The sequence below is a fragment of the Rhinolophus sinicus genome, linkage group LG05 (genome assembly GCF_036562045.2).
Source record: "Rhinolophus sinicus isolate RSC01 linkage group LG05, ASM3656204v1, whole genome shotgun sequence".
Lineage (NCBI taxonomy): Eukaryota > Metazoa > Chordata > Mammalia > Chiroptera > Rhinolophidae > Rhinolophus > Rhinolophus sinicus.
The window spans coordinates 34010362-34154540 of record NC_133755.1 but is presented as its reverse complement, the minus strand read 5'-3'; the positions used below and the strand labels follow the sequence as shown (position 1 = coordinate 34154540).

At 37.2% G+C, this 144179-nt stretch overlaps 1 long non-coding RNA gene and 1 pseudogene across 1 annotated transcript; both read right to left on the bottom strand.

The window, feature by feature from the left end:
- Positions 1-38332: 38332 nt before the first annotated feature.
- Positions 38333-100363, bottom strand: LOC141571826 (uncharacterized). The gene is made up of 3 exons (XR_012496883.1): positions 100258-100363; positions 57294-57395; positions 38333-38377 (listed from the first exon to the last, which is right to left on the bottom strand). It is a non-coding gene; the product is annotated as an uncharacterized LOC141571826 (long non-coding RNA).
- Positions 52441-53518, bottom strand: LOC109438882 (HAUS augmin-like complex subunit 4; annotated as a pseudogene).
- Positions 100364-144179: the final 43816 nt, after the last annotated feature.

Sequence of the window (144179 nt, the reverse complement as noted above, 5' to 3'; positions counted from 1 at the left end):
TTTTAGTGTTATGACAACTTTTCTTTTATGTCTTAAACATGTTATGTGAATAAAAAACGTATAATCTTGTCCTGAGCTGCTCATGGTTGCAAAATTGGGAAAATACCAAATTAATTATTAGTGGATATGGGATCCATTTAAGAAAACGTATTATATGCAAAGATAAACTTACCTAAAATGTGTGAGAAAGATTAGGCACTTATAGTATGATAGGACTTTTAACATAAGTATAAATAAAAGAATTAAAAACATTTATATAGATATGGAATTAGTACTACCCACGTATAATGTGCATCCTTATTTTTCCCTCACAAATTTGGGCAAAAAGGTGCACATTGTACATGGCAAAATATAGTAAATCCATTCCTACATGGTCATTTAATCTACGACAAAGGAAGCAACAATTTACATTGGGGTAAAGACAGTCTATTTAATAAATGATGTTGGGAAAACTAGTCAGATACATGCAAAAAAAATAAATAAAACTGGACCACTTTCTTGGGCCATATAAAGAGTAAACTCAAAATGGATTAAAGACTTAAATTTAAGACCTGAAATCATAAAACTCGTAAAAGAAAATATAGGTAGTGAACTCTCAGACATCATTCTTAGTTATATTATTCCTGATATATCTCCTTGGGCAAGGGAAACAAAATAAAAAAAAAATAAACAAATGGGATTACATCAAGCTAAAAAGTATGTTTCACAGCAGAAAAAAACCCAACAAAAAAACCAAAAAGACCTCCGATATTTGCACATGATACATCTGATAAGGGGTTAATATTTCAAAATTAGAAAAAAATAAACCTCATATAACTTAACACCAAAACACCAAATAATTCAATTAAAAAGTGGGCAGAGGTCCTGAGTAGTCATTTCCCCAAAGAGAACAAATAGATGGCCAATAGATACATGAAAAAATATTCAACATCTTTAATCATCTGAGAAACGCAAATAAAAATCACACTGAGATATTACCTCACTCCTGTCAGAATGACTATTATCAATAAATCAACAAACAAGTGTTGGTGAGGATGTGGAAAAAAGGAAACCCTCGTACGATGTTGGTGAGATTGCAAACTGGTGCAGCCACTATGGAAAAATATAGAATATTTCCACTAAGTCTATACAGTCAAAATAATGTATTCTAAAGTTGCTTAAAAGAATTCTTATCTGTGTGATTAATTACAAATAATTTCTTTTTTAGTTTGTTTTTATTTTTTAGATACTGTTTCCTATTTTTCATTAGATTTTATTGTAAATGTTTTAAAACACTTATAAATGCAAAACTATATTAACAAGCTTTGTTTCTAAAAATCTTGCTTCTTTTCTTGTCCCATCTACCCTGTTTCTTCCTACTCTCTATAGGTAACCATTTTTTTTTAATTTTTGGTTCATACTTTCACTACTTCTCTTTGTAAAACTAAGCACATATTTATTTATACATAACTTCTTTCATTCACCAAAGGAAGACTATTTCATTTACTTTTCTATTAGACTACATAATGGAGATCACTCCATATCTGTGCATAGAGCTCTTCATTCCTATGTACTGTTGCATAGTGTTTCAATGGGTTGATGTACAATAATTTGTGCAGTATGTCTCTTGCACATTTGGGTTGTTTCCAATCTTCCATTATGATAAATAATGCCAGAATAAAACATGAGTCTTTTCATATATTTCCAAGTGCACCTTGCTATAGATACTTAGACATGAGATTGTTAGGTTAAAAGATAAAGGCATAAATTATTCTAAATATTGCCAAAACTCCCTCAATAGAGTTGAGGTTTTGTACTGGTGTTTTGTATTCCCAAGAATAATGTTTTGACAGCAAAATGCACACTGCATGATAAACAATGAATTGAATGCCATGAAAGGACTTACTCAAGCTTATTTTTGTGGAATTTTTATTACTTTCGTGGTAGTAATATCAAAATTATACTATTTTCACGTTCTAGGTTTTCTGGTGACTGGTTTGCTGTTTGGTTAAATAGGCAGATTTTAATTCTGAAGCAATTTTCCAGGGACTTAGTTTGAATGGCATTTGGTTGTTTAAAAAGTTGATGTCAAAAGTTAGTCTTATTTATTTAGCAGTCAATTCAACTCTTTTTTATTTTCCAGCTTCCATTCAGGCTGAGCAAAAGCTCTTCCTATTACATCAAAAGGTTTTATTATGGGTTGTATGTGATGAATGGTTTTGCCCTCCCTGTGTTTCTAAGGCATTAAACAAAGGTTGATATTGAATTCCTATTCCTCGAAATAAAACTCTATTTATTTTTTCATCACTCTGTTAAGAAGCAACGATTTTATGAATAACCCTAAAGGGAAAAATATTAATTTCCCTCCTAGCTTCCTTTAAATTCTAACTTCCAATTTCCTCATCATCTCTCACTGCAAATATATATATATATATATATATATATATATATATATATATATATATATATATATATACATATACATATACATATACATATACATACAGACAGATATATATATATATATATTCTAAGCCTAAGTAGGATATAGATCATTTTGGGGATCATTTCTTGATAAGCTTTCAAAAAGGAAAATACTTTTATTGAAAACAAGAGGAAGACACCCTTGTCGATTGATCCTGATCTCATTCTGCATCAGAGAGCTTTGTTTTTTGTTTTGTTTTTTTTAATGTCTCTTTCTGCTTTACCTGTTAGAAAGAAGGCATGTGGGAAGCAATTAATGATTTTCCTTTTCTCTCTATAAAGCCCTTATCTTGCGGCAAGCATGTTTCTTGAGGAGAAAGAAGAAAATCACCATTTATTTTCAGAGATAACAAAACAAAAGCCTTAAATCTGTTTTATTCTCACAGCTTCATTAGTGACAGGCAGTAAACCTGAACAGAGAGAAATACACAGGAAGATGCTGATAAACAAAATTGCTCCAAGTACAGGATGACTTGTGACCGCATCTCTAGTCAAAGACAAAATAAACGACTTTACCGTGTTTCAAAGTTCACTTTGTCATAAATTTGATATTAAGGATTAATCCTAGGAAGAAGAAACTGATAAAGTATGAATAATAATAATACATGTATATATCTTTCTTCACTAATTAATTAAACATGGTATTTGAGAAGACTAAAGCTCATTTATTACTTATCCACATGTGGTTTTGTTTCGTACAATATTTCTTTAAAACAAATTGGCCATGTGCCCTTTTGAAGAACAAGTGAAAGGCTCATTGATGCATGCCTCTGTTACGCAACAGGGCAGAGTATGTGTTCCATTAATTGAAGTATAAATATTGAGAATATCTATCAAAGGAAAGAGCTAACCATCAATGATTAGTATTAGACAGAAAATTATTTAACAACACACAGTATTATGCATGAAAAGGCAATCTTATAGCATGAAAACTACTTAAATATTAGGAAGGAGCTACCCTTTAAAAAGATTTAATTGTAATTTATAGAAATGTACCTTTTTTGAGCCTTGTTTAATTATTTTATATTTTGCATATAAAACCATTATGTATTAATTGTACTATTAATTGTAAAACCTTTATGTATTAATTGTACATATTAATGTTTTGTAATTTTTATTAATAATGAATGTATTTGATTTCACTACTTAAATTGATGAAACTATTAAATATAGCTTATTAAGTAAACACGAAAAGCTACAAGCAGTTATGCAATATCTGCCATTTTTCTTTTTGATCATTGAATTATTGCACATGTATCAAAACTGACTTCCCCAAGAGCAACTTTCTAAGGCTTTGGATGTTCCCTGCTCCCTTTCCCCCAACTATATTTCAGCTGACCTTGGCACTAGTACAGTTGACAGACAAGAAAGCTATCAGTTATTAGTCTGTCAGGTCAAAGCCTCTTGCAGCACAAAATAACCTAACACAGAACTAAACGACCTGATAATTTTTACTACTTTCTTGAAAACTTAGTATTCCTATTGGTGAAAACTTGATCTTTTGGGATGAGGTGTGGGACATACCTCAGTCACAAATGTATACCGTGCTTTATTCAATCACAAAAGAAAGTCCTTCTCAAACTCGGTTTCTGTAATATTTGTCAATGTATCTCCAAGACAGCCATCTCTAAACAAGTTTTACAAACAATACCAAGGTTTGTCTCCAATATGTGAGGATTATCAGACACCTGAATCACCTTGATCCTATTTAATTCATACATTTGAATTTGTAATACAAGAAAGCCACATCTAAGGTAAGATATTTATAAGAATCATTTTGTGAACTGGAAATCAGTATATAGAAATCAGTTTATATACAACTAAGAGTATTTTGTATTATTATTATTATTATTTTAAATCTTAACTTGTAAACATTTTGTTCTGGTACACAGTTATTTGGGAAAGTTTGATCCTTTTTAATTTGTTTCTAATGTCTGATCAGTGGAACCAGAGAAGCCTTTAGTCTATGGCTAATTTGTCCTCAATACTGAATACTCTGATGCCCTGAATTTGTAGTTTTTTTTCACCCTGGTTGTGAATAAGAACTATTCCCAGCTCAGTGAAAACTTTAGGAATTGTTCTACCACTTCTTTACAATACAGTTTTCTCTTCAGCGTTGGATAAACTCTTCACACGCATGCTCTGATCAGCATGTTGCTGCACACACAAGGAAAATCCTGTGCATATCTCCAGAGCTCCTTCGCTTCTTTGCTATGCAGCTCTCTCTTCTCCAGTCTCCTGCCCTGTGAATTCTAGCTGCTTTGTCCTCCCTGAATACTCAATTGGTTTTCTCAACCCAGGGAGTCCACCAACCTCTGTTAGGTTTTCCCCTTCGTGCTCTGCAGCCTGGAAACTCTCTGCAGGCAATAGAAACTGAAGGATTGTAAGGATCACCTCAATTCTTTTTTTCCTTTCAAGGATCACTATCTTATGCAGCCTGTTGTCCACTGTCTGAAAAGTATTGTTTTATATACGTTGTCTGTTTTTAAAAATGTGTTTAAGATGGTAGGATAATTCCAGTCCCTGTTACTCTATTATGACCAAAAGCAAAAGTTGCTAGTTTCCTATTGATGTTGTATTATATCTATGAATATTCTCCTAGATAGTCCAATTTACCAGTGCTTATTTTGTGATGTTTGCCTTTGATGTCATAGATAGAAATCTTCCCTCTCTGTAAAGTTACATAAATATTCTCCATTTCTCCTAGGGCTTCCATAATTCCATTTTTTAATATAGTCTTTAAACTACTAGGAAGTTTGTCGTAAAATATGAGATGGAATAAGATTTTTATATATATTTTTTGTGGTTACCTAGTTATTCTCAAATCTTTTTCGAATAATTCATTATTTTCTAACTGTTAAAAAAGTCATTTTATTCATTTATTTGCTACAGTAAGATTTAGGTCTCTTTCAAGATCCACAATTTTGATTTATTAATGAGTTTATGTATTCTGATATCATTTATATGCAGTATTTACTATTATAGAATTATAATATACTTTAATCTAAGAGTTTTAGTCTGTATCCTGTTAAATTTTTTTTGAGGGGGGTAAAATTTCTCAAGTAACTTACATTTATTCTATTTCATGAATTTTAGGTAGCTTAGCTATTTTCCTTTATTGATCAACCATTATTAGATATTTGGCATCTGACAGAAACTAGCTTTGCAAAAATAAGTTCTGGAGTTTTCATTGTTTCCCTATTTGCTTTAACTATTAAACTGACTAAAATTTGGAGTCCTTTTGTAGGTTTAAATAAACTTGTCTGCAAAATTACCTGAGACCATAATGTTAAGGAAGTGGAAAGGAGAAAAACACAGGCTTTTCTGTTTGCTTGTTTGTTTTTTTAATGTTTGCAATATCTTCCAAAGTTATTGTTGTTTTTGTCTTTTTACCCCTTCTTGAGTTAATTTTGGCAATTTGTACTTTTGTAGAAATTAATTTTATCCACAATTTAAATGTATAATTATAAAATTGTAAACATTTTCTCACATAATTAAAAGATTTTTCATACGTAGGTTGTAATATCCCCTCTCCCTAATTTGAAAATTTTTCTTTTCTGTTTCTTCATGAGAGTAGGTAGTATCTATTTTTATTAATTTTTGCAATCCATTTTGAGTTGAAGTTTTAAATCAAACCTATTCTTTTTTCTGTGTTTGAGGGCATTTATTACTCCATTACTTTCATTGTAATATGAGATTTTTATCCTTTTAGTATTACTGCATTTGAGGGTTTTTTCTTCTATTTTACTCCTCTTTTTTGCAAACTATCTTTTTATTCTGCACCCTTCTTCTCTTTCTTTACATTTTTCTAGCTTTTTAATATACTCTCATATGCCATGAGTAAGCAAATGGTATCAGACCTGTCCTCCCATCATAAACAACTATAAAACTGGACAAAGTCAATGAAATACTGGTTTTCAGACATTGGACAGGAGGACTAAATGCTAGGAGAAAAAGAAAGCAAATGAGGCTAGACCTGTGATTGCCCCAGCTTGGGAGAACCCAAGCAGATAGTGACAGATTAGCAGAGTTGAGGAGAGAGATCAAAGCTTGGGCAAACTGAGGCAGCAGAAATCTGAGGGAACTAAAGAAAAAAAGAGCTCCACAGTCATCCCCTCAAGTTCATTCATTAATTTGATTATTCTCCTCGGAGACTAGCTCTTTCATTTATCAATGCTACTGATTTCTGTTTTCTTACTATTTTTTTATTACATCTGCGTCACTTTCCGTACTTTCCTTAAATTTATTATATTGCTCTATTTCTAATACATTGGAGACAATATTAGTTTCATTTATTTCCCATTTCTTTTCTGAGCTAATACATATAATTGAACTGTCAAATCAGACACCCACAGATCAAACTTCTTGTGCAGGATCAAGCTTTACAAATAATTTCAAGGCTATAAGGACTGCAAAGGACTCAGACAAAGTAGGTAAAGGTCTGGGACATTAAGGATCATTTCTCAGACACTTTCTTCTCACACCTAACATGCACTTTCTCGTCCAGAATAATAGATGAGGTCCCTAAAAGGAACTTCACAAGTTATTTCATACAGCAGGAAGAGCATTTAAATTGAGTAAAATCTCTAGTTTTTAACCTAGATAGTTGTGTAGCTTATATATAATTTTCCAGCCAACCATGCCTCATGTTTCCATAGATTTTGTCTTTATTTACTCTAAGCAATCCTTTAGCTAGTGATATTCTCCAAAGGGAATTCTGTAGGTAAGATTCTTGCTCCTTGCAAATATTATTAGTCTGTTTACCTAGAGTTCTAGTTGACAAGAAGGTTAACCATCTGCCTTTTTCACCTCCTTGAGTTTGTCCCTCCACTAAAGGGAGTATATGAATCACAAGCCAGCTGCTTTAAGTTTTTCCTCTCCACTCTCTATCTCATTTAATAATGAAATATTCAGCAGTATTACTTTTTCTCTGAGGAAAATGTTAGCCATGTATTTTATATATGCTCACAATTAATCATTAAAATTACATTAATATAACTAATCATTATAATTTATCACTTCTATTTTTAAAATATTATGTTAAATAATAGTTTGGAGTGTTGCTTTGAGTCAAGAGTTGTTAACGTTTATTTTAAATTTTATTTCGAATACCATTCTTTCATATTGTTATTAGAGAGTATAGACTATAACATTTTACATTATGGATTTCGCTGATGATTCTTTGTGACTTTGAACAAGCTATTTTTATAAATAATTTGTGGGTATTCTTTTAAAGAGGTATTCTCTGTAGGATACAGAATTTAATATATAGTTGCGTTATTAACTTCATTAAAATAACATTCAGAGTCTCCACATTTGCATTAATGGTTCTTGACTCCGGCAGCACACTGCAATCTTCTGGGAGATTTTTATAAACCAACAATGTCTGGGACCCAACCCAAACCAGTTGGGAACAAGTGAGTTGGGGGACATAACCTGCACACTTAGAGCTTCTCAAGTGATGCATATATACTCTGACGTTTTACAAACACATTTTATTTGCTAAAAACATATAAGGGAAAAGCAAATCAAAATTCCCCATTAATTTTATGTTAGAGCCCATTTTGTCTTCTCACTCATATATTATTCTCCTTACGTATGTCAGCACACTTAAGTGATTCAACAGTTTTATCTTCACGGTGAGAAACCATTCATGCAGATTTTTAATTGCCTTAATATTTTACTTTTAATCATATATTTCACTAAAAAATATATTTCCAATCCTCCTGTCTTTTAATTGCATGTGTATGCTTATGCTTTATATTTCTTTCTTTTTCTCTTAAGCTTTCTGAATTATGCTTCTTTATGCAATAAATAACATTTAAATGGATTAATTTTTAAATCCTGTCTGCTCATCTTTTTTCTTGCTATAACTGAGTTTTTCAATTTATAGTGATAATTCTATCAGATGTGTTTTTTTTAACTAACTCAACTAATTTGCTTTATGTTTTATTCTTATGAATAAAATGTATGTCTTGTTGTTTCATTAGTTTTTTTTATTTCTTGATGTTTGTATTCTATATTTATTTCTTTCACAATCCACTGATTTGGAAAAGAGAAATTTGAACAATAATTATTAAATTTTAAAATGTGCATCCATTTCTGGTAATGGCAGACTATGAAATTTAGACCAAACTGTCTATAGAAAACACCTCGAAACACTGGACCAAATTTTAAAAAATAAAATGAGGAATTGGGAAATGATCAAGGCAGTGAAAATTTGCAGTATTTGAGACCACTTTTCCTCTTGGGGCACAAACTGATCTTAGAAGATGTGTTTGAGAGGCTGAGAAAAAGAGAGTTTGAACATAACTGAGACTCCAGGGGGGCAAAAATTACAGCACCCTTTTCACAAGAGAGGTTGGTGCTGACTGGCTTCACATCAGGCATAAATGTAAAAACAAACAAACAAACAAACAACAACAAAAAAAAACAGTCTGGTTTTCTCAGGAACTAAGGACCAGCTTTATTTCAATAATAATAATGGCTTGTGGAATTCTCTCTACATTTTAAATTCTATGAAATACACTAATTATTGTTCTATGTATTTAGTGTTCTTTTAGAATTATTCAAACTTAGCCTTATTGTTTGCATTCATTCTGGCAGCTCCAAGTTTCCATCAGGGATCATTCTTCTTTTGCCTGAAGTATATTTTGCTTATTACAGATTTTCTGGTGCTTAATTCTCAAAATTTTAGAGTGTCTGAAGATATGCTTTGCACCATCATTTTTATAAGGTATATTTGCTGGGCATGGATTTCTAGATTGGCAGCTATTTTCTAGCAGCTTCTTGGAAGATACGATCTTATCATCTGCCTTCCACTGTTTCTTTTGAGACATCAGCTAATGGGCTACTTATTTCTTCTTTTACACATAGTATGTCTTTTTTTTCCTTCTTAAATTTTTCCTTGTACTTTGGCTTTTGTCAGTTTTACTATGCTCAGCCTAAGTGTTCTTCCATTGTATTTATCTTGCTTGTGGTTTCTAATATTTCTTGACTCCATGATTTAAATGTGTCTGGGTGTGCATGTATGTGTGTGTTTTCATGCTTCATTATGGCTATTTCTAATCAAGTGTTTAATATTTCACATGAAAGTTTTAGAGATAAGTTGTAGCTTAGTATAATGCTATTGCTTTGCAGAGAGAATTTCTATTTGCTTCTGGTAAACAGCTAGTCGTTCTAAAAATGCAAGATTAGCCTCATGCAACCAGGAACTGAAATGAATCTACATTGGGATGAGGAGATATGGTTTCATCCCCTTGCTTTTCATATCAACACAGTACTAATCTTCCCTTTAAGAGTTTGTTTCAGAATGTGGTTTTCACTGGTAGGATACTTTCTGAATCCTTCACTATCTGAGAGTTTCTTTTTGCTCTCTTCATTGAGAATAACAGCTTGTTTCCATCTCATATTCTTGAATCACTACTTTTGTTTATTCAGCCTTATATAGATGCTAATACATTAATCAAATGGTCCAAAGGGGAAGTCCTAGGACAGCCTGAAGTCTCGTCTCTGTAACTCAACTTAAAAAGGAATCCTAACAGGATGTTTGTTGTAATCTCTCCCTCTTTTTTTTTTAATTTCATAAATTTGTTCTGATCTGTAGCTATGACTAAGTATAGCTTTGGATAAAATTTGTTTCATATAAAAAGTAAGCCATTTCTGTCTTTTGACTCAGCATTCTATCAGGTATAGACATTTTTCTACTTTCTTTGAATATAGCTCCTATTTCATTTATATCATCTCTTTTTATTCATTTAGGCACACCAGTTACTCACAGATGGTATCTATATTTTCTGGACTCCACATTAACTATCATTCTTTCATTGCTTTCAATAATTTAAGCTTTAATTGGTATCCTGGGAGGTTAACTCCCGCTTCATATTGTGAGATACATTTCTTGAAGTGGTAATTCTGCCATCTAATACTACTATTGTAAATATTAATATTATACAGTTTGATTAATTACACCATCATATTACTTAATAAATCTATTACACTACAGAATGATTTACAAAAAATGTCAATTACCTGCCCAAGTCCTATATTTCTCAGTCTTAATCCTGCTTCCCCACAGAGCAAACATTTTAATAGTTCCTGCCTCTGATAAGTTCCCTTTGTGTATTTAAACAATACACTAAAACTTTATGTCATAGGTAGTATCTCTTGACTTCATTCTTTGCAGAAGGAACATGTTAATGTACCCGCTTTCCTTTTGCCAATCTCCCCTCACCATCACCTTTTAAATTCTATCTGTATTTTATATAGTCAATGCTGATAATATTTATTTTCTTCTCTATAACCATAATTAAACTTCTGTGCTTTATCTATATATTGATGTTAAAAATTAAAAATCATTAAGCAATGTAAAATCTGTTTGGGAGGTTCACTGCAGAAACAATGAAAGTTCTGTAATCACATTTCCTTTCTCATAGAGCTTGTAGTTTTTTAAGTGCCCTTCTCAATCTCTTCTATGTAATGCCTTTCCTATATCTTTATATTATTCAAGTATCTCAAGGACTCTATGGAAACTGTCCATGGAACACACATTTTTGTTTTTGCTATCTCCCTAAGATCTTTGTGATCCTTTTCCAGTTTTTATCAGTTGCTCTTTGGGACCCCAGCTGTCTGCCATTTTGGGAAATCTCTACTTTGTGTTCTTAAAGTTGATGCTCTACTTCCTGATTCCTAACTCTTTCTTGGTTTGGTTTATTTTGTTTTATTTTATTTTATTTTATTTTATATTTTTACTGGGGCAAATCTTCAAGAAATTCTCTAATATGGAAAGTACGGAAGGTAAATTTCCTGAGTCACTTTATGTCAAAAATGTCTTAATTCTTCCTTTATACTTGATTGAGAATTTGATTGTATATCAAGTTGCAATATAAACACACAGAGGTAAGGATTCTTTCAAGTGACTTTAGAACACAGTATTTTTACTATATATTCTTATGGGATAAATTCTATTCTGTATTTATGTATTATTAGTATTTGCATACTAAATTTCATTATGCAATCCGATTGTTAGTATTTATATTATAATTTTAAAATCTATTTTACGTAGAGTATAGAAAGATACAAGTTGCAAGTCATATTACTGATTTTAGGAACTAAAAGTTTTAGTATAAAAAATTAATATAAGAATAAAATTAAAAATTAGTAAAAATACTGTAATTTTACATGTGAATGGGAATATCAATTTGCACCCTTGGTTACTTTGTCTTGTTTTTAAGCCTATTTAATTTCTAGCTTCATGCACTGAAAAATTCTAGAATCAGTGACAACCCATTAGCAGTGAGTAACCTGGCACTAAGAGCTCTTTGGAGGATACCTGATTCCAGGTCTAAAGCTGGAAATATACAGGATCAGGCTAAAATATCTTGTACCAGAAAACAAGGACGTTTTCAAGAATCATAGACTAATGCAAACAAACAAATAAACAAACAATAACATCACCGACAAAAAACAGAATACAATCTCAAATGCCTCCTTTGGTCAAAGGAAGAGCAACCAATAATATGATGAATACAACTGATTAAAACACATTGACTATATAAAAATCTGTGAGTTCAAAATGATACTTTAAAAAGAGAAAGGGGAAAATGCTTTACTGGACATCACTAGAACTAAAGCAACAACCTCGGAAAACTGGTCATTAAAAAGAAAAACATTATCCTGCCTTTCCTGTGTCAGTAGATTTCATGATAACCAAATATCTCTAGTTGATAAGGATAAGTTCTCCTTTGCTGAAGAATTCCAGCTGAAAATGTGAAAGAAATAACAGAAGAGGAAATCTTTGTTTTGCAATTCCTACTGAAATAAATAATTGGATTCAGGCAATGATCATAAATTAATGAAAACAGTAGATGAAAGATCATGAGATATTTCATAATAACAAGATTATATTTTCAGGTCCTGTATCCACTAACTAGTCTTAACATCACTAAACATAGAACAAGAAGTCACTGTGGTCCTAAAATATGATGCAACATGACACACTGCATTGCATATAAAGTGCTTTTGCAAAACAAAAGAACAAAAAAATCTAATCAAGAGTTACAACTAATTATCAAAACATCAACAAATAACATGTACTGGCGAGGATGTGGAGAAAAGGGAAGACTTGCACACTGTTGGTGGGACTGCAAACTGGTGCAGGCACTAGGGAAAATACTAGTATCGAGAATCCTTAAAAAACTGAAAAATAGATATACCATATGACCCAGCTATTCTACTTCTAAGTATTTATCCAAAGAAAACAAAACACAAATTTGAAAAGATATATGAAGCCCTATGTTTACTGTAGCATTATTTACCATAGCCAAGATATGGAAGCAACCTAGGTGTCCATTGATAGATGACTGGATAAAGAAGATGTGATATATATATCACATTTGTGGCAACATGAATGGATCTAGAAGGTATTATGCTAACTGAAGTAAGTCAGGCAGAGAGAGACAAATAATGCATGGTTTCACTTATATGGGGAATCTGAAAAAAAAAAAAAAAAAAGAAATGAACAAACAAAACAAAGTGAAAACAGACTCAGAAACAGAAACCAAACGGATGTACCAGAAGGGAGGGGGTGAAGAAATGGGTAAAAAAGGTGAAGGGAAATATAATTAATAATTTTGTGATGAGTTTGCGTGGTGACAAATAATTACTAGAATTAGTGGAATGATCACACTGTAAGGCATAAAAATGTCGAATCACTATATTGTACACCTGACTCTAATATAACATAATATTGTATACCAATTATACTTAAATAAAAAATTTTAAGAAGAGTCACAACTAACTTCATTTATAGGAGATATATACAGGTTAGTTAAATAACACCGAAAAAAACAAATACACAAGTCTAGAATTTGGAATATTTCTTAGAATCATTGATTCCGTTTTTATAAAAATTCAATAGCATAAGGGAAAAAAGGGAGAAGTAGGTGGGCTACGGAAAGAATAAAAGAGACTCTAAGGACCTAAAGAACAAGTACAATTAGTGGAACTTGTCTGAATCTTGATTAAAACAAACCAAGTATAATAAGGTATTTTTTGAGATAATCATGGAAATTTGATTACAGACAATATTGTACACTAAAAAAGAATTGTTTATTTTTTCAGGTATTACAATGACAGTATAGTTTTGTAAGACAGTGTCTATATTTTTAAAAATACATACTGATATATGTAAAAGTGAAACAACCTGTCTTCATTGATTTGTTTTAAGATTATTTAGTAAAGGGACAAAAATCTAAAAAAGAGATAGAAGAAGCAAATATCGCAAGATCTTGACAATTGTATCTGGGTGATAGGTATATGAAGGTACACTGTGATCCCTTTAAAAGATTTACTAAATAAATTTTATAATAAATATTTTTAAAATAGGCATCATTTCCTCATGATTTCTTTTGTGCTTTCTAAATATTGAAATTTAATATTCAATTTTATCTTGTATTATATCTAAGCTTTAATGCTTAACATTTAACTCCAATCTGTGTGTGTGTGTGTGTGCATGTGTTTGTGTGTGGGCGTAATGAATAGTGTTAGGGGAAGATCGAAATTCATCAAGTTGATTCAGTTCAACCAGTATTTATGAAGCACCTAATCTTTGCAAGGTATTTAGGAAATGAAGATGAATATGATACAGTAGAAATAATATCAGTTTGTACCAGTAAATAGAAGTAAATGATTAACTTCTGGCAGAAAGGAATGAGAAATAGCTTCATATAGAATTTATAATTTGAGCTGGGGATTTTAAGAATGAATAAGAACTTGTTAGGAGGTGAGTGGAAAATTCCTCAGAGGAAACACAGAGGGGAAGACACAGATTTGTGGAGCTAAACCATAAGGTTTGGACAACTTCTATTAACTCTGCTGGAAGATAAATGCAAGAGGAAAAGAGGTAAAATAAAGTAGTGTTGCAGGCAATAGCCCTGCTTTTCATATTCTGAAGACAGGACACACTTTGTAAAAAGGAAGTAACTGGAAGGACTGAAAGAAAGAAATGATTATTCCGTTAACAGTGAGGAAGGCCAGGGAAAAAAGTGCTAGGTGATTGAAAAAACATAGGCAAGAACTAACCTGGGCCTGAACTGCTAGTGGCAATGATAATAAGGAAAACACTAGTAATTTAAGAGATATTTAACAATTGATCAGAGGAGGAAGGTGACAGAATGATTTAATAACCACACCTTTGGTGTTATCTTTAGACCATATTCCCTGGAAAGCGACCTGGATTTGCTCTTTGCCTTCCAGTTGATTCTTTGTATCATTTGCCATCTAAAGAAGCTAGTAGTTTTCTATGCCAGCAAGCATATACAAACTGATGACCAAAACCAAATAGAGAGACTAAAAAGAGACCCACAAAAACTCAGTCACTTGGTTTGTGAAAAAATTCCACTCTGGTACATTAGCGAAATTATGGTTTTATCAATAATTGATGCTTGGACAATTAGATATCAATATGCTTTAAGCAGGACACACACACACATACATACACACACACACACACATGCAAACTAGCATACAGACATAAGCACTAACCATAAAGGAAAAGATTAATAAACTGAATGTCAATAAAATTGAAAACCTTTGTTATCAAAAAACACGAGAGTAAAAAGTGAAAATATTTCCAATACAAATAAAAGAAAAAATGACTCATTAAGAATATAGAAAGAACTATAAAGCAATAATAGACAACCAAATAATAAAATGACCAAAAGACTTGAACACCCAATATCATAAAAAAGTAAAGAATGTGCAAGTATCCAATAAACAAATGGAAAGGAGCTTTAATTCATTAGTCATTTTAGTAATCCCAGTTAATACAACATGAGAAATTACTACACAAGTAATAGGATGGCAAATATGAAAACAAATAGATACAAAAACAAATAACTGCTAATACCAAGTATTGGCAAGGATTTGGCTATCCTCACACACAGTTGGGGGAAGTATAAATATGAGCAACCATTTTTGAAAAGCATTTGTTAATATTTACTGAAACTTAAAACATGCATACCTCATGACTTAGAAATTTCAATCCTAAATGTTTACATAAAAGATAAGCATGTATATATTCATAGAGAAAGAATGCTCACAACAGCAATATTGATAAAGCCAAAATTTCAAAACAGTGAAAATGAGCTGGATAGAATGAAAAAGTAAATTGTGATGTATTCATACAATGGAATCATACATATTAATGAGGAAAAATAAACACTGTTTCATATAGCATGGATGAATTTCATAATTCTGAGTGAAAGAAGCTAGCACAAAAGAACATATTCTGAATGATTCTATTTATATAAGTTTCAAAAACAAAAAACTCTATGGTGAAAAATGTCAAGATACTGGTTACCTTTGTGAAGGCAGTAATTAGAACAGACGCAGTTGAAATTTCAAAGATGCTGGAAATGCTATATTTTTTAATCTGTGTGCTGATTATATGGTTTATTTACTTGGTGAAAATTTATCAAGATGTATATACGTATAATTTGCATACCATTTTAATGTACATATACTTCATTTAAAAGTTCATTTATAAGATAATTGGAGTTAATTTAGCTTGGGAACTTATCACAAAAATCAATGGATTATTTGAGAAAAATTGAATCAACCCATGAAATGAGCTACATACAGCTTACTAACCAACTTACTCCCTAACCAAGTGCATCCTATCTTGAAGATATATTCATAATTACTAATGTAAATACACTTGTCTTATAGGCGTACACTGACTTACTGGCACCATGTAATAAATATTACCCATCTTTTAAGTTCATTTCAAGTCAGTACTTTCTCTATGAAGCCTTCCCAGTTGTTTCACTCACTTAAATCTTTCTTTCCCCAGGATCTCCAGCATTGATCAATTATATCAATAATTGCAAAGCGATATATGCTGTCTTAAGTATTCCTTAGATATTTCATATAGGCTTCTCTTATCTCTCAGACTACGCATTCCTGAATAGGGAAAAATATTTTGCATGCAATGTGACTTTGTATTTGATGCATACCCTAAAATACCAAATCAATGTGTAAAATATTTTAGACATGTCATTGACGATACGATTTACACATAACACAACAGTATCAAGTGCTGTCTAAGCACACAGACACACACATTCACAGGACACTCACATGCAAATCTGAAAATACACAGTGCTTCCTGTGTCTGAGGGATAAGTCATCATGAGAGTTGTGGCTGCCTCCCACTACAGAAGTCACAAAGAGCTGCTTCACTTAGTCTTCTGGTAGCCAGGGCAAGGGCCCGAAATAAAGGTGTGGCCAAACAGATGTGATACTAAGAAGCAGGGACAGAAATTCCTTTCCAGCACTGGCAGCGAGAGCATTTCTACAGGCAGGGTGGCAATGAAGAAGGCTCCTGAGGGATGATTTTGGCTATGGTTTGTACTGCCTAGTGGTTGATTCCTGACCTTTTATCACTCAGGCTTCCTGGGAAATCTGTGATCCATCTAGTATTTTCAAACGTCCCTCTTCTGTTTTTATTAGAATCATTTTCTTTTGGTTGTAAATGAAAACTCTTAGAGATATATTTGCATGTGTGTGTACACGTATATGTGTGGACACACTTGTATCCGTACACTTGTATCTATACACATATACACCCACACATCCAAGAACACATTTCCAAAAACAAGTGTGTGCACATGTGCATGTGTGTGTTTATTCCATGTCAATGCCACACAGTTTAGATTTTTAGTAACTAAAACGTGGAGGCTATAACTGATTTTTACTTCCTCAACCATCTATACAAAGCAGTTCTTATTCTGTTGTTTACTAAACAGACTACATTGCTTTTTGCTTGTTTATTTGTTTTAATAAAATTACTAGCTCATTGTAGAAATTGAGTCATTCTCAATTTCCATATCAAGAATGTATAAATATTTATCCATAACTTCCATATCAAGAATGTATAAATATTTATCCATAACTTCTTAACAATTTCAAGTTGTTATTTTTTAAAATTTTACTAATTTTCTCACAAGGTGTATGGTGTGAGGAAAAACATCGGACTGTATATTTTTCTAACTGATCAGTCAGTTGCTTGACACTAGTTATTCATTTTTCTATTTCTAATTGAATTGCCATCTTTGTAAAGTATATTAAACTTATATGGGTATCTAGACTTCCTTATGGTTGTTTTTCCCGATTTCAATAGTCTATAAGTTTATTCCTGTAATAATTTATCCCAGTTTAATCGACTTCATAATTTGTTTTCTGGTTGAGCAGATAGTATTGTATTTTCATTGACATAAGTTATTTTGTATCTGTGATTTGTTTCTGCTTCCTCATTCTAGTATTGCTTTTTAAAAATTTATCTATTTTTTCAATTATATTTGTAAGAGGTTTATCTACAGTATTGTTCTCCTTAAATAACCAGTTATTGAGTTTATTCATCAGTTTTATAGTTTCCTTAACTACTAATTCATGGTTTGCTTGAATATATTTTTATTTAAAAAACTAATATCTATTTCAACCAATCCTATTTATTCTCAGCTCCTTGGGTATGGTTCTAACTTGTTGAAACTCAAATATGTTCTTTAATTTATGCTAATTTCATCTCAATGTGGGGCACTTCATGATGCTGCATTCACTGAGAAATTCCCAGTTCAGCTGAAAGACAGGACTGAAGCATTCCTAAATATCAAGAGAACCCTTCCAGAGGCTGCTTAGCACTGACTGAGAAATAGATGTAAAACTCTTAATTTTTTGTGATTCTGCTTTACGTCAACTTCATAATCAGTACAACATCTAACTTTAAATTCCTTGATGTTTTCTAATGAGAAACAAAAGTATTGGGCAGATCCAAACAGTTAAGTCACCACTACATGCAAGAATAGTTTATTCTCAAAACGTGTGTAACTTATTTGTATTCAACAAAACAGCATAAACCATTAAAAGAAATAATCTAGTATACAAAGATTTCTGTTACCTATAATGCCATGAAGGCAAACAGACTTGGAGGTGTTTAAAACCCAGAAGTAAAATGGTTGGTATGGACACGCTTTGAGAATAGTCAAAGAAGGCCCTTCAGGAACACAAACCAAACATAGATAACAAGGTGCTAAATCTGAATTACACAGCTCCTGCATGAGTATACTGGTTTTGCATTCTTGAATGAAGTATTTTCATTGTTTGCTTCTTCTACATGGGATGTTAAACATTCAGAACAATTTATAAAGCCATAAACTTGCAGGATTTCTTTTCCAGCTTAAGCTAAGTCCAGGCAATCTTTATTTTATTTGCCTAGTCCACACTACTAAAACAAGTTTATCATTGACTGAAGTGACCATAGTTATTCCCTGGGGTACTATTGTAATGATCCTTTTTTATTTTTATTTCCTCCTTTACTGTTTTGCTAAATCAATATTTGAGGCTTCATTAAATTGACAACTGAATCTAAAATGTGTTTGCTATAGTTCAAAATGCAAATGGCTATTTGGTACTCTTAAATCTAAGAAAAAAAAGTAAACATGTCAAGGGTATTATGAATGTATATATTTATTTTCAAATTTTTACTCAGCAGGTTTCTATGTACTTCTGTAGATAAGTCTTTTATATGAACATAAATTAGAAAATGAATTCCTTGATTTAGCTTGCTATCATTTTTGCAAAAAAAAACTAAATTAGAAAATAGTATTGATGATATATGAATTATGATTTTTACAGAGTCATGTACATCTACTGAATTTGTTCTCAGTTTCCCTGCCATCCGTGTGAAATTGAACAAGGAATCTTAAGACTACAAGGTGAAAATTTGCCTTATTTGTCACCACACAGCTTGGTTCTGTCATTTTCTACATTAATAGGATTTTGTGACTGAGCGACCTTGTTAATACAGCAATATGTTTTCTGCCATATCATCAATAACAATCTTCTAAATAGGTAAAACTAGTATTAAAAAAAAGTCACGCTTGATTTCACTCCATTTTTTTCTTACTTTAGCAAAAGCATACAAGTTCCATTATATCTTAATACAACTACCACCATTAAAAACAAAAGAAAAGAAAGAAAAGTCACTGAGTGTTGAAAATGCAACATGTTGAAATAAAGAGTTGAAAACCTCCTGCCTGACAGCATAATCAGATGCAGACATCTGGATCTTTGGCAAAATGTTAGTTTTAAAAAATGTGGTGATGGTGGGGTCGATATTTTCTACCAGACATAGAAAAATGGAATTAGGAGACCTCTAAAAGACCTCTAAAGATTACTGCAAAAAATGAGTTGTATTAAGATGGTTAAAAGTGATTTTATTTCTTCTTCAGATCTTTGAACCCATGTCATGTTATGTTGGTTTCTGTTAATCACATCAGTCAATTCTGACTTCATAATTTAGTATTAGAGATGTTGTCTCTTAACCAAAAAGTGTGCTAAAAGCAGAAAAGAACACATTTTGCTAAAGGGACACCAGTAATTTGCCTCATTGACTGCTAGGAGCTCTTGCTCTTCAGGGTTAAATAATCTTTATTGGAAATATTTAACATGTTTCCCTTGTTTGATCTCTCATTTCCCCATTCCTCACTAGTCCTCATCATTAAATCTCTGGAAACTTTCCCCAGATATATTTTCCTCTCACTACTACTCCTTTAGGTAATTCATTACTTTCCAGGACCCTTATTCATGTCTCTATTCCAAAGGTTATCTTCACTAGGATCCTTATTCCAACCTTGTCTCCAATTGCCACTCCTTTCACACACTCATCCTTCGTGCCATCCTTTCTTCTCCACCATATGTTGACCATCATCTGGCTTTTCCGTTTAAGCTTCCACAGTTTCTTACTGTCCTCATCACAATTGTTCCAAAATTCCAGAAGGATGGATAGCAACTCACAGGAAAAGCAAAGCCTAAATGTAATTTTGCTTAAAGCAGAAGGATGGACCAGATGTCATTGTGATAAAAGCTTTCAAAATTTGTCTCAGAAGACTTAAGCTCAAATTATGTTGTTTTTTTCTCCTTTGTGTCTGTGTAATGACCATGAACCTAACAGATCACTTGTACTTCATGAGACTAGGAGAATCAGGCTGTATTAGTCTGTTAGGGTTGCCATAAGCAAGTGTCACAGACTGGATGGTAAACAACAGAAATGTATTGCCTCACAGTCTGGAGGCTGGAAGACTGAATTTGAGGTGTCAGGAAGGTTGGTCCTTCTGAGGGCTGTGAGGGAAGGACATGTTCCAGGCCTTTCCCCTTGGCTGGTAGATGGCTATGTTCTGTCTGTTTCTTCACATCGTCTTATTTCTATGTGTGTCTGTCATGGACTGAATTGGGAGCCTCCAAAATTCATTTGTTGAAGCTCTAACCCACAATACCACTGTATTTGGGGATAAGTTCTATAATGAGGTTATTAAGGTTAAATGATGTCATAATCTGATAGGACTTGTGTCTTTATAACAAGAAAAAGACACTGTGTCTTTCTCTGTATGTGCATAAGAAGAAAAGCCATGTGAAAACACAATGAGAAGATGGTTATCTACAAGCCGTAAGAGAGGTCTCACCAGACACCAACCCTGACAAAACCTTTGTAGGGAGCGGGCTGTAAGCTGGCAAGGGCTTTGCAGGCTGCAAGGTCATTCCCATGGGAAGCCTCGCCTCAGAAATATTCCCAGGAAGAACAAGATAACACTAATGCAGCCACAGATATATAAACTCGCCAATACACAAAACAAAATGTTCCAATAATACCTGCTTGTTCTGCTAATACTTGTTTGTATAGATAACTATTCTAAGACTGTATAAAAACTGTGTGTGAAATAAAGACTGTGCCACTACTCCGTCATCCATGGACGATGGACCTCCTGATCCCAGCTTTCCTGTCTCTGAGTCTTTTCTCAATCTCCTCGCCCTTCCCCCTCAGGCTGAGCCCTCCTGGCCTCACGGGCCTTGGCAAACCTCAATCTTGGACTTCTAGCCACTCAGTCAGGTATTTTATTATGACACTCAGTCAGGTATTTTATTAAGACAGCCCAAGCAGACTAATACAATGTCCAAATTTCTCCTTTTTATAAGGAATCCAGTCATACTAGATTAGAGCCTACCCTAGTGACCTTGTTTTAACTGTAAAGATCCTATTACCAAATTATGTCACTTTCTGGGGGTTAGGATCCCAACATATCTTTTTTTGGGGGGACACAATTCAACGTATAGCACAAGCCAAAACTGAAGCATGCCTCTCACTGTTTAAGAAACCGTCTATTTGAGAAAAGTCTAACTTGTTAAGTTGATGTATAGGACTACTATAAAGATCCCTGAAATAATTGACCTGGATCATCTGAAAAGACATCAGCAAAAGCCTAATGAGTAGGAATATCTGAAAAACTGCATTAGCAATACTAGTACATGACATAATTCTTCTGCTTTTACAGAAAATGTCAACACTCTACAGCTACATGATAAATACCACCTCTACTTCACACATAGAGCTGATGACTACTAAAGATCGGATGAGTGAATCTCATGGGTAATGAGAAAGTCCCTTCTCTGTGGACAGGAGATAAACTCAAACCCGACCTCACACTGCCAGTATAGCACCAGGTAGTTCCTGCTGAAAGAACTCTGGGAGTTTCCTCCTCCACATAACCCAAAACAAAAGACTTCAGCTCTGATGTTTCCCATTAGAATATTGCATCAGTTCTGATTCCTGCCAATTCTTTATTACACACACACTTCCTCTTATGCCACAGTATTTGGACAGTTTATCTATTAAGCACAGGAAGCTCACATAGGACATGAATTCTCAGTGGAAGCACTATCATCCCCAAAGGAGTAAACATGGAGGGAGGTAAAAAAAAAAAAAAAATCTTACTCTTTTCATGTATAAAGCACAGATGTACATATGATACAAAAACAGATACATTATATACATGGTATTAAAATTTCATGGGGAAGGAGACAGTAATTAGAAAAAAAATGCCTACAAAGATAAAAAATTGCTTCAGGATGTGATAACGAAGAAAAAAAAGGTTGAAAAATACTGCCATATGGTATTGACATATCCTCTAGCCATGGCTCCTTTTAAAACATCAAACATCAAATTCCAACCCAAAACACCTGCCCCCTCTCTCACCTTCTTTCACAGCCTGTGCCCTGTTCTGGTCCCTTTTCCCTCACTTCTTTTACTTTATTAAAGGTGTATATTATAAAGGAATTCTACATTGAATGCTTTTAAATAGAAGTCCCCTTGGTGCATGTGAGTGTTTATTTACAAATAATGAATGATAGATGGCAGAATAAACTAGAGGACAAGAAATAAAAGGCATCTCAAGTTTTAGGACATACATTTAGTGGAACATGAGTTTAAGAAGAAAATGATGTAGTTCCATTTCAATATTAGGAAAATGAAAAAAAAAGGATTTGGTTTTTTTAAAGATATTTTACATGATTTCTATACGTTAATTTTCTTAGCTCATATTGTTTTAACATGCTTAATATGTATTTTGTACATATTAAAACAATGTACAGTTGTGATATATCCATGAAAAAGCAAACTGATGTAGAGAGGGTAAGGCCTTTCCAAGCCTTCATTTAAAATGTTATGAAAACCCACAAACAAGCAAATACTCTTCACAACTACCTTCCATTCCTAGGAAGGAAAAAATATATATCCAATTCCAAGCAAGTAATAATAATGTTAACAGATTACAGGAAAAGTGCCAAAATTTGAATAAAGTCAACTGTTTGTGTGTTTTGTTCTGTTTTTCTGAAAAGAAAGAAAGAAAACACACAGTGGCCTTTTAAATTTTTTGCATGCTTAAGTTTTTTGCTTTTTATTTTTCCATAGAGAAAACAAGTTTCTAACTTGTTATAAAGAAAATTTAAGAATCAACCCATTTAGTCTCAACCTTAATGAAGCCTAAAGAGTGGGAACGGTAGCTTTTTAAAAATTGAAAAGGGCTCATCCTGAGCCACTCTGTTTGTCAGCTGTCACTTGGTCCAGGAATGAACAGCCAGTGAGGTCATTTAAAGCTCAGATGCTGTGGCAAAGGCATCTGTCTTCCTACGAAGCTCAAATCCTGCCCGGTCCACTAGCTCTACCCTTATAAGTTCTTTTGATTGGTAATTGAGAGAATAAATCTTTGAAGGACTTATATGAATGCAAATATATATATATTTCAGGAATAAAATACCTACCACAGTATTTTATGCTGTCTCCTTTCAGGACTTGGGCATTTAATTCATTTTGAGAAACAAAGATTTGGAATTGGGATTCAATTACAGAGTTTCTGTTCTTGTTCTTTTATTTCTGATGTGTGGTTAGGCAATTTCAAATTTTTATTTTCTGTCCCGGATTACGAGTTACATAATTTTGGGTAGGGATGGGGGGACAAGGGGTCATATCACAGACTTAAATAGAAGTTACATCTACTTAAGTGGGAAAGCTACAGAGAGAATTCAAAGGATTAGTCTGGAAAGCATTAGGTTGGATAGGGAAAGGTTAATAATACTGGGGTTGTTTAAGAAAAAATAAGACAAAAAAATAAGACTAATTATTGGTTGCCTTAAAATATTGTTTTCCTTAAAACACTCTCTTGGTCTAGAATCATAAAACACTCCTGGAAAAGGATCTAAGAGGAGCTCCCAGAGGCTAAGGAGCAGGATGTGAGCAGACACTCAAATCCTACTAAATCAGGTTACAAACTTCTCTTTTAATTTATTTCTCATGTTTTCCTTATAGGATCCCCCCACTTTCCGAGGGATGGTTTTACTCAATATTCTCCATTATCCCCATGTAGAGTCATATAATATCAAGCTTAATACTAAGAACAATATTGACACAATAACCATTATTTTTTGAGCACCCACTATGTGCCAGTCACTTTTCTAGGCACTTCACAATTATTAATTCTTATTCTCAAAAGAGCACTCCAAAGTAACCATAGTGATGCTCATTTTATACTTTAGAAACCAAGGCTCAAGAGAGGTTAGACATATTGATTGTCTAAGACCACAAGCTATTAGTGAAAGAACTGAAAAATAAAAATCAGTTCTATCTAACTCTAAAGTCTATGTTTTGTCCACTTCTCCAGGAGCCCCCTCTAACTGAACATGATGGAAAAAGTGTTCTGTACAAAGATGTTAGTAGCAAAATGATTTATAATAATAATGAATGTGACTTTGAATAATTATTCATTATTCAAAGGTAATAGTATATATGAATTATTAAATAAAATTATGGCAGATGTACTTGATGGAATAAAATCAATGCATAATTAATGTGGAAAGTGCTTATTATAGCAATGTTTAGTTGAAAAATCCACCTGATATATACTTGATTGAAGCCCTGCTTTAAAAATGTCCAGAATAAGTCTGGAATCAACTGTACTAAAACATCAATAGCAACTGGGAGGGGACGTGTGATTCCAGGTAATTTCTGGTGTTTGTTCTCTCTCAAATGTATTCCTATTTTCCTTAATAAGAATGTATTACTATCATAATTATATAATTAAATATCTTTAGGTAGCATATGATCTCTGATGTTAGGAATAAATACAGTAAAATCCTGCCCTAAAAAAAAATCATACTGTTATGCAACTCTGTCATGCTGCTTTCTTCCCCTCTATGGCCTCTCCTCTCTGCCCAGCTTTCTGCTCTGCATCAGTGACCGCCACTGGTCTCCATCTCCCCATGACCCTTGTCCTGGCTTCCTCCTCCCATTATGCTTTTTTGCCTTGACCATCCCTTTGGCCTTTAAACAGCCGGGAATACTTACTTCTCTATTTATTGCAAGCATGTCTTATATCCTAAGGTATAATTCAGGGTCTTATGAACCTCAACAACTATGCCAATGGTTTCATTAATGGGAGCTTTAATATGTTTCTTCCTCGGCGAGCAGCCAGATTGTCTCCATCTCCATTGAGTCAAGAGCAAGAGAATTAGGCTTAGCGTTCACCTGAGGAAGGAAATGTAACATTTCTCCCTCAGAAATATTTACTGCCATTAAAAGTTCTTATACACTGTAATAGCTGACCAAGTAGCATTTTGGATTTACTACACGGGAGAGTGTAACTCACAATTTGGCTTGATGGATATACGCGTGATCTTCGGTAAAGACCCTCCTTACGTCAAAATGATATCTGAAGAGTCATTTTTCATTTCAAGAATTACGTGATGTTCACCTCCTTTACACAAACAAAAAAGTTCTTTTTTCCCTCTGCAAAAATATGCAATTGATCATAATTTCTAAGCCACAATATTTTCCGAAATTAATATGAGTATATATGAAGGAAGAGAATCCTTCCAGAAAAATTTTGCCTTTTGTAGGTACCTTTGACGGTCAGCAGGAGATTATCTGAAAATTTATGAACATGAGCCCTTTTAAAATTGTATAACTCTAAAATGTTTTTTCCTTTCATTTGCTTCTCTCTGAGAAAATAAAACCTTAGCTTTTTGGCCACCTACATATATCAAAAGATGCTTGACAACTGTTTTATCCATCTTAGTGTCAGCTATACTAGAATGGTGCCTCCTACACAGCAAATATTAAATAAATACTCACTGAATATATGAATGAATAAATGTTTGTCTTCTATTGCCCCATGCAGGCAAATCTTGAGCCTCAGCATAAACTACAAATGCAAAAGAAGCCTTTCCTCTAGGAACGGAAAATGTTGACAAATTCACACTGTTTCTTGCAAGATCTATCAGGAAATGTCATGTTCCTTCTATGTGACACCCCACAGAAACTAAGACACACAAGTTCACATACTGATCAGCCAACTTCATAAATTGACAATCTCACTGACCTCTACAATTCTTATGAATTAGGGCCAGTTGAATTACCTTAGTCTTATACAGAATAAGAGAAGATTGCTTATTTTAAAATCTGCAGAGAAGATTGGCAAGAATACAAAAAATTGTTCTTTTTTATTTCAAATTATTTAGTTTAAATGTGTTAGTAGTTCATGTGTATGAAATACTCAGACTCTCTAAATTGGGGAGGTGGGCAAAGTACCCGGTAGATTAGGTTGAGAAAACTTCTCACAATGCAAGTTAGCTTTCTAATATTTTGTCATGTCCAGAGAAACGAATCAGCCTGAAAATGGCTTTTATAAACTCCAGGAAAAATACTTTTCAAATAAAAATAAAAACAACCAAATAATTAGATTCAAATTCAGAGAGAGAGAAGATTGGGGTGAGACTGAGGGTGCTCTTATAATTTATCATCTAAATTTGGATACTTTTGTTCTGGAAAAATTCTAAGTAGGATTGAATGCTGGGGAAACAGGCATAACCAGGGACATTCCTGGGAAAACCCACGTCATCACATCAGACGCCACTAATGACTCCTGTATGACCTGAGGCAAATTATTGTCATCTTCTATATTTCACTTCACCAAGGGCCATTCATTTGTGTCTTCAGTAAATACTTGAATTGCCAAAGTGAAAAAAAAAAAAAAATTAAGTTCAGGATTCTAATTGCAGGAAGATGGCCATCAAGTAATTGATTACAAAAAAGCATTTTTTTATACAGTAGAACCTTGTCATTCCTAGATATAGTATTCATGCTTCAACAGTTACTGTATGTTCAAAGTTTACAACATAGAATAATTTGTAACTTTGTAGAGCTATGGACTCAATTATGATACATAAAGTTTTGGGATCTGTATGGACAGTGGTGTTGGAAGGAGAATATTTAGCTGGTAAGTTAGCAAGCAAACTGCTCATTAACTCAGCATATGGAATTTAGTGGGGAATCGCTTTGTCCACTATTTCTTACCTTGTAAACAACAAGGGGAAATAACAAGGCCTGTATCTGTGACTACAGAGATTTAGGGTCCCATGAGAATTCCTTTCAGAATATCAAGGATCAGCCACATATAATGTATCCCCCTCTCTACCTCAAAACTCTGTAAGGCTCATTGTTGGTTCATTCAATAAAGCTTATTGATTGATTCATTTATTCCAAACATAAAAGTGTTTTCTTGTTCAAATATTTCCTATTAAAGGGAATACCTTGGTGCAGATTAGTTTATCAGAATAATTTCTAACCCCAACTGTGGGTTAGGAGGTTAGATTCTTAGAAACAGAGGTATTAGGAGGAGTCAGATGAACAAAGCAGAAAATGAGTTAAAACAACAAGGACATATCTTGCTCCTCACAGTCTGGCCGAGGGTAAAGTGAAAATAGGGAATACTGAGCATTCATGTCTAGGATCATTTCTGATGGAGCAACAGAAAATGTCATATATGTTCTGCACCTTGGTTTATTATTGCTAATATGAGATCATCATTTCCTTCATACATGAGAACTATGAAATATATCTGCCAGGTCTTGCAAGATCCCTTCAGTACAGGTAAGCATACGCATATATCTTCCCATCCCATTTCGCTTAAATAACACTACTACACCCCACCCACATTTCTGCCTAGTTACTTAACTTAAACAAACAAACAAACAAAAAACTTTGTTGAGTTTCTGTAATATGTCAGGGACTGTGTTTGGGCCAGTTGATTGTTGACTACTTTATAATATCCACCAGAGATACCCATTGGTCAGGCAAAGCTGAATTTATTAGATGTACTGCAGCAAAGGAGGAAACTACATTGATAGTCATATTAATGTCTCAAAGCAAAAATTAGGTAAGGATATTTATAGGGTTTTGGGCATTGGCCTCAAATGATTTAAGATGAGTGCTTCAAGGTGGGAGGTCATTGGAACTGGGCAAAATTCATAACACAATGGTTTAAGATTGGGGGACGTATACATTTAAGACTCTTGATGAGAAAATAATAGCCTGATAAGGGAGCAGTTTGCTGAGTAGGAAGAATATTGTACAATAAGAGGACTATTTGCCTATAAGAACACATCAATTTCCAGGATAAACTGGTTGTCAGAATGGACTGAAACAAACCACATTTTTTTTAATTGGTTTATAGCTTTATCTTTACATTTAAGTCATATTGACAGGTGGTCTCACTTCTTAGTTCGGTGGATATGAAGTTAAATAAGACATACTCCTGATCTCAAGGAACTTACTGTCTAATGTGGATGACAAGACATGCAAACAAATAATTTTGGTTGGAGAGGAAGGGACAGATATAACATATTACAGAGACAGGATCAAAAGGACTTAAGTGTTGATTGGATATAAGCAGTAAGGAAGAAGGAGGAATCCAGAATATTTCCATCCTTACTTGGGTGTTTTAGAAAATATTGGCAACACTAAAGAGGATAGAAAATATGGGGAAAATAGGTGGAAGAGAAGATAAATAACGGTGTTCATTCTAGACAGGTTGGCATTGAGATGACTTGGAATAATCAAGTAGAAGGAAGTAGGCAGTTGGCCATACAGGCCAGTGTTTGGGGGAGACACCTGCATCAAGTCGTTAAATATAAATATCATTCAGCCCTATCTGGCAGTAGCTCTCATGGACAGAGAGAGATCAAGCAGAGAATGTGCACAGTGAAAGGAAACCAAGGATTAAACCGTACATAACTTCGGGATTTAAGAGACAGGTAGAAGAAGAGAACCCAGCCAAGGAGCTTAACAAGGGTATCACGGAAATCAAAAGAATAAAGAATTTTAAACAACAGGGAGAGTTAAAGGTATCAAATACTACAGAGGAGTTACTGTGATATACACTAGAAGTAATCATTCAATAGTTGGAGTGTTAAGAATAACTTTAATACTAATAATTTCAGTAGAGTGAAAAGTACAAAAGCCTAGAATAAAGGTTCCTCTCTCTTCTAGTTGTATTCCTCAGTAGAAACTCATCAGTTTTAGAACAACATTGGAAGATAACTCTTTTCGCTTCTCTCAGTAATTTCCATAATAGTGAATCTCTATCACCTCTCAGAGTCACTGACTGCAATATCTCAGTATAATGGGTATTTGTTATTCTTTTTGTCTAACTGAATTCCTTCCTATGTTTGGGGAATCCCCATGTTATGAAGTTTGGTGGAGGCAGGTCCCACCTCCCATACTATCTATTCCATCCTCCCTTGCAGCTCAAGCATGAGCAGCAATCTGTATTTCATCAATCAGATATACCACCACTAGACTTTGATGCAAGCGCCAATGATGCCCAGAATCAGGAACCTTGTGGGAGTCTCTCTCTGGAAGCAGAAGTAGTTACGAGCCAGATCAGGTTCATGGCTAAACAGCTAGGACCATTGGAAAGCTGACAGCTTGTTGGTTTCCTCCCCAGAGCAGTTCTCTGCTGTGCCTGCTCTGTAGTAATAAAGCTGACACTTGCTGAGAACCATGTGCTCTGTAAGAGTGTTTGAGGGGTACTAGAATACAGAGTTTCTTAATCTCAGCAAAGTTCACATTTGGGGTTAGATAATACTTTGTTTTGTGAGGGCCGGTGAAGATGGTAGCAGACAGAGAGGATCTGTCCTGTGTATTGTAGGATGCTCAGAAGTGTCCTTGGTCTCTACCCACTAGATGCCAGTAACACCTTACTGGCAATAAAAATAGGACAATAAAAATGTCTCTAGACATTGCCAAACACCCCCTGGAGGGCAGAACAGCCATTTAGAATCACTGCATTAAGTCATTCAATATTCACAACCACCCCAAGGGGCAAGTACCAAACTAGATTCTTCCGGTCTCCAGGAGACTCAATTCAATGTCCTTTTAATAAGGCTGGTAGTGGGGTCTAAATCAGTTTTTGTCGAAATCTGTTCATTCTGGCTTCTGCTGTTAGCAAAGTAAAACCCACCTGCTAGAGTTTTTCATTCCCTTTCATTCTATTCTCACTAGAATCTCAAAATAGTTGCTGCGTTCCCTTGGACAGCAAATGCCTGGGTCCTATATAATGAGAACCGTGATATTAATGAGACATTCCTACATGGGAGTTAGAAACTTGGGAAAGAGAAGTGGTTTTCTCTGTTTCTCCAATCCAGCAAGGCAATTTCCAAGCTTAATTAGCTCTGTTGGCTGACACTGGGGCCAGTGCATTTGCAACCCTCATTAAAGCATTATGAGTAAAATAGAAGGCTCCACTGTCCCTTTTTAATGAGGCAACTTCATACCCTATTTCCCAAACAGTAGGTCAGAGGAAATCTCTCTTTTTTCCCTTAAAACTGTGGATGGCAGGTAATTGGATTGTTAGTTTATCCCTTGACTGAGATCTCCTCTAGAGAGCGATCTCAGAACTTTGTTCTTTCAAACACTCACTTTCTCCCAGGGCATCACCTTGGTAAGTACCTACCCACCTCTCAGAAATCTCTTGGTAAGTTCTGAAATCAGGCCTATCGCCTGATCAGAAGCTGTAGGCTGAACGCAAAGACCATCACATTACAACATATTATGTGCAAACATCCTCCGAAAGCTTCTATTTTTATTAGGAAGATGGGGTGGTATGGTTAATTAAGCCCATGGGCTTGCCGTCAGACAGATGGGTTCCAATCCTGCCTCAGCCTCTTCTGCCTGCTTGGCCTGGAGAGTTTGCCTAACCTCTCAGAGGCTGGGTCACCCCAGTCATAAAATAGAGGTAATCATGTAAAGGTCACGGCGAGAATGAAACAAGATGATAACAGAGTATTCATTCAGCAAATGGCAATTGTTGTCATTATTGCTATTGATTTGTGTTCTTTTTCCCTAGCTTATAGTCATCGTTATTGATTTGTGTTTTTTCCCTAGCTTATAGATATTTGCTGGTTATTTGTTTTTCCTTATATATACCTACATATAAAATCTTCCACAAATTCTCCAAATTCTAGTCCCTAGGACTACTCAGTCTGTGATTCATAATGTGTATGTATTCTCTGAGCTGTGGGCTTTGCTTTATTTTTGGCCATCATTTGCAGAGAGCTTTGACCAGCATCATCTCATCTGCTCTTCCAACTATGTGATTACCGAAAGGAGGGCAGGTGTTACAGAGGATGAATCTACAATGTTGAAAGGACTTGAGCTGGGATCTCCTCAAGGCTTATTGATCAATTGATATCTATTTGGGTGCTCTTCCCCCACACCTCATGAACGAAGCACAATGTCACGCTTATCTCATATTTTTTCATAAACTTTTTTATCTTTTTCATTATGTGTTAAATGAGGGGTTTAACTAAAAAAAATCACTCAGTTCTGATGCCATCTCTAACCATCTATAAACTCACAAAACAGGTTCAAGTGAGCCAAGGCCATGTAAGGAAGTAGACATTTGGCAAAGGAAGTCATCTTCAAGCCAGACCAGGTGAAAGAAAAGTCAGAACTGGATGCAGCTAAAGGTCAAAGCCTTTAAGGACGCTTTGCCACGCTGATGGCATGATTCTATGACACTACCTTTATAGTCAGAGACACTAAATGACTGTCTCTGATCTTGTTCAACTCAGAGTTACCACTCTGACTCCACTTTCCAGCATCTCTGCCATATTACTGGCTTACCTGACTTGTCAATCCCCCATTTCCAATGCCAGCCATCTGGGTGTAACTCTGCACTGTCTACTATGTGGGATGGTTTGTTTCTGGTTGTCTGAACCCTGGATTGGCTCCCAATCCTCACCTGGTCCCCACCTTGGAACTTCCAGAAACAGAAAAACCCTCACAGCCATCCACTAATCCCTGGGATGTCTGTTGTCCTAGCCTCTGGAAACTCACTTAATGGGACTTTGAATCTAAATAATTTTTTTCACTTCACAGATCTTCCTGGTATGTATTCTCTTGTGTAACCCCAGAGTCTTTGTGGAGAAACATCCAAAGCAATCATTCTTGGACTGGACAATGGCTGTCACCATGTTTGAACAGCTACAGACACAAGTTTCCCACTTGAGGGAACACCGTGCTTCCCTTTATTGAATAGTCAAGGCTTACTGCACATGTGTCATACGTGGAAGAAAATCCCTTTGCTGGAATAGATGAGGAACCCTACCTATGGACAATGAAAGCAGTAAACAAAATGATGGTTGTTATTCCTTTAGGAGGAGCCAAGAGTCATGGACCAGAGAATACAACTAACTGTAAGAATTTTGTAAAATTTCTAAAACTTTTCTAAGTTTCCTGGTAATGCTATTTTTGTTATTACCATCTGTTTCCCCATAGTGATTAGCACTAAACTTCTTAAAATAAAAAGGGCCTGTGTGCTTATCTTCAGGACATTAAGAAAGAGGAAAGTAGAAATATAGCTTTTCACTCTGCAGGCATGCTTGCTAGGAGAAAGACCTAAGAAGTAGAAGGGTGTTTGCAATTGTCAAAGGACAGGGAAATGGGTTGAGTCCTTGAAGCCTATGGAAAAGGGGAAGAAAAAAGTAGAATCAATTAGGGCCTAAGAAGGGATTTGGGGTTAGATAGAATGAAGTTCTTTGTAAGAATTCCCCAAAATTTCCCTCAGAAATTTATCTTTAGGTGGGCAACCGACTAGCAGAAATATTCCTGAAGGCGAGAGTTAGAGGCTGTCCTTTCTGAGATCCCTTTAGACAACAGCAGAATATGTGCCTTTTCATTGAGGACAGGTTGAGTGAGAATCTTATTCCTGAGAGATAGTAATAAGTTGTGGGAAATACACCAGATTGGATGTCAGCAGAAATTGACAAACTAATTCTAAATTTATATGGAAATGCAAAGAACCTACTATAATCAATATATCTTTGGGGGAAAAAAGGGGGATGGAGCTTATACTACCTGACTTTAAGACTTATTATAAAGCTACAGTAATCAAGAGAGTAAGGTACCGGTGGTAAGATAGACAAATAGATTAATGAAACAGCATAGTCAGCAAACACATTCACACATATATGTTCAATTGATTTTGACAATGAATTCAATAGAGCCTTTACAAAAAAGTGCAGTTGAAACAATTTGATATTCATATGCAAAAGAATGAACTTTGATTCTTACCTCCCACCATATATAAAAATAAGTTAAAAATGGATCATAGTTCTTGATGTATAGCCTAAAACTTCCAAAAATATATAAGAAAATCTTATGAATTTAGATTAGACAAAAATTTCTTATACACAATACCAAAGCATGATTAATACTTTGACTTAATTATTAAGACATTAAGAGAAACAATAAGACAAACCACAAAGAGAAAAAAACATTTACAAATCAGATGGCTGATAAAAGTGGTGTATACAGAATGTATAAGAAGCAATTCTCAAATCTCAATAAGAAAAAATCATAAATGAGAAAAAAAATTCAACTAATGTTTCTCCAAAGAAAGATACATAGATGATAAAAAAGCACATGAAAAAGTGCTCAATGTCCTAAGTAATTAGGGAAAGGAAAAGTAAAACCTCAGTGAACTACGAGTATACACCGATGTCCAAAAGTAAAAGGCTAACTGTACCAAATGTTGATGAGGGTGTGGAGAAACTAGAATGCTCATACATCACTGACAAGAATGTAAAATGACATGACCATCTGGCAGTTTCTTCTAAGTTAAATGTGTATCTATCTTATGAGCCATCGATTCCTCTCCCAGGAGTTTATCCAAGTAAAATAAAAGCATATTCATAAAAACACTTACATGCAAATATTTATAACAGCTTTATTTGTAACAGCAAAAAATTGGAAACTAACCAAATATACATCAACAGGTGAATGGATAAAGAAATGTGGTATAGCCATACAATGGAACACAGCTCAACAATAAAAAAGGAAGAAACTCTTGATATGTGCAAATATATGGTTTTCTCTTACAATAATTATTCTGAGAAAAAATTGAAGACAGATAATTTGATTCCATGAATTCATTTTTATGGACTTCTCAAAAATGCAAACTAATCAGTAGTGACAGAAAGCAGATTGGTTTCCTGGGGATGGGACCCAGGACAGGGGAGTTGTCTGGCAGGGGAGGAGATAAAGGAGGGATTAAAAAGGGAGCAAAGAAACTACTGGTGTGGTGGGTATATTCATTACCTAGATTTTGGTGATGGTTTCACCGTTATTTGTCAAAACTTATCATATCCTCTTTAAAGATATGATTTAGTTATAATTTACTTATGTAACTAGAAGTACAATTATACCTCAATAAAGCTGTTTTAAAAAGTATCAGATGACTTGCCCAGACTGACAGAGCATATCAAAAGCCCCAGGAACTTACTCTGTAGTCAGATGACTTTGGTAATTTTTTCTACATTACAGTGTTTTAATACTACTGTCCCTCTAATCAGATGTATGGATTTTAAGGAAAATAACTATGCCTAAACCTTTAACCACAGAAGGAACTCAAAAAACCTGGTGACTTTGTCCTCTTGAAATTTACTCCAACACGACAAGGTTGGAAACAGAAATTCTACCTTCAGTGAAACTCCGATATTTGTAACCCCAAGCCATAATAAAGGTTTGATGAAATGGCAAGTGATGCTACATTAGAGCAACGGTCACATAGAGGCTCAGGGCAAAGACTGTGGGCCAAGTTTCCTGAAGGCGAAACTTAGCACTGCCACTTAGCAGCTATGCGACTTTGGCAAGTTACCCTGTGTTCAGTCTCCTCGTTTATAAAATGAGGATAATAATATTACCTCATAAGACTGCTATGTTATTAAAATGAGTTATATTTGTGGGGTGCTAAGACCTGCCCTAGCATTGTAAACACTATATAAGTTTTTGTTTAGTAAATAAAATATTGTAGAGAGATCTATTCTAAACAAAATGTGTGCTGATGAGGATAATGAAAAGCAAAGCTATCCAGGAAGGATGACTGGGATTGTTCGTTCAAGTCTAAAAGAAAAAGAGGGCTTATTTGAAAGTCCCTATAATAAGAATCAAACATTTGGTTACCCTTCCCCACACTGACTCTAGCCAGGAGATGGTAGGTTTATTTTCTTTAAAAAATGGAACCAGAGAGGCACCGGAGGCAACTACATTAGGCTTAAAATGGGCAAGGATAAGCAGTTGTATTGAAATAGAGGCTGAAGTGTGTAGATGTCTGACCACTGCACTGTACACCTGAAGCTGAAGTTGAATAACAATGAATGTCAACTATAATTTACTATATGTATGGTCACAGGATATAAAGGACAGCATAAGGAATAGAGTCGATGGAATTGTAACAGCTATATACGATGTCAGAGGCGTAAAAGATTGGGGGAAGGGGATTATCACTTTGTGAGAGGTGTAAATGTCTAACTACTACATTGTTTTGTACACCTGAAACTAATTTTTAAAAAAAATAAGGGCTGTCTACTGAGTAAGAACTGTGTAGACCCCTCTCCCACCACCCAGACTACTTGCAAGGAACCAAGCTGGTACAACCTAGGTAAGACAGAAAGGGACTATTCTCCAGAGAAATTGAACCACTCAAAAGATAAATTATTTGCACATAACTAATGATAAGCCAGTGGCCATTAAACTCTATTACCAGTGATGGCCACCAAAGACAACTCCACCATTCACACAGAGCTTCCAAATAATTTTTTGGTGTCTCTATCTTAAGTAGGCATCAAAAGACAAAAATCACCAGACATTTGAGGAGAGCCTTCATTGTGAAGGAGAGACCAAAGCAAACAGTAAAAAGAAATAGAGATGATGCAGGAAATTAACAAGCCTTTAAAAATATCACATTCATGGACCAAGAATGGGATACTATAAACAGAAATAATCAAAGGGGAGGAAAGTATCATTGCTTTGGATTTAAAAGTATAATTGCTGTCTTATGTAAGAAACAGACCCTGGAAACAGAGCCTGAGCTGGTGATTCTTGTTTAAGAAATAGACTGAAGCAGAGTTTTCAGGAGAGAGGAAGAAGCAGGATAGATCAGAGGAAGACAGCTACACAAGAATCTGGTCTCAGTTATAGAGACTTCCTTCAGTCTGGTGCCATATTAAAAAACGTAGAAGACACATTGCATCATTGAATCAATCCCACTTTGAAGCAAGGGTCCAGCCTTTTCACCCCCATGTTGGTCAATTATTATCTGAGTTCTAAGCCTTGAGAGGCAGGTACATAACCACCCAGAAGAGGCAGCTCCTCGGGGGCCAGGACAAGTCTCTAGACAAGGGGATGCTATGAGCTATAAGCTCACACCCCCAACAATGGTGGGATGGCAGCATTGGCTGCTACAGGACAACCAACCTTCTCATTCATTTTCCCCATACAGATAGTCTAATTGTATCTTTTCCTAGTAACTCTTACTAGTCTAACTTTCTTCTTGCTCAAACAAACTATGCAAATAAGGAGCTTTTGAAATTATCTAAGTTATGTTGGTTATTTTGACTTTTAGCTTTTGAAAAACTTAAATAACAGCAAGACTTGCTTGCAATAAACCTCCCACAAATATATGCCAACTCTTGGGCTAACACCTGGCATCGGTTTCCTTTCACTTCTCTTTTTATAGTTTGGATTACATAACTGAGGAAATTTCATTTAAATCTTCTTCCACTTTCACTGTATTAATAGAAGTTTTAGAAAAAAAAAGATGAGAAAAGAATTATCAAAAAAAATTATACAAGAAAATTTCCCAAATGTGAATGCCATATAACTCTAAATTAAAAGTACCCACTGTCCAATGAAATAAATGAAAAAGTATGCACGAAAAGGTGCATTATGAAATCTTAGAACATCAGGGATAAAGAAAAGGTTCTAAAGGTTTTGAGACAGAAATCCAGGGTTATTTTGGGCACTGTTTGGCTTTCTTAAAGTATAAGTCATAATAGCTGTAACACAATATATGCATTTTTAAGAAACTTTACATTCCACAAAATTAATAACTTAAAAGATCTCTTGGGAAGGGAACAAGACCAGGAATGGAGAGGAGATACTATCTGACAGCATTTAAAATTTTAAGCTGAGTAATTCTGTGTCTTAGGGGCATATTTAACTTTTTTTAAGAATGCCAATTTTATTACCTTATAAGTGCTAATTCATGTTTATTTCACTATTTTTTCCATATTTTGATCATTTCCAATATTCTAACTTGGACATAGGCTTAAGCTTTCAGTAGAGAATACTGCAGGGTGTGTGTGTGTGTGTGTGTGTGTGTGTGTGTGTGTGTGTTGCCTGACAGTGGTTATCAAAAATGACTCCACTGGAACCACTTCCCTAAGTGAGTTTAGCTTTGCTAACAAATACCACCTGCTAGGTTCAGTGACAGATTTTCCCGATACTTAATGATAATTTCTTTAATTTCACATTTTTAGTAAAAAATAATGTAGGAGTTAAAATTGGGATAGAGTACATTGGTACCATAATTGGCTTCAAACCTACCAATTAAATATTACAGGTATTAAAATTTCATGTGTTTTTAATTGTACCTTCAATAAGAGGAGTACAGCTTGTCTGTTAACTATACAATAAATTATTTAACTATTGGATTTAATCCTGAATTTCATAGGTTTTAATTACCTAGAGAAAAATCAGAGAGATGACAAAGGAGGAGCACAGAGAAGGTTTGATCAAGAAGAACCTCTGTCTGTGCTTCTCCTCAGTGTGAGAAGACATCTAGCCACACGATGGTACTTGTGTAATTAGAAAGTAAGTGAAGTTGTGATTAGTGCTGATCACAGCACAGACATTAAACAAGCATCACTAATAAATCCTCAAGATTCCAGTTCATAGGTTATAGGCTGGAGTGCAAAAATAGGATCCAGTTGTCTACCAATTCAAAATATTTCTTTAGCAATGGTTCAAATTTGACTAAAAGAAAGAAAGTAGGTTGCCTAGTTTTCATATTGCTAAATAAAAATCTATCTTTGGAATGCATCCCAATCCCAATGATAATTTGCAAAGTAAAACTGAAATAACAAGAGGACATTAACAAGCTCCCTCCCAATACCTGAGAAGCACAAGGGAGATTTGTAGCTACTCATCTGTCCAACATGCCTCCCACTTAGTGAGCCTCTTATGTTGAGGCACTGAGCCAGGTACCAGCTGCATGTGGATGTGAACAAGATGTCAGCTGGGTGTGTTGAAGATGGAGGCCTCAGGTACAACTGGTGCTACCCTAAGCACATCCTTACCTTATATTCTATTTCACTCAAAGAGCATCTTCTCAGGGCTCCAGGAGTCACTCTGGAAGAAAACAAAAAGAGAATTTGGTTCTTGTAAGTTGTATCCAAGCATCCTTTATTTTTAAATCCTAGGTATTATTTTTGATATGCTATTCATTTCACTGCGCTTGGAAAAGAGACCTTGTAATTCTTCAGACAAGCCTGGCAGCTGCAGCTTTATTATAAAATCACAGTGAATCCCATATCTACTGTCACTAAAGCATACTGTGAAATGATTCAGTGGCAGGTCCTGAAAAAAGAAGGGGAAAACGTTGGCAGAAAGAGAGTGATGATGATATGTGATTTGGTGATTCCCCAAATTGTTACTAGACAATAAGACGACTAAAATCCTCTTGATAAACTCAGTTCTCTGGGTCTCCTGCTGGCTGCCTTCGTTATAACAGCTGGGAACATTGTCTTAATGACATCTGCAAGACTTAATACTCTGGACACACCGCACTGTGCCGATGGGATCATCCATACTCACCAGAACAGACAGAGCTTTCAGAATAAGGAAAGACGTCAACTGGGCCTGGTGTTGAAAGGGGCACAGAAACACAAATAGAGGCCCATCTCCCCTCTGAACTTCTCCTTTTCCCATCTGCCTCTCAGGGTTAGAATAATTGATTAGAGACAGAGTGAGAAATTTAGAGTAGCTGCTGAAAGAAAACTCAGGCTTAATGAGGTTGGTGGGCTCCTAGTTCAGAGAAGTAGCCCCAGAAGAATTAAGAGCCCAAATCCCCTTCCCTAGCCATTTTATTACAATGCTTTTGTAGCATCACCTATTGTCATAACACTGGCTCTTTTCCACCCTCAGGTGTGATATTTCTGTGAATGATTTTTCCTCCATGCTTTTTTTCCTTCTTCCATTCAGCCTTCTCAAATAGGCTTGGTCTGTCATTTTATTTGGATTTTATTTCTCCCATATAGTACCACACATTTCTTTCTGCATTAAAAACAAAATCGCCACTCCATCATTTCCCTGCCACAGCATCCCCTTCCTTCCTTTTACTTCCATAGGGTTTCAACTTAATAAAACATATTAATCATTTTGCGGGTGTCCAGTGTTGTGCTTGGCACTCTTTAGGGTCACTCTATGAAAGCTTCTTCCTTCTTCTCTTACCCCAGCCTAAATTAGTGTGTCTTTTCTCTCCAGACAAGGAGTCAGAAAACTATGGCCTATGGACCAAATTTTGCCCACCACCTCTTTTTATAAATAAAGTTTATAAATAAAGTTTTTTATAAATAAACAAAAGCCATGATCATTGTTTACGATTTGTGTATGGCTGCTTTCATGCAATGAATGAGTTGCATGCTTGCACAGAGATTGCTTAGTCCTTAGAAAAAGCTTATGGACGTGTGTGTGTGTGTGTGTGTGTGTGTGTGTGTGTGTGTGTGTCTTTGTTGTCTTGTCTGCTCTTCCTAGTTAGGCAAAGATCACAAGGTTAGAAACACTGAAACAGAAATAATACCAAACTAGAGATGCCAATAGGTTTCATTTAATTTTTCAGAAAGATGACCTTTATGCTCAGATAATTAAGAATCCTTACTATTTCCCAAATTGACAGCATATTGTTTATACCTTGACCACATTCTAAAGTTAAAAGTTGTTTTTCTATTTTATATTAAACCCAACTCAAGTACTCCCACTGCCATGAAGACTTTATGATTGCTTCTAATTGCTTAGACCACTCCCCGCTTCTGAGACACAGCCTCCCCCATCTCACTGTGTCATCTACATCCGTTTCCCTTCCACTGTGCTCGTCTTCCCCTAGCCTCTCCCTCTTGTGATTTACAGTTTAGCAATATTTATTTTTAGTGCTTGAGAATGCCTTTGTAGGTTTCTTTTCACTTGATGCAGCATTTTTTTCAATGAAACACACATGCTTCACCGAAGATGGATTCTTAAAAATTAACATGTCTCCATCTCCTCCCATGAATGAATATTCGTCTTTCCTACTGTCCATGAGAAGTTTTATATTGACCATTGGCTCTGAAATAGCATCACGAGTAGATGCAAGATACAATCTTGACTAGGTAATAGAGACTGAGGAGCAACACAGTATTTTATTTTATTTGAAATGGTTCACAAATTTTAAAAATTATAAGCATTCAATTAAAATCTGTATTACCAGCTTCTCTTGAAAAAAAATCAGGAAATCTAATAGCACTGGGTTTTTCACATGGCTTCCATCAGCTATAGCTCTGCAGCACTGCCTCCTTCAGAAGAGTCGTGTGCTTTCAGATTTCCAGTACACTGTAGTACCAGACACTCCTATTAGCCTCTGCTGGCCAACTTCATCATTTGTGTTGCCCACTCATTCCCACAGGTATTTATAGTAATCCCCCCTTATCCGCAGTTTTGCTTTCCACTGTTTCCTTTGCTGCAGTCAACTGCAGTCCAAAATATTAAATGGAAAATTCCAGAAATAATCAATTCATAATTTTAAATTATGTGCCATTCTGAGTAGCATGATAAAAATCTCATGCCTTCCCACTCTGTCCTGCCCAGGATATGAATCATCCCTTTGTCCAGCATATCCAAACTATATATGCTGCCCGCCCAGTAGTATTCACTTAATAGATGTCTCGGTTCTGAGATCGACATGGTATTGCAGTGACTGTGTTCAAGTAACACTTATTTTGCTTAATAATGGCCCCAAAGAGCAAGACTAGTGACGTTGGCAATTTGGATATGCCAAAGAGAAGCTGTAAATTATATGCATGTATAGGAAAAAAAACAACCACATAGTGCAGGGTTGTGCAGGGTTCTGTAGGGTTCTGTACTACCTGAAGTTTCAGACACCCACTGGAATGTATCCCCTGCATACGTATAAGGGGGGACTACTGCAATTTGTGATTCCTGATCTAAATCAAATATCAAAGGAACATGAATGTATGACTGAAAAGCTGTATTTCAGAGGTGGTTATAAGTAATAGCCTAATACACCTGGAAATGAAGGTTGCACAATGGGAGTAAATGGCAAAAGCACGGAATAATATCCCAGAATTCTAGAGTGAGTATCGGTAAAATGCTGAAAGAGAAAAGAAAAAAAAAAAACAAAAAAAAACTAACCTTGTAGCTTTGATAGTATTACCAATCTAAGCCCTAGATTTGGTAATAGCACTTTGGAGTATATGGCAAAATGGGTCTTAGGGGCTGAACAGTGTTTCCCCAAAGTTCATATTCTGAAGTACTAACCCCCAGCACCTCAGAACGGGACTGTATTTAGATACAGGGCCTTTAAAGAGGTGATTAAGTTAAAATGAGGCTGTTAGAATAGGCCCTATGCCAATCTGACCGGGGTCTTATAAGAAGAGGAAATTTGGACATGTGAAGAGACACCAGGAACACGCATGAACAGCATGAAGAGACACCAGGAACATGCATGCACAGTGTGAAGAAACACTAGGAACATGCATGAAACAGCATGAAGAGACACCAGGAACATGCATGAACAGCATGAAGAGACACCAGGAACATGCATGCACAGCGTGAAGAAACACTAGGAACATGCATGAACAGCATGAAGAGACACCAGGAACATGCATGAACAGCATGAAGAGACACCAGGAACATGCATGAACAGCATGAAGAGACACCAGGAACATGCATGCACAGTGGGAAGAGACACCAGTAACATACATTCACAGAGGGCAGAGACACCAGGAACATACATGCACAGAGGGAAGAGACACCAGGAACATACATGCACAGTGGGAAGAGACACCAGGAACATACATGCACAGAGGGAAGAGACACCAGGAACATACATGCACAGTGGGAAGAGACACCAGGAACATACATGCACAGAGGGAAGAGACACCAGGAACATACATGCACAGAGGGAAGAGACACCAGGAACATGTATGCACAGAGGGAAGAGACACCAGGAACATGTATGCACAGAGGGAAGAGACACCAGGAACATGTATGCACAGAGGGAGGACCATGTGAAGCGGCAGCAAGAGGGTGACCATTTGCAAGCAAGGACAGAGGCCTCAGAAGCAAAACATGCTGACATCTTGATCTTGAACTTCTAACATCCAAAGTTGGGAGAAAATTAATTTCTGTTGTTTAAACCACCTGGTCTGTGGCATTTTTAGGGCATCTGTAGCAAATTGATACAGTGGAGCCCCTATGATAGTCTCCTCCTTGGCCATATTACAAGGGTTTTTCTCACTCTCCTGTGACTCTGAAAAGTACTAGGTTCACTTGTCATCTCCCAGTCTCACACAAGCCATTCTCACAGCCTGTGATACACTCTTCTGTCCTCACTCTTCACCAAACCAGACCTATCTGCACCTTTTTGCAAGGTGATGATTGCCAAGATGCCACAGTTTACTTAATCCATCTCTGGGAGACAAAGAATGAAAACTGAAGGAATATAACACGGATATTTATTCTTCCTCATTCGACCTAGAAATACACAGCAAAACAGGATCCATCAATTATTTCATTACTACTTCTTAGTTCCTTTTTCTGTTGATGCTCCTAAAATGTCACATATCCCTACCCTTGTAATGCTGGTATTCAGAAGACCCTGATTGCAGATGATACCTTTCTTGGCCATCAGAAATGTCCCTTTTTATTTATTCTTGACTCAAGGAAACTGGCCTGGAACTTTTCTCTCCAAATTCACCCTGTCTTCTGCCAACATGTGAAGGTGACTATGGCTTATTGAAAAGGGTCCTTTAGCAGGCATATGGGGGTTTGCTGCATGAGTTTTCATAGCATGAACACTGCATGGTAGGAACAGTCAACTTGGCCTTTCAGCTTATTGAAATCAGAACACAATCTTCACAATTGCGTACTTTTTTGCACTGTTGCAAAAGTATCACATACCTCTTTGCACTGTTGGGAGATAACGCAAAAAGAGTGAAAGTTCCTTGGAGACAGTGATAATTTTTTTTTCCTTTCTTTGTATCGCTGACTATGTTGCTGCCATTTGACATCGCATTAGATGATCATTTGTATTGGCCGTGGCTTTGCCCTAGTTAAAAGGAAATTCCTCTTGCAATACCTCATCTAACCTTTGCAGAGATTCACATTACCCAATATGATAGTAAATGAAAGACAGTTCCTCGAAAGGAGATTTCTAGTGGAGTTTGGAGTTTATAGAGAGCAGTTTCTTTTAGGAGAGAGCATATACAACTGCGTGCCAGATGGGAGAGATCTGACTGGTTATCCAGAGGATAGCAGAACAGAGGGAATCAGAATAGAGATGGAGAATGGCAGTAATAAGGAAGATGGGAGGGAAATCAGAAATAGCATCCTGCTGAGGGAGGGCTCTGCGTGGAAAAACCCAGCCGGAGGTCTCACATATGAGGTAGAGGTAGATATTTGTTTTCTAGGCATTGGTCTATTTGATAAATGATTTTTTGCTTGACCAGAGTCAGTACTATCATTTACAGTTTTCTTGTTGAAAATAAATAAGATGTATAAATATCTAAGCTTGCATAAGTGTTACAAAAAGGCATATTACTCACTTTTTCAAATAAATATTTGTATTGAAAAGATTTACAATAGGTCTCCTTAAAAAACACACTCATATGTGGCAATTCAGATGTGTCTCCATGTGATTACAAACTTTTCCAAAAGCATAAATATGACTTTAAACAAACACTAAGTGCATAAATTATGAGGACACTTAGAAGTGCATATATATTTTAAATATATTAAAATATACGCCCCCAGAAAACTCCAAACAACATCCAAGTGTTCACATTCACACATGTATACTTACACAAGTGCAAAAATTTCAAGCCAACCATTTCCCTTTAAGTTTTAATTAAAGTGCCAATACCAAAGATTGATGATTTCTGGGAGTAAGTACTGAAACAGGTAAATTAAAGGGCCAGTGGCATTTTAACAGCTGACAGTGTGACAGGGAGGCATTGCCCACGTTTTACTAGAATAAAACACCTCATGCTAATATTCACCTTTGACTCCATTTCTCTACTTGCTCCCAAATAAGATCTGAGAGGGATGCCTTGCTCAGGCAGAGATCAGGTGCAAGGAATAGAGACTGAGCTTCTTCAAAATCTTCCCTGAAACTGTATATACAGCAGTAAGCACGAAGGAGCCATGCATTACTAATAATTATTCAATGAACAGGCTCAAAGTCTAAGTTTTCCCTTCCAGATCTTGTCCTTGCTGTGGGTATTCAAGTCAAAGGAGTATGTCAAACCAATGAGAACAGATCACATCTGGAGAAAAGACAAAGGGTATGCATCCTTTAAAGAGTTCATTTCATTTTTAGAGTTTAAGTCTCCTTCCGCTGCTAGCGTTGTGACTCAGAGTCTGCTATCACTGCTGGCCAGGACCTTTCCTCACATCTCTGATCCTCTCTCTCTGCGGCAGAAGATTCTGATCAAACCAACCACACCTTGGAAACCTTCACTTCTTGAACAGAGCCTCCCAGCCGTACTACATTCATCTGAGTGAAAGAAAGTTAAGCGATTTGGAGCACTTTTCAGACTATGTCCCCCTAAATGTATAACCCAAACTAAGGAGATGTATTTGGGAGAAATGAGAAATGGCCCTAAACTCACTTGAACCAAACCCCGCAGAACCTTGCCGAGTATAGAAATGTTCATCCATTCTTTTTCCTCAATCTTTCTTCTCATTTGGTGGATGTACCCACCTCTACTTTCTTGTCTGTGATGAAGCAAATATATCAGAAGTTTTCTCTCACCATTTTGCTGATTAGGAAGTACAGACTGTACACATGAATTTCACTTAAGCATCTGAACTTTTTGGCCGCCGTATCAATATTGGAATTTAACCCACACTAATCATAACGAATCTCACATTTTGTACATTCAGTATCACGCAACAGGCTAGTGTGCATGTTTATGGAATGGAAACATCCTCAATCACTGTCCCTATATGTACATATCTTAACGTTGTCTTTCCTTAGCACTTCTTGCTCCTTGCATGTATAATGCCAATAATAAGATTTTGAAACCTTCTAAGACAAGTAGACTTTTTTGACCCACATCATTAAACAGATAATAGCTAGGCTTGTTCTCAATAAGCAATACTCATCGTCCTCCAATGAATATATGCCAACTCTAGGCAAACATCTGGCATCCGTTTCCCCTTACTGCTATTTTTATAATTATGAGTTAGGTAACAGAGAAATTTTTATGTAAATACTCTAAAACTCAGTGGACACTAGATATTCTGAGCTGTTCCTTTAATACTTCCATATAGGATTTACTTTCATCAAATGTGAAGTGTTATCATCAGCATCACCATTATCTAATGGAATCAATGATGCCAGATGTCCTGTATTGCTTCCAGATCTAAAGATGAAGAAACAAATCAAGTTATAATTATATTGACTTTCTTAAAAATAATATTTTGCTGCTCCCCCTAAACTCTCTTAAACTAACTTGAAAGCAATACTGAAAGATAATGGATATTGACACTATTATATAAATCTTATGATTGCCACGGCATAAGTACATTTCAATAGCTATAGATGACCAAAGAACAGAGGATGATATGAAATCAACCTGTGCTTGAAGCCACAAATGGCCATATAGAAGAACATGAAGCTGATACTTGACTTGAGACCTACTTGCTTACTGAAATTTTTCCCAGTATCGGTTTATATTCCAAAGATTCCTGCTGCGCCGTTACATTTTTCTGCTTTATAAATGCAAGAGTCACAGTGACATGCCAAAATGTCAGGCAAAATTTTAACTCATCACTAGAAAAAAATATCCCGAATACATGGATTTTGATATGAAGACTTGCTCATGAAGTCACGTCTACTCACTTTAATGTGGCTGTTTGTACTGTTCAACATGTGGTAATGCTTACAGTTGGCTTCCAGCTCTCTGTCCAAAAGATGATATTGGGTTCATTCAGGTTATCTATTCCCAGGACACTCATTCCTCCAAGGAATAAAGCCAGACCTATAGAATGTGCAATAATTCTTCTGTTTAGCCATTGGGTCATTTTGCTAAAAAGTCTTTCAAAGCCATAAAAGAAGTAAGGCAGTGTTAAAATGAATTCTCCTTGACAGGGCTGCATCTGGGGAAAATCGTGGGAAGTGCTTTCATTTTCCTTTACCTTTTTCCTACTGTCCTAACATCAAGTATCAGTCTGGCATTGGGCAGGTTTCCAACTACTTCTTCATAAGGGATTAAATTGAGGCAATAATTTCTGGACTCATCTGTTTATCAGATCACCTGGGAAGCTTTCAAAAAAAAGAAGATTCCCAACTTCAGAGATTCTGATTCAGTAGGACTCAAGTTTGAGAAATTTTTCTATCTTTCTTCTTATTATGAGATCATGGTAATTTGAAAAAATTTCAAGATTCAAAGAAAGAAATACCTAATTGTAGACATTTAGGCTTTGGCAGTCATGTGGTGAAAATATGTGTGTACCATTTATCACCCTATATTCAACCTCATCCCTCTTCCACGACCTGGCTGATGATATCTGTGTATTTAGAATTTTTTCTGGACCCTTTTCTGTCTTTTCTTTTTATGAATTTCTCTCTCTCTCTCTCTCTCTCTCTCTCTCTCTCTCTCTCTCTCTCTGTCTCTCTCTCTCTCTCATCTCAAATATTATTGGTATATAATATTAGTTTCAGGTGTTCAATATAGTGATTCGACATTTATACGCAGTTGTGCTTCTTATATAAGAAAGGACCATGTGCATGGATGTTAAGACCATCGGCTCACATTTAAGACTTACTGTGTTCAAATACTGACTTTGCCACTTGCTACCTCCTTAAGCCTCAGTTAAAGTGAATAATAATAGTATCTAACCCCAAGGGAGAGAATTCACTGATATAATGGTGCCGAAGTATCTGAAACATAGGAAGCACTCCATAAATGTAGGTTATTGTGACTATTGTATTGTAATGATTTATTGGAATCTTAAACTTTTGACTTTCCTTTTTAAAAACCTCCACTGCCTGTGATAATTGGAGTGTAGAAAAGTGTTTCCCAAGTACCTTAACCTCTTTGAATGTACTATCTGTTTTCTATTTTGTGAATAGTAAGCTGATCTCTTGTGGAAAGACAAAATAACACTCTCCCAGATGTCATTAGAACACTCCATGTCTTCTCTATCTTCTAGTAACTTTTGTGTGCCCTAGGTGAGAATCCCATCCCTAATGACTTCTGGTATTAAGCTTTGCCAACTGCTTCAATGAATTGTCCTTTCCTCCCAGGCTCTGGTTTCTCCTAGCTTTAGTAGCTGTTAATAGTTACATAAACTTTTCTGAGGGCCTCACTCTACTTCTCACAAGCTAGGTACAAGGACTTCTTTCACACTAAAATATTTTCACTTATTATGATAACTGCAAGATAATTATAAATGATCTACCAAAACTAGCAAATATTTTAGTGAACTAGTCACACTTTGTTATCTTCTAACTTCTGCTGGAATGAAATTTCCCAGCTCTCTTAGAAGTTATACGAGTGCTAACGTATAGTCTGCAGATGATCACAGTTCATAAGCTGTTAGGGATCCATGAGCGGATACCATGTTTCCCTGCAAATAAGACCTAGCTGGATAATCAGCTCTAATGTATCTTTTGGAGCAAAAATTAATATAAAACCTGGTCTTATAGTAAAATAAGACTAGGTGTTATGTTATGTTATGTTATGTTATGTTATGTTATGTTATGTTATGTTATGTTATGTTATGTTATGTTATGTTATATATAAGACTGGTCTTATATTAATTTTTGCTCCAAAAGATGCATTAGAGCTGATTGTTTGGCTAGGTCTTATTTTCAGGGAAACACGGTAGGAAGCTTGGGCCAGAATATAAATCAACCACGTCACTAAGGACATTGTTTTGTTTAGCTGATTTTTTTTTTTTTTTTTAGTAGAAAACTTTCTTGATGAAGGAAGCCATGTGTCAATTCACATTTTGGCTAACTGTTAATAAACAATTCACAGACCAGCTATTTTGTGTAGCACCACACTAGAGCCTATGCTAGGTGTTAAAGATACAGCATTGGGCGAGATAGAAAAGATCTGTTCTCTCAAATAGCTCATGTCCTACCTGAGTTTGGAGTTGGGGAGGAGACACTAAACAAGTTGACATTAGTAAATTTTAGGAGTAATAATTGCAAAAAAGAAAGTAAAAACAATGGGACAGACAGAATCTGGAGGGAGAGATCAAGGGAGGCTTCTGTAGGAGGTCAACACTTGAACTGAACTTGAATGATATCAAGGAGCCAACTGAGCAAAGGTAGGGAGAAGAAAGAGCATTCCAGTTGGAAGAAAACGGTAATACAGAGGCTTAAAGTGGAAACGACTCGGTGTGGCCCAGGCAATAAAAGGTCAATGGCTGAATCAAATGAAAGAGGAAGAAAGAGATAGGAGGTGATACCTGACTGGCAGGTAGCCGCCAAATTATGTAATGCCTTGAAAGTAATTTACATTTTATTTTTGTTTTAATGAGAAACCACTGGAGCATCCCAAGCAGAGGGAAGTCATGATGTGGTTTGCATTTTTTTTACCTTCAGGCGAGTCTTTCTCCTAAGAATACCTCATACTCCTGTAATTGTACCTTTGGTTTTGTTCCTTCTACTTACTTGATTCACCCTCCTGTCCTTCTTTCCATATGCAATTCTGCTACCCTTCAAAGCTCAAGCCCATCTTCTCCCACTGATGTTTTCTAATCACTCTAGACCCTGTCTCTTTTTCCTGACAGCAATAACACTTAGCGGTTTCAAATGTTCATACTTCCATTTGAAAAGAAAATTTATGCTCATTGTCTGGTCAGGTTTGTTTGCTTATTTAAAACATCTACCTGAAGTAACCAATGGGTGAGAAATTAATTCTTGTTAATTGACCCTCTCTTTGCTTTTGATGCCATTGCCTGAGAAAACAGGAGGGTATTCTGTGAAGATATAGGAATTGAAGAATACTAAAATATAAACACGTGTGTTAGAGACAGGGAAAGTGTTCCTGGTGGGAGAATAAATGAGCAAAGGTGAGACCTTTAAAAATGTACAGAAAAAAATGAAGAGTATAATCCTTGGCACTTCACCACTCACTGCATTCACGGACAGGTTAGGTTCACTGGGGAACTCACACTGTTGAATTTCTCATAGTATCAGCCATCTGGTTTCCACGGCTTCTGCTGTTTTTATGCTTTTCTCCAAACCATTGCAATTTTCCCATTGTTCTTTTTTATATAAATGGAAAAAGAGTGCAATTATGAAATACTTTAGCCCCTTCTCTAATCTAAGTATCTTAATTTCTTATTCGGAACTATAATGTTCTAATTTTCTCTTCATCTGATCTCTTGAATTGTAGCATGAAGTACATTTGGGGCCACTGTATTTTAGAATGCCTTCTCACATCTATTACCTAAGATTCTCCTTGCATTTCTATTGCTTCTTTTATCTGTTCTACCATCTTCTTGTAATCTACCTACTGTTCAGTTCTTAATTAAAAAAAGTTACTCTTATGAGGTTGAATGGCTGCTTTTGAAACCCAATCAGTAAGATTCTTTTCACATTTCAGTACTTATCTTGATGAGTACTTACATAGATGATTCAAAAATTGAGGAGGTTAAAGAGCTGCTTTAGTTTCAGGGAAAACTGTTTGGGAGGGGAAAAGAGAGAATATACTGATGGTGATATAGTCTTGTGAGTTTTTCTCCTTCATTTATTTTCATTAAAAAAGATAATTGCATGAAAACAAGATTTTTCCCCCCCATGAGTGCACACCTGTTCGTTCTGTGACATACGACTTAGAATTTCCTCTTGTCTGTGACATCTGTTATTTCCAGTGGAGTCTGGGATAATGTTTCTTGCAATTAAAAAAAAAAAAAAGAACTAAATAGATAACAATTCTTCTAAGCTAAAAGGAATGACAGTCCTAAAACCTTGTATTTAGCTGTGTTGTCAAAAATATTTCATTCATTCATGGAAAGGATACTTTTCTAAGGCATGGCTACTAGATGGAGTGAAGTCACTTATTGATCTTACCAATATAAATGTATAAGTGGTATGATCAGGACTCCAAGAATGCAGAGCAGATTGCCTACAATACCAGAATTTTTGTCTTTTTAAATGCTTGAGGGTACATGACTTTTTTTTTTTTTCCAATTCCAGTTGAAAATATTGTATTAGTTTCAGGTGCATAAAAAGACATGTATATATCTTACAAAGTGATTACCCTGATAAGGGTACACGGCTTTTCATATGTTCCTTTTTTTCCTAATAAATGGGTCATTGAAATACTCTAGTCAATATTTGTTATACAATGAGAACTAAACACCTCTTTCTCCAGTTTTCATCTACCTTTTATGTAAAGACGACTATGTTGCCTAAATAAAATGAAAATGTAACCTCATTTGCAAAACAGCATATCCATGTTATCACTAAGCAATTGTTCTTGTGTTGGGGAGGTCAAAGTTCATTTTAGGTTTCCCCTGGCAGCAGGTAGAATTCTTATTTCTATTCTAGTCTTAAATCTTATTCCTTGCATATATATATATATATATATATATATATATATATATATATATATATATCAACTTTTTCTCTTATTTTATTTCTTTAAGCAAAATAGGAATAGGGAAGGAGCTTATTTTCTATAACTCAATCAGTTCTACGATGTAAGGGTGTTGTTCACCCTTTCTATTGACTTGCTAACTTCTACACATAACTGTAGTTTCAGGAGCAGAATGTACAAGAAACTGAGGACAAGGAAGGCAAGATTTATTACTCTTATGCATGGCATGGTAAAAGAGTAAAGAAAAACTATCAGATAACTAGGGTCTATAATTACCCAGCTATGTCATTTATCTCATCCATTGTGTCTCAGATGGGGAGGTCTATTTTCATTATATATTTTTGAATCATCATCTCAATTTCCTTCATGGGTATCTGCAATTTTGGCAGTTTGACCAACTCAGGAAAATTCACCGTCATCAATATAACCAATTACTCCAAAAATATCTGATACTGTACCAGGCACTATATCCATATTCATGTATGGATGTCATTAAATATTGTATACTTCACACAAATATAAATAAACTGTTTGTTAGAGATTAGGAGAAAGATTATCTAGACTAGGAAATTAGTTCAAAGTAACATTTCATAGTGACCTACATCAAAATAAAAAGAGCCATGGAGTATGTTTTTCAAAATATATAAATGATTTGATATGCTTTGACAGTCCTTTGATATTTTTTACTGTTTAAAATACATTTTACTTCCGATGAGAAATAATGGGGTTATATAATTCTTGTTTTTCCCTGTTAAAGCTTGTCTTACGATAGGTATGATATAATTTAAAGGTTGTAGGAAGGACTGCTATTTAAAAATTCCACTCTTCTTTGCCCCAAGAACTCCCATAGTATCTCACATTTTACTTTTAGAGATTAATTTTTTTATTTTTTATTTTTTTTGGTCTTAAAGGCTTTTGTGCTATAAGATCTCTATTAAAATGCAAATGCCTCTAGGAGTGGAAACATCTTAATCCAGTCATGAACAACCTGAAGCTCCATGTAGCTTTATGTTCTGGCCAAGATCTAATTCTGCACAAAAAAAGATTCAAAAGTTGCCTCCTTGTTGCTACTTTTCCAATATTCCCAGATATTAACTTTTTAGTGGATAGAAAGACGCATCAATTTCCCATTTACATTTTTCTGGTCAATAAAGTAAGGAAAATAAATCATCAGGGTATATATTTCAAGATTAGATCAAGATAAAGACTGGGTCAAAAAAATATCTACATAGCTAAATCTAATTTTAAAAGTAAAATTTGAGTTTTTTTGTTTATGTTTTTTTTTTTTGTTTGTTTAAGAAACAATATTATCACTTTATTCAGGAGATAATCAAATACAACACAAGGCAACACTGAAAAATAGCTGTACATAAAATTATATAAATTGGCTACATTTTCCAGAAGAGAGTCATTGTAAACAAGAGAAACCAGGAGGGTCCCTAAAAGAATACAGTGTTTCTAGCAAGTGTCCCCACTCTCGCTTGAGTGAAGATGGCCCCAGGTGGATGTGGCCCTTTTACCAGGAAGAGAAGGAGGCAGTGACTAGGCAGAAGCGGGGCCTCCTGGCCCCACCAACACTCAGCAGCATGCCTTGTAGAACTCCTGGAGTGCCCAACGCTTGTTCTCAGTTGCCTGCTTCCGGTGGGTCTGTCGGGTGTACTCTTTTACCAGCCTGTCAAACTCCAACCCAAGGACCTCACAGGTGTTTAGGACCTGTTGAAATGTCTCCACGTCCTGTTCTTGTAGGAGAATGGCCCCCTCCAGAGGGTCCCAATGAGACGGTGAACTTCCTTTTCTCAGCAGTGTAAGTGGCAGGCAAAATCTTTAGCTCCTCCACCCTCAGCTTAAGGATCATGGCTTTGCACTTGATCTCCAAGTACTGGGCATTGATGCAGTTCTAGCTCAGACTGAGCCTTCAGCCAGTGGTCCTGCAGAAGCCAATGTACCAAGAGCAGGCAGCAGAGAAGGACCTGGGAGTCGGTAACGCTCTTCTTCTGCAACAGCACCATCTGCTCCTACTGCTAGATCTTGGCATCCTGACACTGCTGCTTGGCACCCACCAGGACCTCTGCCAGTTTAAGCACCTTTGCTGCCTTCAGAGTTTCTGAATCCCAATTGGGGTCATGAGAACAGAACAGAGTCAAACATTTCTTCTTGAGCTGCTGTTCCACTTGTAGTGGGAGTGGAGCTCTCATCCACACAAAATCCTCTGAGGTTGTCATGAGCTCCAGAAGGTCTGCTTTCTCCAGTTCTTGCAGTGGAGGTATGTTGCCTGGCTAGTACCTAAGAGCTGGATCAGTTGTTATGAGTAACCACGGTTCAAGGGTCTCATAAAAGTTTTTATCTTCAGAAGTTAAGTTTTTGTTTTGTGTCTTCACATGGTAGTCCACAAGCAGCTCTTGAATGGCTCCCTGTAAAATCTCAGACCTCAGCCATGTTGTCTTAGGCACTCGAACTTCCTTCCAGGCCTGAACCTGTTCCTTTGCCAGGCAGACGTGTAAGCCACTCTCCTCCATGTGTTCTGAGAGACTCAGCAGCCATCTGCTGAACTGTGGGTTCTGTAACAGGTCCGCTTCACTCAGAGTACAAGGAGGAAGCTGTTGGCTTGGTGGAATATTTCCATCCCTTCTGCAGGTGAGCAGAAATCAAATGCCATTTGGTTTTCTTGAGATTCTTATCTGCGCACCTTGGGGCCGCTGAGCTCCAGAGGTTCTGTGGGGCAGGCTGGGGCTGGCTGGCTGGGGCAGGCTGGCTGTCAGCATCAACACCAGCGACCACCCCTCTGCTGGCTCTGCAACTTCTCAATCACGCATGTTATAGGGGTGGGGGCGGGGGTGGGGAGGTGAGTTAACTTCTGATATGGAATCTTTATGCTTTACTCAAGATTTCATTTGCCAAAAAATAAGTTATATATACATAATACAGAAAGTTATAGTGCATTTGTTAAATTCAAAACAGTTCATTATGGAAGACTGATATTCAAAACAACCACACATTCTTCAATTTGTGTGATTTGATATGGTTGCTGGACTTTCGTTTGAATGTGAATTTGAATTTTTATATGTGCTGAACATTTAGAATTATATTCAATAAATTCAGCTGAACAACAACAGTAAAAGACTGGGTCCATACAAATGAGAAAAACAAACAAAACAAAAAAACATCTAAAACATTGTAAGAGAATCCTGAAACATAAAAAGCAGAAGGATTGGGCCTGATGAAACAAGGTAAACCACAGTATAAAGCATGAGCAGGAGATAATCACAGACACGAGAAATATCAAGCTCAAAGTGAATACATGCAACAAGACAAAAGGAGGAAAAAAAGAACAAACAAAATAAAATAGGTTCCTGCAACAATCCATCAGAGCTATTTATTAAAGAACTGTATTTAAAGTAACAGTGCTAGCTGGTCTCTACACACACACACACTCACTCACTATCCCCAGAAAATCCTAAAAGCGAGTCCTAAGAAAAGACATGATGGAAGAAGCGAGAGTCTCAGGCTGGATTTGAACACAGGACATAATGTAGGTAGGTAAAGAACAGAAAGGAAAGAGAAGTGGCTGAAGGAGAGGGAAAGTGGGAGGATAGAAACAACTAGAATGAGAACTCAGGTGCTAATATTCTTCCATTGCCAAATTATAAATTTAAAATAATTAAGGAAATGGGAATTCGTGCAAGTCAGTTAAATGTCCCAAATGTTTATAATAACTAGTCCTTGCTCACCTGACTTGAGAAAGAAATGAGTTCATTTCTTTATTTTCTGACCTTATCGCATACTCAGCAAGCTTCTATTTTTATATGGACAAAGCCAGTTTTGAAAAATACATGAAAGGCTTCTTTGGGGATTGGAGTCCTAATGCTGGCCCTGTATATCTGTCTTGTTTTAAATCATAGCATGATGAATAATTTCGGTGGTAATGACTGAACCTCCGTATTTATAGAAAACTGACATTTCTTGAACATGAAATTGTTCTTGTTTCTATGTTAATGAAGCTCTGTATTTAGGTGCAGTGGCTTCTGTTCATTTTACTTGCTCTGTCTTATTTAAATAAAAACGTTGTATCACCAATTTTCACCCTTTACCACCCTCCCCCCTCAAACTTTGGACAGTCTCTGTAGGGTTTTTGCTCCTGCTCAAAGAACATTTTCCTTTCCTTACGTCTCTCACTCAACATGCTTATTTTGTTCTTGCTGGATGGTAAAATTATAAATATCTCATAATCAAGTAAACTTGGTATGTCACACTGAAAGAAAGTGGGACATATGTGTGTATTTTATCTTCCTCCTCTCCTGCTCATACACAGCACTTGCGTTTGGAATCTTTTCCTTCTTGACATGGGTCTTGCCAGTGTTTTCTGTTTCTGGCAGAATGTAAATTCTGACAGGGAAGAGGCTGCCTCTCCTTTTAAGATAACTTCTGTCTGAATCAGCTCAGGCTGCCATAACGAGGTACCATAGACTGTGTGGCTTAAACAACAGAAATTTATTTTCTCACAGTTCTGGATGCTGGGAAGTCCCAGATCAAGGTGCAGGCAGATTTGGTTTTTTGGTGAGAGCTCGCTTCCTGGCTTGCAGATGGCTGCTTTCTCAATGTATTCACATGGCCTTTCCTTGGCATATGTACGCGAGAGAAAGAGAGACCTCTCTTGCCCCTCTCCCTCCCCCTCTCTTCCTCCTCCCTCCTCCTCCTCCCTCTTCCTCCTCCCCCTTCTTCTTTGGCCATCAATCCTAGGGGATCAGGACCCTCCCCCCCCCAATGACTTCATTTAATCTTAATTACCCGCTAAAAGCCTTATCTCCAAACACACTCACTTCGGGGTTGGCACTTCAGCATATGAATTCTGAGGGGAAACAATTCAGTCCATACCAATTTCAATCCGTGCAACGCAGCACTGTGCCTCCCAAACACATTTTTCAAATACTGTTTTTGTACATTTTGATTTTGTACAGAAGCAGGTATATGTGAAAGCGAGGGGCCAATTCAATTCAAATCCCATTCTCTCTAAATATCCCCAAAACGCTCCTCTGAGATTATCTTTTGTTACTTTTTATATTTTGCTAGTATCTTGACTATGTCCTCCCTTCTATGACTCTAGCTCCTAGAGCAGATATTACCTGTACTCCCTCACTGAGAAGTTAATCATGTACTGCTTTATGACTACTATAAGGTGAACTGATTTCTAATCTTTTTTTTGAATGTTTTTTTTCCATATATTTCTTGCTTCTCAATAGGATTCTAAGCCACTGTAGTCAATATGGCGTTCTGCACTGCCACAATGTCCATTATAGTTTCCAGGTATAGTACTGCCCAGCATGAAGGTGTTTCATGTTTTCTTGCTGCTTGCTTTAATCCACATACACTCAATTAATGATCGTGCAACAATTCAAAGAAAATGAAATGAAATGAAAAGGTTTAAGATAGAAAGATGGTGGTCATAATTTTTAAGATACTTCTTATCTTTAAAAGACTAATAACTGACAAGAGTGTAATTCATTCTAGTACAACTTTTCCCAAATCAGTGTCTTATGGGGAAAAAAAAAAAAAAAAAAAAAAAATATATATATATATATATATATATATATATATATATTTGTATGGATAGTGTTTCCTGAAGCAGATGCTTAGAGTTTGGAGTTCAGGGTGTTAATTAGGGATCAGTATCTGTGAAAGATGCATGATCATTTAGTATCCTATAACTTATCTTGTAATTATATCAGATGTCTCAAAACACCCCTGAGCACTAGATAACTAAAAATGTTACTGATATGACAGGCCCCTGAATCTTCACATCTATCTTCTATCTCCTATCTTCTAGGGCTCATGTGTTTTACCAAAGCCTCCGGTGTGCTAACCATGTCTTGTTCATATGGCTCAATTAGCCTAGTGGAGGGATATTCATCACTCATCTATTTCTCAACCAGTGTCCTGGCCTTGGAGTAATACACTTACATTGGCTGAACACTTAACCTCCTCTGGAGCTCGGCTACTGTGACTATTGAGTCCGAGGCCTGGTCCTCAACTTTCCCTTCTCTCCCTCTCCACAAGATGAGAGCATCTTCATAAGCTACCAGGAAGTCCCTCTGACTTTCAAAATTGGCTTTAATTGCCTGAGAACAAACTACAGCCTTTTGTTATCCTTTGTTAGGGGTGCCGGTGGTGCTTAGCAATAGCCATGCCATCCCATCATCCATATAGATACTATTGCCTCTGGATTTCTCAAACACCTGATAAATCATAGCAGCTGTTGCATTCTTTACCACCAGTTCAACCTCCCAATTCACCACCAGTGAGAATTTGCACAATTTGACTGCCATCTGTTGCCAGTAACCTGCTCTGTGCTTCCCATACAACCAGTAATGGGGTCTCCATTGCCTGCTGCTACCATCTAGCAGCTGTTATCTAGCTCTAAAATCTTACATCATTACCTGTTTTCTTGGGGCACTCCTGGCAACAAGTTCACAAATGAAGACCTCTGGAAAGAGTTCTGAGATGGAGTGTGGTGTTCATGGTATTTATTGGGATCAAGCCTGTGGGAGAAAAGGACAGGAAGCAGAATTAAGCAGAGGAAAAGTGAAATGGCTATTCAGGCCCAGCAACATCTCATTTAACCCCATGGGAGCTTTGGAGCATATATAGCTAGTCAAAGTATCTTACGTTTGGCCCAGATAGCTAGGCCTTTATACACCTGCCTCAGTAAGCCACTGGCTGTGGGTCCACTTACCTCCTGACAACTGGAAAGGGTATGCCATCCAGCAAGGCTCTCTGTGGCAGAAGCAAACACTGAAGGTGATGACAGCTGCAGCCAGAAGGCCTTACCTGGATAGCACCTCTGACTTTCTGATAACTCTTCTGCCGGATATTCATAAAAGTGCTGGGAAATAGTATTTTCAAATTGCAATTGCTCAGTTAAATAAATGTAAACTGATTTCTTTATTGCAGAACCTCTCAGAGCCTTTATAAAGCTAATATGCATTGTGATTTCCTAGAGAAGAAGAGAAATTATTCCAAGATGCTTTTATTTAGTTTATACCAGTTTGAAAAAACATTGATCTATTCATATATATATATATATATATATATATATATATATATATATATATTTTTTTTTTACAATAATAGAGTTTCAGGTAAAGTCCTATTCCTGTGGAAAATATAGTCACAATTAAATACATTAGGAATGCACCACTTTCCAACAACATGTTTTTAGAGTCATAGAAAGAAGCAAGCTCTGGGTGTAGTTAACATTCTTATGATTGCTTTTGAGATGTGGTCTTCTACTGATCAGCAATTTCAATTGATTGTTTAAAGCTATCCACTGTTAAAGAGCTTAAAGTACCAGTTTACAAAACTCATCGGTTGTGTTAACCCAATGAATTAGTACTTCCTCAGAAGAAATGGATTGAGAGGTGAGTCCTGCTATGCTGGGGGGACATCATCAAAAATATGTGAAAGGAGAAAGAGGAAGTAACCAATGTCCCATACTAACTGTCTCAAGCTCAGCGTTTTTCTTCACAAACGAGAATCCCCATGTAATGTTATCTTTTAAGTGCTCAAGAGGTCTTTTGATTATGCCTTGGTCTCTGATTATGGAAGAAGAAAAAAAAGTCTTTCATTCTTTTCATGAAAAATATTTAGGAAGAAATCCATTTTCATTTTCTTTCACTAAGATAGTCAGAAATATTTGTAATGAAAGTTGAAAACAATTGAGGCGGTCTGAATTCACTTAACTGGTTATGGGATCATCTGCCCATAGCAGCATATATTCAGCCTCCATTGGCTCATCTTAAAAGGAAATGAGTTCAGCGTGAATGTTCACCTATTGTTTACACGAAAGCATTACACCTTAGTAAAAACTATGTCTTGTACTGGAAATAATATGGGCGTTCAGATACAACTTTACCTCTGATGCCTCTAACTTGACCTTGCACAATTTACATAAGGAACTGGCTGAGTTTCAGCTTCCTCCTGAGTAAAATGGAGATTATTTGTAAGAATGAGTATTATTTGCAAGAGCTAGAGGCACTGCATGTGTTAAATCTAGTTCCCTACCCAGCAACCAGTAGGCATTCGGTAAATGGTGGTAGTTATTGTTATCAGTACAAATGCGGAGGTTACTATTCCCCCTCATTTTTCTCAAAACTTCTGTTTGATTTTAAAATCAGAAAATTTAAGTAGATAGTGATTATCTAACTCTATTGGATTCATTATGTATACTTAAATAATGTGAAGTGCTACGTTGACAAACGCTATTTCTTTTGGCAAAGATCTATCCATCGCATTTTGCTAAAATGACAAATAGCTATTGCATACATGACGTCAGTGAGGCTTTTAAACAAATTGCCCTCCTGTAATCACAAAGAGAACACCAGCCCTACTCCACCAGTACTTTTTTTTTTGTAATTATTTGTAATGGAAACAGTGTAATAGGAGCTCTTATGGTGCCTTCCATAAGTGCTAATTAAATTACACACTGAATACATTGTGCAATTGATTTAAATGCCTTACATTCTTTTCAGCATTGTTATGAATAAATGCACATATGCTTACAGATCCTAATGTGGTACTTTATTCCATTATCCTGAGCAGTTTGCTTTCTATGTCTGTGATGGAAGACATACAGAGGGAAACGTGTGGCTGTCAAGTGCCCAGTGCAATGAAAAATCAATCATTCCAGGAAGTGCCATCACAAGGGTTACTGGCTTCTGGGAATATGAATGTTATAGTCTCATTCATCCCTGTGCCTTCTGAAGATGGAACAGCTACTTAGATACAGGAGAGAAGAATGCACAGATAAATTGGGTTTGGGAGAGGTCTCCCAAGATATTGTGCTCAGAGACATCCATATAGATATTTTCTAAATGCAGGTATGTTGACAACATTTTGACTTTATTAGGACAGGAGAAGGATTTTAAGTATGTTTTTCTAAATGCAATTAAAAAAAAAAAAAAAAAAGACTGTGCTTGCATCATTCTGACTTTAGAAGAAAGCTTCCTAACATGGTCTTTCCTTTATGAAATGAGAATAAGAGTAGATGATAGTTTTCTGTTTCGTTTTGTATTAATGTCTTTTCTTGGTCAAATAAAGTGCTAGGAACTCTGTCAATTGCTCAGGTTGGTCGAAATGTTGAAGGTCTCTAAAAAAAGAAAGAAAAAATTGAGAACCATTGGTTTATAACGCTTGGTTCTTGGTCCTTCCCTCACTGAGGAATCCATTCTTCTAGATCCCTCAGGAGTTAAACCTAAAACAAATCAAGGTTTGATTCATCATCACCATTACTAACTCACTTATGGTATTTAACTTAATATGTGGGTGCTATGGGGGCTACATCAAAGGAAGGTTTAAATGTAAGTTAGGGGAACTTGCTTCCCCAGTCCATTGACTAGGGATCTGTAGACACGTTAAAGGTCTCAGGACTTGAGATCCTTATAAGGAAAAGGAAACGCCATCTTGTCAGATTACATCCTGAGGAATTAATGGTAGCGTTAATGGAGACAATTAACATTTCTGTAGAACTCTAAAGTTTATAAACTATTTCTATCTCATTTGACATAGAAAATCGCCCTTTGAGGTAGATTTCACTAGTCCTTTTTGCAAAAGAAGTAATTAAAATCTCAAAACAGGAAAAATGAAAAAAAAAATCTAGCTATTAGTGTCTTGAACCTAGATTTTCTACCCAAATTCCAGCGCTCCTCCCTGGAGCACAGCTATGTCAGTCTTCCAGTGGAACAGCTTCTCCTACACCCAGGATAGGGGTTAAAAGAAGCTGGGGCTCTGCCCTTTTCCCCTCAAAGCAGATACATTTTAGAAACTAAAGAAGTAAGACCCACCTATCTAGTCCTAGCTTGAATGGTCCTCCATGTTTGACATCACCTTTGTTCTCCTGTTCAGTGCCTCAGTGCCTGGAGTTCACCGGCTCTGAGAAAATGCAACTGCCTGAGCTTTCTTTCTTCCTGGGGTTTGAGCTGTCCCTCGGAGATGCCACACCCATGGAGCTCTTGCCACCTCTACTGCGCCGTTATCACTAGAGAGCAGCACAGCAGATACCTACTGAGCACCTAAATGCAACAACTGAATCACACAGCTCTCTCTCCGAGGGATGCCTCTGTCAAGACTTCGGAGTTCTGTTAGGGAAGCAACACCGCCTAACTGCACACAATGTCACAGTCCGAGCTGTTCTGTCATGTTCTTCCTTTGGCTCAAGTGAGCTTGGTTCCCTCAAGGCTAAGTGTGGCAAAGTGGGGGGACGTTGCATCCAACTAGATGACAAGATCCATGGCCCCAAAGTCCCACTTCTGCTTCCTGTATATGTGGACACCTACATAAGTCAATTCAAAGAACTGCCCTGAGCATTCCAAAGCTTCCTGAGATAAACATGCAAAATGAAATACTGACCTTGAATTTTACTCTCAAAAGAAGACTAATGCCAGGCCAACTCTAATATGCAAGACTTCAAAAGACTGGGAAGCTGAATGATTAAAGCATCCTTTTTGAAGTTTTTGTTTGTTTGTTTGTTTTTTGTTTTGTTTTGTTTTTTTAAGTGCCAGGGCTTGGATGTTTCTGCAAGCAGATGTTTTGCATTTTTGCTCAGTCCTAAGTAGCTGAGAATTGAATTACAGCCGATTTTTGCAAACCATCATGAAGAATATGTATTTACCAGTTTAAAAAGCTTCCTGGAAGATTTAAGAGGGCAGGAGTATTTCAGTCACAATCCATTAACCCCATTTATCATCCACTGAAAATGTCTAAGTGTGAAACCATTTTCAATCTCCGCTAATGTGCCTAGAACTGATATAGCATATCATACTTAATTTCCACACTGCATCATGTAGTTGTTTTTTGTATTTGTTCATGCAAAGGTGGCAGAGCTCACAAATTCAGGATCTCATTCCTGCACAGCCAGCTAGCATGACTGAGGCTTGAGCTTTCTATCCTTTGACTGAATGGGAATCAGAACTATGCGAATTGGTTCCTCTTAGTACCCTGCTCAGTACACCACACAACTTCTCCATCCCAGGAAAGGTGGCTTTGAGCATGAAATATGGAATACATTTGATTTATAAGTATAACTTCAGCTCCAAAGGATATTTGTGCATGCGTTCTTATTTTGGCTCTTTCGGCTATTTTCCCTGTTGCTTTTACACAGTTTACTGAACATCTATTATACATGACTGGGTGGCAATTGGTACAATAAGTAACATTTATTGGAAATTTACTGTGTTTTAGTCACTGTGCTAAATAGCTTATGGGCATCGTTTCATTAACTACTCACAAGAGCTCTAAGACCTAAGCAGTGCAGGAATGATGATTGGAACCATTTGACGTGTGAGGGAAGTACAACCCAGAGAGTTTAAGTAACTTGCCTGAGGACATACAGTTATTAAATGGGATTCAAACCCAGTGCTGTCTGACTATGAAGCCCAGCTCCTATTCTACAAAAAACGTGAGGAGAGTCAGAGCAACCACTTGAGGAATAAACACACATAAACACCTATCATGTTGATTAGCCAAACCTCAATCATTTCATACCAAAGTTTATGAAAGCAGAAAACTCAGGTCAAGAACTAAGGCTAGTCCGGGAGTGGGGGCTGACACTAGAAAGAGGTGGGTCCAGGATCTGGGTTGAAAGTAAGGAAAGTAATTTGGGAGCCGGAAGGTCGGCAGGGGAATATAGGGCAAGGATATGCAGGAAAGGCCACAGGGGAAACAGGAATGAGGCAAAAAGAAGGGGCCAGGATTCAGGTGGGTCATGGAGCAACAAAGGGCCAGAGCCTCCATGGGGTGGAACATCTGCAAGGCGCACTCTAATCCTTCGCTGAATCTAGGATGTTGGGCAACTCTCTTGTGAAGGTACTTGCCAATTATCAAGGTTGAGGCTGGTCTAAGTAAAAGCACCTCACAGGTGTAAAAGTCAAAACATGCTCAACTCTGTGGAGAATACAGAGTCCTACCATTGAAATAGTTTTGATTTGGGTGGAGATTACAGACAGACAGAGTTGCACTGCACGACTGGGTGGTGTGCAAGGCTGAAGAAGGGTGCTCTTGGCATTGTGCAGGGCACAAGCTGTGTGGCCCTAACCTCCCACTTAAATGTGTGAATCGCCCTTACTCCCACTCCCAACTTGCTTCTGGCAAAACCAATCACACCCTCCTCTGTGATCTCAAAGCACTGGGTGAGTAGGTAGGTAGGTAGATAGATAGATAGATAGATAGATAGATAGATAGATAGATAGATAGATAGATAGATAGATAGATAGGTAGGTAGGTAGGTAGGTAGGTAGGTAGGTAGGTAGGTAGATAGATAGATAGATAGATAGATAGATAGATAGATAGATAGATAGATAGATAGATATCTGTGTGACACTAATGTTTGAATAGTGTGAGTCTCATCCACTAGCTGTGAACGTTCTGAGAGCATGTCAACTGAATTACCATGAATTACCATTATTTAAAAAAATATTGTTGTGCTCACTTCGGCAGCACATATACTAAAAAAATATTGTAAGTCTGCCTTAAACAAACACACTGAATGGTCTTCCATTTAGTGACATTTTACAAATTTTCATGGTTAGTTTTGCTTTGTCTTTGGTCCTGGTATTTCTCATGTAGGACTCGCTGGTGGGAATGAAGGGAAAGGTGACCAGGGCAAGTGATGGGAGAGAATGGAAGTGACACTAAGGAAGGAAAAGTATGCACAGAGTAGCTTGGGAACCCAAGAGGCCTCACCAGCTGGAGTTAGTTTATGATCCACATGTGTCTATGGATTGTTGCCCTGTGTGTTATGCTAATCAGCTCCAACTCAACTCAGTTTACCTTCTTAGAGCCTTCTGGAATAACAACTGCCCATTAGCTCTCCAGGGGCAAGGACCCATTTTTATTAGGGTCCTTCTATGCCCTTGAGCCTTCATTCCTGAACTACATAAGGGTGCTGCTGAGGTAGCTGAGCTTCCCAGGAGGTAATGGGAATGGAAGCCCCTCTCACTGGTGGCTGGGTGAGAGATCCTTTAGCATCCCTGTTAGGCAGGCTGATTGGGAAGCATACTCAGCCGCCCTCTGTGTGTCCCTGTACTTTCTTTTCCCCCACGGGTCTCTATGTCTGTGTTTAACTATGCCTCATGAGCAGCTTTTCATTCTGATTTTAATCACATGTGGGAACAGATAACACATCTCACTTCGCTGGACTCACAGGTTCTTAAGTTGATTATTAGTTCCTTGTCTTGAAATTACTATGCTCACGGAGGCCAGCCGGGAATATAAACTTTGCTTGCAGAGAAGGTGATAAGTTCTAAATGATGACATTCCCAGAGGATATTCTCTCTGTAAAGAGTAAAGGTGCTGATGGTCTAGGTCCAGACATGGTCAATGAAAGCATTGCTCTTCCTCTGGGTGGCAAGTGGAGGAGATGACACATAGGAGAAGAGGCATGATTTGTGTGGGTAGCAACTTTCACCCCTTACTTGTGCCGCTTCCTCAACTTGGACTTCTCTCATTCCACAGCCACTTCTATTCTGGTGCGAAATACAATGTTGTGGCTGAGAGTTTGAGTTCTAGAACCATGCAAATCTGAGCTTGAATGCCAGCTCCTCTATGTGTAAGCTACTTAACTTTCCGAAGACTCAAAAGTTTCTATATCTAGGTTTTAAGTAGTTCTTGAAGTTATTACCTGATGCACAGAAAGTATTCAACAAATATGAAAAATTATGGGTTTAGGTCTTCAAAGCCAAACTCAATCCTATCCTCCATTGAGTATTTTCTTTACCAGAGCACCTAAGAATAGAGACCCTCAGATCTTCAGACATTCTACTTTTCCCATTGCTATTGGTTATAAAAATGGAATGAATATTTTAAAAATGAATAGTTAGAAGATTTCACATGCAAATCCTAATTTCTAGTTTCTTTTGAAAATTCACAAGCTCTACAGATAGTGGTCACCACCGTTTTCTTATACCAACAGCTAACACTAGCTCAGTAGGTGCTGCCCTCCTGAGACAAGTGTGCTCTCCAGTTTGACACAGGCTCCATCACTCTCTGTTATTTCCCAGAAAACAAGACTACTCTTAATTGTCATTTTTTCCACTGGGCTCTTACTGTTGTTGTTTCTCCCCCCCCCCCCTTCAGTATATTGAGTGTTGTTTTTTTAAACATGTGTTCTATAATTGTTGGGTTTAGTATTCTGTAAATGTAAATTAGACCCACTGGGTTGACTGTGTTATCTAGATCCTCTAATTCCTTACATATCCTTTTGTCAACTTTGTCTAACATTTACAGAGAATAAAATATTAAAATTTCCAACTATGATTATCGATTGATCTCTTCCTTTAGTTCTGTCAATGTTTTGCTTTATAAAATTTGAATCCCTGTTTTTAGTTACATACAACTTTAGAATTATGTCTTTCCATTGAATTGACTCCTTTACGATTCTGAAATGACAGTCTTTATGTGAAACTCTCCTTTTCTTTCTTATGCTATTAACATGGCATATCATTTTCAAAGTCCTTCCTTTAAACCATCTGTGTCTTTATATTTAAAGTGTTTCACTTTTATATCTTTGGGTCCTGCTATTTTATCCAGTCTGACAATATCTAACTTTAATTGGAGCGTTTAGTTTATTACATATATGTACCAATTTGCTAGTTTTTCTATTCATCTCATATGTTCTAATTTATTTACAGTTTTCCTGCCTCTTATTGTTATCTTTGGGTTAATTAAACGCCTTTTGTATTCCATTTATTACCAGTCAGAGATCCAAAGGATTATAGTTCTGCCTATTGTCAATGCCTGAAAACCACTGCCTTACATATTTTCTCTAGTGTTATACTTTATGGCAGAGGTCAACTCCAAAACCAGTTGCACTGTGGTTGAAAATTCCATATTTTTTTTCTTTTTTGATGGGTATCATGCAATATGATTTTAATTTTTTTTTAATTTCTGTATTTGTAGAGCAGAGACTTGTAGCAGTGTTGGAAACAGTAAGTACAATTGTTTGTGAAGTCACATATTTAATGTATCACAACTGAAAGTTGACATACGTGGAGCTATTTTCAGATAGAGCCAGAGCAGCCATTCCAGAGGTATTGCCTTTTGTATCCTCTTTTCTAAACCTTTGGACTGGGCTAAAACCAACATTGTTTTACAAATTGTAAAGCCAGCAGAAAAGCAGACATCCTCTCCACAAGACTGATGATTATGGACTCTCTAACTGAAGAGAGAATCTGTAATCAATCATGTATAGCCAAGAGTAGCTCAGCTTATCAACACCTACAGAAAATCTTTCTTCCTTTCACGTAATTGTTCCTTTCCTTTTCTCATAAAGCCCTCTGCCCTTCACCATGTAATCAGGACACTATTTGGATTTCTGCCTGAAACTGTGCTCCCAAAATTATAATTCTTTGATCCCAAATAATATTGCCTCTTATCAGGTTTTTATTTTTAGGTTAACATAACTAAGTATAATACTACCAGTAATACAATGATGATGGTGATGATGATGATGATGATGATGATGATGATGATGATGAAGGAGGAGGAAGAGGAGGAAGAGGAGGAGGAGGAGAAAGGAGAAGGAGAAAGGAGGAAAGACAGAATTGCCTTTTTATCCTCCCGATAGAAAATAATATTGCAAACTTGTCAAATGAAGAGGCAATAAAAAGTATGCAGTCAAAATATGTAGAAAAAAATTAATAAAAGTGTTTTAGGCAGTTAATTAACAAAAATATTTTTCCTTTCCTTAGCAAGGGTTCGTAAGATTGTATATGTTTTCATGCCCCACAAAATCTAGATTTTAGAAGGCTAAAAAGATCCTGTAATGATATTTAAGCAAATCAATAAAGATCAAGAAAACTATAAAATGTGAAAGAGTTTAATTCACTCAAAGCACCATGCAATGATTTTTTTGGAGGAGAGCTAGAGGGCATGGATAGGTGATAAGAAAAGAACAAGCTCACTTATTCTATCATTCGTACCCCCTTCAGTTTGGAGGAGGTAGCACTAGGAAAATAAATTTCCTTGAAATCTCAACCTGAATTACTAGATGTATCACACGATAATGACGTGAGTGTGTGTGTGGGGGGGGAATCTATCAGAAAACTACAAGGAAAAGCAAATATACAAAGTTCAAATTCCAAGAGAAATCAAATACACATATGTGTCCACACACATATAGTCATGGTCTATTTTCCACCTATTTTTAAACAATATAAATAAATAAATACATTTGGAGAATTAGAATAAACGTACGCATTCCCAATAGCAAACTGATTCCCTCTCAAATCCCACAAAGTGCTTATTTGGAGAAGGGGGTGAAGGGAGCAACAATGCTTCTATTATCTGTTAGGTTCAATTAAGACAACAGCTGTCTTAAAAAATAAACAAGAGAAGAAGCAATTTTACATTAGAATGCATCAGGGGAATAGCACAGGGGAAGCACAGATGGCTCTACTCAGAGACATTGGAAAAGTACCATTCTCTACTTTTCCAACTTTTCCAATGTCTGTGTGACTTTCAGGTCTCAAAAAACATATCCCTAGTGCCTATCATAGCTAGCTTTAACTAGAAATTTTTATCACTGACTGTGATGATTGTGTCTTTTTCTGTAAGAATGGGTGCCCATTTCTTATAGCACACATGCTTGTTACGTATTGTTGAAAAGGGGGGAAAATTGGAACCAGGTTCTAAAAAAATAGTTGGCAACATAGGTCTCTGTGAATAAAGCACTGCTGGACATTTAAAATGGAAACGAAAATGATGCTATATATGTTAAGGCTCATAGCTAACTGGCAAATTGAGAATCAGAAATCCCTGGTTCCATTCCTAGTTCAACTAGTAATTCATTTTATAAATTCTGTCCTGTTTCCATGCTATTAAAATATCTCCAATTAAAATTACCCATTGCTCAGTAGCATCTCTCACTTCTTCGTCTATTTTCTGGTGAGTGGATAAGACTCTAACCTCCCCAAAATAGAGCTGAGTACATTCCAAGGAATAAAAATGAAAACCAATCAGTCCAGAAGTAATAATAACAAAAAAGTGTGCTGGTCTGTGTGCTGGCCCTTGACTTTAAATACTCCTGCCTGGTTGACTTGGAAAGATCTCTCTCTAGGGGCTCTGGTGTTTGTGTATGGCGGTTGGGAGCTGTGAGACACTTCACAAATTTTATCCACATGAAAGACTCATTGCACTCGGAGTGAAGTACAACCTTGCATATTTACACGTTAACCTTACATAATCCTGTACATTTTACGGGATGGTCTACCGTGTACACATTGCCATCATGCGCACTGAAAATCCCCATTCAAAGAAAAGATTTGCTTTCTTTGTTAGAGGGGCTCTATGATGAAGTCCCCTGGCTACACAATGGGATATTCAACATATAATGTTCAGGGAAAATGTAATTATGGTTATTTTTAATATTAAAAAGTAGTGACATCACCAATATCCCAGCCAGAAATTACTTGCTTCCTAATTATAGCCTAAAAAAATAAATAGGATTTATTAGTTTAATACCCTAATTTGAATTGACCATAAGTAGATTTAGACAAGTTTTGAGATAATTCCTTTTTTAAAATTGACTGTCTTTTTTCACTATTTAATTTTTAAGTATTTAGTGATGAAATTTTATGAGACAATCAATTCTTATTTTTGATAATATTAACCTTCCACTGTTTGGAACAGATTTGATACCACATATACAATAAAAATAATCCCCCCAAACTTTAATCTCACCTCAAGTACTCCCTAGGATGCCCAGTTTTAACTGAACACTCTCCCTTTGAACACCATGCTTCTCGTACTATTGTCTCAAATTGGAACTTTAAGGTGGGGTTGATGTCCCCCTTACTCTCTACCACAACTTCTCACCCTCTAATGACAATGTCTGCTGCTTTGATTTCTAGGCCTTACAGCAATACCACCTTCCCCTTTCCTCACTGCTGTCATCTATCACACTCTTGATTATGCCCTCTTATTAACTATAGACTTTGGCACTTGGCCGATAACGCTTTTCTAAGCCCAGCTGAACACCTGGGCCCTTCACCATCCGCATGGATTCCCTGCCTAACACCCTGATCATTCATTTCCTCGACCCCTTCCCCTCCAGTGATCTACCCTGCCACTCCATTTTCAGTGCATATCGCTGGTATACCTTAGTCCTTGCTGTACCCTTTACACTACTTCCAAAGGGATTTATTTCTCCCATCACAAGACTATCATCCTTATTATTCGATTTAATTTTAAGCATGATCAAGTGTCTCCCCCATAGAGATAAACTGAAACTTCTCTTGACCTACCATTTCCCTCCTGATTCTTCGAATATCCTGTCTTCTCTATTCCCCCTCAAAGTCAAACTTTACAAGGAGTTACATGTCCTCAAAACCATACTCCACTCTAATGTGGTTTCTTCTCTTCATTGCTCATCAAATGGCCCCATGTCACTGAATCCAGGATGTTTTTCAGTCCTCATCTTACTCGATGCTGCTGACCACTTCCCTTTCTCACAACACTCTGTTCCTTTGCTTCTGAGACACCTTTTTGTCCAGCTTCTCTTCCTCCTCACTGCACCTTCTCTGGTATCTCATCCTCCTTCCCACAGGATACATTCTGCAGTTCCTCAATGCTGTCTACAACCCTCGACTTTACTTACTCAGGATCCTCTCACCACAAAAAATGTATCCATTCCTTCAGCTTTAATTACCACCAATACAATGAACATTCACATCTTTATCTCTAGACTTCCACTGCAGTCTGAATCAATATATCCACCTGCTTACCTGACATCTCCATTTTGATGTCTCAATGATACGTCATTCATAAGATTTCCAAAACCAAATTATCTTTCTGCACCAACTCCCTTCACTTTATACCCCAATTAAACGAATAATGGAAACTGTATATCTTTCAAGATTTGATCACCCACCCCGCCAAGTGGATTCTTGTGACCTTCATATTCATCATTCTGTAACCATTTCCAAGTTTTGCCTTAGGCTACCTTCTAATTATCTTTCAAACACATCTTCTCATGTTCATAGCCACCATTTTTATGCTAATCCAACCTACCAGTCCCTCTTACCTGGACAACTTGACTACACTAGCCTCCTAACTGATTCACTATTACAAATGCTTACTTCCTTTCAATCAGTTACCCAAGTGATCTTTCCCTAAAATAAATTTTATTATGCTCGCCCAATGCTTGAAACACTTAATGAGTCCCCATTGTACTGAATATAGAGACCCAATTTCTTCCTCTCTTGCAGCCAGTTAAATTATATTCCTTTAGATCTCCTCTAGTTGTGACCCTCGGAGAAACGTTCCCTGGCATCACTGACATCCCTGCCCCCTGAAATAGCACTTTATGAAGTGGGAATCAGAAAGTTCTAAGTCAAATTTCGGTTAACTTAGAGGTTGGTAAGTAAGCAATGAGAAAAGTCAGAAACCCGACTCTTCCCACAAAATCTGAAAATGCTGCTATAGAATTCTCCAGCAGAAAAAGCCCCTGTCTCTTTCAAATGCTATTACCCTTCTTCACCAAGAACAATAATTTGTAATTTCCAGCTCCAACAGATTGTTTTTTCCATGCCTGGCGAACATGGTCTTTTTACCCATTCACAATTCACTGAGAGCAGTCAGCAAAAGCCGAATGAAGAGGTCTTTTTGCCTTCAGAAAAGTGACAGTGAATATTAAATAGCATTTAGTGGTCATTGTTTCGATAAGCTCATTAGATGTCCCTAGTCTAACTTCTGTAGAATTATAAGGCTATAATAGAAACATTTACCAAAAGTGCTAAACCATTTTTCAGAATGATTTGGTGTCCTCAATATTGAAGAGAATCATTTTGGAACACATTTTCACAGATCACCTTAATTCAACTTGAACTAAATTCATTTACGAGAGCTGCTGGGCTGCACATCTCAACTTATCTCTGCCTTGAATTTGCCTATGATGGATATTGCTTGAGCTGCATGGATCGTTGAGCAGAGAAGAACACTTCTGCCCTTCCTTGCCCTTCTCGATAATCAAAGGAAACTTGTGACTTGTTAAGTGTTTCCCTAACAGGGAGTTCAGAAATGTCCATTGCATATGGCCTGAGAAGGGGAATACAAAATGGCCTTCAGAGTCCTCTGGGGTTATGGTGGCCTCTTTTGAGAGCTGCGGAGGATGTGGACAACAGAGTGGAAGCAAACTCGGAGAAGCTATTAGTTGTGGCTGTGTCTCTGGGTCCGGGACACACCTGTTGAACCGGACCCCTAAACCAGGGCTGGGAACATGCTGCTCTCACCTATGCCATCTGCCTTTAACCTGATTACAAAGTCTAGTTTTGTTGAAAGTTCTTCAGTTACTGTCCTCTGTAAAACGAAATGCCTCCCAGGTCTCTGTCCCAGGGTCTTTTCTAATTCTGTGCCCTCTTTCATTGTTCTTGTCATTTTCTATGTGATGATGATTCCCAAATCATACTAGTTCTGGTCAGCTTTCACTCGTGGGCTACAGAAACAATGATCTCTCTACCTACCAGATGAAAGCACTTGGATGTCACATAAGAACCTCAAACCTGATATGTCCAAATCTGAACTCAATATCTTACCCTCCAAATCTGCTCCTTTTTCTAGATTCCCTATGTTTATTTATAGAAGGCACCAAATGTCTTCCAAGTAGCCCAAACCAGTACCTTAGTGTATTAGTCAGCTATTGCCATAATAATACTGTGTAACAAACTACCTCAAAACTCAGTGGTTTATAATTACAAATATTTATGACCATGCCTGGAGTTCTAAAAGTTAATTATCGTTTGATTAATCTTGTGTGAGCTTGGCCAGGCAGCGAGCACTGCTTCCTGTTGCAGACCCACTCATTTAGCTCAAGCTGTAGATTAGGTCCAGGTCCCTGAGAATTTTCCTCAGACACCACTCTGTTAGAGTCCAAGAGTCAACCCAAACTATTCGAGGACACTTAAGGCTCTTGTTCTGCTAATATTCTATAAGCCAAAGTGGGTTATATGGACAAATCCAGTATCAGTGAAATGGAAGTAAATATTTTCTCTATAAATAGCTCAACCTAACAGATGTAACTGTCATTATTAATTATTCCTTTTCCTTTATCAATACTCTACCACAACCTCTACCACCATCATTCCCAATCAATTACTAAGCCCCATTCATTCTGCTTTGTAAACATTTCTAGAATCAGTGGAGCAGGTCACCATTTTGCCCTTGTCTGGATTTCTGCCACAGCTGCCGGCTGGCCTTTCTGGCTCCAGGCTTGCCACCAATCCTAACTCCACATTGAAGCAAGAGTGACCATTCTAAAAATCTTTTATTTTTTTCATTTCACAAGTACATATGCTTTATCCCCTACTATGGGTCAGGCACTGCTTTAGGAGCTGGGAATAACAATAACCTCAAATCCCTGCCCTCATGGAGGTTACAGTTTAGTGGAGGTGGGCTGAGGAACAGGAAAATAGATGATAAACAGGTAGATAGAGTACATAGTATATCAGATACTGGATAATACTGAGAGACAGAGGGAGCTGGGGGCAGGGCGTAGAGACTGTTAGGAACAAGGGTTAATCTTATAAAATAGGGTGAACATAGAAGGTCTGACTGAGAAGCTGATCTTTCAGTAAAGGCCTAAAATAAGTGAGGGGATGCGAACCTGGGGTCCAGACTGATGTAAGTAGAATGCCAGTGAATGGAGATAAGGTGGGAGTGTACTTGGCTAAAGCACAGTGGGTGAGGGGGAAAGTTGTAGAAGATGAGATCAGAGAGAGCCTGAAACCAGGAAAATGCAAAATCTGATTCAGCAACCCAGCTCCACATCTTGATATAAATACTGATAAAATTCTAACTCCTTAATGCGCGGTACAAGGCCTCTGTTAATCTTATCCTCGTTTACCTTTTAAATTCCAGTGCTTACCTTCAAATCCCATGCTCAGGCCATTTGGAACACCTCTGTTTTCTGAATCAACACTGCTCTATGTCAGCTCAGCACTACTGAATGTCCCAAACACTTGATCTGAAGCACAAATCCCCACCTCCCGCCCTGCCAGAGCTTTGCCTGGCTAATTCTTCCTTTTGCTTCTGTTCTTAGGTTAGATTCCCTTCTTCTGGAAAACCACCGCTGCCCTCCAACATGCTGCCAGAGTACACCATACTTCCCACCTCGCTGCCTTCATCACACTGCGTAATAATCATTGGCTTATTGTCTGAATTCCGTGTTTCTCACTAGACATTTTCTTTCTTGCCATTGTATGGGATCCATCTTAAACAATGTATAGCACACAGTGGATGCTCATTATGTATAGCATAAATAAGTGAACAGAAATATGATTCTAATAAGGAAAGTATTGCACTCAAATTTGCTGTAAGATTATCATGGTTGGTGACATCATCATTAAAAACGGAACGTGGAGATCTCGCTTTCAAGTAGCTCAAGGCTGAGATTTAGCAACAATATGCTATCTGCAAAGTGTTTATTTCCTGTTACCCTTTTCCTGGTATGGTGCCCAACTATCTCATTCCCCCAGGGGCAGGTATTCAAATACCTGTTAGATAATCCCCAACACATTAGCAGAAAATGTTTAAGACTTATGCCTCCCATTGGTATTTACGTTTAAACAATCAGGTATTCTTTTAAGATAATATCTTCAAAACTTAAAGGATTTGTTCGTTAAAGATGAGATTTCAAGCAGTGATGAAAACCAGAGTGAGAGGTACTTGAAAAGAGCAGGACCTTCTTGGGGGATTTAAAATCACAACGGATAAGTGGTCACCTACTCCACATATAGATAGTAAAATCAATACCTGAAATTCTTTCTGTTTTATATTTTACATAGCATTCATATACTCTGCCTCCTTTGAACTTTGCAATGGGAATAATGGACTGGTTTTAGAGATGGGGAAACTAAAAGGCTAGTATAAACAGATAAACAATAGGTACAGCGAAGGCAAAATTCAAACCAGAATTCAAAGCCTATGCTTTTTCAAGGAGGGAGAGGATGAGAGAGAGAGAGAGAGAGAGAGAGAGAGAGAGAGAGAGAGAAATTTAATAATGCTAATCCTAAATTAACTATCTGGAAGGTGTGAATCTATAACCTGCAATTTTGTGATTTGGCCCTAGTTCTCCTTGCACATCTCTCTTTATTGTGTGCATTTTGTTGTGCTAAGTGTAATTCCAGTCTTTAGAAAGGGCAATATGGCCTGCACTGTGACTCCTAAGCACAAGCCGACATCTTCAGGAAGCGCTATCACGGTGATTACGCGCATAGGCTCTGGATGGAGCCTAACGGCCTGAGTTCAAACCCTGGCTCTGAATCTTACTAACTTGTGACCTCGGGCAATTTATTTAACCTCTCTGTACCTCAGTTTCCTTATCTATAGAAGATAGATGCAAGCACATTTGTTTCCTAGGGTTGTTGTAGGGATTCAATAAGTTAGTATCTTCAAAATGCCTCCAATAGTCCTAGCTACACGGCAAGTACTAATATAAGGATCAACTATTACTGTCTCCTGCTCAATTGAACAAACAGCTGCCTGTTCCAACATTGAAGAAGAAACTCTTTGTGCTGGAAATACTGAAAGAAGGTACTTTGGTCTCCAATGCAGCACATACGTCATTTTATGCTCCATGTTATGGATATGAGGCTGCCGCTGCTATAACTCAGGAAATGCACATGATTTTTTCACATTACATGTAGGAGAGGAAACACGCTTTTAAAAAAATCACACCCTATGAGTTTTTGTTTATGTTCAAAGGGCTTCAGAATTGCTCAAATCAGATAGTCAGCCTTGAATTTGGGGTTAGATCTTATTCTAGATATATACTGATTGGCATCTGGATGAGGGAAGAATTTGTTTCTAATTGGAATTTAAAAATAAAGAGACCTTTCTAATTGATGTCATTTGATAAATATGTTAGGGCCCCAAACATAGTGAAAATGACTCAGTTGAAGAGACTAGGAATTTCCCAAATGCCAAAGACCAGTTCAGAATGAAAAGCTTTAATTCTAAAACTCAAGAGTTAATTTCGGCTTTTATTTTCAGGGAACAGACGGTTCTTAATAAAGTTGCCTAGACAACAGCAGCTCAGTCCCAGGGCAATCGCCCGTTGCTATCTCACCATCCTACACCAGCTCATACCAACCCCATAAACAACTTCAAGGGCAACCAGGGCCCCTGGAATGGCTGCTGGCTGCTGTTAGGAGGCCCATGTGGCTGCAAACAGAAGGATCAACATTATCTAATTCCGCCCATCCAAGGTGTGGGCAGGATGTAGGTCACGGTGGAGCTGTTGGTGCTTATGAGGAGTTTCATCTGCAGGGTCAGCTACACCTCCATCCACTGAGGACAAGGGAGGAATGCCTCCATGGACGAAGGAGATTCAAAAGGGCACAAGGTCACCTTGGAAATTTCTCACTTTTTTCGCTAAACCTTTCGGAGTATTTCATGTGTTTTTCTACAATGAGCCTTTTGTTTTCTACATGTTTACAATTATAAACGTGAATGTATTTTACAATCAGGAGCCAAATAATATTTTTCTGTGCACAGAGGTCCCGACGGAGACTATGAAGATATTTTGAAACTAAAATGTTTGAATCCTACACGTCTTCTTCATGGTGTTTGATCACAGTCATACTCAATTGTTGAATTACTCATGTAACATCTCTCTACCCTTCTAGAATGCAAGATCCATGAAGATGGAAACTGCTTTTATCTCAACACCGATATAACCTTTATGTCTGTCTTGCACAGAGGTGGTGCTCAGAAGTGATTATTGAATGAATGCATGGCCATTTTAAAAAATTATAAGCAGCTTAAAATTGCAGCTTTTTGTGATAAATGTTGTGAGTTATATTGAAGAAAGTCCTTCTCTTAATTATGTAGGGAATCATTTTGACAAGCCATTTTGGTGAGGAAGGTAAAAAGCAATTATGAAGAAGAAGTAAACTGAAACAAAACAAATGATAATGTTTCAGATTTAGATGATAACTATTCTATTTAAAAAACAACAGTGGGTATATCTTTCAGTGGATCTAAACCCATACAGGTTACATTGGAATTAAGATAAACACAGATAGATATAAAGCAAAGAATAGCTATTATGTTATATTGCATTCTAATATATTAATATCAATATATTAATATATACAGTTGCATAGCAAATTACTCCAAAACTTAGCAGTTTAAAACAACAAACACTTATTATCTTATAGTTTCTGTTGGCTAAGAATGTGGGGGTGGCTTAGCTGGGTTGTTCTGCTCAAGGCCTCTCAAGAGGATACAGTCAAGCAATGGCTGGGGCTACAGTCACCTCAAGGCTGCTTCATTAGTGCTGAAGTACCTGCTTTCAAATATATATAATCAGATAACCACCACCACAATAAAAATATAGTGCATTTCTATCACCGTTCCCCCCAAATTCTCTCATGTCCTTTCAAAATCAATTCCTTCCCCTACTCCCAGCCCCTGGCAACCACTGATGTGTTCTCTGTCCTCTGCCTATAGTTTTCCTTTCCTAGAAGGTCATATAAACGAAATCATACATTCTTTGCTTCAGGCTTCTTTCAGTTTTTATTGCTTTTTATTGCTGTATACTATCTCATTGTAGGGATGTACCACAATTTTTTTTTTTTCTTTTTTGAATTCATTCACTAGTTGATAAACACTTGGGATGGTTTCAGTTTTGGGCAATTATAACTAAAGCTGCTACACACATTCATGTTCAGATCTTTGTATGAATAGTTTAAATTCCCTCAGGTAAATACCTACAAGTAGGATTGCTGCTGTATCATATGGTAAATGTGGATTTAACTTTATAAGAAACTGCCAAACCACTTTCCCAAGTGGCTGTACCATTTTGCATTCCCACCAGGGTTCAGCAACCCGGCCAACACTTGACAGGGTCAGTTGATGTTACTGCTTGTGTTTTTTATCATCTTAGACATTCTAGTGGGTATGCAGTGGCACTGATTGTGGTTTTTGTTAGTACTTCTTTAATGATAAAGTTTTAGTACTGATTTGCCGCCTTTATCTTTTCTTTGGTAAAGTGCACTTTTGTCCACTTTTTCCTTGGTTATTTGTCTTGCTCAGAGGCAAAGAAGAAACTACAGCTAAAGGAGAGGAAAGACTGATCCTCTCTTTGCATCTCTAAAGATTCAGAAAGGACCTGATGGGCCTGTCCATCCACAATGTGGACTGAGTAACTGGCGTTTTGCACAGAGTATTATGTAGGTCTGAATAGCTTAATCTTGGGAAACAAAAATGCCCCAAAGTCATCTGGATCTTGAAAAGATGTCTGTACTCCCATCCTCATTACAGCATTATTCACATCAGCTGAGATATGGAAACAACCTAAATGTCAATCAACAGGTGACTGGATAAAGAAAATGTGGTATATATACCCACAATGGAATATTATTCAGCTTGATAAAAGAAGAAAATCCTACCGTTTGCAACAATATGGATAGATCTGGAAGACATTATGCTAAGGAGAATAGTCAGTCACAGAAGGACAAATACTACATAACCTCACATCTCTTTGGAATCAAAAATGGTCAAATTCATTAAAAGCAGAAAGTAGAATGGTGGTTGCTGTGGGCTGGGGGAAGGGTGAAAAGGGGAAGTGAGGATCAAAGAATACAAAGTTTCTGTCATTCAAGATAAATAAGTTCTGGAGATCTACTCTACAACATAGGGCCTATGATTAATAATACCATATTGTATTCTTAAAATCTTGCTAAGAGGGTACATCTTACGTTAAGTACTCTTATCACAAAAGGAAAATCAGAATGAAAAAAAGTGAGGGCGGTGGGAGGAAGCATTTGGAAGTGATGGATAAGTTTATGGAATTGATTGTGGTGATAGCGTCACACATGTATACTTACCTCCAAACACATGAAGTTGTATACATTAACTTTTGTATGTATGTCAATTATACCTCAATGAAATGGTTTAGAAACAGTAGGGAAAAAAAAATGATAAGAAAGCTAAGGTGTTCCAGAAGGACGGTATAGAGAAAATGGAGGAGAGGAAATTACCAAATAAATTGAAAGGAAGGAAGGAAGGAAGGAAGGAAGGAAGGAAGGAAGGAAGGAAGGAAGGAAGGAAGGAAGAAAGAAAGAAAGAAAGAAAGAAAGAAAGAAAGAAAGAAAGAAAGAAAGAAAGAAAGAAAGAAAGAAAGAAAGAAAGAAAGATGAACCACATTGAAGATCATGGCTCTCCAGATTGCAAAAGGCCACTGAACACCAATTAGTTACTTCTTGGCTCAGCAGTGAACACTACCTGTTGAATGAGAAAAAGGTAAACAGTGAAATTAACATAAACAAAATAACCTATTAGGAAAATGGAAAGGGAGAAAGTGGAAGACTGGGTCTTGACAAGTATGTTAAGTTCTCATCTTCACAACTGGCATCTTGGGGAAAACAGCTCTGTATTATCATGCCCCAGGGTTAACCTAGATCAACTAATAAAAAAAAGGAGAGATTTACAATAATTATCCAGTAATGTGTACCCTGTAATTTCTGCAGGACGAGTTTTCCCCCCTAATCTGTCATGGATCAAACTACGGTCCTACTGTACATGACTAGCATGTAGATCACACCACCCACTGGTGTACTGGAGCTGGCTCAGGAGAGCTGATTGTTACATTTTAATTATTTGACATTCTATTTTTAGCTTGGGGTCAGCCATGGTGGGAATATTTATACCAGAAATCAGCAAACACTACAAATTAAAGAGAGAGGATTTTGTTGTTGAAAGCTTATTTTTTTTCTTAAGGACCAGTTTGCCTGCACACCACTACAAATAATTCACCATTTAAGTATAAAAATATACAAAATCCTCTATACTCTGTTCAGTGAGATGAGACTGCCAATGAGTCATTGAATGTTGCAGCAATATCAAATTCCTACAAAAGTTTCTAAACTCTTTCTCTCAATTGTTGTACTTACCTAGTCTCAGACAGGTAACACACAGTTTGCAGGTTAACACTGACCCCTAGACCATACATTGAGTAGCACTGCTGTAGAGTATATAAATTCTATCCTCCACCCTTAACTCAATGTCAGCTCTCTTTCACTTTGTTAGTTCCCATTTTATCAAACTTAATAAAACTTTAACATGTACTCAAGATCAATTTGCCTAACAAGTTTTATTTTAAAAATATTTCATAAAATTAAGAAAATTAAATGAAATAAAAAGCTGAAATGCATAAGGAAGCCCCTACCACACAGTAACTGTTCAATAAATAATAGGAGTAAATACCATTAGTTGACTGTGAGCCTTTTGATGCAGGCACCATGGTTTTTGTTTGGTTTTGGTTTTGTTTTATACGTAAGCTCCTTAACACTTTAGCACAATGTGTGAACACTTCCTGTCTAATACCTATTTATTGACTGAATCAATGACGAACAAATAAATGGTTATAATGCTTATCTTTCTAAACTTAATGTAGATACTGTTTCTACATCGAGACCAAGACACAAGGGGTGTCAGAGGACAGCAATTGTGCAGATCTCAACCTGCACAAATCCATCTGAGCATTTCTTCTGGTCCAAGCAAGTTGTCCATTTTCTGAATTTTGCCTCATAACTTGACTAAAGTGAAAATCGCACTGAACTCAAATATGAACAGAATGAACAGATAAGTAATCTTATTTGGCCTTTTTTTTTTTTTTTTTAAGTGAGTTATGCAGGTATTCAATGGAAGATGACTTGGGTCTCAGTCACCTCATCTGCCAACTAAGAGAACTGGAGATTTTTCTTGCATATCTTAAGTTCTATCATTTTGTGTGGTTAACGAATTGATTGTGCAAGGGGACTATCTTGATCAAGAACAAAAATTAGCTGTGCTCTGTACAATGAAGAAAAAGAAAACATTCTTTAAAAAGAAATAGAGGAAATGGATTATGCTGGTTTCTAAATGTGGTCGGGAAAGACTTCATGGAGGCAGGTTATTTGACAAGTTTGATTCAAAATTTGTAGGTGTCTGAGCATCTGATGTTGCTCCCTCTTTTACCTTCTATGCCTGCCATCTATCATCATCAGGAAACTAGCTGCCAACTACCATGAGATTCAGGAAGTAGGAAAGCTTTGCAAGAAATGTATAGGGCCAAACATTTCAATGGCAACTGATGAACCATGTAATAATACCTCTTTTTCCCTGTAAAGTTTTGTCACATCTAATTGATGTCCAGGACCCTAATAGAATGTAGTAGGGGGAACGCCATTCATCAGATTCAGGAAAGTCGAGAGTTTGGCTTACAATTCATATTTTAAAGCCAAGGTTCTTAATCTCTGTAATGAAAGTTGTGGACTTTTTACACAGAAGGTACTTAGGCACAAACTTTGGCATACATTGAAGAAGGTCTATAAACCCTGAAACTAAAGAGGTAATCCAGGTTAAGAACTTCATATTTGGGTGAGTTAGGAGAGCCTGGGATGATTTCTACATAAGTGCCCTTTGTGTGGGTGGGGAGGTAGAGCTAAGGCAGGAATGATTTCTGGCATACACACATAGATGGGGTGGGATGGAGTAGAAGCATGGCCTCCTGTAGAACTGGGAGAGCCAGTGTTAGACATTGTGTGGCTCATGAAAGACTCTCTGGGAGAGTCTCTCCCATCTGGGAGTGGGTTAAGAAGTCTGAAACACAGTTCTGCTTATGCTTCCGAAGGTCTGGGTGACATCATAGAATTTTCTTTGTGCCTCAGTTGTGTCATCCAAACAAGAATAGACATGAATCAGATGATTGTTTTAACTCTAAAATTCCATCGTTTGGAAGTACAAGCCATGTACAGAATATAGGAAAGGCTCATATAATGGAGAGAAAGTGTATGCCAAGGAGATGAACCTTCGCAACAGTTTGCCTGAGGGCTCTAATTTATATTCAACATCACTGTACTATTGGATTATAATGAGCACTCATGCCTTCTTCCATTTTTTTTTCCCTAGAAGAATGTCACTTCTATCTCTTCCAGCAATCAGTATAATCTCAATTTAGAAAAAACAAAATAAAACAAAACAGTAGTAACTTCATAAGGTATGCCTAGAATTCAAACTGCCTGGGATGAGACTGAGAAAGAAAAAAAGCAATAAAACCTTTCCGTTTAAGAACACTGTGTTAAGTCCATGGTCAGTATAGTGCCCGGCTTGAATGGAGCCAAGCAGTTTTTTTCAACGCGGGATACATAAGGATAACCACTAACTACTTTGTGCTTTTCTAACCTGGCTGTTGGATTTACATTCCTAGATTTTGAATTAGATCTGCTTTTCTGTTTTCTAGCATTCAGCTCCAGCCTCAACCTCCAAATCAAAAAATTTTATTTATGTTTCAGTGATGAGAAGGAAAACTGTTAGGTTGGTACCAACCAGTAAGAAAGAAAACATTATACCAGTTGCATCAGACAAAGAAAAAGATTTTAACTTTTCTGTAGCTATCTAAGAACTCAGGTAACCTTATTCACAGCTCTTGGCTTCTCCAAAAGATGATACTGGGGTTGAAAACAAGAATGTACTTACATAATTGACTTAAAATTCTATCCAGCCGTGGGTTTGTATAGACCTCACTGCTATAAACAGTAACTCAGGCTTGAATTGACATTGCTTTTTCTTCTAAGAAACTCAAACCCCCTCTTCCCTCTTTTATTAGCTTTGGGACTTTAGTAAACTCAGTGGCTCAGAAAATTTAAAATAAGTATGACTCAAGTCCATGGAAAATAGCTATATCAATTATATTTGTTTACCAGGCACCCAGACTCATGGTCCATCATGATTCTTAACCTTCCTCAGCCCCCTGGGACTGGCCTCTCCCTACTTCATTACCAAATACCCAGTGTTACCCTTTCCAAGGTTATTTTCTTTCAGTAGATACATCTTTCAAAACCAAAATATGGGAGGAAAAATATTACCATTCGTCTATTACTTACCAAGCACTACCACATACGTTACCACGTTACCTCATTTAACCTTCATAGCATCCCTAAAAAAGTAATGTCATATGGGAAATTAAGTTCCAAATTATTTTATGTAGTAGATGTACGAACTCGAGGTATAAAGATTCGAGCCCATATATTCTAACTCCAAGTACACACTTTCTTCTGGATCCAAATGCCTCCCTGTATTACTAGGTCTTTTATTTGCAAAGCATAGAGACTCAAGAAATCTTAAAACAATGGGACGTTAATCAAGAAATTAGAATTTAGGATTCAAAACAGCTGAGGGTACTTGCTGTTCTATCCATCTTTCTCACAGAATCCAAGATTTCCTGCAGGGTATGTCTTCTTCTCCATGCGTGTCTCCTACTAACTAGAAAATCTTCTAAAACTTCCCTGTTGGAATTCTGCAGACACCTGACCTAACTAGCTTGCAAATAACCCAAACTATCATTCTTATAAAGTCTTTTGCACTAGGATACCTACTGATTTACTGATTGGCCTCTGGGAAGACCCTTAAGGGAAGTATCCATTCTTGTCCACTCAGGGCAGCTCCTGAGCAAAGCATCCTTGCTTGAGCAAGAGCTGTGTGCCTAATTGTTTCAGCCCAAACCACCTACTGGACACCAAGAGCAATGACTGCTGTGCCTGTGTACATTGAAGCTCTTTTAGAGGCACGAGGTGTCAGCTAGAGTAAGACAATGCATCTGGTACTGTGTCCTCTGATATCACATGCCCCGCTCATTGTCTCTGAATGCTTCCCAGCAGCCTGTTTATGTAAGTAGGTTAATGGATGACCTTGCAGCCTTGGTGTTGGCTATATTCTGCTTTGTCCTCACCCAGGAGCACCCCCCTTCCCTGCTTTTTTTTTTTTTTAAATTATTGTTGTTATTAGTTTCAGGACCCTGGAGCCCTTTAAATCATCCATGTACTTAAAGCACTGTATCCATAACATAAAGACATTTTTCACATATGAGCTAATTAAGCATCATATATAAGAATGAATCCTAAAAAATACTTTCATTGATTTCTCTGTTGCCATAGGGAGTCACTGTTGTTTTACACTAATATACTTGCATAGCTTTTGCCTGAAAGTTCTCTTTGATTCCTTCTGCTCTGAGAAGGAAACTATCTCTTATCATCTACTGAGTATCATAAATATAAAATGCTAATAATTGGATCTTTATCTCGATAAACTGTATTTTAAGAAATCAGATCAAACCTTTCCAAACGCTTACAACTGACTCATTTCTCCCCGAAATGATATTATTCTGAGTCTTTTTAAAGCGTCCCCCTTTAAAGGGGCAAGCCAACATATTGCATGGGTGTGGTATTCGAATACACCACATAGTGTGTGAACAAGTATGCTTATATACATGCCCAATGGCCACTGTAAATCCCACATCTTTCTCCCTACTATGTACTAGAAGTAGCTGGAGTTGCTTTTGCTTCTATACAGTCCTCTATGATTTTTTTTTCTTCTTTTCTATCTCTGTTGACTCTTGTATTGGAATCTACCATGATTCCTTCCATATTCCAGCCACCCCATATACACATACATTTACTCTGTACCACGCTTCCCTCCACGTATATACACACACGTCTCTCATAAAGAGAGAGAACTGAATTCTATGGCTGTTCTTAATAATAACATGTCTTGGTGGCCTCCTGGAGAAGGTGGCTCATTGTGTTGCCGTGGTTTGCAAATTGTGACTTGAGGCTTTTATCTCTACAGCACTGCCCCAGACACTACCAGCGAGGGAGAATCTCTAGCAGAAAGAACTCCCTTTCACCTGCCCTTATTTCAAATTACTTTTTTTTTCTTCAAACTTTTTAAAACAGGGATTTATCTTAGGATGATTTCCCAGAACCAGTCCCTGAACGGAGATTCATGTAAAGTAAGAAAGTGTGCAGGTGCGGACAAAATGGCTCCAGACTAATGCAAGTCATTTCAAGAGAGCCAGCAGTGTGAGTTGTTAGAAAAAGAGCCCTCTGGCAAGGGAGGGGTGCATACATGGTAAAAGAGACCCAAGGGGTCCAAGCACACCAGCAACAGTGTCCACTAGAGGCTTCCATCCTCCAAATCCCCAGATGGGCTCAGTTCTCCTTTCACTTTATTTCTCAGAGATAGTCCCACTGACCTCTCCCTCCTTGAAAGTCGTTTCCTTTGGCTTCTGTGATATTATCATCTTTAGATCTTTTTAGCTGCTATTGCCCCACCATTTTGCAAGATCATCTAAACTCTGCTCACAATGTACTCCTCAAGCCTTTGTTCCAGGCTCTCTTCCTTCTCTGTACTTTTTCTCTCTTGGATCTCATCCCATGGATTGAATTAACACTCGTAGGCAGGTGTTTTAAATGTTAATATCTCCAAACCTGACCTTCATTCTGATTTCCAGATATGCAGTGAATACAATTGTCTTCTTTTATTCTGATACAACAAACCAAATACTCCCCCAAACCAAGACATGAGGATCGTATGTCCATCCTATCTTCTCAGTGCCACCACCAGTCATCAGTCTGTTCAAGTTGGAACCAGTTACCACTGTTTCCAAACATTCACCAATTCTGCTCACTTACCTTCTAAATAAAACTAAAATCTAAAATCTGTTCTCTTCACCATCTACAATACTACCGCCCTGGTCCAAAGTTCTGTAATCTCCTGTAGTATTATTTAATAGCCCATTAACTGGTCCACCACTTCTACTCCCTCTCACCAATCCAGTATATCTTTCCCAGTAGACTGCAGTTATGTAGTATGAGGCCAGGCACCATGCTTACATTGTTTCTCAGATAAATTTCACATTTTAGAACAGTTTCAGATTTACAAAAAACAAAGATAGGACAGAGTTCCATAACCTCTGTACCCAGTTTCCATGATAATTCACATCCTACATTAGAATGGCACATTTGTTATCATTAATAAACCAATACTGATTCATTATCATTAACTAAAACCCATAGTTTATTCATATTTCTTTTGTTTTTACTCACATTGTTTTTCCATTTTGGTATACTGTCCAGGATATCACATTACATTAAGTCATTATGTAACCTTAGACTCTATTTGACTATGAAAATTGCTCAGACTTTCCTTATTTTTAATGCCCTTAACAGTTTTGAAGAGCATGTCATATATTTTGCAAAATATCCATCTATTGAAATTTGTTTAATGTTTCAAACATAATTATACTGGGGTTATTGGTTTTGGTGGGGGGAGAGAAAAGCCATAAAGGCAGAGTCATGTTCATCCCGTCAAATCAAGGGTGCATACTATCAACGTGACTGTTTACAGTTGATGTTGACCTTGATCACCTTGACTGAGGCATATTTGTCAAATTTCTGACCTGTATTCTTTTTCCCCCTTTTCCATGCTGTACTCTTTGGAAGGAAGTGCATAGCCCACATTTAAGCAGTAGAGTGTTATGACCCATATCTTTGAGGGTGGAGTAGCTACATAAACTATTTGGAATTCTCTGCTCAGGATATATGTCTCTCCTCTCTTATGTATGTATGTATGTATGTATGTAAGCATGTATTTATTTATTTATGTTAGTATGGACACATGGACATTAATTTTACACTTTGGGTTATAATCCAGTACTTCTTTATTTTTGCTCAAATGTTTTTATCTTTGGCCATTGGGAGTTCTTTCAAGTTGCCTCCTGTGTGTGTCCCTTTGACTTATCCCCACTGTCTTTTTTTTTTTGGAGTACTTTCTGGCACTATAATATTGAGGTTTACTTTGTACATTTTCTGCCCTAGTCCTAGAATCAGCCATTTCTCCAACGAGCCCTGGTTTCTTCTATTGGAGAATGGTATTAAAAACCAAGTCAGAGCCAGATATTCTCATTGTGATTGGAATGTCCTTAATTCTAGGCCTTTTCCACTGCAAGAGCAAGGAACTATATGTGTAGACTAACATGTATATAGATATAGATATAGATATAGATATAGATATAGATATAGATATAGATATATAAACATTTTATATATCTATTAATATACATATATATAAACTCATATATAAATATTTATATATGTAACCATCTGTACCTATAGTAAGCGAAACCTAAGTTCATATTGATTTCTCCAACTCTCATCTATTATCACGTGGATCATTAGTGTTCCTCTTGCTTATCTGTAAACTTCCTCTGCAACAGTGAAAATCCTGGCTCCTACCACCTATCATCCATTTACTTGATTGTTCAATTTCAATATACTTATATCAGAATTGTTAACCCACACGCCATGGGATACAATTTTATCAACTACAGTGCAGTGTTTAGTGCTTATGTACAGTTTATTTTGCCTTTAGTCTTACTGACTCCACTCATTTCCAAAGATACTTAGGTCAGCACCTTTTTCTCTTACCCTCCATGATTAAGTTTACTATTATTATTTCTACTGAAGACTAACACCATCCCTGACACAGAGTAAGTGACCAACAGATAACTGTTGCATGGTTGCAAGATTTAAAGTATTTAATTTGAAAACTTCCAGCTGCTTAAGAGAGGAGAAGGAGAAGGAGAAAGAAGACAGCAGAGTTTGGATTCATGCCCAACCATGAATTATGATTTGTGCCAATTTCACATCTGTAAAACTCAGTTTCTTCATCTGCAAACTAGGGATATTGATAACCTAAAGGGACTGTTGTGAGGGAAATATGAGAAAATGTGCATAACTTGCCTGGCAGAATATCAAGAACATAGTAAGTATATTCTAAGCATTAGTTCCTTTCTATTTTTGGAAACACCGAGAATCATTAAAGTTTATTTCAGGGGTTTCAAGGAGCACCTGATCACCATAGTTCCTTCCCAGTCTAGCTGATGAGCCCCGAAATTCCTTCTAGAGGGTATGAGCTTCGTATTAATGGTGACAATTTAGGCCTAAATGCACACATTTGGGGAGAAAGACACTGATACGTTTCCTAAGGAAGCAATTAACAGCAATAGTATTAATAGCTAACTAATTTTACCAATTGTTGTGCTCCGGGCACTGTGCTGAGCCTGTTTGTGTGAGCCTTACAATGATCTTCCATGGAAGATACCATTTTTAACCTTGTTCACAAATGAAGAAACTCACCCATATTTCAATTACTGCCATATACTATAAACCAAACAGAGAGGCTAGGCTGTTACATGGTAGCAAGTCAACAGGCTTTAAAAGTGGGGATATGAAAGATAAATGTGGACATTTTTAGTAACTACTTTTGTTATAGTTATTTCTCATTCATTTGGACTATATTAAACACCTGTACATACAAGAATTCAGGTCCTCTTAAGTCTTGCACTCTGTGACCTCAGTCAAGTTACTTAACAATGCGTGGACTTAGTTTTTGGGTTCCTTTAAGGTTTAAAATTCCAATGTGGTGAACAGATTTTGAAAATGTCTTCCTGAGATGGACCTGACTGTAGGATACTTATTTCCAAATGTATATATAGCCAAACTCCCTCTCTCCTGCCTTCTGCCCCTAAATTATTTGCAGAAACTTAATTTGGTGCCCCAACCCTTAAAATGGCCTCAAATCATACCTTCCCTATTGATTTCTCTTGTTGCATGTTCCTTTCATGATTAAAATGGAATTTCATTTCATACTGTAAACTCTGGTTTGGTTTGGAATGCCAGAGTTTGGAATAACAAACCTGAAAGCAAGACGTGAGCTCTCACTCTGCAGACATTGTGCTGAGTGCTTTAAAGGCATCATACTACTGTAATCCTTCTACCAACCCTGTGATATAGTTACGGAAATTATCTTCCTTATTCAGATTAATTCAAACACACACACACACACATACACACACACACACACACACACACTTCAGAGACCTTGGGCAAATTGCCCAGCACATAGGTGGCGTGCAGAATTCTGAATACCTGACTCCAAAGCCCAAACTTTTGACTATTAAACCTTGTCCCTTGAGACAGGTGATAATTTACATCAAAAGTGTTAATACCTAAGAGGAACATTGGACCAAGGTTACAGAGATGGTATATGACAAGACAAAACTGCACTAACTATACAGTGTGTATTGGACACTGTCATGTCACCTACTATTAGTACTTTCCAAAGGAGGAAAATGAGATTTATCAGTCTAAGAGACTTGTCAAAGGTGGCTGTGACTCCTGTTCAGGAAGCTTCCTATTGCTAGGATGCAAACTTCAGAATTATCCACAGAAATTCATTTAAAACAAACAAACAAACAAACAGAAAGTCATAATTCAGTAGACCTAAATCACCAGGTGATTTTTAAAATGTCCCCAGATAATTCTGAGGCATTCCCAAATATACAAGCATCACACAAATTTATATTCACCTGATACAAGGGTCAGCCCCGTTTATAATAGTAAAATTCCAGGTCAGTGCTATTTCCTTAACTAAATACCTATTTAAAAATACTGTTGAGGAGGATATCTAAGATCTCACTCTCTCTCTGTCTCTCTCTCTGTCTCTCTCTCTGTCTCTCTCTTTGTCTCTCTCTCTCTGTCTCTCTCTCTGTCTCTCTCTGTGTGTCTCTCTGTCTCTCTGTCTCTCTCTGTCTCTCTCTCTCTCTCTCTCTCTCTCTCTCTCTCCCTCCCACACACAAACACACACACACACACACACACACACACCCCCGCCTTGGCCATTGCTTCCAGTAAGAAGTCCCACATAGAGTCCCAGTTCCCTTATACTTGAACTGATACATGATGGGGTCCTTATCACTCCCTGGAAGACAAGACAATCGGGTGGATTAACCCCAGCAAAGGTACCAATTACTGATTATGAAGTATTAAGTCACTACTCCCAGATAACCTACATTTAATCACCAATTCCTTCTATACAAATCCCCTGCACTATGATAACACATGCGGCACATTTGACATCTCCAAACCATCATACCATAGAGCTTGCTCCTTCCTTCCCCAAATCATGGAAAATTGGCATCTGCCAAGATCTTGTTTTTCCCAACCTAGAAATCACAAAGTTTATTGCGCTACTCTGACTCATCATACACAGTTTCACCTACTTTAAATTTCTGCATAAATTTAGAGCTATTTTAATGTGACTTTTTTGCATTTTTTTCCTTACAGTTTTGCCCTCATCCTCTGGTTAGATAACTAATCCACGTACCCAAGTATGGGTATGTAAAATAGAAATCGCAAAAGAGTTTTGTTCTCCCTTACTCTGCAAGAGGATACAAAAGCAGGTCACTGACCTAATTTACTCTGCCATACACCCAGTCAGGGGAAATTTTTTTTATTAAAAGAATGCTCCCCACCAACTTTCCAGCGACAACAGCCCCCTACCTCATCGTAAGTATGGTTTTCAGATCTATTCCTAAGAACAGGCCCCCATAGGGAATCGAGTTAAAAAGGCAGACCATCTGAGAGGGAATGGCAGTAGGAATAACACCGATAAAGGGACAACAAGCTTGCTGCAAGGAGCTACTGTGCAACCCAGGCACATTTTAGTCCACTTGTTACTGCACTCCGTAGAGTAAAAGCCAGAGTCAGCTGCAAGGACCTGTGTGATCTGGCCCCTCTCCCAGTACCTGTCCGTCTCCCTCCGGGCCATGCTTCTTCCCACCTGCTCTGCTCCTGCCAGTGTGCACCGCCCTGTTCCTCCAGCAGAGGGCATGCACTCTGCAGTGTCTTGCAGCTGCCTGACGCATCCTTTACCACTGGCAACCATACCCCAGCCCAGCGCTCGCTATCCCCAACCTTGCTTTATTGTCTATTACATTCGTCTCCCTCTAATTTACTGTGTATTTTACTTACAATTTATTATTTTGAATCTCAACTCATAAAATGTAATTCCATGCGGGGAGGGATTTTGTCTGATTTGTTTACTGCTTTTTCACCATCAATTAGAACAGTGCTTAGTACTGAATACATGCTCAAAAAGAATTTGTTAAATAAACAAACATGCTTGCTATGAACTGCCCCTGCACCCATGATCGTGTAAAAAACAAAACAAAAACAAAAACTCAATTCAGTGCTATTCTGTTCTGGTGCTAACACACGAACTTTTAAGGGTCTCATAGACAAGGCATTCACCAAAATTGAACCACTATATATAAAAAAAAAAAAAGTCTGCTCCCTTTCCTAGTGTTTTTGGTTTCACTAGGAACCATTTTAACTCTTGGGGTTAAAATGTCATGAACACTTATTAATTTCCTTTTTGACCAAAAAAAAAAAAAAAAGAAAAGAAAAAGTCAAATCTCTGGTTTAGATCCTTGGTAGGCAGCGGAATCTGGCTGAAATGCAATAACAAAATTTTGTTTTCATTGTTTTTTATTTAATTTTTATTGTCAAATAATGTAGTGACCTACAATATGTTTCTTTGAAATATTATTTATAGGGGGAAAAAGAAAACAGAGAAAGAAGGGGAAGGAAGGAGGGAAAGAGACAGAGAGAGAAAAAGAGGGAAGGAAGGAAAGAAGGAAGGCAAGGAGGGAGGAAGGAAGGGAGGGAGGAAGAAAAGGAGAGAGGGAGGAAAAAAGAAAGACTCAGTAAAGGAAACATCAGTTCAGGTGGCACACATATATATTTTGTAAAAAGTAGTAAAGATGGTATAGCAATACCTAGTGTTTTGGAAACACCTACCCTTGTGATTACACACATCCCTCTCCTTGGGGAATAAGAAGCATGTCCTTTGGATATTAATCTCTGCTAGATGTAACAGCCTGAGCTCCCAGTTGAACACACAGTATGGGTGCACTTCCTCCAAAAATGTATGCTCTGGGCTGGTCCCTGAGTACTAACCAGGTGTTGGGAAGGTTACATGAAAAGAGAAAAGATCATTAAAAGGAGAAAAAATTCTTGACTCTTACCAGCCTCCTGTTAAGTCAAGACTGATGTTTAGAAATTGGCAAGAACAGCCTGGACCTGTGTAAATGTTGGGGGCTGCTTCTAGGAGAACCCCAGAGGATGACGTGTCATTTCATCATGCTAGTGAGTGACAGTAGGGAGCCCTGTGTAATCTGCACAGAAACACTGCCATGCCCCTGCCTCTGCCTGACCTCTTCTCACCCTCGGAATGCAGCACAGCGTCTTACTGATTGCAGAGCCCCCCGGGGGACACAGACATACTGCATCTCAGACCATGAGCACTTGTCATTCTGATAAAAGAGCCACAGACATATTTGAACTATAAAGAAATAACAACAAAAACAAATCACATCCTTCTTATCTTTCATTGTGCATTTGAATGCAATTTATTCTCATTTTTGTATTTTAAGGGGAAACCGTTGGAGATTTGATGGTTAGAATAGAAATGAAGTACAGAGCATATTGCTTTTTCTTTCCCTTCCCCACAGAGCTGGCAGGATGAATGTCTTTGCTCTCAGTTCTGAAATTTGTATTCTCTACTATCTGGGAAGAAAATGCAGAATAATATCCATTCTGCTGCCCTTTCCCCCATTTTGTTTATCCTTGCAAGGTAAAATTTTAAAGAAAAGTGAAACACATTAATCTTTATCTAGTAATTTATTTCTTCCCTATTTAAATCCTTTAAAAGGTGTATTATTATAAGTGACCTTGCATTTCTTTTAAAAATTCTGCATCCTTCGCTTTCCTTTTAAAGCCGAACTGGTCACTGAGTTTAATTCAGTCTCATGGGAATAATTTCTCATCCATCTTTCCATCTGTGCTCCAAAGAACACCTCTGCATTCCTTGGAGGCTTTCCATGTGGGGGAAGAGGCAACGAACGGGTTTGGAAGTCATAGCTCATCCCAAGGTTTAACTTCCCCATGGGATCTCTTGATCAAGACTTCTGATACAAAAAGCATCTCCTTCCATTACTGAATTTGGAGGACAAAGGCATGATTTTATTAAAGGAGTCTGTGATGTTCCTTACAACCACCATCTCAACCTCAACATCTGCATCTTCTGTCAGTTTTGAAAATCCAAGGATATTAATGATGACTTAGAACCACATTTTGAAAGGAAAAAGCCATTGATTTATAACTGGAATAGAGCAAGTAGCAATTTATGATAAGAGGGTGGAAAAGTGGCTGGTCTGGCCTCTGACTACCCCTTCGCTCTCTCTTGACAACTTCACCCTGTGTACAATCTTGGTTCCAACCTAACAAAATAATAAGTTTCCTTAATGAATACTGTTTCATGGCTCATGATTTTGCCTAAGATTGCCTACGCTCTGAAATGCTCTCCTCTCTAACTCTCTATTGTATTCTTGGAAAATTTCCCTCTTTTAAGAATGATTTTAAGCACCAGTGTCTTATGGAGCTAATGGTGATGCGTAGCATTTGGTGAGTGTTAATGTTACGGTAATCTCTTTGAAAAATTATTTCATTTAAACATACCTGACACCATAAGACAGATATTGTTACTCCCACTTTACAAATGACAGATCCCATAAATCAAGAGTTAAAACTATAGACCTAAGAGGGGATGGGGTGGTATTTTGATTTGTATTGCATTTAGTCTGCTCACTATTGAGTCTTCCAAACCATGACATTTGTAAATTCTTCCACTTATGTAGTTCTTTTTTTTAATTTTATTTTATTTATTATTTTGTAGTTCTTTAAAAAAAATGTCTTCTCAATATTTTTTTAACTTTCTGTGTAGGAATCTTATACATACTTTTCTAGATTTGATTACATGTGGTTTTGGATGCATTTGTAAATCATATTTCTATCACATTTGAAACTTGAGTTATTTGTTGTTATAGAGAAATGCAATTAATTTCTATACACTGACAATGAATCTAGCAAACTTAACAGAAGATTAAATAATTCACCAAACTTGCATAGCTAGTAAATTGCAAGGTTGAGATACAAACCAATGTATATTCCCCCAAACAGCCTTCTAACACATTCTTGAAAATATTCACCCACTCAGAGCATCCACCAGATGGAGCAATGCTTTTATTGCCCCACTATATTCTTTCTCTTTCTATTTGGCATTCTAAAACATTCTATTTGGAAATAATTATTTATATGTTTTCCTCTTCCTTCTTGCTTTCTAGAGATTGTATCTATATTCTTCAGCAACTCATCCCTCCCACATGGAGCCCATATGCCACAAGGCAGGAATATTGACATTTTGAAATAAGTAACTTTGTTATGGGGTTCTGCCCTGTACATGTTTAACAGCATCTCTGGCCCCTGCCTACCAAATGTTGCAACTGGTTCCTTCTGATTATAATCATCATCATCATCATCATCATCATCATCATCGTACAAAGTTTCCAGACTTTGGCACCTGTCTCCTTGGGGACAAAACTGTTTCCGGTTCAGAACTACTGCCTTGGTGGAAGCCAATCCCCTTTCTAGCTCTACTGGTGGGACTCATTTTCTGAGAATAATCCTATATATCTCTATATATTATATACATCTATATACATCTATATACATCTATATCTATATCTATATCTATATCTATCTATCTATCTATCTATCTATCTATCTATCTATCTATCTATATATATATATATAGAGAGAGAGAGAGAGAGAGAGAGAGATTCAGGAAAGGACATTTGACCAAATTTGGGCCGATGTGATTGGAGTGGAGGTCTACTGTGGTTTTTCTGGAAAAGTTCTTTCTCCTAAAAGCGGATCCATATACTATCATCTCTCCCTTTTTTTGAACATTATGGGGTACAGGTGAGCCCAGAGCTGCTGCAACTATCTTGCTACCTGCCTAAGGATGAATATGACATAGAGAGTAAAGCAGTTGAGTTTCCCAAGAGACTCCTAGAGAAAAGCAGACAGAATCACCGGATTAAGTCCTCTAAGTATGTGAGAGAATAAATTTCCTAACCTCTTAAATTAATTCATGATGGGATTTCTCTCCTCCCTTCCTCCTTCCCTCCCTATTTCTTTCCACTTAGGACCTTAAGTTTATAACACCGAATTGATTATACTTTCAAAATAATGGCACAATATATTCCAACCACTGCCTTTCTCCCCACCGCCCACCACCACCCTCTTTCTTAAATGTAGTGCCATTTCATTTCCTATTATTTTTCTCGGTTTCCTCCCTGCTTAGGCACTCACTCCTGTATTTTGAATATATAATCATTAAATCCATCTTTACAGATTTAGTAAGATAGAGTATATGTGAACTTAAAATTAGTGTTGTGTGTGTTAATTTTCATAAAAGCTATTGTGCTATGAATTTTATTCTGTTTCCAACTTTCTTCCATGATGGTATATATTTGCATTCATCTAATTCCTTAACCACATGGTATTCCACCGCATACACATATTACATTTGTCTAATCCTGTTTGACAGGGAGGACCACATACTTTATCCTTACCCTGATTCTTATCTTAAACAACTATGAAATGGACATTACTGTTTACGGCTCACTGTGGACATGGGATATAAATGCAAGAGTTGTGATCCACAACTCACAGGATACTTTCATATTTAATTTCACTAGGTACTGACCCATTGCTCTCCAGAACAGACCCCTCAATTACAATGCTCACACCATTTCTATTCACTTATACCCTCAACACTTGCTATTCTTAAACTTTCTTATTATTTCTAATAGGATCCTTATTAAATCGTATCTAATCAGTTTAACTTATATTCTGAGAATTTTAATGAAGGTGGATACTCATTTATATATTTAAAATAATACCTACTTTAGAGGATTGTCATGAGAGCTTTAAAATTAATATATATAAAACTCAACTCTTGGGAACACAGTATCAGCTATTTCTATTATTATCTATATTTTCATCATTATTATTACATATTAGCCATTTGACCTTTTTCTGTGAATTGCTTGTACATATGTGTTCCCAAATTTCTGTTGGGTGTCCCGTCATTTATTTATTTCCAAGTGTTCTTTTATATTATAGCTATCAATCCATTGTCTTTTTAAATGGTGCAAATATCACCTTCAAATCTTTCACAAAGCTGCTAACTTTGTCTATGAAGTAGTTCAGTGATACAAACTGCAATTTGGATGCAGGCAAATTCATCCATTTTTCCCCTTACAAGTATTTTTCTTTCTGAGTGTTGTTTAAAATTCCTTCATCATCCCAAGATAACAAATATTTTTCTGTGCTTTTCTTATATTGGCTTTATATTCACACATTTGGGCCTCTCATACACCTGGAGTTGAGGAGTGAGATAGAGGTAAAATTTTGTTTTTATGGATTCTAATACAGTGAACCTGTTTTCCCAATACTATTTCTTCAAAAATCCATTCTTTGCTCCACTCAAGTGTGATGTCTCCTATTCAGATATGGGTCTGATCCCAGACTTTCTATTTTATTCCATTGCCTACTGATTGTTTCTTGGGTTACTGACACGTAGTTTCTTCAACTATCTCTTTGCACTAGATTTTTATATCTGGTGTCTTCAAAGCTGGCTTTTTTCCTCTCTCACTTGCTCCTAAGAGTAAGACTCCTCAAATTTCTGTTGAGATTCTCTGACGCTTAGTGGCTACTTGATGCTTTGCTTCTCAGCCTCTCTGCTCTGCTGATAGGAAATGAGTAAATGCATCAAAGGAGAATTGGTTTTTCTTGGTCCCTCAAATCCTGACTCTTTTAAGCGCTCTCATTCTTTCTGACATCTGTTTTCCATATTTTTATCTAGCCTTTTTAGTTATTGCTGAGAAATTCGATCTGTAAATTGTTAGTCCAGCATAACCCCAAAATTGACATTTTAAAAATACGAATCCTCTAATCAGCAACCTTTCCAAACTCTCTTATTAATTTCACTATATTTTCTGTATCGAAGATCATATCTTTGTTCCTTTCTGTCACAGACAGGGTTCACCTATAGGAGATGGGGGTAGGTGTTCACGGTGTTTATTGGGAAATCAATACCTATGCAAGGAAAGGGGGAGGAAAGAGCAGGAGGAAGAGAGAGAAGTTGAACTGCTGTGCAGACCAGACAAAGCCTCAACCCTTTCAGCAGGGAATTCTGGAATGAGTACTGCCCATCAAACTTGCCCCATATTGGGTCAAAACAGCCACACCTTGATATACTACTATCTGTTCAATCACCAGAAAACAGGTGCTCCAGGAAAGGCATAACCTTGGAGGAAGATGGTCTCTGCAAGCGAGTGGCAGAGGTTCTCTGTAAGTGAGGTGAGCGCTGAAGGAGCAAACTGGTGAAGGCTGTCAGCCCACTGCATCCCCTGCAGCTGGCTGCAAGTCCTTTTCTGAAAGGTAATATGAGCAGTACTTCTCTATGTTTATCGCATCTCCTAAGTCACATACATACATTTTGTGTGTGTTGTGTACGCACACACACAACACACACACACACACACACAGATTGAATGGGGGGAGTGACAGAGAGAGAAGGAGCTCATGAGTTAATAAGTCCATACTCTGTTTATCAGTAAGAATGGTAGCAAACATGCTCGTCATATCCCTGACCTTAAAAGGACTATCGTCAAAGTTTCTTCATTAAGTATGATATTTGCTGTAGGTCTTTATTGGATAACCTTTATCAAGATAAGAAAATTACCTTGCATTTCTGGTTTTCTAAAAGTTTTTTTTTTTTCTTTTTAATAATAATAGGTGTTGAACTTAAAGTCGCTTTATTTGTATCTATTGGTATAATCATGTGTTTTTTTCTCCTTTATCTCTTAATGGAGAAAATAATATCAACGCATTTTCTGACTCGAAACATTATTGCATTCTTGGAATAAACACTTCCTGATTATGGGGTGTGTGTGTGTGTGTGTACATTTATCTTCAGGTACTTAAATTTCATTTAGAATTTTTTCATTTATATACATGTGTATAATTGGCTCTACCCTTCTTTTCTTGGACTCTGGGTTTGTTTTCTTTCACCTGGTCAGATTGCCCTCTTTTTGTTTGTTCTGGTAAAACCTTCATTAAAAAATGATTATCTGTTCCTTGAAAATTTTATAGACCTCAACTATAAAGTTATCTGAGCTTAGTATTTTTGTACAGAAATATTTTTACTTTCATTTAAATTCCATAATTGTTTATTGGATTACTTATATTTTCTATTAAATAAGTATATTTTTAATATTTTTGGGAAGTTTATATATATTCATTAGATTTTAAATGAATTGTTACATGGTTAATCTTGCTTTATATATGTAGCTGTTTCTATCTTTTAATACTTTACTTATTTGTAGCAGGTGTTTTCTTTAAGTCTTACCAAATTTTTCTATCTCATTAATCTTTCTAAAGGATCAGCTTAATTTCTTTATCTTTAGTGTTTTTATGTTTATTTTTTATTTATGCCCTTAACTTTAATATTTCTTTCCTTGTCGTTTGATCTTTTTCTAGTTCTTTGTGTAGAAAGATTTGATTATTTACTTTCGCTGTTTTATTTTTATTGTCGTTTTCTATTTTTCTAATGTAGGAATTCAAATCAATACCAAATAATGACTTTAGCTGCATTCTAAAATGTTTGACATATAGTACTTTGTCATTAGGCTAGTAATGTTTTTAATTTTGCTTTATTAAAAATTTAAACCAAATATTCTTTACTCAGGGGTGATGTGAATTAAAGAAAAATGGGACTTCTGTTAGCTATGCTTTTATTACCAGTTTTAAATTTTATAGCATTTTGTTAGGGAACATGTTCTTTATGTTTTCCTTCATTCGCCATTGAGTGTCTTAGCATCCCATGAGAAATCATTTGATCACATATATATGAGTTAATTTCTGAGCTCTTATTTCTAGTCCATTACTCTGTATGTCTGTCTTCATGTCAGTACTATCCTGTTTTGATTATTCTAGCTTGTACTGAATTTTTCAATCCAGAAGTATTCATCTCTTTGTTCTTCTTTTTCAAGATTGTCTTGGCTAAATCGGGGTCCCTTGAAATTCCATACAAATTTTGGAATGGATTTTTTTTTTTTTCTGCAAAATGTATTGTTGGGTTTTTGATAAGTGTTTCATTCCATCTGTGGGTTGCTCTGGGTATTACTGACATCTTCATAGTATTAAGTCTTTCAATCTGTGAACATGGGATGTCTTTCCATTTATTTACATCTTCTTTAATTTCTCTCAGCAATGTTTTCTAGTTTGCAGTGTACAAGTCTTTCACCTCCTTGGTTAAGTTAATTCCTAAGTATTTTATTCATTTCAATGATACTGTAAATTGAATCTTTCTTAAATTCCTTTTCAGATTATTCATTGTTAATGTATAAAAACACAACTGATTTTTGCGTGTTGATTTTGTATCCTGCTGCTTTTCTAAATTCATTTATTAATTATAACAATTTGGGGGGAGGGAATCTTAGGGTTTTTTACATATTAATATAAGATCATGTGACCAGTGAGCAGAGGTAATTTTACTTCTTCTGTTACAATCTGGATGACTTTTCTTTTTCTTGCCTATTTGCTCTGGATAGAACTTTCAACACTGTGTTGAACAGAAGTGGTGAAAGAGAGCATTCTTGTCTTATTCTTAATTTTAGAGGAAAAGCTGCCTGTCTTTCCTCGGGTTTGCTTTTTGTCTGTTTGTTCATTTGTTTGATTGATTGTTGTAGAATGTGTCGGTGCCGGAGATCAGCCTCAGGTGCCAACTTACAATCTTTTCAGGTCTTTTCTGAGCCGATGACGTTTCCTTGAATGTGAAGTGACTTTCTGATTTCCCCTGTGCAGGCAGTTGGTTTTCAATGTCCTAGTCTTTAAACGTTTGGCTCCCAAAAAAAGAAAAAGCAGGGAAAGAAGGGGGAGGACCCGCACAGGTGCTGCCATTTAAATCCCCTGGAAGCCCCCTCAGCCAGAGGGGGTTGCAGCAATGGCACCCCGACTCTGTGCCTGCACCTTCACAACTGCAATCAGGAATCACAACTCCGATCCCTAATATTTGGAAACTAATGTCCTTATTGCCCAACCAGGCTCTCACAAGCAGTGTGCAAGCTGATCCAGCAATGCAAGAATGGCTGCCTGACAGTGAGTTGGATGGTTAGCTGCTACCTTGCAAAGAGCTAAACTTGGTCAAAATGAATCATGATTTACTGTCCAAGCCTTCCTCTGGAAGCTAGAAGCCTTTCAATAGACTCCAGAGTTTTAAAATAGTTACATCAGATACATCTGCCAGTATAATTGTTGTCTAAGTAGGGGAGACAGCTTCCCAGCACTTCCTGTTCCACCATCTTCCCCAATGTCCAAGGCCTACATTTTAAAAATACAATTAATTTTCCTACTTATTTCTACCTCGGGTGCAAAAATCTACCTCAGGTGATTTGGACTAATTATGACCCTTGGTTCATAATATACTGTAACTATTTTCTATGCCTCAACCATTTTTATTTGATGGTTTCTTTGTTCATCTGTTTTGTTTGCTTATATATTCCCTTATTTATGTGTATATTTAAGACACTTTGCAGCCCTCCATCCCATGCAAGAACTAGAAAATTATCAATAATTTATATTTCCTACATTCTTTTTCTTTCTATTCCTTACTGTGTGAATTAACATGTCATCACTACATGTGAATATTGTAGATATCATTTAAAATAATGATTTTTTTATGTTTACTAATATTAAATTTTATATTTAGCTTTTAAATTGAATGTATTAATTGTTTTACTCAAATATTAGTTATCCTACCTTATTTTTAGTCTGTGTGATCTAACAGTTACCAAGAAGGATATATTAAAATCTATAACTGCAATTGCTGATTCATCTATTTCCCCATAATTTTGTCAATTGTCACTTTATATTATGTGAGTCTATGGGGAGCTATGTATGGTTGATTTTGATTTATTATTCTAATTTTACACTTATCAACAAACAGTTCTAGATCTACATAACATAGATAACTTGACCTTATCTAATTTTGTCAGAATTATTTCATTTCTGATTTGCCTGGTATATGTTTTCCATCTTTACATCTTCCCACTTTCTAAATCTCTCTCTTGTATTCAACATTGTGTGCTATCTTTTACATTTATTAAAATTATACTGTCCAGTCCCTTAGTAACAACTTCAAAGTTCAAAAAACATCTCTGAAAAACTGAGAGTTTTTGCCTAACTTACTCAGAAGCCACACTGAACAACCCTAAGTCAGCATGGTAGCAAAACCAGACTGAGACTGACAAGAGGCTCTTTACTTCCAGTGAGACATAAAACATTGCTCCTGCTAGGCTTATTCTTCTTTCCCTTTTTCCTTTGTGCTATTATTGTTAAATGTATTATATCTATATAAGTTACAAACCCCAAAACACATTGGTATAATTACTTTATATAGCCACAGAGCAGCAGTGAAAAGAAAGGAGAGCAAGGGTATATTTATAGAGTTTGTTATGTTAACCTATTTACCATATCTGATTCTTGTCATTTCTTCCTTTGTATTCAAGTTACGTCTTATGTCATTTCCTTCCTCTACTAGAACTTACTCCCACCACCTTCTTTGTGCTAATATTGTCAAATATATTACATTTCTATATGTGATAGACCACACAAACTAGTTATATACATAATGTTTTATAAAAAATTCTTTTGAAATTGTTTAATCAAAGCAAGGAAAAGAAATATGTATGTACACTGTGTTTTATAATTAAGGAATTACCTTTTCTGGTGTTGCTTTTTTTTCCTCTGGATTTGCATTTCCATCTGGGTTACATGTTTTCAACCTGAAGAACTTCCTTTAGTATTTCTTGTACGGTGGATCTGCTGGTAAAGAATAATTTTAAGTTTGCATGTATCTGAGAATATCTTTATTTTGCTTTCATTTTTAAAAGGTATTTTTTCTGAATATAAGATCCTTAGTTCAAAGACTTTTCTTTCAATATTTGAACATGTCACCCACTGCATTCTGGACTCTAATCATTTCTGATGAGAAGTTAGCTATTAAGCTAATTGAGGTTTCCTTGTACATAAGGAACTGTTTTCCTCTTGCTGCTTTCAAATTTTTCTCTTGGACTTTTAGCATTTTACTGTCATATGTTTAGGTGTGGATTCTTTCGGTTTTTTTAATCCTATTGGAGTTCATTTTGTGTTATCCTACTTGGGAAAAATTCCTGAGCCATAGCTCTGGAACTGAGGGTGGGGACAGTGGCTTGCTTCTCTTGAGAGGCACCCCTGATTTACTAGGAGGGTGGTGAGTGGGGGGGCCTAGCCTCTGATCTCTTTAACTTACCTCTCACCGTGTAAAACCTCTGCCTTGCAAGCAAGCTGGGGCAAGGGTAAATGGAGCCCCAGTCTTCTTGGCCTGCCCCACCTGGCACAGAGCCTCCATCTTACAGGTGAGAGCTGTGTGGAGGAAGGCAGCACCTGACCTTTCAGCCACACTTGCAGGACATTTAGCTTCTGCATCTTGGAGCTGGGATCATAAGACATGCTTGGGGTGTACCCTTCCCAGTGAGACAACATGTCCCTTAACTAAGAGCTAAGGGAGAGGCAGTCCTGTCTTCTTGGCCACACCTAACCAGAGTAGAGCTTCCGTCATGCTGAGAAGGGGAGGCTGGGGCGCAGTTAGAGGACTGAGTTGTGACTCAAGTGCCACACTCGGGCTGTTCTTTCTGATATTTTGTATATTTTCATGAATAAATGCATCCTCAGAATGAATGCTATATGCAGTTAGGACAATTTCTAAAAATGTTAAGTGTTTTTCTCAATAGATAGATAGAGGAATAGATAGAAAGATACATATAGAGATACATGTCTGTATAGGTATATCATAAATACTTGTATGTGTATATCTATATCAAAATATTCACCAGTTATAGTTGTTTCTCTAGGCAACATATTCTCAGAGATCCTCGAGTCCCCATTCTGGTAGTGGAATTTCTGATCTATCTTGTCTTTATGTCTTCTGAGATCATTTCTCAGCCCAATCTTCCAGTATATTAGCTCAGATAATAGCTTAACCTCTCCTTTTTTACATCTTTCTCCTCATGCCGATGAGCATCTCCTAACTCCAGGGAATCTCCTTATACCTCAGTCCCAGATACTACTCTTTTCTGGGGTCCTCCACCTTCTTTTATATTTAGTTGGTCCCCTGGTTGTAGATTGAAGGACTAGGATGTGGGGAGAAGGATGCTTTTGAACAGATGAGCATGTGTGCAGTTCTTGACATAGCATCTATCCATTGCTACTCAATTTCCATGCTGTTAGGAACTTACTGCCTATAGCTGGTGGCCTGGATCTGTGACTTCCCTGTCCTATGGTAGCTATTACGCAGAGGATGATCTATTCAAAGCAATACAACAATGAGGAAAGGGCATGATTAGAAAACGATTTCTAGCAACCCCCAATGCCCCCTCTCATGGCGCACTCTAGTTTTTATCCCCTCATCCTTCTCTTGGTCTTCAGCCACAGCCCAACCCTCTCTCCCACAAATCTATCCAGAAGGCAAATCACCTTATCCCCAAAGTATTTCACAATGTTTTTTTTTTTTTTTTTTTTATTTGGTAAACTTGTTCTGAAACCCATTAACCTCCTTTTCCCTTTTGTGGAAATTCTAAGATTCTAAGTCTCTACTTGCTCTCCAACTGCTCCAGAACTAGACGCCAATTTTCTATTACTTGTACTTTAAGACATCTTTATTTGCTATTAGGTTGGTGCAAAAGTAATTGCAGTTCTTGCTATTTTTTTTAACCTTTTAAACGGCAATTACTTTTGCACCAACCTACTATTGCTTGATTATACCTCCTTTTCCTTATAGTCTGTAAAGGCAGGCATCATTTCTTCTTCCTCTTTGTGTCCCCAGTGTCTGGACAGTATCAGACAGCCATACTGAGGACCTGACATGGGTTGAGTGCTGTGCATTTTCGTGAAAGCTTATAACCTGGAATCCTAGCTGTTAGGAAGTTTAATATTTAGCAGAAGGTGAAAACAGAGACACATACCTGTAATGATCTTTTTTTATTGATTTTCAAAGCTAGAATGAGTGAACCCAGTTTATTAAGGGTTAAACACATAAATTATATGCATTTCAGAATGCCAGTAAATGGAAGAATGATCTATTACTTTCCAACATTATTGCACTGATAACTAATGCAAAGCTAGCTCTTCAGCTATGTATCAAACCTTTTCCTTCTGCCAGGTATTATGGTACTTAAGTGCCTCCCAAAGCAATTGCATTTTTGTTTCTGCTTTTAATACCAGACCATTAATCCCAGTGTTCTGTTTGGAGTAAGGTGATATGTGTGAACCCAGGCTTAGGAATTATGATAGTTAAAGGGCCACATTTAAAGAGGCAGATGCAAAATGGGGTTTCATTTCTTTCTGGTATTAGGCTTTTAAGTGCCAGAAAAATAACAATCTACACAGAGGAATTTTTCAGTAAGAGCTGCAGCTCTGATATTTTAGTCACAATTCTCTCCAAATCAGCTGCAGATATGAATCTCAGAGTAATGGTAGTTCAAGAAAGCAATTGTATAAAATTGATTTAAATCCTTGACAGTATGTCTACATTGTATAGTCAACAACAACAAAAAAAAAGTTTCATGGGCCAAGGATGTGATTACTACAAAGTAGCTCTGTCTCTTCCTTGAAAATTATAATGCAGGATCTTATTCTTGAATGTTTTGTCTGCTTCTTCCCCAGCAAGCTTTGCAGCCCACTTGAATCAGGCCCATTTACTCGATGTATATGATGAGAAAAGGAAAGTTGATTGAGAGACATGAATTTGGGATTGTTATTGAAATGGAAATATTTTTGCATTTATATGAAGAATGAGGAGTTTTCTACCAGAAGTTCTCAGATTTTCAGTGTTTTCTAGGAGTAGGAAGGATCCTCACATGGTAACACAGACCAAATTCTCCTTTTTTGAGACAGGTAAATGGGACAATAAAGTTTTCTGTGGCCCAGGCTCTGCAGGTGATGACTTAGACACATGAATTCTCTTAACAAGGGAGGTGAGAGAGTCTTCGTCTTATAGGCAAGAGCAGCAGGCTGAGGGAAACAAGACCACAGAAAATCAGTGTCACAGCCAAGACTTAACCCCAAACCTTGCTTTTCCTCGTCATTGCTAACTCCAAAATGATCCATGAATGAGGGGAACTCTCTGCTTTCAGCACACCAATATATCAAAATTCACAGCCACTAAATAACAAATCAGGAGGTGTTTCTTCATAGTGCAAAAGGATTTCCTAGCAGTTCCCTTTAAATCTCCAGGAAATTGCAAATACTAACATGTAAAATAATTAATATTAAAAATATTAAAATAAAAATCACAATGAGATACCACCTCACACCAGTTAGAATGACTATCCTCAACAAGACAAATTATAACAAGTGTTGGAGAGGCTGTGGAGAAAAAGGAACCCTCATACACTGTTGGTGGGAATGCAGATTGGTGCAGACACTATGGAAGGCACTGTGGAGGTTCCTCAAAAAATTAAGAATAGAATTACCATATGACTCAGAAATCCCTCTCCGGGGTATTTACCCAGAAAATCTGAAAACATGTATCCATAAAGATATACGTGCTCCGATGTTCATTGTAGCTTTATTTACAGTGGCCAAGACATGGAAACAACCAGTGTCCTTTGATAGATGATTGGATAAAGAAGCTGTGGTATATATATACACAATGGAATACTATTCTGCCATAAGAAAAGATGAAATAGTGCCATTTACACCTACATGGATGGCTCTTAAGATTATTATGCTAAGCAAAATAAGTCGCACAGAAAAAGTCAAGAACCATATGATTTCAGTGATATGTGGGATATAAAACTGAAAGCAACAAAGGAACAAGACAAACAAACAAACAAAAACTCATAGACAATAGTTTAGTGGTTACCAGAGAGTACGGAGGAGGGAGGTAGATGAGGGTAAACGGTGTCAAATATATGGTGATGGAAGGAGAACTGACTGAGTGCTGAACACACAATGTGACATACAGATGATGTATTACAGAATTGTACACCTGAAACCTATGTAACTTTACTAACCATTGTCACTCCAATAAACTTTAATTTAAAAAAATTGAAAACTAAAAAAAGTTAAAATATTGACTGTTTAATTTGCATTCACTACTCCAATTATAATTTCCGTTTATCAAGCATTTACGTATTTTATATATATTACACATTAATTCTTCATAATTCCCCTTTAAAGTGGGTCCTCTTTTAGCCTAATTATGTAAGTGAGGGAACTGGGGCACAGAAAATAGATAAGTCTCCTGAGGTCATATATCTAGAAGGCGGTGGAAGCAGGATTTGAACCCCAGTTTTCTGAGTCCTGAGCTCATGCTCCAAGCAATATGCCATATCTCTGTTGGATAGAACAATTTCTCAACTTGTGATATAATACTATGCCACTCAGGATCTCCAATTTTTTTGACAAATCATTTTATTGATGGGTCATGGTAAATTTAATTTCTGACAGGTGCTGATTGAAAGTTGTTATCTGCCCATCACTTCACTGGGGGGAATGTGGAGAATAATGGAATATATGATTTAGTCATTGTCCTTGTGGAAAGTTTAATCTATTTGGAGAAATCTCTTAAATTCTACTAGTGCATCCTAAATATGGACACCTCTCTATTGAGTTTCAGTGTTGCTTTTTTAAATAACTACTTTAAAATATTTTATTTGAAATATTGCTTTCTAGTAGTTTATGTATTCTTCTAAGCTATCCTTTGCAAGAGATCCATCATTGCAGCCATGTCTTCTATTTTAACTAGCGTAGCTGTTTTGTTTTTTTCCTTCATGTTTTAACAGTTGTTAAATGTCCTAGGTCACTTCTCAGCCTTTTAGAACTTTTGAGGGAGGGTAATCTCAATTGTACAAGAATTCTAAATTAACATTCAATGATGCTTTTGTATTTCAAAAAATAGTTAGAATTAAGTAAACTGAATTGAGAAGAAATGACACCCTCAATATTTGCTTGATCTTTCCACCTAGGTCTATGTTTTCGTGCATTCATTCAAGTGTATTTTTAAAACTATTAATAATACTTGAAGTTTTCTTCCATAAATTTCTCATTAATATTACTGAGATCATTTTTATTGAAGAATTAAAATATTCATTAATTAAAGTATGTGCTATGCTGTTGAAGTTATTAGTTTTATATTATATTTGGCAAATTTTCTCAATTTTTAGTAATCTTTTCCGTTAAGTCTTTATGTTTTCTTTTATTCCTTATAAACATCTTTATCACATACATTTTTAAACACTCCTCTAAATGCATTCCAGTGTTGCTTTTAAATCGCACAGGAAGTGGCCGTCCACGCAGCTCAGGCACACTGACAGGTTTCCCAATATCCCAGCCTGGTTCAGTGAGCCTAGGAAATGGTCCTCTGAATGGAGAACCCAGGATACCATTATTTCCTCCATTCCTCTCACTGCTATTGCACTAGAGGGAAAATTAAAAAGAAAAATAAAATACTTTTATTTTATTAAAAGAAAAATTATATATATATATATATATATATATATACATTTTTTTTTTTAAACCATAATTAGGTTTAAATTCGGGAATTTATAGAGAGGATGGAACATGAGGAAGAATTGCCTCGGAGGCTTCTGGAGGCTTAGAAGTTGCTGCCTGTCTTCTCTCCCTGGGCCTGGAGGACATTCCCAGTGGATTTGTACCGCATGCTGAGCTCTGTGCTGCGACACTGCTTTTCCTAACCATCGGGCGCTATAGTGCTCCCAGCCCAACTTTCCAAGCTACAGATTGCTTCAGTTGCTGCTTGTGGCTGTTGTTCTCTCCAGGGAAGCCCGTGAGTGGGTGCACAGAGATCCACTGCTTCATTTTCCTAAAAGGTGAAGTATCTCTAACAACTTGAATTCAAATAAAACATGCGATGCGGTGTTGCAATGCCGAGTTAAATATAAAAGCACTCTGAGGTTACAGGGCGTTAAGAACACCTGCAGGCCCTGAGTGCTCTCTAGTCCTGCGGTCTCCAATCTTCACCTTTCATGTGCAGACTATCATGACAAGATTTGGGTTGTTCTTCCTTTCTCCCCACAATGCTTTCTTGCGATTTTTCTTGGGGACTTCAATCAGATAAATTGCCTTCAAGTTGCAATGTGTAGCCCGCCATTCTTCAGCAAAATGTTTTCAGTAGCTCCCTATTATAGGTAGACTAAAATCCAAACTCCTTGCCATGACATGTAAATGCCATGAGTTCGCTCTGTGAACTTCTACTCCAGCACAGCGGTTCTGAACTGCAGGCAATCGTCCCCCCAGGACACATCTGGTTGTCATAACTCTGAGAGGAGGGGACTTAACTGCCATCTAGTCAGTAGAAATTAGGAATGTTGCTAAACATCTTACAATACCCAAGATAACCCCCTGCAACAAAGAATTCCACAGATTAAAATATCAGTAGTGCTGAGGTTGAGAAACCCTGCTCTCGACAAATGGGGCTGGGGTTGTTCCTGAATGTTCCTTGACATACTCCTCACCATACATCATCAGCTTTCACTTTTAGTTCCTCTGTGTAACTCCTGCCTCGACTCCAACCAACTCCCAAAGCCTTCCGAGTGCAATGCTCCCTGACGCTTCTGAAGTTTTATGTATGTTTTGGTCCCATTCCGGTGTTCCTTTTCTGAAATGTTTTATTTCCCCAACTCTATTACACATTTTTGAAGTGTAAGAAATCTGTCTTCTATCTCTCATATCCCCCACGGTACTTATCACAAGGCTGCACAATATAATAGCTGCTAAAAACTATTTGTTGTTTGGACACAAGGAAAATAGTTCATTTTGATGGGAGCCTCCCTTTACAGTCATGTTGCTCCACTTACTATATAATTTGATTACTGCTACTGCAGTCACTGAATTCCTAATATGTAGACTTAGCACAGTTTCTTTGTTTTAAGACACTGACAGTTTTACCAGGCCCACAGCTCAAGGAAACATAATGGAATATCGATGATCAGGTATGGCCCTGTCTCCCTTTGTCATGCCTCTTAGCCGGCTATTATCCGAAATGAGTGGCCGTGTGGAACAAATCAGTAACGTGAAGGATAAGGCAAAATTGCCAGGAAAGAAAGCATGAAATAGTAAATGTTTTATTTAATCTAGAATGATATGGAAATGTTTCATCTGATTCCAGCCCTGCTGTTTTAAACAACCTCAGCCTCATTATTCAGAACCACTAACGTTAATGTATCTTCGCAGTGCAAACGCTTGCTAAGTAGGCTAAAAGAACAGCTTTAGTGGATCACGTCTGCCCTGGTGGCTGCCTCTCACACAGATAAACAGCTCAATTTCATTGAACTTACCAAACATGTATGGGACATCTGCTCTATAGAATGTGCATATGTACAGTGCACCGTACACATGCATCGAGTACAATATGAAGATGCCCTCGGTGGACTAGCAATATTATACAGACACAAGATACAATAAGATGAATTGGAGTAAAATGGAGTTCTGTGGGCATTCCAGGGATAGAGTAACCAGGTTTAAGGGAGCAAGTGGGTAAGGTATCACTTCTGAGACCCATCAAACAGGGAGAAATAGGAGTGTTTTATTTTTACTATACTTTTAATTTGTTGTTGTTGTTGAGTTATATTAGTTTTCTATTGCTATGGTAACAAATTACCACAAACTGACTGGCTTCAAACAACGCAAATGTATCATTTTACAGTTCTATAGGTCAGAAACCTGACATAGGTTTCATTGGGTTAAAACAAAGTTGCTATGCTCCTTTGGCAAGTTCTAGGGGAGAATCTGTTCCCTTGCTCTCTCCAGATTCTAAGCTGCCCATATTCCATGGCTCATGGCCTCTTTCCTCCATTATCAAAGCAAGCAGGGATGGGCTGAGTCCTTCTTACGCCTCATTTTTCTAACCTACTCTTCTTATCCTCTTCAGTTTTTAAGGACACATGTGAATAGATAGGGCCCACTCAGATAGTCCAAAATAGTCCCCCCACCTCAATGTCCTTATCCGTAATTAATTCTGCAAAAATACCTTTTGTCAAGTAAGCGAATATACTCACACATTCCAGGGATTAGTTTATGGACATCTTTAGAGGGCTATTATTCTCTTTACCACATAATATAAAACTTACAATAAATTACACAAGTCTTAAGTATACAACTAGATGAATTTACACACACACACACACACACACACACACACACATGCACACATACACAAATAACTGCCACTAAAAAAAGCTATAACGTACTTCCAACACTCTTATTTTTCTGGAACTTTTGTGACCCTTTTTGTCCCTACACTTATCCAAACATAACCAGTTTTTGACCTATATCACCATTGATTAGTTTTGCCTGTTTTTAAACTTCATATAAATGGAATCAAACAATATGTACTACGTTTGTGTTCAGCTTCTTTTTGTTAATACTTGATCTGTGAGATTAATCCATGTCCATACAACTCTAGCAATAGTTCATTTTTTCATTGCTGTGTATTATTCTATTGTGTGCATATATCACAATTTATTTATTCGTTCTATTACTGATAGGTACGTAGGTTGTTTGCAGTGAGGGGCTACTGTAAATAAAGCTATCATGAACTTTCTTTTGCATGTCTGTTGATTTATATGTATACATACATTCAGCTTTAGTAGATACTATTGAAGAGTTTTCAAAGCAGTGGTGCCAATTTACACTCCCACCAAAAGTACCAAGAGTTTGAGTTGCCCTGCATTCTCACTGACGTATGATATTATCTGACCTCTTGATTTAGGGCTTCAGGTGAGGTTATAGGAGTATCTCATTGTGGTTTTAATTTGCATTTTCTTGATGACTAATGATGTTGAACATCTTCTCTTATGTTTATTGGCTATTTGCATGTTGTCTTAAAATCTTTTACCCATTTATTTTAGTTCAGTAATCTATGTTTTTTAGAAAAATGATGTATAGGTGTTCTTTATATATTTTGAAATGAGTTCTTTGTCAGATATATGCACTGCAATATATTTCCCACCTGTGACTACTTTTTCACTCTTTAAATGATCACTTTTGTTGCATAAAATGTATTAATCTTAATAAAGACCATTTTTGAATCTTCTTTATGGTTACTGTTTTTGAGTTATATTTTTAAATAGTTGTCTACTCCAAGGACAGGAAAGTATTCTCCAATGTCATCTTCTAGATACTTTATTGCTTTGCCTTTCACACTTAGATCTATGGTTCATCTCAAATAACTTTTGTGTAGTGTGAGATAGGCACGATGTTACATTTATTTCTACATGAATATCCATGTAATTTGGCACCATTTATACCATCCTTTCTTCCCCAAATTATACTGACACCTTAGCTTTAACTCACATGGCTGTACATATGTGGGTATATTTGAGGACTCTCTGTTCTATTCCATTAGTCTATTTATCTATCCTCTTGCCAACATATCACATGGGTGCTAGGGCCAGTGATGGAATAACTGTATAGTGAATTCTGACCAATAGTACTTTCACTGGTTAGAACTACCAACAGATTTTCATGATAACTATTATAATTATTCTACCTCAAGCTAAGGTGGTCTTATACATCAATGTTTACATTGTAAGTTCCTTGAAGGAAGCAATTTTGCTGCCTGTTTTGTAATTGGTCATTCTATACCTAGTAGACAATCAATAATAATTGATTATATCAAACTGAGAAGTTTCTCAACTAATAGATAAATAAGAATGATGGTGTTAGAATATTTAAAAGGCTGGAAACTTGGTGAGAAAAATCCACTAAAAGATAAACAAACTTTAAGTAAACCAAACATAAATTCTAGAATTAGGTTCAAAGACTGAGACTCAAGAAACCTGGGATATAGTCCTGATATTGCTGGTAAAGTTATTTTACATAACCCCAGGCATGTAACTTAATCTTTTCTGTGCTATTAATCTATCTGTAAAATGAGAAAAATAATAATGCAATAATATTTCAACCTTATAGGACTACTGTGAGACTGAATTAAAAACAAATTTGAAGAAGAAAAGCTTGCTGTGAAAAGACACAGCAAGATGCTATTCTTTTAAAAATATATATACAATTCACCATAAGTCCACATTCCTATTGTGAAATTATTATTGATATGTATGTAAAGATTCTAAGATCCTTCAAGATACTGAGGAACATTTACATTAGCAACAGGAGAATAAACTAATTTTAAAACAGATTTAGAGTTCATTGTGTTACAGTCTTTAGTTGAAAATTGGTCAAATTTTATTATGCATATATAAAGAACTCTCTATTAACGAGAGTATTCTATTCATTAATTTGGCCAGAGAAATGAATATTTGTAATAGTCACAAATATTAAGTTAAAACAAGTCTTTCTTCAGATTTGTCTCGTTTAATTGCATAAGCGCATGTACTCAGAATCAAAGCTAAGTAGCAGTTAGAAAAGGTACAGTCTAAACAATACTTATATGATATAAGACAGAGATAAAATGATTTCTTTTACTATTTTTTTCCCTGGGAAAAGGAACAATTTTATAAGGAAAAGAAATCCAGAATATATGTTTTTCTTACATTTGATCTTTTAATTTCTTTTTATTGTCACTTTTCCTCACTACACGGTACTTGCCTAGCCCATATTCAGAGCTCAATAAATATGTAAATGAATGAAAAATTGTTCCTTTGTCTGTGCCCCCAAAGTACATATTGCACTAGTTGCATATGTTATTGTGATCATTTATTTACAGGCTGTTACCTCCTGATTTGCAAAGTCCTCGAAAGTGGAAACTCCTTTAACATCTAGCTTCCCCAATGCCTGACACATACTAGACATGTAGAACCTTGCACCTATAGGAACTACAAAAAGACGAACAAACAAATCCTAAAGTGAGCAAAAAGAAGAATATAAAGACCAGAGCAAAAATAAATAAAATAGTCTTAAAAAATAATGCAAAAGATCAACGAAACCAAGAGATGGTTCTTCACAAAGAAAAATGAAATTGACAAACCTTTAACCAGAATCATCAAGAAAAACAGAGAGGGCTCAAATAAATAAACCAGAAAAGAAAGAGAAGTGACAACTGACACCATAGAAATACAAAGGATTATAAGAAAACACTATGAACAATTATATGCCAACAAATTGTACCACCTGGAAGAAATGAATAAGTTCCTAGAAACACACAATCTTCCAAGACTGAATCAAAAAAAAGGAGAAAATCTGAACAGACTGATAACTACAAAGAAAATCGAATCAGTAAACTCCCAACAAATCAAAGTCCTGGACCAGATGGCTTCACAGGTGAATTTTATCAAACGTGCAAAGAAGAAATAACACTGATCCTTCTCAAACTACTCCAAAAAAATTCAAGAGGAGGGAAGGATCCCAAACTCGTTTTGCAAGGCCAGCATTACCCTGATTCAAAAACCAGACAAAGACACTACAACAAAAGAAAATTATAGGTCGATATCTCTGATGAACATAGATGTATAAATTCTCAACAAAATATTGGCAAATCAAATTCAGAAAACACTAAAAATATCATACACCATGATCAAGAGGGATTTATTCCTGGGCTGCAAGATTGGTTCAATATCTGCAAATCAATTACCATGATACACCACATAAACAAAATGAAGCATAAAAATTACATGATTATATCAATAGATACTGAAAATCCATTTGACAAAACCCAGCATCCAGTTATGGTAAAAGCTCTCAGCAAAGTGGGACGAGAGGGGATATACCTCAAAATAATGAAGGCCATATATGGCAAACCTACAGCTCACATCCTACTAAATGGTGAAAAGCTAAAAGCAGTTTCCTTAAGGTACATGACAAGGATGTCCACTTTCACCACTTGTAGTCAACATAGTATTTATTGGAAGTCCTAGCCACAGCTATCAGACAAAAATAAATAAATAAATAAATAAATAAATAAATAAATAAATAAATAAATAAATAAAGGCATCCATCTTGGAAAGGAAGAAATAAACCTGTTATTATTTGCAGATGACATATTATATGAGGTCTGACAATTAAGTTCATGAACTCATCCTAGAAAATGTGCTACACACTACACTGCTGAATATCATTATGGTCACCTTCAAAGTGCTCCCCTTGGGAAGCTATGCACCAATGCCAGTGCCTAGTCCACTCTTCAAAGCGATTTTGGAACTCTTTTACTGGAACGGCCATCAGAGCTGTCATATTACCCTTGATGTCCTGAATGTCACCAAAATGTCTTCCTTTCAACATTTCCTTTATCTTCGGGTAAAGGAAGAAGTCATTGGGGGCCAGATCAGGTCAGAAGGGAGGGGGTTCCAATACAGTTATTTGTTTACTGGCTAAAAACTCCCTCACAGACAGTGCCACGTGAGCTGGTGCATTGTCGTGATGCAAGAGCCATGAATTATTGGCAAAAAGTTCAGGTCATCTAACTTTTTCATGCAGCCTTTTCAGCACTTCCAAACAATAAACTTGATTAACTGTTTGTCCAGTTGGTGCAAATTCATAATGAATAATCCCTCTGATATCAAAAACATTTAGCAACGTCATTGCAACAATGTCGTGAACTTAATTGTCAGACTTCGCACAGAGAGAACCAGAAAGAGTTCCCAAAAAAACTATTAAAAATGATATATGAATTCAGGAAAGCAGGATACAAAATTAATATTCAGAAATCAGTTACACTTTATACATCAATAACAAACTATCAGAAAGAGAAGTTAAGATAACAATCCCGTTTACAACTGAATCAAAAACAATACCTAGGAATAAATTTAACCAAGGAGGTGAAAGCTCTGTACTTAGAAAATGATAAGACATTGAAGAAAGAAATTAAAGAACATAACAAATAAATGGAAGCATATCCCATGATCATAGACAGGAAGAATTACCATCTTTAAAGTGTCCATACTTCCCAAAGCAATCTACAGATTCAATGCAACACCCACCAAAAGGCCAATGGCATTTTTTCAAAGAACTAGAACAAATAATCCTAAAATGTATATGGACCCACAGAAGATCCTAAATAGCCAAAGGAATCTTGAGAAAGAATGAAGTTGGAAGTACCATACTACCTGATATCAAACTATACCACAACACTGCAGTAATCAAAACAACATGGTACTGGCATAAAAACAGAACATAGATCAATAGAACAGAATAGAAAGCCCACAAACCCACGTGTGGTCAATGAAACTATGATAAAGGAGACAAGACTACACACCATGGGGTAAAGACAGTCTATTCAATAAATGGTGTTAGGAAAACTGGACAGATACAGTCAAATAAAATGAAACTCAATCACTGACTTACACCCTATACAAGAATAAACTCAAAATGGATTAAAGACTTAAATATAAGACCCAAAACCATAAAACTCCCAGAAGAAAACAATGGCAGTGAACTCTTTGACATTGCTCTTAGTAATATTTTTTGGATGTATCTCCTCAAACAAGGGAAACAAAAGAAAAAATAAACAAATGGGACTACATTGAACTACAAAGTTTCTACACAACAAAGGAAACCATCAACAACAATAAAAAGACAGCCTATTGAATGGGAGAAGATACTCACTAATGATAGACCCAGTAAGGGGTTAATATTCAAAATATATAAAGAACTCATTTAACACCAAAGAAACCAAAAAGTCCAAATAAAAAATGTGCAGAGGACCTGAATAGAAATTTCTCCATTGAGGACATGCAGACGGCCAACAGACATATGAAAAGATGCTCAATGTCACTATTCATCAGAGAAATGCAAATAAAAACCGCAATGAGATATCATCTCACGCCTTTCAGAATGGCTATCACCAATAAATCAACAAACAAGTGTTGGTGAGGATGTGGAGAAACAGAAACGCTCATGTACTTTTGGTGGGATTCCAAAAAGATGCAGCCACTATGGAAATCAGTATGGAGTTTCCTCAAAAAATTTAAAAAAATAGAGCCTCTATATGACCCAGCAATCCTACTTCTGGGTATTTATTCGAATAAATACAAAACACTAATTTGAAAAGATGCATGCATCCTTATTTTCACTGCAGCATTATTTATACAATAGCTAAGATATAGAAGCAACTTAAGTGTCCGTCAATAGACTATTGGATAAAGATGTGGTACATATATATACAACAGAGTATTACTTGGCTTACAAAAGAATGAAATATTACCATTTCCTACACCATTGATAGACTTAGAGGGTTTTATGCTAAGTGAAATAAGTCAGACAGAGAAAGACAAATACCATATGATCTCACTTATATGTGGAATCTAAAAATAATGAACAAACAAAACAGAAACAAATTCATAAATACAGAGAACAAACTGATGGTGGCCAAATGGGAGGGGATAGAGGGCCTGGGTGAAAAAGGTGAAGGGATTAATAAGTACAAATTGACAGTTACAAAACAGTCACAGGGATGTGAAGTACAAGATAGGGAATATAGTCAATAATATTATAATGACTATGTATGGTTATCAGGTGGGTATTAGACTTATCGAAGGGATCACTTCATAAATTATATAAATGTCTAACCACTATGTTGTATACTTGAAATTAATATTGAATGTCAACTGTAATTAAAACAATTTTTAAAAATGTATATAGAAAAACACGTCTAAGAATGTTTTCTCTTCTACCCTGTGCTATTTGATGTACCATAAATGTGGAACAAATACCAGCTGAAATAAAAAGATCCTGAGAGGGTTGAGTAATTTTTTAATTGCCATTTTCTTTAGACATACATGTAACTCAATTAACAGCAGCTGGATAGGACCAAGTTGGATGAACTTGGATTTCCTGGCATAATTCAGTATTTTACATGCCCACTGTGTGTCCAATAAGTCCCAGAGCACGGTACCCAAAGGACAGAACACATATGTTGTTTCAAGCAATAGGCTAGAACTAGAGGAACTTAATATTAATGTTCACTGATGATGGAGGTACACAAAACAGAGCTACCCCACTAATTGACCACCTGCACGGTGCTAGGCTCTATATACATTATTTCATGGAACCCTCGTAACAACTTTTTGAAGAGCAGCTATCATTATTTCTCCAATATTGAAATATTGAAACTGAGGTTCAGAGAGATTAAATAGTTATTTCCATGTCAGTAGTGTCAGAAAGACACAGACACAGTCAAACCACGTACATCTGACACCCAGCCCCATGCTTACATCATTATACTATCCTGAGGCTCAGAATAAATTGAAGAATGGGGGTATTTTAGAAATCTAGATCAGTGCTGCCCTTACAATAGCCACTGGCCACCTATGGATGATTCAGCTAGTCCAAAATGAAATGTGCTATAACTGTAAAATACACATCAGATGTCAAAGATTTAGTATAAAATGAGAATAATAATTTGGATATACTATATAAAATAAAATATATTATCAAAATTAACTTCACCTGTTCCTTTTTCCTTTATCTATGTATCTACAAATTTGCCATTACATGTGTGACTTGCATTTGAAGCTCACGTGGTGTGTCTACCAGGCAGCACTGAGATCAATGAAGCTTTTTGGCAGTTGTTGACCATTGTACTGGGTACCAGGACAATGCACTGGTCCCCGGATGACAATAAAACAATAATTCTCAATGAGCAGCAATTTTCTCCACCTCCTGCAAGGAACACTTGGCAACATCTGGAGACATTTTTGATTGTGGTGACTGGATTGAGGATGCTACTAGGACCAGTGGGCAGAGGCCAGGGATACTGCTAAACATCCTGCAATGTACAGGACAGCTCCCCAAAACAAAGAGTTATCAGTCCCCAAATATTAACAGTGTTGAGGATGAAAAACCCTGGATTTGGGGATGTGGGGAATTGGCATAATCAGGTGAGGTTCTCTGTTCTGTGAAGAAGCAGGGAACTACGTACAAAGGCAAACGGGACTTGAACATAGGAGATGGGAATTCGGCACTAGGAGTAAGGTACAAGGACTAGGTCTTGGACACAAACAACATGAGTCTATTGAGGTGCACTAGAGCGCATGCCAGGGGCCCAAACCCCTGCCATCCCAGCCCATTCAGAGTTAGGCTGGAGTGACTTAGATCCTGGGATTAGAGAAAGACCACCCTGATGATCCAGCAGCTTTTAGCTGTGGGAGAAAAGGCACACAGAGACTGGAGCCAGGCAGGGCCTGACATACCTAACAAACTGCATGACTTTTCACACAGATTTTTCCATGCAAACTCTGGACTGAGTGTTAGCCTCAGCATCCACTTATGTCAAGGCTCAGAGACCAGTCTCTTCAACCAAATAATACAAATTGAATTTATGAAAAAAGAGAATTGGCTGTGTGGGTTAAACCAGCATTTTCCAGAAATGCTTTATTGGTTCCAATAGACCTTTATTACACATTTTAGAACACATTCCAAGTCAAAGAGACAGCTAGGTTTTTGTTGAAGACTGAATTTCAGCAGCAACATTTGACGTCTGAGATGTGTGCATATTAAACCATAGAGGCCTTCACTTCAGAGGATGAAACAATTAAATTCTGCCTCTGTTCCGGAGATACGGCAGTGTGAGAGAAAGTATGTGTGCTGTGAACAGTTTATTTATAGCCTGGCCTTGAGAGAGAAGATGCTGTCAGTGTACTCGACATGGGATGTCTCTGCGTCTCTTCAGGTATTTGTCTACATCCCGTTGGTCTGTATCTGACTATAAGTGATAAGAAATAGGGTCATGGCATAGCAGATGCGGGCAGAGGCCACCATAGTCATTGCATTGCTTTGAGCCTTTCCACTGCTCACATTTCCTCACATACCCTGAACACAAGAGCAAGCTTGGAAACACACAATCAGTGCATACCATTACCCTCTCCGAGAGTCTGCTTTTTTTAAAAAAAAAAAAAAAAGAGGAAACAAGAAGAAGGCAGGGATAAAAGAAAAACAAAGAATGAGTGTTACAGGATGGGAAAGGCCTGGGCTTGGGTCCAGGCTTCATTCTCACTGTCACAGCTGAGTAATCATAAGCAAGTGGCAGAACCCACCCCTACCTTTGTTCCATTATTGTAAAGTAGGAGCCATAAGATTGCTGACTTCTTGGGCTTATGTGAGATTAACAAAGAGTGACACGTGTTCAGAGCATGGAATCTGGAGCTATAGCATCTGGGCTCAAATCCTGGCTTTGCCACTTAACTGCGGTGTAACTTTGGACCAGTTACTTATCTCTGTAGCTCTGTGAAATGGGGAGAACAATAGTCCCTATCTGCTAAAGTAAGTAGTGTGAGGATTAACTGGGCAATGACAGGGAAAGCAAAGAGAGCTCTCCAGTCCTGTGTTATTGTGTAATTGACCACTCTGTAGACCACAGAAAACACAGTCATGGGGCATTTAGACTGGGTTCAGAGGAGAGTGGGTGATCCTTTGTATAGAAAACAACATCTGGATTTATTTGTCTCCTTACTGCTTTATTTATGGTTTTATTTATTATTATATGTATGGTTTTATTAAATCATTGCTCATCTCCAAGGTTTCAACTCACGTCACCATCTGTTGTGGGAATGGTGCACCCAGGCCAATTGTATGCGGCAGCCGTGTGGGTCTCAGAAGAGGCTGGTCCTGGGCACTTGTTTGATCATGTAAAACCTCTAACCATGGAACCTTGCTTATTTCAGGGTGCGGAGGGATCCCAAATGAAAACTAAGTTTTAACTGCTGGCCATCTAGGTAGGATGAGGCTGTGTTGGATTTCATGTGATTGCGAGGCAATAAAGAAATTCAGCAGTTCTTGTGCACCCTCAAAGAAATTTTATTTCTACCACAGAAACATGGAGCAGTGATATTATCCTCTATCAAATTATTTTCTATCCCAGTCCCCAGTGAAATTATCTGGGTTCCTAGAGGAAAAAATAATCTATAATGAATAAGTAAAATAAAGTGTGACAGCATTAATAGCATTGTAGAAGACTAAAGCAGGAAGACCAGGGGAAGCTGGGGAAGGCCTTAGGCCAAGCCCATGAGAGTCATGCCTTAGGAGAGCGGAGGACCAAATTCAGGCAAGGCAGATGGTACTGATCGTGTTAGAGTCAGGGACCAATGTATCATCCCCTGACCCTCTGACTGGTTTGATTCTGGGACTGTGAGTTATAGGTATACCATCATCTTTTGGATTGAGGACTTTTGTCCTGACTATAAGCAGAATTAAGGAGATGAGTAGCTAGACAAACCTAAGTTTAAAGAATGGAAACAGATGGTCCTTCAAGCTCACAAGCTTGAATAAAAGCAAGTTTTCATCTGTCTCCATATCCTGCAGTGTTTCCCCCAAAATAAGACCTAGCCAGACAATCAGCTCTAATGTGACTTTTGGATCAAAAATTAATATAAGACCCAGTCTTATTTTACTATAAGAGCTGGTCTATAACATAATATAATATAATATAATATAATATAATATAATATAATATAATATAATAAATATAATATAATATAATACGGGGTCTTAAATTAATAGGTCTTATTTTCGGGGAAACACAGTAACTATCTGGTAGAAGTGGTGAGAAGAATACTCTGTAAAGACAAGGTGGTTTGTTCACATGTAGACACTGAAATGGAATAATCTACGTTCAAGAAGGACAGACATAGAAAAAATCCCTAAGTAGTAATAAATGTCTTTAGTACCTTCCATCTCCTGCAATAGTAAGCTTTCCTCTCTGTTGACACATGCCCATTTTATTTGTGACATACTCCTCATCTCACCAAAATCACTAATGTGCTCACTTTGAGCACTACTGGAGGCTCTTCCAGAGTCATGGAGTTACAAAGCATCTAAGTAGGTAGGAACTTTTAGGTCATCAGAACTGAAGTCCTCATAGGTGAATAAACAAAGGCCTTTGGGTCATGATAAAGACTTTGGCCTATGCTCTGAGAGAGATGGGACACTCCCATGGAGAGTTTTAAGCAGAAAAGTGCCATGATCTGACTTACATCTTAATAAGTATCCATCTGACTGCTATGGGAAAAACAGACTATAAGAGAGGCAGAGCGAACAGGTAGGAGGATATTGCAATTAATTCTGGCAAGAGATGACTGTGGCTTGGGCCAGAGCATAGCAGTGGAGATGTTGAGAAGTGGTTAGATTCTAGAAATATTTTGAACTTAGAGCTCAGAGAATTTGCTAATAGAATGGATGTGAGGTATGAGAGAGAGAAGCATTAATGATTACTCCAAGATGTTGGGTGTGTTCCACCGGAAGAAGAGCAGATTTGGTAGTGGGAAAGCATGTATTCAGTTTTGAGTAAAAATAGAAATGCTTAATAAACAGGTGGGTGTATGAGTCTGGAGTTCATGAGAAAGGACCTGGCTGGGAATATAAAATGTGACAGTCATTAAGATACAGATGGTATTTAAAATCCTGCCACTAGATGAGATCATCCAGGAAAATGAGTATGGAAAAGGTTGAAAGATGGCAGAAGACTAAGCCATGGGACACATGCAGCATGTGTAGGTCAGAGAAATGAGAAGAAAATGTGCGAAGGAGATGAAGAAGGAACAACTTGTGAAGTAAGAGAAAGCTATTTCTGAAGAAAGTATTTTAATAAAGAGGGATTATTTAACTATATCTAAAGTTACTGACTGATTTGGTTAGATGAGGACTGAGAACCTACCATTTGTCTTAGCAACAGAGAGTTCAGTGGGAATCTTGGTAAGAACAATTTGGGTAAAGTAATGAGGATGGAGGCTTAACTGGAGGCTTCATTAGAAAAAGTGGGTGGGGTACTTATTAGCCTGCCTACATATTAAAATATATTACAAAATTTAAGAAATTAAGGTAGGTTTTATTGGCACATGAATAGAAAGACAAGTCAATGTACCAGAACAGAATTTCCATTAATAGATCAAAATATATATGAGAATTCAGTATATGATAAAGGTAACATTTCAGTAATAAATGGTGTTGAAATAAACTATGTACCATCTGGAAAAAGATAAAGTTGGATTCAATGTTATTCTTTTGAGTTTTCCAATGAATTGCTTTGATGAAGAAAAGAAGTTCTGAAAGAAAACACGGGTGAATTCCTTTATAAACTTGGAGTGGAGAAACCTTTCCTAACTATGACTTAAACTCCAGAAGCCACATACAAGATTAATGAATTAAGCAAGAATTTAGCAAGTCAGTATTTCAACAGACAAATGATAGAAAAGATATTTGCAGTACCTGGCACAAAGCAATAATTCCCTAAGATAATTATAAATTGGAACAAAAATGACAACAATTAGAAAATAATGGCAAGATATAAGTAGGAAATTCACAGAAAAAGAGATATTAGTAACCTTTAATCATATGACAAGATACTTACTCATGAAAAGGAAAATATAAATTAAACCTACACTGAAGTATCATTTATCACTTACCAGAAGGGCAGCCACCCACAAGCCTAACAATTATTCTTTGTTGGTGAGGTTAAAGGATGACAATCATTTCTATGACTGCTGGTAAGAGGGCACATTGTAAATGTCCATGGTGGGTAACCCATTTAATTTTTTAATAAAAATTAAAAAATGCATTTTATTAGTTTCCTAAGACTTCCATAACAAAAAAACACAAACTGAGTAGCTGAAACCAACAGGAAAAAAAATGTTTTTTCACAGTTCTGGAAACTGCAAGTCTAAAATCAAGGTGTTGGCATGGCAATGGGGTAGGTTCTGGAGAAGAATCCTTCTCTGTCTCTTGGCTGAAAGGAGAGAGGGGCAAAGGAAATGAAGGATACAGAGGTAGAGATTATGTTGGTGATAGAATCTAAGCTGGGTAAGGAGGGAAGGGATGGCACATGACATGTCAATGACAGATTTCTCTTTGCATGTGGCATATCTGCATTTGTTGCATGTTATTTATGTATTAACTTTCCAAACATTTATTGGGTGCCTTTATATATGCCATGCACCATTTTAAGCACTTGAGGATACGATATTGAGCAAGACAGAAAAGTTCCCTCATGTCATCAAGTTTCATTCTGGGAAACAGATCATAGACAACCAAGAAGTAAAAACAAATAAAATAATAAGAACAAATCAAATAATGCTCCCAGTTATTCAGGGAATTAAAATTGGGTGATGTAAGAAAGATTAATTGGACAGTTAGTACACTTAGGGTAATCGAGAAAAGCCTCTGTGATGAGGTGATATTTAGGCTGAGATGTGAATGACAAGAATGACCCAGGTATGTAAATATCACAGAGAACAAAGTATCTCAGGCATAGGAAAGGTCATATGGAATGATCCTAATATGGGAACCCACTTAGTTTGTTAGAAACACAGAAGGGAGGTTAGTATAGCTGGAGCATGGGAGCTGAGGTGTGAAGCAAGGGGATAAGATGGGGAGATGTATATGGGACCAGATCATGTAGAGCTTTGTAAACCACAATCAAGTGTTTGGCTTTTATTCTAATATACTGGGGGTACCAAAAAAATATACAGACATTTTAAGAGATGTTCTCTATGTATTACTTTTTGAAGTTGAATTGAACTACAATGGCAATGTATAGTAATTGCCACTGTATTTATGGCATTCGCTCAAAAATGGTGTCAATCAAATGAATGCTAGCATTACCATGTGACAGATAGGACAATCAGAGAAAATGGCAGAAGCACAGTTGTCATTTGAGGAGCGCAAGACCATTTTGAAGTGGTATTTGAAATTCAAGAACATTGTGGAAGTACAATGTCAATGGAGGCATGAGTATGCAGCAGAACCTCCAACACAGCTAACAATTGCATACATCCGTGATAAGTTTGAGACACACGGTACTGTGTGAAGAAATTGAAACAGCATGTGCAGTGATAGAAGTGGGCACTTGGGTCAACGTTCAAGCAGTAGTTCACCATAATCAGAAGTGTCTGGACAATGATGGTAGCTACTTTGAGCACCTCTTGTAATTGCAGAAGTCAAACGTGACTTATATTCATCTTTTGTTATCGGTATATATTGATTACAGTTACAATTTTAATACAGTTTTTTTTTTTCCTTTCTTAAAATGTGTATACAATTTTTTGGCACCCTCTGTGTATGTCATTATATAAAATTGTTTGTGCTCATAAACGCTCAATGTAGAAGCTATAGAATGAATTACAGAACCAGTAACAATAGAATCAAGGAGACCAGTTAGGAAGTTATTGTATTCATATACAGGAGAGAAATCGTGGTGGTTTGATTATAGAGAATGAGAGAAACAGATTTAAAGTAAGTACTATTCAGCTTCCAGTCAAGATGTCAGAGTAGGTAAACACTGTGCTTACGTCCACTCACAACCACATCAAAATTACAACTAAACTACAGAACAGCCATCATTGATATTTGTCTGAAGCCTACTGAATAGAAGTCCTATAACTCAGGATATACAGAAGAAGCCACTTCAAGACTGATAGGAGCTCCAGAGAAGTGGAACATGCTGGTCCTACACCCATGTGTGGCAGTTAAAAATCATGAGGGATATCTTGGCTGTGGAGGTACCCCCTGAGGAGTGAGGGGTCCCAGCCCCACACCAGCCTCCCCAACCCTAGGCCTCCAGTTCTGGGAAGAGAAGTCCCCACAACTTCTGTCTCTGAAAACAAGCAGAGATTGTGGCTGAGTGAGAAGGAGGGCAACTGGAGTCCCGGGCATTCCACTTAAAGGGCTGCACACAGACTCACTCACTCTGAGCTCCAGTGCTGGGGCAGCAGACCGAAAGGCACCGGGAACATACAAGGAAGAACTGAATTGTCTGTCTGGCTCAGGGTGAGGGCTGGATGGGCAGCTTTCTCCCACACAAAAGTGCTGGCAGAAGTCATTATTCCTTTGTTGAGCCCTCCCCCACCCTGCCTGCATGCACAGACAAAGGAAGGCACCATATATGAGTCTCTATCGACCTGGTTAACACCATTTGCCACACCCTAATGATTCCCTGAGATCCTGCTACAACCAACATGAGGACCCACCCACACTACTTCCAATGGTTTTTCCATACAAACAGCCTATCTTGGCTCATGCTGCAGATTTCCTAAAATCTCTCACAGGTTCAGAAACCCCAAACAAGCCTTGGCATGCCCCATACCTCTTGTTAAGCAGCCTCATGCCTGGTACTATCATCAGCCAGCCTCAGTTCAAGGCTTGGCCTCCACCAGGTACCTCCAAGCCCAGCACAAGAGGCAACCATCTACAGATTACTTTGTAGCTCATACCAAGTGGCCCAGGGAAGAGTACAGGCATTGGGTGACCTAGACGTGCAAGAGAACCCCTCCCAAGAGGTCCCAAAACCAACATATCTGGTAGCCACCTTCAGAGCACACAGGAGCACCATCCAACCATCTCCACAATGACACACCAAAACGGCAAACGGGGCAGGCACCAGAGCCCTGCTAAAGTGAATCCTGCTCCACAGGGTCAGCCTCTACACACCAACTCTTCCATTAAAGTTATGGTCAGTCCTTATAACCAATCAGCCTGAGGGTCAATCCCTCCCATTGGCATGCAAACAACAACCAAGGCTAAACTACAAGAGGGCACACACAACACACACAAGGGACACACCTGGAGCACCTGGCTCAGGTGACCAGGGAAACTGAACTACTGGGCTCCACAAAACACCTACTACATAAGGTCACTTTACCAAGACCTGGAGATGTAGCAGCTCTACCTAATATATAGAAACAAAAACAGGGAGGCAGCCAAAATGGGTAGATAAAGAAATGTGTCCTAAATAAAAGAACAGAACAAATCCTCAGAGAAAAAAACTAAATAAAATGGAGACAAGCAATCTACCAGATGCAGAGTTCAAAACACAGGTTATAAGGATGCTCAATGATCTCAGGGAGAACTTCAACAAAGAGACAGAAAACATAAAAATGGAGATGGAAAACACAAAAAATAGCCAGTCAGAGATGAAGAATACAATAAATGAAATGAAAAATAGATTAGAGGGAATCAATAGACTAGATGATGCAGAGGACTGAATCAGCAATTTGGAAGATAAGGTAGCAGAAAACACCCAATCAAAACAACAAAAAGAAAAAAAAAAAGAATTCAAAAAACTGAGGATAGTTTAAGAGACTCAGAAGCCTCTTACATCAAGCATATTAACATTTGCATCTTAAGGGTACCAGAAGCAGAAGAGAGCAAGAAATTGAAAACCTATTTGAAGAAATAATGAGAAAAAACTTCCCTAACCTGGTAAAGCAAATAGATATTCCAGCCCAGGAAGTGAGAGTACCAAAGGAGATAATCTCAAAGAGGCCCATACCAACACATCATAATTTCAAGGTCAAAGGTCAAAGACAAAGACAAAATCTTAAAACAGCAAGAGAAAAGTAGATAGTTACCCACAAGGGGGCTCCCATAAGAGTCTCAGCTTTCTCAACAGAAACTGCAGGCAAAAAGGGATTGGCAGGAAATATTCAAAGTGATGAAAAGCAAGGACCTACAACCAATATTACTCTATCCAGCAAGACTATCATTTATAATTGAAGGACCAAAAATATCTTCCCAGACAAGAAAAAGCTAAAGGAGTTCATCACCACTGAACCAGTATTACAAGAAATCTCAAAGGGAGTTCTTGAAGGAGAAGGAGAAGAAGAGATAAAAAATATGAACAATAAAATGGCAATAACTACATATCAATCAACTATTAAATATTACCTTAAATGTAAATGGATTAAATGCTTCAATTAAGACATAAGTGGTTGAATGGATAACAAAATAAGACCTTTACATTTAATGCCTACAAGAGACTCACTTCAGATGGAAAGACACCTACAGACTGAAAGTAAAGGGATGGTAAACGATATTTCAGGAAAATGGGGAAAAAAGAAAAAAAATCTGGGGTAGCAATACTTATACCAGACAAAATAGACGTTAAAATAAAGGCCATAACAAAAGACAAAGAAGGATCCAGTAATCCCACTCCTGGGTATTTATCCAAAGAAACCCAAAACACTACTTCAAAGGGGCATGTGTATTCATATGTTCATTGCAGCATTGTTTACAATAGCCAAAATGTGGACGCAATCATAAGTGTCCAATAATGGATGAATGGATAAAGAAGAGGTGGTACATATATACAATAAAATATTACTCAACCATGAAAAAGAATGAAATCTTGGCATCTGCAGCAACAGGGACCTAGAGGGTGCTGTGTTGACTGTAGTATGTCATACAGACAAAGACAAATGCCATATGAGCTCATTTATATGTGGAATCTAAAGAACAAAATAAATGAACAAACAAAATAGAAATAAACTCATAAATATAGAGAACAAACTGATGGTTGCCAGCTGGAGGAGGGTCAGGGGGATGGATGAAAAAGGGGAAGGGATTAAGAAGTACAAATTGATAGTTATGAAATAGTCATGGGGATGTAAAGTACAGCATAGGGAATACAGTCAATAGTATTGTAATAATTATGTATGGTGTCAGATGGGTACTATATTTATTGGGGTGATCACTTCATAAGGTATATAAATGTCTAGTCACTGTGTTGTACACTTGAAACTAACATACTATTGTATGTCAACTGTAATTTAAAAATAAGAAGTTATTTAAAAATATGTACTATTCAATATTTTGCACTTTCATAGTGGCTAATGCTTTATCCTTAAAAGGGTCACATATGATAAGTCAGAGAAAAATCATTCTGAAAGGTGAACGAGTACTTGACTCCAACATTTGAATATTGTCCCTTGTTATCTTCACCCCCTGTAGCTATGGGCCCCAGAGGCAACCTTAGGCATATTCATCTATAACAAATGGTTTCATTCTACCAAAAGCTTACTGAACTGCCAGTAGGGAATTCACTTACTTGTCAAAGAAACAAGGAGGGGAAGGAGGAAAGGAGGGATGGAGGGAAAGAGGAAGAGAGGGAGGGAATGAAAGAGGAAGGAAGGAGGGAGAAAGGAGTTGGAGAGGGAGGAGGGAAACGTGAAGAAAAGAAGGGTAAAAAGGACATTGAAAGGATGCCAAGATCCCCATGAATTGAACTTGTTAGGGGAAAGGATACAGCAAATATGTGACTCCGTTTTCATTTGCTAATAGGAGACCTGTGTTTTTAACATTCAGCATGTACTTCTCAGAGGCACGATTGGAAAAGATAGCATTTCTATTTCTCTGGGAAATGATTAAGCATGCCCTTGTCCTAATTTTCTCAGCCTGCATGTGGTGGTGAGCAAACCTGTCCCTGCTGTCCTCTGTAAACAATGGAGGTACTAACAGTGCTCATGAAAATCACTGCACTGACTTTGAGATCATGGGATGTCTCCATCCACGGTAACCTTTAAGATGAAGGATACTATTTGCCTTGGCATAAGGTGGGGAAGGGGAAAGGCAAAAGCAAGCTGTCAATGACATAAATAGTAATTGCTCTTGGTCTGGAATGACACTGCCATAAAACCTTTGTAATAATAAACTAAAAAATTTAAAACAACAACAACAGCTTAAATTGAGAACCATGAGTCAGTTCTAAAGAGTAAAGACAGAGATCAGCTCAGTGGATTCCAGTAGAAGTAATGGCAATAGTCTGGGTAGGAGAATATGCCTTTAAACAACGTCCCAGCAGGACAGCCAACTTAGGAACACTGGTCTCAATATCCAGCTGCATCATTTCAAAGAGTGGTCTGGAAGGAAATATAGAGATATTTGAATCTGGGGACTAATCTTTACATAATTTAAATGTGCTGTGGACAGCTACACCTGTGCAATTGGCAATTGCTGTTCACAGCTTCATTTTCAGTAATTAGAATAAACTCTAACCTCAGCAAGATGTGGTTGGTATGCAGCAATTTTGTTTTCCATGCCTTTAGCATGGCTTTGAAAAAGTCCTGCATTCTGGCTTCAGTTACTGACAAGTTACAGAAAAAGTGATATTCACCTTCATAAAAAGTATCACATTGAAGAAAGGATGCCCTCAAAATTAGATGTTTCTGATTTACATATAGGATTTTAGAGAGGGCCCTAAGAATGGATCATGGTGGGTTATCATTGACACTTTCTGGAGAGGATATATTTTGATAACAAAAATTGGGAATACATGTTAATCATTAAGCAAAATTGTAATGCTGGTGAATTAATTCTATCTCTATGCATAAAATCTGTTTCAGAAACATAACACCTGTGAGAGTACCCTTTGACACAAAGTGACCAGAATTGCAATGTTTTCCCTAATGGTTAATCATGTGACTGTTTATGAAATACAGCATTCATTTTAGAATTGCTGTGCCAACTAGCAAAAATAGGAGCCAAACAGTGTTATTGGAATGTGCTGTGATGAGATTAAAGCAGGCAGGACTGAGAGGTATTCTAGAATCAAATTAAAACCGCACTAGTGGAGGCAGGTCTATGCTGGAAAATTTGAAGCAGAACATTCCTCCTTCTCAATACAAGAAGCTGCAGGAGGGAGCAAGAGAAAGGGCTGCGCCAGCATCTTGCCAATGAGATTTTTTTTTCAGTACAAGTCTCTTAGAAAACATAAATGCCACCTTCAGCTAATTCATTGCCCACCTGCCTTAGCATCATCTTAAATGATCCAGTCACTGGATCAGTCTGTGAATATGGGAGAGCCCTAGGCAAAGAATTCTCTTTAATTCAATTCTGTCATGTTTGGGCTACAACTTTAGTAAATCCATTTGCCCAAGCAAAAGACAGAGTATGGCAAGAGTAAATTTCAAAGGGTTGACCATGATTTCTTCTCAATCCTCCAGATGGTCCAGCATAGTGCTGGAGACATGGTACATAGCGAGCCCTCCATGCTGGGTGATTGATTCAAAAATTATGATCTCAAATTTGAGAAGGCAGATATTGTACCTTTTGTATATACACTACCATCATTTTTCACTAAGAATAAGGTTTGTCTTCTTGATTGTGTGGACTTTTTAAAGTGATGGAGAAAATAGTAACAATGCACATTAAATGTAGGCATTCTAGAGTTGTCACATTGTTAATAATACAAAAAGTTGAGGCAATATTTTTTCCTGTATTCAAAAATTATTATTTGATTTAATAATGAAGTTTCCCATGGCTTTGATGAAAGAATAAATTCTGGCATAGATCTCCATTGCTTTGCTTTTATCTTTCTCATTCATGCCAAGGAAATTTCAACCAATATTCATGTCGGAACTACATTTATTCATCAGTTGTAACCATAGGTTGTCTACAGATTAAAAAATTCAACAAAAATATTCTATCGGGATCAATTGGCTTTATGGAATTTATAATAAAGAGTATTGTTTATGTTATTATTATCTGTAAATTGGGTGCTACACATCCTTAAATTCATAATAAGCTTGTGTGTGTGTGTGTGTGTGTGTGTGTGTGTGTGTGTGTTAGGATAACCAGCTGTCAGACACTTACTGTGAACCCATTGAGGACTGGGAATAGGTCAGACAGCATCAAAAATAAAATCCCCAAAGACAAAGAAAATTAGTTCCGAAGTGACTAAGTTTCTATGTTTAAAATGTACAAGTACAGATAGAAATCTGGTCACAGGAAATCTAAAAATGAGAGAATTAACAGATGCTGGTCAAAGCAGGTAGAAGTGACAAATGCTCTACACTTTTTGAGAACAAATGTAGTCTTTGCTTACACTTTTCTCTCTTCACAGAAACTAGTAACTAAGTAATTAACGTTTATTAAGTAATTACTATACATCAGATACTATACTAAACACAACATGTGGGACATCCACTTAGTGACCACAATAACTCAAGGAGCCAATGTGGTCATCCCATTTTTTAAATGGAAAATAGAGATCAGTATGAGGTGAGGCAAACTGCTCAATGTCACAAGCTACTAGGTTTTTCTCCATTACCCTACCTCTGTTCTGGTAGTTGTTCTGGAAAACTTTATTTAAGACTAGAAAGTGTAAAAAGAAGAAAAAAGTGCTTATTGTTTTCACTGCAAAAAAAAAAAAAAAAGAAAGAAAAGAAAAGAAAAGAAAAGAAAGAAAAAAGTCTGCTTGATTTGAGTTTACCTTTCCAGCCCTTATCCACCACAATTGACTCTTCAACAAGCTGTTTTTCTGTCCACCTCACCGAATCTTTCACACACGTGTTAATTTTTCTACCTTTTTTTTTTTTTTTTTTTTTTCTTGCAAGTATCCTTTTTCGAAATAACTTCTCACAAATCCCAATTCCAAATTCTATCCAGCCTTTAGGGTTAAATTTAAATGCAGTCTCCTCTGTGGATTCCTTGACTTTCCCAGCTTAAAAAAAAAAAAAAAATTCTCTACTCACTCAAACCCCTTTATCTGTATATCTTAGAGCACTCCACCACTTTTCACATTGAATTAGTCAGGCTTTTCCAAGATAGAATCTGGAAGAACTCTACTCACTTGGTACTACCACTGCCAATATCTACTAGCATATCAAAAACTTGAGAAGTTCTGCATGCATAAACATTTTTTAACTTTATTTTCCCCAATGTTATTCCCATTTATTTTACCCTGGAACCCATCCCCTCCCCTCAAAAAAAAACTCATTAACAACAGTACTCCAAAAGCAACCACAATTTAGGAAACTCTGGAATGTATCATATCTCCATTACCATGGAAGCATGGACACACAAAACAGATTTTTCTCTTTGCATCACTCAATGAGACTTACCCATTGTGATCCATATAAAAACTGAGAAAATATTGGTTGAATGAATGAACATGAATAACGGGCTTCATATTTGAGTGAAGAGGACATAAGTAGCCACAGATAGAGTGTAAACGCTGGTTGCTTATCCACAAAGCTTGCTTTTGGAAGCACTTATTTATAAGGATTCAACTGGATAGCATCCCTATGACAAAGCTGGGCCAAAGAGCAGTCTAAGTAGCAATTGACAGAGGATATTACAAGGCCTGTGGCTAATTCCCTCTCAGTTTATATCTGTATATATATCAGTATATGTCTGTTTGTGTTCTGTGGCCCTTTGGAAGGCCACAAACTATTTTCATGTCTAAAAATTTTTTTTACCTTCCAAGAATAAAGTTCTCCCTCTTGGAAGGGGGACATTTGTGCCTGTTAAGATATCACCCATGTTCTAGGGGTTCAGTAACAGATGAGATCCCCCCATACACAGCTCAGTTTTGTTCAATAAATAGTCACTAAACACAAATTATATGCCAGGTACTGTATTACACCCTGGTGGCACTAGATACACAAATGACTAAATTATTGTCCCTACCTGGCCGTCCCTGGGAGACATGTACTAAACAGATAATTCCAACATAACAATAAGTAATAGAATAGAATTGACCACAGGTTGCCCTCATTCTATAGAGAAGGGTTGTTCATATGATGTAAGTTCATGGAAGACATCATAGAGAAGAAGGCGTGTGAGTTGATTTATGAGATTGAGAAAAGTTAACCAAAGAAAGGTGGGTAGTTAAAAAAGTCTTCATTGATCATGTGGATTTTGGTCTGGTTTTACAATTATGCACAGCCATTTGAGATTTGTCTGTTGGATATTAGGAGCAAGACTGGGAACAAGGAAAGTTTTCTCCCTATACAAATGTAATTGGCTCATGTGTATCATGTGTACAGTAAGTATACAACCTAAGAAACCTTTTAAAATCTTTTATAAATAGGAGACGAAATGGTGTGTGTGTGTGTGTGTGTGTGTGTGTGTGTGTGTGTGTGTAATACCAAGTATGCATCGTACTACATGACTAGCACACAATACATACATATGAGATGTTAGATTTATTGCTTTATGTTTGGGAGCAACATCAGTGAACAGAGCCCACCCCAATCCCAAGTGTGTTGAATCCACAGTGTTTCTGGCCCTTTGTTTCCACCTATCTGTAAACAATCAGGTGAGAAGCAAGGCCACTCAGGAAGCAACACGCCCTGGATATAGCACAACTGTGCAAAGCTGAGACTTCTCTCTCATTCGTTTTCAAAGAGAGGGAGATCCCAGGCTGGCGAGTGTCACAAGTTCATTGTTGTGAGAAAGCTTTTATTTGTCTATCTCACCTCAGACGACAGGATTGAGCTGAAAGATTACATGGCCCCTTAGGCCTGCTTTTCCCCACAATGAAATGCTCTACTCTTGGTTCACGTCTCTGTAGTGGGTGAGTGCACATTAAAATTTTGACTTTTCTCCTCTAGATCTCTCACAGTAAATTGCTGAATATATATTTATGACACTTGATTTTACTTATTTTTCAATAAATATGTCAACAAATATGGCTTTGTACTGTTCTCTGCCATTGGCCATATTGTAAACCCTGGGTCCCAGGAGAGAAGGCACTGGGTCGTATCTTCTTTCAGGATTGGTCATCCATACAATATCGCATTGCACATCTATACAGTATCACACGAATAACAGACTAGCAGCTAGCACAGGTCTGGACAAGAGGGCTTCAGGAAGTGTTAACACAGCTTGTGGAAACAGTATTATCTTTTCCCTCATGTTTGTAAAATATTTTGAAACTATAAGATTCCTTGTACCATCTTTTCCCATAAGTGACAATCATCCCATCAGGACAGATCCAGTGCAGCCATAGACTCAAGCTGGTAGAGGGGAACTGGGGGCTCAAGCATGCTGCCTTGTCCCTTCATTGTAAGTCTGGTCTTGAAGATCTGGTTCTTGAGTATCTTGTGCACAGAATAATCTGGGGTGTGGTGGGGATGCTCAGATGTTTGTCTCTATGTGCAGCAAATTGATGAGAGCCATTCTAGCCTTCTCAGCGGAATAGTTCTCAGTGGAAAGGGGGAGCATGCTCATCATCCCAGTGACAGGAGAACCCAGGCCTACCATCCTTGACCCTGGACTTAGGTGATTTTCACAAATTAGGTCCATCCAAGAAATACCTGTAAAAGCCTGTCTACCCCTCACCTCCTTCTACCATGTTTTCTTTTGCCAAATCATATCAGATAACTTCTTTAGAACAGCCTCACTCATTTATTCAAAAATCTGTATTGCACCTCTAATATCTGCCAGACACTATGCTAGGTAAACAAACAACAGAGATGAATAAAACTCATGAATACCTGTCTTTAAGAAGGTCATAAGTCTGTGTGTTCGTGTATGTGTGTGTAGGGGAAACCGAAGTCAGCAGCCTAAGACATAGAAGCAAGTACTCGAGTTGGTGAACATATAAGGGCTTAGAGGAGTACAAAGGAAGGAGCCTACCCTAGGGTGGAGTGCAGTTAAAGCTATCCAGATGACATGATCCCTAGGCTGAGTGTTACGGAACTTGTAAGCAGTAACCAGGGACTCTGGGTTTCCCAGCAGAGCTTGTGCTAAGGCACAGGGGTAAGAGAGCATGGAACATTGTGGGACTTGCCTGACTATGGCATATTTCCTCACTCATTGTACATCTGAGCATTCTGCACATGAACATCATAAACTCAATTTTATTGGAGTCAATTTAGGATATTTATTTTTTTTAAGATGGCCAGGTATATGATTTCAGTGAGTGGAATAAGGACCCAGGCTAGAAAAGACCACAGGGGTGGGGAGACACTTTAGAACAGCAATGGAGTTTTTGAGGATTCTGCAATTCATCAGGACTCATATGGAGCTCTGGTAGAGTAAACAAAGAGAGAATCCTCCCTTCTTTCTACTTTTTCTAGCCAACTTAGAGAAGAAAGGAAGTTAAATAGTACTTTTGTTTTCTCTGGTGGTTCATTTGGTTTGTGTGTATTTGATAAATTCATAGAGATAATGTCACAGCAGCAGCTCAAACCAGGCACTAAAAGATGTACTCAGTTCAACAGACATGTGTTGCAGCCTCCTTTGTTCTAGAAAATGTCGATACAAAATCAAACAAGACATGTTGTGAGCCCTCTGAACACAATGGCTCATTGTTTAAATTCAGTCACCATCATAGCCACCATTATTGAGGAGCGCTGTCCAAATTGTAGACTGGGAAGACATTGGCAACCACTTGATCCAAGTGTTATCAGAGGTAGGTACACTCCTGGACACTCAGGGCCCTGAAACTTCATAATTAAAGAATGTAAAATTAAGCTAAGAATTGTTATAGACCCAAGTAAATGAATAGAATTAATCCTAAAATTCCCAGACATTAGTGCACTTCTGTGGCTACCTGTTATATTGTATCCCTTATCACTGAGAAATGTGGATGCTGGTTTCTAAGTCAAAGTGACATGAACAAATCTCCCTTGCACACCCAGACCCCATGCAGCACTTTGTACATTTTGAATTTATGGCAGCATTTCTATTAGTTCCCAACAGTATTCACTAGATTAAAGCTGCATCAGAAATTGAATTTTTTTTTTTTTACTTTTGGCCCTGAAGAGTGTAATAAAAAAATAACCCAGTAAATCTGGCAAATTAGCAATAAGATCTCAAATTTGAGGGCATATATGTACCTATGCTGTTGAGAAAGAAACATAAAACTGTTGACAGCTGAACCAATCAGATTACATATTACTATTTACGAGCAGGAAGGATGAAAGACAATTCTTCCATCTAAACTGAACCAAGCTCACCACAAGGAACAAAAGTCTCAGGGGTAGAGAATACCATTGTTATATTTTCTATGCAGCTACCATAATCTTATGTGAAATGGAACATTTTGAAAGGTTATTTCTTAAGATTATCTTTTTTTTTTTTCACTCAAAAGCTGAAAACCTGAACAGATGTGGGTTTTAAGCCATTTCCCCTCATAGATTCATCAGCTATGGTATTGGGCTAGAATTGAAAAAAATCACCTTGTCCTGATTTATGGTCCCTTGATTGTAATAAAAGAAATATTCATTCCAAGTTTATGAGAAGCACTTAAAAAGGGAAAGTAAGGTTATTCATTGAAAAGCTTATGAGCATCCAGACTGCCCAGATCTTCATTACTTGAAAGAACTGGAGAGCATGGGGCATAGGTGGCTTCCTGTTTGGGGCTGTAAGCGAGTAAGTTACCAGTAACCGACATCCCTGTCTTCATCACCCATCTCTCCCTAAAATAATGTTCTTCCCAGACAGTGTGGCTCATAACCTTTGTCTACAGCAGCTATCATAGACTTAAAAATCAAAGCAAAACACATAAAACACGTTGTTCCCTAAATCTTCCATATCAAAATATACAGCCACAGGTACAAGGGCTAAGTGTGGATTCCCGGGGGCTTTGTTTGGAATCTCACCCTGGCACTCGCCATCTATTCAGCATGTACCACAGTCTCCTAGGTTCCAGGCTCTTTGCTGCACCTTCAGTGGTAAAAGGCATGGTCTCTGCCCTGAGCAGGTCACCAGCACATCTTCCCCAATGTGAAGAAGCATTGCAGGTATATGCTTTCCACCTGCAATGTATTACTTTACCTTATTTCCATTTAGTCCAAGCTTACATTTTCATAAAAACTCTATTACGGTCCTACCACCTCTGTGAAACATTCCCTAGACTCACACTCTTTCCCTCCTCTGAACATATCTAGTCTGTATTGCCCTTTTGTCATTTAATGGTTCCTACTCTAACTTGTGACATTAAATTGCATTATGTTGTTGTTGTCGTCGTTGTTGTTGTTATATAACAATGACCATACACTATGTATTTGTTTTATTTCCCCAGGCTAGAACATCCTTCAGAGCAACGACACATTCATCTATGTTTTTGAAATCCTTCACAAGAGTTTTACAGTAGTGCATTTGTGTAGGTATTCAATGACTTTTTTAAATAAGCAGCACAGGGAAGGAGGGAGAAACTAAACATTTGTAAATTCTAATCTACCTAATCAAATCCTCATTCATATTAGCAAGTCTCACAAAAGGCTACACGTCTAATGTAAATCATGATGGATACCAGGTAAGCAAGGAAGAATATTAAATATATTAAATATTATATGATAATATTGAATTTTCTCTGTAAACTAAACAGGTGGGTTTAGTGGCTTCATGGAACGACAGGAATTTTTATTATTTATGTTTAGCTCTCTTTGTGTGTGTGTGTGTGTGTGAGAGAGAGAGAGAGAGAGAGAGAGAGGAATGAAACATACATTTTGAAAATAAAATAACACAATCCAAACAGCCTGGCTCTTCAGTGTTCAGTCATTTCTAATTATTGTTTTCATTTATAGTTTTAGAATCACAATTTTCTTGCACTCATCCATTCCTACTCATCCTCCTCTTTCAAGACCTACCACCTCTTCACCAAATAGGCAATGTTTCTAGGAATGATTGGCAGTGGGAAATGTCAGCTGTCAGCAAATTGACACTAGCTAGTGTTAAGTACATATGGAAGTTTGGTCCAGGATTCCAACCCAGCTGGTGAGAGAGGATCTGGGAAGTTACAGAGACAGCTGCCCTTCACAATAAATGTTAAGAAAGACAATTTGAACCACTTCCAAATGAAATGCTCTGAGCAAGGAGCAAGGTTGGCAGAAATGAATGGGCAATTCTGCTGTTATTTGGGTAATCTGATCAATATACACAGCTGAGCAAGACCACTGGCTTGCTGACAGACTTCCAGGCCTAGGACAGAACTTGGGCCAGGAGGGGGCCCTGGAAAACCACTTCCCCAATTTATCTTCAGGCTCAAGAACTTGGGGAGAAAAGACGGTAGAGTGAGAATGATGTGCCTTTGGCCAAAGGAAGCCCAGGTGTCCTACGCTTTATTAAGGGTGTGGGATGGGGAGGCTGTGAACATGGGATAGGAAGTGAGTAAAACATAAAATGAAAGGAAACTTATGAGGTTTTGAAAATATAAATAGTTGAAAATCAGTACTAATGAGTTTTCAGACACACATACTTATTCTCCATTTCCCAAATTTTAGCGAAACTGGCACTCACAACTTCTAAACACTCAAAATATAAGAGTCACAGACATATAAAGAACTGACTAAACAGTTGTGAAGATTTTGAACTTCTGGGAAATCGTAAATGGCAAGATGTAGAGTTCTCTGCACAATGGGGTATCCAGCAAAGACCAAGCCTTAACCATTTTTTTCAGAGCAGGAAAAACCTCTATTTTAAAAACCTAAGTCTTTTGTGTTTCTGGGGTTTGCCTTTAATGCAAGGAGTCTCTTTGTCTAGGCAGGAACACTTTGAAAAATCTATCTGATTACACAAATGTAAACATTAACCGTTTTTGCTAGGGGCAACAAAGGCTGTTTTTCTGGATCAGGGGATTTCTGCTGGGTCTGTATTCTAAAGTGCAGAGGATGCTGGAGATCTTAGTAATTGATGGGCAGTGGGGATGTGTAAGCTTGTTGCTGTCATGTGGTGAACACCAGGGAGCTGGGCAGGGACCATGTCCACCAAGAATCTCTGAAATTTGATTTGGGTGGATGGTCTTTAGGAGGTGCTTCTATTTGCAATAGTGGGAGGACCAGGCCATACTTTAGAAGAAGTAACTTAGCAGAAAGCCATGTCCCCTTTGGAGGCCAACACAAAGGCACTAGCAATGTCTACCAGCCTAGAGACTGTGGTACAGGAGCAGGCAAACCTAAAGGAAGTGAGACTCCAGAAGGCAGGCGGTGACATGCAGAAGCTCAGGGTGGCAGTCAGGAGGCTGGGCTGGCTGAGATAGGAGGGGAAGTGCAGGCTGATTTGTGGAGGAAGCGTGAGCAGGCTCTGGGAAGAATAATGCAGCAAAAAGACTAGACTTCCTGAACTTAAGCGGGATGGGAATTCTCCACAGTAATTTGGGTATTGATGTAATTGTGTCATTATGTTATAGACTCACACTCTTCAGGCCTGGGGTACAAGAATTATATCTGTATTTAGGGTTCCAGCCTTCCTATTTTTACCCAAATAATAATGTACTGTGTGTAAAAATAGGAAGGCTGATTAATTATACCCCTCTCCCCCCAAAAAAAGAGAGCGTGAAACAGTCTATAAAAGGTGAGAACATAGACATTTCTCTGGGTCACAAAGAGATGAGAGTTTCACCAATATTCTGTTAAGAAAGGAAAGTTAGTACTAGAATGAAGTATATAATAATATGACTTCTTATGTTATAAATATGCTAAAGTTATTTGGCTAAAGAGATATAATTCATCCCATAGCACAGAATCAGTAGAAGAACGCTTGTTTGTTAACTTGCAAACTGATAAATTCCTAAGGTGCCTACAAAAATCAACACCAAAAAATGTCTAACCAACGTCTCTACCTCTTTTTTGCATGTAACATACATTTAAAGAATGTACATCTCTCACAATGAGATATCACCTCACACCTGTCAGAATGGCTATCATCAATAAATCAACAAACAAGTGTCGGTGAGGATGTGGAGAAAGGGGAACCCCCATGCATTTTGGTGGGATTGTAAATTGGCACAGCCACTATAGTGCAGCCAGTATGGAGTAATTCAACTTGTGGGAATTTATCCGAAGAAATTAAAACAACACTACCTTGGGAAGATATATGTACCCCTCCCGATGTTCATTGCAGCATTATTAGCAGCAGCCAAGATATAGAAGAAACCTAGGTAGTGTCCATTGATAGACAAATGGATAAAGAAGGTGTGGCACATACTCGTATATACAGTGGAATATTACCCAGCCATAAAAAAGAATGAAATCTTGCCATTTGCAACAACATGAACCTAGAGGGTATTGTGTTCACTGGAGTAAGACAGACGAAGACAGATACCATATGATCTCACTTATATATGGAATCTAAAGAACAAAATAACATACAGGACAGAAACAGACTCACAGATACAGAGAAGGCTGATGGTTGCCAGCTGGGAAGGGGGTTGGGGAAGTGGGTGCAAAAGGGGGAAGGGATTAAGAAGCACAAATTGGTAGTTACAAAATAGTCATGGGGATGCAGAATACAGCATAGGGAATATAGTCAATAATATTGTAATAACTGCGCATGGTGTCAGAGGATCACTTCATAAGGTATATAAACGTCTAATCACTATGTTGTACACCTGAAACTAATGTAATATTGTATGTCAATTGTACCTGAAAAATAAATTTTAAAAAAGAAGGTACATCTCTAAGAATAACACAGAGGTGTCCTATGATGTCTCCTTTTCATAATAACACACCAATGCTTGCCTCAGTAGTCACATGTCCAAATCAATGGCCAAGCAGAAGTACAGAAATCTGATAAGCCCAAGCCACATGACGTGCCTATGGTAAATACTTCTGCTTTAGCCATCATTGAATACTCTCCCTTATATCACTTTTATTTTTTTGCAGTGACATTAACTTTTAGAAGTAGGGCAAAGTTAAACTATCTCCCGATTTTGAGAGCTGGACTAATAAACGGATAGATGCCCTGAAGGCATCCTTAGGAAAGAAACTTAAAATAAAATCAAGAAAATTGCACAAGTCCAGAGAGCTAGTTCAGGCCCGTTTTTCTGTGGCCAAGGGCAGCATGATACAGGATTTAGAGTCAAAAGTCAAGTCTTGGCCCTGCTGCTTAAACATGTGTATGACCTTGAACAAGCAATTTAGCCTCTCTGAGCCTCCACTTCTTCAATTTTAAAATGAGAAGATTTATGATAACCATCACATCAGTTTTCTCTGAATATTAAGTGAAAGAGGGTATTTGAAAAACACTATAGTCCCTGTTCATAACAAACTATTATCTTAAAGGGGCTTTATTTAGAAAGTCAAAAAAAGATACTAGAATAAACCATTGTGTTTTTACAAGTATGGATAAGACAGGAGTGGTGAGATACTTTGCTGGAAGGCAGGAGACTGCATGGCATGTGGAAGATCAGAGCACAAAGGAACATCTCTGTGCCTCACCCCTCACAACTGTGCCCAGGCTGGGGCAGAAAGTTTCCCCAGGCAACCAGGTGCAGCCATCACCATACGAGTAGGCATTTCTCAGAATTCCAGGACCTAACCTGGATCATGTCTTGTACCTGTCAAGGGTCAGAAACACTGGATACGTGAAGAATTAAGCTCTTGGGAAATCTAGTCAACCAAATGTAAGTTTGAAAAGAGGAAAAGAAAAAAAAGTCCCATAAAAACTCTTTATAGGTGACGAAGGGCATACGCTGTGGAGGTGAGATATTTTATTTTGCTGTACACTGTCTGTAAAGCAATTTCTTCTCTTAGAAAATGATGTTTCTATTGGACTCTGAGCTATTTGTCATTCTGAGCCCCAAACAAAATATTTTTCATAAGAACATCAGAAATGCCATGCTGGATCAAACCCATGGTCCCTCTAGTCCCGTGTTTTGCTTTTGAAAGTGGCACCAAGAAAGGGTTCAGGAGAGGACACAGATACTCTATTTTGGTCAAAAACATTTTTTACTATGGCTCACAGTTACAAATAGAATTTGCACTGCAATCCGGTATTCACACACACATGCAAAAAAACCACACCTATACATACATATACATATGTATATGTACATGTATATGTGTATTATGTCATGTGTGTGTAACTGATACTTTGCATTCCACTTGATTCCTCTTTTGTTTGGAACTACTGGCCCCAACCCACTAAACTCATTTCATGATCCACTAATAGGACCACAACTTATAGCCTGAAAAACCTTGCTGTGTATGCTTTCGGCCTCCAAGGATCTATTACCCATGAATTTACCTAACACCATCTTTTGGGGAAATGAGTTCCACAAGTAAGTACTCACAATGTGAAGTAGAACTTACTCTCACTTGTGATTTTATTATTGTGTGTTAGATAAGATAAAGGTGATTAAAAGATCTTGATGACAGACAGTGGGCTTGGTTTTCCTTCTCTTCCATCTCTAAGGCAGAGACTACAAACAGCAGCTTATATCGGATTAAACCTTATCACAGTGAAAGGCACTGAGTATTTCTAGAGGGTTGAGTTTTTATGACAAGGTGCCTTGGGCACTGATTTATATATGTTAATTATATCATAGATTATAGGTCCCAAAGATGGCTGCAAAAAGCATGCTCCATCTCACATGCTTTCCTTCAATGTAATCTTGTCACATCCCATTAAGAGGTGGTGTCCATTTCTCTACCCCATCTAATCTAGTTGAACTCAGTCTCTGCTTTAACCAATAAGTGCAGAGAAGTGACCAGGGACAGTTCTTAACTGGTCTGGCAGCATCCCCTTCCTGCCTCTAAGAGGCAGCCATTGGGTAAGAAGTGTAACTACTCAGAGACCATTATGTCAGAAGTCCCAGCTAGCATAAGAGGCACTGGAAAGTGAGATGTCACATGGAGAGAAATCAAGAAGCAGCAAAGAGCCAATGTATAAAGCAACTATCTTGGAGGAGAACCTCCAACTATAAGGACCAACCATTCAGTCAAATCCTTCCTGAATTCCTGACCTACAAAATTTTGAATAAAAAAGCCTAATGTTTGGTTTAAGCTTCTAGGTTTTAGGGTAACCCATAGTGCAAAAATATGTAGACAATCAAAATAATTATCCATAACATGTAAATCTGCAATTCTTCTATGGCCTAACAAAAAAGAATGGACTTTGTGATTTTCTTTTGAATTTAAATTTTTGTTTATTTTCTAGTAACAAAATAAATGTGGATGATATAATTGCATAAATAAAAAATATGAATCACATGTTCAAAAAGACAGTATGTAATTTTAATGTAGTTGTTCCTTTTCACCAATATTTGTATTTCACTAGTATCTATCCATTATTTCCTCATTTTTTCCCCTACTGGGTGCTTAGTATATGTTAAGCATTCTGCTAGACATTGGGAAACATACAGGTTAATGAGAAACCATCCTTGACCTTGAATGAGCCCATTTATTAGAGAAGAAACAAGTGAAGGGATTGTTTTATTACATCAGTATCAGGAGAGTTGTTCAGAAGAACTTTACATGTAAGCTGGATCTTTGAGGATGAGTAGGTCAAGAAGAAGACTTGGAGAGAGGATATGCTAGAGAGAGCAAAATAATGGAATTCCAAGAAGAGAAGGTGGAATACTCAAAGGCAAGAAGAAATAAAGGTGTGGTGGGCTGGATACATGGTCAGTGGACAGAAAGGAACAGTAAGAGTTATCATGGTTGGGGCCATATTATGAAGGGTTTTGGAAGCCAGGCTAAGAAATTTAGACTCAAACCAGCAAGTGATAAGGAACTAAGGAAATATTTTTGAGTAGAGATGTGTCTTGAGCCCTTTGATGTTGGGAAGAACTCCAGCAGAGGATGTACAATGTAAGCACGACCCCAAGCGTCCCAGTTTGCCTCCCCCACAAGCTCTTGACTAACCCACAATAGATAAAAGCACACACCAATAGGATCCCTTCCTTAACTTGTTCCCTTTACTAAAATGGAAGGAGGGCAGCCACTTCTAGGATTACTGTTGACCTGTGAATGTCATATAATAATAGAAAGCAAAGATTTTTCAAGAATAAAAGAAAGACAAGAGTTAACCAAAATTAAAGCAACTCAGAGTGGGGAAAGTTTGCACTGGGATATATATTTTGAACACTAGGATATTACACTTTATCCTCATATCTGAGACCATATTTCTATCACAGCTTACAAAGCAGAAAACATAAATCACTAGCAGAGATATAACTTTCTGAGGTTCACTTAAGGTTTTTTTGTGTGTTTTTTTCCTCCCTATACCACAGGATTCAGCTTCAGAATTTATACTTCACTAACGTTAAAGAACAAGTGTCAGCAAAGACAGGGGTCAAGATGTTTGGGTTTTTGGAGCTGATCTTATTATTACTTCAGTGGAGCATCCAAACAAAGATAAAAGCAACCAGATCAGATTGCCTGTGGCTAAATACTGTAACATAAATGGACATCATAACCCAAGGAATCCTGCCGATCCAAACAAAGATGCACAAAAAAACCTTGTCTTCTTCATATGCAAACTTCATGGGAGGGACATAGGGAAATAAAATTCTTCTTGGTGGTATATAATGCTTTATTATGATGACCCAGTCCCCAAGACTATTTAAAATTCCGAATTCAGGTTCTCTGAGTTCTGATTCCCTTCTCCTCAAAATCACTATCCCAATTTTAACTGCACTTCCCTGAGGCAGGAAATAACTCACCATATTTATAGCTGATGCATAATTACTGTATGCAATATTTATCTGGCTATTCATCTGTTTGCGTGTCTTCTGTCTAGCTGCTGAAACTGTCAATAGACAAGTTTCTCAGCATCTTGTAAAGGAGTATGTCATTCACTGGATATGATATCCACTTGGTCCACTCGGCTTGTTCCTTGGGTTTCTTAAAGGGGTGACCCACTTCTACCAGCCCTTCTTGAGCATTCTCTCTTGCTCCTTAGGGAAATTTAGGCCGCCATTAGACCTTATTTCTAGCATATTATTCTGATCATTGATCTACGCCACAGTTCTGAGTTATCTTTTTCATTATTCTAGTACTGTACTTACTCAGAGCCCCTTACCTCATATACTCACAATGCAATTTCAAGCTTCTGGAACTGATAAATGGGACAAGTATTTTAGTATCCCTTAAAATACTCCATCAAATCATCTGTATTTCAGTGCTCTAAACTGTAGGAGTGCCATTTCCATACTTCCTAGAGATTCTAATTTGTGTGACATGGAGAGGAGCCAGACAAGACTTGTCTAGATGCCACCATTCTTTCACACTCAGCCAGTGAGAGTATCTAGCTGGTGAGAAGAATGCTAAGTGCTTCAGGATGGTATTCAGACTCTTCTTAGTTCCCCAATTTTTGCCACATGTTAGTATTAATAAGTAGAATCCCAGCTAAACTTTAGAACACGTATTTGGCTCAGGACTGGGATGATTGTTACTGCTAAAAAGCTAAAGCAAGCCCGGTTACCTCATTATCATATCAGAAATGTGAATCAGTTTTTTCAACTTCTTTATTTTCCAAAGCATTTTACCAGGGGAATTTTGACATACTAGATTGATACTAATCCAGCACTAATCTACAGTAACAAGAGTGGCTGCAATCTCTAGGGCTGTTTGGCCTTGTTCAAAGTATGACTTTCCACCTACCATTGTTTTAGCTTTAACGCTTTATTTCTCAACAGATAAGACTTATGGGATCGGAGAACTTTATTTTGACATTCAAGTTTTCCTTCACCCATTAGAAATTTTCCAGGGAACAAATTTTGACCTTAATTTTTTTTTTCTTTATTGTGCTTAGCAAAATGCTGGAAGAAAAAATGATTGGTGGATAATTATTGATTTTTCATTAGTCAATTTTATAAGATTTATCACTAAAGCTTATTGATTTATTTTTGTCCTTCAACATAGTCTTGGATTCTCTCTCTATGTATATCTCTATGTATGTCCCTTTCTATCTTTTCCCCACCCTTATTCCTTTTCCTCTTCTTATTTCTTATGAGTCTCAGCCTTCTTTATATTCTCCCTACTAATTTAAATGTAAACAATAGGGAATGATATCTACGCGTTATGGTTACTGAGGCGTAGAGGGCAGGAGGTACACTTGTCTGAATGGAGGAAACCCTCTTCTTTTGAGCCCACCAGTCCTTTAGAGCCCAGCTCTCCCTCTCTCCCTGCTTTGCTTCCTTTGTTGTAAATGCTATGGAAATGGTTCCCTGCAAAAAAGAGATTGCCTCCTACTCTTGGCATGTGTCTGTTGTAGCTCTCAGCAACCACCTCTTCCCTGCTCCATCTACCCCCTTCACTGTAGTGAAATGGACAAATTCCTAGCTCTTTTTTCCCAGCTGTTTGCAATTATTTTAAGAACCAGTTGCTCTAGCTTCCCTGAGAAGAGTAGGTGCTAACAGCTGTGTGTGGGCCAGACACCAACTAATGATCCATAGGCTCCTTTGAGAATGCCCCCTTCTTATACTCAAATTGACCATTACAATATCTAAAAAAATAGAGATTGACAAGCTTT